Source organism: Ascaphus truei, chromosome 3 (genome assembly GCF_040206685.1).
Source record: "Ascaphus truei isolate aAscTru1 chromosome 3, aAscTru1.hap1, whole genome shotgun sequence".
Taxonomy (NCBI): Eukaryota; Metazoa; Chordata; class Amphibia; order Anura; family Ascaphidae; genus Ascaphus; species Ascaphus truei.
In genome coordinates, this window is record NC_134485.1 from 397339864 (window position 1) to 397484042 (window position 144179).

The following is a 144179-nucleotide window of genomic DNA, read 5'->3' on the forward strand; positions in this document are numbered from 1 at the left end:
ACCCTGGGAGACATGAACCCGCAAGAATGCCTAGTGTACTTGGATGACATTATAGTGTTTGGAAAAACCTTGGAGGAGCACGAGGAGCGGTTACTGAAGGTATTGGATCGACTTCAGAAGGAGGGACTCAAACTGTCCCTGGACAAATGCAAATTTTGTCGCACGTCCGTGACATACGTGGGCCACATTGTATCAGCTGAAGGGATTTCCACCGACCCAGGGAAGATAGAGGCCGTAGTGAATTGGCCCAGGCCCAGTAACGTCCAGGAACTGCGATCCTTCCTGGGGTTCTGTGGCTATTACCGACGTTTCGTGGAGGGCTACTCAAGCAAAGCTAAACTCCTGAATAACCTGTTAAAGATCTATCCTGAGGATACGGGTCGGAAAAGTGTCACGGCACAAACACCCTTTGGAGAAAAGTGGACCCCGGCTTGTGAGCAAGCGTTCCTGAAACTGAAAGCCAGTCTAACGCAGGCCCCAGTACTGGACTATGCCGACCCTGATCGCGAGTATGTGCTACACGTGGATGCCAGTTTTAGCGGACTAGGAGCAGTGTTGCACCAGAAACACGACACCGGGCTCTGCCCCGTGGCGTACGCGAGTCGAAGCTTGACCCCAAGCGAACAGAACTACCCTGTCCACAATCTGGAGTTCCTAGCCCTCAAATGGGCAGTAGTGGACAAATTACACGATTACTTGTATGTGGTACAGTTTGAAGTGTGGACAGACAATAATCCCATGACATACATTAACACGTCCGCCAAACTAGATGCGACCGGTCACCGGTGGTTGGCGGCACTGGCCAACTACCGTTTCAACCTCAAGTATAAACCAGGGCCCACTAACATGGGGGCCGATGCTTTGTCACAAAGACCGGGGCTTCCCCCTGTCCTGGATGAGGAGGTGTGGGAAGAGATTCCGGGGCCTGGTATACGTGCTCTATGCTCCACAGCCGCAGTAGTCGACAATCAGATCGCATTTTCGGAACTAAGAGTAGCCGACTCATTAGGGTGTCAATCCCGTGCTGTCCCTCTGGCTTACCGAAGCGGGGACGGAATGAATATTACAGAAGACAAGATTATCCCCTGGAACAAGCTAGTGCAGTATCAAATTCAAGACCCAGTGATAGAATTAGCCCGCCAAGCCCTGCAGCAAGGAAACCCTTCTATTCTTAAGCAAGCCCCCAGAGAGTTAGTGAAACTCTTGTTAAATGAGTTCGGAAAATTCGAACTGGACAATTGCCTCCTGTATCGGGTCATACCCTACCATAATCATCCCGACCGACGACAGCTATTCCTGCCCAAGACTCTGCGGAATATGGTCCTCAGGGCCCTACACGATGATCATGGCCATCTAGGTGTCGACAAAACATTCGGGTTAATTCGGGACCGGTTCTACTGGCCGAAGATGAGAGAATCCGTGGAGGTTCATTGCCGACAGTGTACCCGCTGCATACAGAGGAAGACTCTACCCACTCGAGCTGCCCCCATGGCGCATCGGAAAAGCTCTGGCCCCATGGATTTGGTGTGCATGGACTTCTTATGCATCGAGCCAGACTCCAGGGGCATCAGTAATGTACTAGTGATCACGGACCATTACACAAGATACGCCCAAGCATTCCCCACCAAGGATCAACGGGCAGTGACTGTGGCTAGAGTATTATGGGAAAAATACTTCATTCACTATGGATTACCGAATCGACTACATTCGGTTCAAGGCCAAGACTTCGAGAGCACTCTCATTAGAGAACTGTTGAAATTGTTAAATATAGCCAAGTCACGCACGACTCCGTACCACCCGGAAGGGGATGCTATGCCGGAACGGTTCAACCGCACACTACTTGACATGCTGGGGACACTAACTGGCTCTCAGAAGACGGAGTGGAGCAAGCATGTGGAGACACTGGTGCACGCATATAACTGTACTCGCCACGAGTCTACAGGGTACACCCCCTACTTTTTGATATTTGGAAGGCAAGCAAGACTGCCCGTGGATGTGCGACTACGGATATCTACCGATGGGGTATCCAACAGGACGCATTTCCGATATGTACAGAGACTGCAAGACAGTCTACAGCAGGCGTATAAATTAGCGGAAAAGACGGCGGCGCAAGTAAATGCGGGCAACAAGAGGCAACTAGATGGAGAAGATGAGAATACAGAGGCTGGCCCAAAGACTGTAATAAATGCAAACTCTGAGAATCCGATGGAGTGAACCTCTCAAAGGGGCCTTCCGACCGCGGGGGCATCTCCCGAAGGAGCTACGGGTAAAGAGCCCCTTGGTCCAACGACAGATACGCTGACTCCAGTGAGCAAGCCGTTAGACCCGCAGAGCCCGTGCTTTGTGCCACACAAAGACTTTGTAGATCTATTGAACCCCTCAAGGGCAGAATTGGAAATGCCAACTGAGACTTGCTACCCTCCAAAGGAGGCAGCTGAAGAACAACCTCGTCGAAGCCAAAGAACAGGTCAACCTCCAATGAGGATGGCTTACGATCAATTTGGGGCACCACATTATGAGGCTCAGCAGTGGGCTCGGCGAAGAGTACAGTCGGTAGTGGTAATGTTCACTGAACTGTGCAATTTAATCTAGAGCCTAAGTATATGTACTGTGTTGCGTTGATCTGTGTATAAAGTTATGTAGATGTAGCCCAAGCGGGGACGTTGGGTTCTGCGGGGGGGAGAATGTAAGGGTGTGTTAGATACCATATGTGTGCGCGCGGAGGGAGTACGGCAGGTTCCGCGACGGCACGGTAGTACAGGGTGCCGCCATGTTGTTGCGCAATATTGCAAAGGACACTGACGGGGTGAAGAGGTCGCGCATGCGCAATGGGAGCGCGCGAACGACAGGCCAATAAGGGAAAGGCTCTGATAATGGACCACAACTCCCGCAAGCTCTGGAACAGTCACCTGACGCTAGGAGCCAATGAGAGGGCGGGAATTAAGGAAGGAGGAACAGGAAGCGTGGGGGAGAGACCACGCTAGGCAGAGGAGATCGGGACAGAGCGAGAGGAGGTAGTGTGAGTGCAGAGGGTCCGTGACCCGCCTGCATAGGCCAGCTATTACTCCCCAGGCCCATAGGAAGTTTCCCTGAGTCACAGTAGGCTGCTGTACGGCAGGGACGCCCGATAGTGGAAGGATTTGTCACCTTAGTTAGGGACAGCGCATGGAGTTGTGGACAGTCATCTGGGATCAGACGGCTGGACACCGCGACATCCGGAGGTCCAGAGCGGAGGCAACGGACCCTTTGCGAAGAGGCACCGGTCACCGCCGTGACCGGAAGGTACAATTGTAAAGCAAGTGCACCAACACCGGTCATCAGCCGCTGATCCCGCCTTAGGAATAACTTTGTAGTGACACTAGCAAGTGGCTAGCGGACTGAGTATATTAGCTAACCTCTTACAAGGACAACACTCTATAAGAGCATGGCGGAGCCACTGTTATACGGGACAAATTCGCTAGGAATGTGGCTGAGCCACGGTAGTATAAGGACTCTAACGTTAGAGTATAATTATATAAGTTATGTGTGATGTTATATAGAGAGTAAGATATGGTTGCCTATGCATAGTAAACTTGGTTGCACGCATTGTTGGTATGTTTCTTGCCCAGGGCGATCTTACATAACGGGGATCCTGGGCAAGTGGAGGCGCTGCGCTAGAATCCTTACCCCAGGCTCCCAGCTAGCGGAGGCTCATATCTCCTGGAGCCGCAGGTTGAGTACAGTACTAGTAGTCCCTTAGGAAGGCGTCAGAAACAGGGCTACATATATATATATTTATATTTATATATATATATATATATATATATATATATATATATATATATATATAGAAAAAAAACAGTAGCGCCACTTGTGAAACAGTGTGATATGTGAAAATGTGAATATAATTAAACTAATACATTTATTTATTTATAAAATATTTTACCAGGAAGTAATACAGAGGAAGGTAGAATGGCCTAAAAAGGTCAAGTTGTGCGCCTTGCACTACACCAATGAAGATAAGGGGAACCAATAAATTGTGAATGTGTGGTGACGGAACAAAAACTGCAATAAAGGGTGCGGAGGTGGTGCTGGCAGGGATGGGGTTAATGATGAGCAAAGAAAAGAAAGAAAGCTCCCTATTAGCCGCACAAGAGAACACCTATACTTATATTAAAAATTACTATTTATTAATAAATTATTAAAATATATTTATTGCAGCAAAAAACTAACGTGAACCAAAGTGATTAAAATAAATTAAAAAAAAAAAAAAACGGAGGAGGTAACTGTATGCCTAGTTCAAACTAACAGTGTATGCTAGGAATAACTATTTTGAATCAGAGTGTCCCACTGCTATATGATTATACTAACAGTGGTAGTTATACCAATACAGTTCTATGTAGTTTGAGGACTACACCTAAATGGAGAGTATAGCTTAATATAGTGTGTGCGCTCAAAATAATGTGGTATATTTGTTGAGCCAGCTAATGCTAGTATACGGATATATACACACACATATATACCAGACCAACAGGTTCAAAGGTAAATGAACCTAGAGGTCTGTCATGATTAGCAAACAGCTATTTCAAGATCACAAAGTATGTGTCTTGTACTCGGAACCATACCAGTGTAGCCCTTTTTGTGAACGCCTGCAATAAGGAACTACTGTGGTGCATGTACCTGTATCCTCAGGAGCTCTGAGCCTCCGCTATTTGGGAGCCTGGGGTCATACCTTTATTAATCGCGGTGCAGCGCCTCCACTTGCCCAGGATCCCCATGATAGAGATTATACCCTGAGCAAGAACATCACAACAGCATTATGCAACAGCAACCTTTTATATATCATGCATAAAGAACAAATGATCTGCAGAATAAACATATAACATTACACACACACACCGTGGCTCGGCCACACCTTATTAGGGATAATGTCCTGTACATAGGTGGCTCTGCCACTCTCCCTAGGAGTATGTTTTATAACCAGTATAGGTATGGTACCATAGGATTTGCCCAGTTGGCCCAATTAGTTAGTGGGAGGCGGGATCAGCGCCTGGTGACCGGTGTAGGTGCACTTATAAACAATGATACCTTCCGGTCACTGCGATGACCATCACACTCCACGCAGGGTCCTAGCGTTGCTCCAGCCTTTCGCCGTCACTCCTTGCTGCAGCGCCGTCTGTATCCAATCCAAGATGGCGGCCGCAGCTCCGCAGCCAAATCACACTAATGGGAAATGTCCCTACCAACTAAGGCCGTCCTTATAAAACAGCACCCTACGATGACAGGGGAATACTCCTCGGGCCGTGGGAATACCTTTCACCTAAGCGGACGGGTCACTGACCCTCCGCTCGCGCACACGAGGTTCCGCCAACCTCCTCCTTCACCTCCCTCTCTCCTCAGCGTGACCTCTCCCCCACGCTTCCCTTTCCTGTCCCTCTCATCCTAGCCTTCTGATTGGTTCTTCACATCAGGTGACTGCCCAGGAGCTCATGGGAATTGTAGTTTCTCCACTGAGCCTCTCTGCCTAATCTGCACAGACACACAGCTCAGCTATTGCATCACACTGCCTGTCTCACTCTGCTAGGGCACACTGCAACACTGTTGCAACACTCCACAAGCTTCTCACTGAACAGAGGCAGCACACACTGAACACACATGAGGTTCCTACTACATCCTTACATTCTCCCCCTTGCAGAATCCAACGTCCTCGCTTGGGCTACACCTACATAACTATACACAGAATGTTATATAATAAAAATGCAGTTCAATTATATAACTTAGCACATTCGCATTGACTTTATACGATATTGCACAATTCTGTGAGCATCACAATCACAGATTGGATTTTGCTCCGAGACCACTGCTGAGCCTCATAATGGGGTGCCCCAAATTGATCATAAGCCATCCTCATTGGAGGTTGACTAGCTCTTTGGCTTCTGCGAATTTGCTCTTCAGCTACCTCCTCTGGAGAGTAGCAATTCCCATTTGGCAGTTCCAACTCTGCCCTTGAGGGGCTTGATAAGTCTGCAAAGTCTCTTTGTGGCACAAAGCACGGGCTCTGCGGGTCTAGTGGCTGGCTCACGGGAGTCAGCGTATCTGTCGTTGGACCAAGGGGCTCTTTACCCGTAGCTCCTTTGGGAGATGCCCCCGCGGCCGGAAGGCCCCTTTGAGAGGTTCCCTCCATAGGATTCTCAGAGGTGGCATTTATTACAGTCTCTAGGCCATCCTCTGTACTTTCAGTTTCTCCATCAATTGAAACAGTGGGTACCTCCAATTCGTTGTCCCCTACTTGAGGTATGGGGAGTAGGTGATTCCTATGCCACACCTTTACCCGGCCATCGGAGTCCTTGATGCGGTATACCGGGAGGCCAGGCATCTGTGATTCTACCTCATACACCCCATCTCTCCACCGATCAGCCAGTTTGTGCTTTCCGGGAATGCCTAAATTACGAAGGAGAACAGCATCCCCCGGGCGAATCTCCTTATGTCGCACCTTGTGGTCATAGCGCCTTTTGTTACCCGCATTTAATTGCGCCGCCGCCTTTTCAGCCAATTTATAGGCCTGCTGCAGGCTGTCCTGTAACCTCTGTACATAACGGAAATGCGTTCTGTTGGATACCCCATCGGTAGATATCCGCAGTCGCACATCCACAGGTAGTCGGGCTTCTCTCCCAAACATTAAGAAGTACGGAGTATACCCTGTAGACTCGTGTCGAGTACAGTTATAGGCATGCACCAACGTCTCCACATGCCTGCTCCACTCCGTCTTCTGAGAGCCTTTTAATGTCCCCAGCATGTCCAGCAGTGTTCGGTTGAACCGTTCGGGCATAGCATCCCCTTCTGGGTGGTACGGGGTAGTCCGTGACTTAGCTATGTTTAACAACCTCAACAGTTCCCTAATGAGAGTACTCTCGAAATCCCTGCCTTGATCAGAGTGGAGTCGGTTCGGTAATCCATAATGAATGAAATATTTCTCCCACAATACTCTAGCCACTGTTACCGCCCGTTGATCTTTGGTAGGGAACGCTTGGGCGTACCTTGTATAGTGGTCTGTAATCACTAGTACGTTACCGATGCCCCGGGTGTCTGGCTCGATACACAAGAAATCCATGCACACCAAATCCATAGGACCAGAGCTTTTCAGATGGGCCATGGGAGCCGCCCGTGTGGGGAGTGTTTTCCTCTGTATACAGCGGGTACACCTTCGGCAATGCATTTCCACTGATTCTCTCATTTTTGGCCAATAGAACCGGTCCCGAAGTAACCCGAATGTCTTGTCAATGCCCAGATGGCCATGATCATCGTGAAGGGCCCGAAGGACCATATTTCTCAGACTTTCAGGCAAGAATAGTTGTCGCCGATCGGGATGATTGTGGTATGGAATGACCCGGTACAATAGGCAATTGTCCAGTTCGAACTTCCCGAACTCATTCAACAATAGCTTCACCAGTTCTCTGGGGGCTTGCTTAAGAATAGAAGGGTTCTCTTGCTGCAGAGCTTGGCGAGCTAGTTCCACCACTGGATCTTGGATCTGGTGTTGCACCAATTCTTTCCAGGAAATGATTTTATCTTCGGTAATGTTCATTCCCTCCCGACCTCGGTAGGCCCGGGGAATGGCTCGGGATTGACACCCTAATGAATCAGCTACTCTTAGCTCTGAGAACGCCACCTGATCGTTGACCACTGCTGCTAGCGAACATAGAGCACGTATGCCAGGCCCCGGAATTTCCTCCCATACTTCCTCATCCATGGTGGGTTGAAGCCCCGGCCTCCGTGACAGAGCATCGGCCCCTATGTTAGTGGGCCCTGGTTTATATTTAAGGTTGAACCGATAGTTGGCCAGTGCCGCCAACCACCGGTGACCTGTCGCATCTAATTTGGCGGACGTGTTGATGTAAGTCATTGGGTTATTATCTGTCCTGACTTCAAATTGTACCCCATACAAGTAATCATGTAGCTTATCCACTACAGCCCATTTGAGGGCTAGAAACTCCAGCTTGTGGACAGGATAGTTCTGTTCGCTTGGAGTTAAGCTTCGACTCGCATACGCCACTGGGCGGAGCCCTGTGTCATGTTTCTGGTGCAACACTGCTCCAAGGCCACTGAAGCTGGCATCCACGTGTAGAACGTATTCTCGGTCGGGGTCGGCATAGGCCAGCACTGGGGCCTGCGTTAGGCTGGCTTTCAATTTCAAGAACGCTTGCTCACAAGCAGAGGTCCATTTCTCTCCAAATGGCGTTTGTGCTGTGGTGATTTTCCTGCCGGTGTCCTCAGGAAAGATTTTTAAGAGATTATTCAGGATTTTAGCTTTGCTGGAGTAGCCCTCCACGAATCGCCGGTAGTAGCCGCAGAACCCCAGGAAGGATCGAAGTTCTTGAACGTTGTTAGGCCGGGGCCAATTCACCACTGCCTCCATCTTCCCTGGGTCGGTGGATATACCTTCAGCTGATACAATGTGACCCACGTATGTCACGGACGTGCGGCAGAATTTGCACTTATCCAGGGACAGTTTCAACCCCTCCTTTTGAAGTCGATCCAACACCTTCATCAGCCGCTCCTCATGCTCCTCTAGCGTCTTTCCGAACACTATAATGTCGTCCAGGTACACCAAGCATTCTTGCGGGTTCAGGTCCCCCAGGGTCTTTTCCATTAGCCTCTGAAAGGTGGCAGGAGCCCCGCATATCCCTTGCGGCATGCGGGTGAACTGGTAGAACCCTAGCGGACAGATGAAGGCCGTTCTCTCCTGATCTTCCAGATCCATGGGTACTTGATAATACCCCGACCTCAAATCTAGTACACTGAACCATTTACTTCCCGTCAGGGCGTTCAAGAGGTCCTCGATGCGTGGGAGGGTATACTGATCAGGCACCGTACGGCTGTTCAAGGTCCTATAGTCCACGCAGAGACGTACGGTCCCATTCTTTTTGCGAACCACTACGATGGGTGAGGCATAGGGACTGCGTGATCCTTGAACGATACCAGCTTCCTCCATTTCGGCTAGTAATCTCCTCACCTCTTCCACGTCTCGGGGTGCTAGGCGGCGAGAACGTTCCCGGAACGGGGCATGGTCGCTCAGTCGAATGGTATGGCGGGCGCTGCGACTGCACCCTACATCCATATCACTAATGGAGAATACCCCCCGTCGTTCTTCCAGTTTGGTCTGCAGTCTTCCTTTCCAGCCCTCCGTCAAGGGTGAATCTCCAAAGTCGAATGCCAACCTTGGGGTCACGGCATGAGTGGTGACCACCGGGCGCTCACCTACACTATTCTCCACCGGGGTTACTGGATAGATGCGACCCAATGGTTGCCGCCGATCAATGCACATGGTGTAGGGAGAAAGGTTCCGTACGTACACCTGGGTTCGAGCCGGAATTTTTCCCGACCACTTCTTTATCGAGGCCAATACTTCGTAGCCGAGTCGCTGGTCCTCGCGGATCGAGCTTTCCAGGGAGAACAGTTGATCCTCCGGACGTCTGGCCGGATAACGACAGGCGGCGATCATCATTCTTCCTTCCCCGGGCAGGATCTCGGTTAGCCCCCGCTCTTGACTATACAGCATCCCATGTTCCTCTTCGGTCGCAATCTTACCGCAAACCTCTTGCAACACCGGGCAAGCAGCTAGAGCCAGCAATGGTGATTCACCCGTTTCCTGTAGATACTTGCGGAGCACATCCTGTACGATGTCTGTGTTGGTCCCCATGATTATCGGGGCGCTGGGATGATCCTGGGGTTCTGGACATACTAAGGCCTCCACCTCCATGGGGTGATGCTTGCCTGTGTTCAACTGGGGAATGTCCAGATGTACCTTCACCACACCGTCAATAGGGTAGTCTTCATGGCTCAACCCTCTCAACCGCAAGGAGTCAGCAGATAGCAGCGGCAGCCGGTGCAAGTGTTGATCGTAGAAGGGCCGATACACGATGGTCACCTGGGACCCAGTATCCATCAGCGCTGAGGCGTAGATGCCTTCAATCACCACCTTGACGATGGCCGCTGGCCCTATTCGACTACTCGGCGAGGACGAGGCCACTGCTTCGTCGGTCTGCGGAGTACACAGCATAGACTTGGCCGGTCGGGACCCCGTTTTCTGTAGGGAGGGGCAATGCGCACGAATGTGCCCCATTTTTCTGCAAGCATAGCACTGGAGATGACTGCGGTAGGAGTTGTCTCGGAAGGTCGGCGATGCTCGCCCCGACGCGGGGCGTTCCCTGGCGGCTGCAGGCGCTTCCAGGTCCTCCTTCTTCGGGTTCGCATTCTCGGGCGCCTCAGTATTAGCATCCGACGTCCTGGTGTCTTTAGCCGCAACCACCGCCTTCTTTCCCGCGGTCAGCTCACGCCCCAGTAGCACAGTCTCATGGGCCTGAACCTGATCCATCAAGTCGTCGAACGCCAGTGCTTGCCCCGGCGTGAGACAGCTGCTGACGCGTATAGACACCGGGTGCAAGGGGAGGAGTCCCCTCAGTAGCTGGGTGGTGCGTAGGCCGTCGGCATCCGTCTTCTGCACCACCCACTTCCTCACCAGGGTCCACAGGTCCAGATGCAACCGTCGAAGGAAGTCAGACACCATCTCTCCTTCTTTCTGGGCCAGAGCGCGGAACCTTGCCATTAGCGCAAAAACATCCACAGGAACCCCATACACTTTGGTCAGGCAGTGGATGATGCCAGCCGCGTCAGCATCCGGGTGGTCATCCCGATAGCAGTGCACCATGTGGGATGCATGTGAATAGGCATCTAGCCTTGACAGGCTGGTTCTGCTCAGCGCGGGCCTAAAGGCCGAGGGAGTGAACGAAGTGCCTAGGCCCATTGCGGCGGGCCACCGGGGATTCAAACTGTTCTCAGGGGTGCGTTCAGAACTGGTTGTGACGGTACCTAACGAGCCGGGGTATCCCCTCTGGGGTGTGGCCGCAGCCAGTGGTTCGGTGGAATCCACCTGTACTATCGGACAGTGGATGCCGGGAGCCTCGGGCAGAAGTAATACTAAGGGCAGGGCTTTAGGGCATATGTCCTGGTCAGTGACAAATAGTATTTTGCGCCAGTCCTGTTCCCGGTCGTAATAGTGATCTTGCACTCGGGCAGTGTCCATGAGCGGGAGTTTCCTGACAAGATCGGTCACAGTGCCCAGGCAGAGGGTAGCGGGCACGTGTCCCAGGCCGAAGGCACGTGTCAGGGGAATTTCATGCCGTTGGGCCCACTTGCGCACCTCAGGCTGCGAGGGCACAAACATGGCGGAAAAAAAATTGGTTGCACAGTAAAAAAAAATATAGGGCACCCCAGGTCTGATCTCTCAGCAGCGCCTCCAAATGTAGCCCTTTTTGTGAACGCCTGCAATAAGGAACTACTGTGGTGCATGTACCTGTATCCTCAGGAGCTCTGAGCCTCCGCTATTTGGGAGCCTGGGGTCATACCTTTATTAATCGCGGTGCAGCGCCTCCACTTGCCCAGGATCCCCATGATAGAGATTATACCCTGAGCAAGAACATCACAACAGCATTATGCAACAGCAACCTTTTATATATCATGCATAAAGAACAAATGATCTGCAGAATAAACATATAACATTACACACACCGTGGCTCGGCCACCCCTTATTAGGGATAATGTCCTGTACATAGGTGGCTCTGCCACTCTCCCTAGGAGTATGTCTTATAACCAGTATAGGTATGGTACCATAGGATTTGCACAGTTGGCCCAATTAGTTAGTGGGAGGCGGGATCAGCGCCTGGTGACCGGTGTAGGTGCACTTATAAACAATGATACCTTCCGGTCACTGCGATGACCATCACACTCCACGCAGGGTCCTAGCGTTGCTCCAGCCTTTCGCCTTCACTCCTTGCTGCAGCGCCGTCTGTATCCAATCCAAGATGGCGGCCGCAGCTCCGCAGCCAAATCACACTAATGGGAAATGTCCCTACCAACTAAGGCCGTCCTTATAAAACAGCACCCTACGATGACAGGGGAATACTCCTCGGGCCGGGGGAATACCTTTCACCTAAGCGGACGGGTCACTGACCCTCCGCTCGCGCACACGAGGTTCCGCCAACCTCCTCCTTCACCTCCCTCTCTCCTCAGTGTGACCTCTCCCCCACGCTTCCCTTTCCTGTCCCTCTCATCCTAGCCTTCTGATTGGTTCTTCACATCAGGTGACTGCCCAGGAGCTCATGGGAATTGTAGTTTCTCCACTGAGCCTCTCTGCCTAATCTGCACAGACACACAGCTCAGCTATTGCATCACACTGCCTGTCTCACTCTGCTAGGCCACACTGCAACACTGTTGCAACACTCCACAAGCTTCTCACTGAACAGAGGCAGCACACACTGAACACACATGAGGTTCCTACTACATCCTTACACCAGATAGGAGAGTAGTCAGAGTGTTGTGCTTCCTTTAGAAGGCTCCGAAACACTCTAAATGAGAAAAGGCAACAGACCTCTCCGATATAGCCAGCGCACTAGGTGGTGACGCTTAGCCTGCCCAACATATGTTTCACCGTTGTGGCTTCATTAATTTCTTTAAATTTATTTTAATCACTTTGGTTCACGTTAGTTTTTTGCTGCAATAAATATATTTTAATCATTTATTAATAAATAGTAATTTTTAATATAGGTATAGGTGTTCTCTTGTGCGGCTAATAGGGAGCTTTCTTTCTTTTCTTTGCTCACCAGGAAGTAATACATTGAGAGTTACCTCTCGTTTTCAAGTATGTCCTGGGACATGTGCAGTAAATAAAAGTGAAAAAATTATTAATCTAAAAAATACTTTGTGCCAACAATAATGGTGATAACACTCATAACATAACAAACAAAAAAAGAAAACCAAAACATGTGCAGAAAGTCCAACCCTTTGTTGAGTCCAGAAAAATTTGCCTCTGTTTGCGCGCCAATCTCTCCGTCTGTGTAGTCCCAGCTCTTCCGAACCGACATCCAACAGGGGATACAGGAATGAGACCGCCACAGTGTGACCCGGATGTCCTCCACACTATCAGTGTATTCCGGATATGAGGTCTGTTGCTCGTGACCCCACAACGCAAGGGCTGATCAGAAAAGTCTCTCTAATGTCCCACAAGTGGTCCGTGGTGAATGGGCAGTATTGAATGAGTTTAAAAATATACCAGCAGTGTAGCAGCAGCTAGAAAACGCTCTTCCCTACGCGTTTCTTCACTCTACGGTGATTTCATCAGGGGATATCTGACGAATCTACGTCAGACTATTTATATAGTTATGAGTCAATCAACCAATTAGTACCTAAATTACTAAAATAAAAACACCTGAATTGTATTGGTTAAAGGAACACACATTAAAAGAAGACAACCAGTGTCCTGTTCATAATACATGACAACCTTACATCAACAATTAGTATACTAGATCAAAAATTAATAAATAAATAATAATATCAAATACATAAAATCAAATTACAATTCATTTAATACATGTAGTATATATGAACACATTTTAGATCTTCATAGACTACTATCGATAAAATACATTCAAGACTGCAATGAAATGATTGTAATTATGGGTGGGTAGAAATGTAAATTGTCACTAATTTGTGAGTGACCCCCCAATATATTTTACTAAAAAATCAATATGGTGTCCTTCTTAGTGGAAATACTTGCAGACGTGAATGTTCTTATCTACATATGGAGACAATGATTACAACAATAAACAATAATGGTATAGTGTTGGATTAGAATCCTAAATGTCTGTGTCCCCTATCCACCCTAAATGGGTATATATGAGACTCCAGACATGGGCTAATAGGACCTATAGCATGATAAAATATTAAATTTGAAGAAATGAATTTCCTGAAAGGAATGATTTGGGATGTTTATGGAGATCAAATGATAAACATTCTTAAATCATTATATGAATATATACATTAAATATATTGATGGGAGATAATTAGCCTCTTCTTAGATGTCTAATAGACTATCATATTAGTGGTCTCAAGGAGAAACTCTATCTATTTAGCAAAAGAACCAGGAGAACTGCAAACTGGGACTTTGTATCCCACAGTCACCTGTATGACAAAATGAAAAGCAAATGCATTACAGCACATATGTTGTTGCTGACCAAGGGTCCCTAAGGTGTATATTTGTGCTATTATAATAATGAAAAATTAAATGTTTATAAAAAAGGTGTGAATAATTAAATAAAATAAATGTGTAATGGATTGTGCCCAAAATAATTAAATCTTCAATGTGCTTGTTAATAATTAATTAAATTTTGATTAGATAATATGGTTTTTATAGTGTGTGAATCGTAAATATATATTAAATATACGTGCTCATTAATCAATACCCGGTATATTACTGATTCTTGTTTGTCCAACTAATTGTTGTTAGGATATTTTTCCTATGTGAATGTGAATAAATGTGTATCTAAAATGTGTCTAGTAATGAATATATTATGTGGAACTGAACAGATCTAGAAAGGACACGCCCCGAGACAGGTATGGAGGGAACATGACTAGCATGTTCAAACCCAGACCTCCACTTCAATGTCTTGTGGGAAACGATCCTCAGATGACTGTACTTACATCTATGCAGTCATTTAACCCGGATCCGGCGATCCGGAAAGCGGATCCGGCGATTTTCAGTTCTGTGCATGCACAGAACGGTGTTTTCGCCGTTCTGCGAATGCGTGGCCTATGGTCTGCGCGCACAAACTACGGTATGCTCGCGCAGACAACGGATCAAAGATGGCGGCCCCCTTCTCGGTGCCGCCGTATCGGCGGATCGCCCGAAAAGCAAAGCGCCGAGAAGCGGGGCCCTCCTGTAATTAAGAAATTCAGATCTCACAGGTCTGATAATTAAAATGAAAAAAGAATCTTATTATCGTGTTCTCTGTTATCTCACACAATGTAAAGGGGCTTATTAGCCACAGGAAAAGAAACATAGGGCCTCATGCAGTAAGTGGCGGAAAGGCACTTCTCGCCCGTTTCCCGCCAAAAATGCCTACCCCTATTCAGTACGGGGCGAAAACGTGGCGAGAATCAAAAGAAACGCCAATTTTTTTGGCGGTTTTTTTCCCCCGCCATTGGCGAGGCGAGAAGGCACTTTTCGCCTAAAATAGACATGTTTTCCGCCACGCTGTATTCTAGTAGTGGCGAGTAGCTTTGCGCCGCTATTTGCCACTCTAGAATGGCGTTTTTATGCCGAATCAGCCACGCCAAAAAAAGTTGGCAAGTTGATGGTGAGAGGCTGCCGATGAGCGGTGGATCGGCACTTAGAAAATATTCTGCCCTTTTTCCTGGCTGGGATTGATGGCGGGGGTCTCCTGAGCTGATATCATTAATACCAGCACCGGAGCCCCCCGGCATGCATCCGAGGCAGGAAACATGCATTTAAAGGCCACTTCATTACCTTAGCGGCTAACCGCTAAGGCAATGAAGGGGTTAAGCCGCCGTGCCAGCGTGGGAAGTCTATCCCTACTCTGATTAGCTCTAGTACCATGTGACAGGCTTTCAATGACATCATATCCGTTCTCCCCCAAGCCTCTGTCACATGGTCTACTAGAGCCAATCAGAGTTGGGATGGAGTTCCCACGCTCTGATTGGCTGCCGTACCATGTGAGGCCGGCCATGTTTGTTTTAATGACGTCATCTTAAAGGCAATTGAAGCAAAGCCATTCTGATTGGCTGTGCTTTCATTGCCTTTAAGTGACGTCATCATTTTTTTTTTATCGGCCAAAGCACATGGTTTTCAGGGCCCAATCAGGGCCGTGGGAACCATGACGAAAATGTGACGTCATAGGCCTTTAAAAGCCTATGTCGCCTCATTTTGAAGCCAGACGCCGAGGAGGAAGGACCTCCCGAAGAAGAAGAAGACAAGGGCGTGGCAGCAGATGGGAAGAAGACCCCGGAACAGAGCCGCAGCTGAAAAAAAAGAAGAATACAGATAAGATGGATTACAAGTAGAAGACCCGTGGAATGTTTTGTTTTATTATTTTAATGTTTATTATTTTCTGGTTTATTATTTTATGGGTTCCTGTTCGTGGATTGGTTCGCGAGTAAGCTGTTCAATGGGAGTCGGTGAGTGGGTCACGTAATGGTAAGTGAACAAAAGAAATGTATTTTATGTAACTTGTTTTTTTGTTTTTTTTTTACATGTGTTGGTTTTTTTTGGGTACATCATTTCTTGCCACTGTATGTATTTATGTATGTATGTCTAGAGAGATATATACATACAGGGTAAGAAATTATTGTGTTTTAAAAGCTTGCTTTGCATTATTTGAAATGATTTTGGCTATGTTGCTATGCATAGATATGTGTTGAATGTATTTTATAATTAGATAGATGTAATTTTTGGGCTTGTATGCTGTACTTTAGGTAATGGTGAGGCTTGCTTTTGTATATTGTATTTTTTGGTGTCCTATTTTGTATTATGGTAACTCTTTAACGGTTGCTATAGTTAATTGTGTAATTGGTATTGATGCTATTTTAATTGTTTTGGGATGTAATTAATGTATGCAAATTGATTGATGGTGACTTTATTGGATTACATAGTATACTTATTTTGATGTTATGCTATTTTGTTTGGAATATTATATTGTTAACATTGATTTGCTGCGTCTACATGTTGCTTAAATATTATGAATCATGTATACAATGTAAATGCAATGTTTAGAGTGGCATTTGAGGCTTTTGATGGCATTTGATGCTTTAGATTGGATGATTACATTGGATATGTTTAGGAAATAGCATTGTATTTCATTGTGGATGTTATGGAGAAGTGGTATTTTTATTTAAGCATGTTTTTTGTTAGCCCTGAGACATTTATTTGTATATTGGATCATCATGTATATATATATTTATATATATATATATATATGTTTCTTTTTTTTTTTTCATGATGAAGCCACTGTACAAAGGAATGTGTGAAGGGGGGGTATGTGGCCAGAATGGCTTAACCCCTAATTACCTTTGCGGTTAGTACCCGATAAGGTGATTAAGGGGTTCATTGATATGTGAATGTCATTGCAATGTATTGGCTATGTATTATTTTGTCAACGGACGACAAGGATGATGCTGGCGACGGGGCCTTCTTATTGATGAGGTCAGTAGAATTTTCTTTATTTTACTATGCTAGTTAATGTGTTTAATAATGGCCAAATAATGTATTATCCCTATCTGGATAATAGTTATTTGGCACATTATTATACTGTATGTGTTGGGGTGGGGGGAGGGGTTATTGGCCCCAAGGGTATGTGGTAGGCCTCCCTTGTGGGTAGTGGGTGAGGGTGGTTAGGCCTCACAGGGTGGGGGGTTAGTGTGGGAGGATATGTAGTACTCCCGAGTGGTGGGTGAGGTTGGGTTAACCCCTTAATGACTGTAGCGGTTAATAACCGCTATGGTGATTAAGGGGTTAGGGGACATTACATTGGATGTTTTTATTCTTGTTTCTGTTTTGCAGAAGCGGATGGGGCATGGGCAGGATGAAGATGAGGATGGCCTTCATCGTGGCAGCCGGATATGGGTGAGTGCTATATGTATTTAATGTATTTATTGTTGTTTATATATTTTAAATGGACAACTGCACTATTATCCATTTGTGGATAATAGTAATGTTGCCCATTACTGTATTGTATGTTGTGTATTGCAATGTTTATTGGGGGCAATTGTCCCCAATAAACATACTATTATGCGTTAACCCCTTCATTGCCTTAGCGGCTATCCGCTATAGTAATGAAGCAGCATTAATGTATTTAAATATTATTGTGCGGGAGCAGTGGGTCCCCTGAGCTGAACCGCATTGATTTGTGGCTCAGGGACCCCCTGCTTCCCGAGTTAGAGGCCCCGGTTTGGGGCATCGGTTACAGTGTCTACGCCATCTTTATAGCGGGCACGTAGCGTATGGGACGCTATAAAGATGGCGGCGACACTGCCCACCCGATTACACATTCCGGGGCCTGTAACTCAGGAAGCAGGGGGTCCCTGGTCCACAAAGCAATGCGGTTCAGCTCAGGGGACGCCCTGCTCACTGTACACTATTATTAAAAATATATTCATGCTGCTTCGTTACCATAGCAGATAGCCGCAAAGGTAAGGAATGATTGTTTATTCATATTTGTGTTTTATTCATAGTGTAGATGTGCGGTCTCCGGAGCTGAACTGCTTTGGTTTTAAGTCCGGGGACCCCTGCTTCCTGAGATACAGGCCCCTTTAGGGCGTGCCGGTATCCCTCTGCTTTGTTTACATTCCGCAGTCACGTGATCGGGACCTTTAAATGCAGAGGGATACCGGCACCTCATAAAGGGGCCTGTATCTCGGGAAGCAGGGGGTCCCCGGACCTGAAACCAATGCGGTTCAGCTCCGGAGACCCCCTGCACATGTAGACTATGAATAAAATTGTATATAAAATAATTTTTAATATGCCGATGTTTGCGCCGAGAGAGCAACGGATCTCTCTCTGCTGCAAACACATCTCGGCAGGGGACGGCTTCTCGGCAGCTTCTCGCCAGGCAGCCGTCTCGCCACTGGTTACTGGCCATTTTATCAAATGGTGGTGTGCGCATTCATTCGCCAGGGATTCGGCACTTACAGCATACAGCGAGTTTAACACGCCAAAAACATGGCAAGTTCAAAAACTGGTTAATGCTTTTTTTCGCTGCTTAGTGCATAGACCTCATAGTCTTTTGCTGACTGCAGGAGGAAGCATGCAGATGTAGTGATCATTCAGTAAGCGCATTTTAGCCTCCATTCATTTCACAAATTTATTGAAAGACACTTCCTGCAAGTTTTTCTCGCCTCTTCCAGTGTCAAAAAGAATACGGTAGCAATAGCGATCCATTTCACAACCCCCTTCACGTTGGAACAGTAAAAATGCAATAGGAACAGGAGGTACATAATCCTGGTAGAAGTGATTCGTGGTAGCCCAGTCACGCTGGTGAATCTCAGTCGCCAACAACTCGAATGAGGGGTTCTTGACGTTCTTTTCAGACCTGGAGAGGATAATGAGAGGAACATTAATACTTAGAGGAGACATAAATATATCATAAAACAGCACAATAGACAGTGCCCTTCACTTCTTTGTGAATCCCGCGTTTGGTTTCATTTCTTATAGCACATTACAAAAATCTAAATCGGACACAACAGCACTGATTTTATCACTGCTTTATGAGTTGCCCCCATAGTGTCTCAGGTAACTCAAGATTTGGAGCTTTGTTTGCAACCAATAGTACTCCAGAAGTAGTGCAAGGGACCATATGAGTGACACGTAATGCGTTTATTATGGACCCTTACTAACTGTGTGAGGGGCTGCAGAGTTGTCGTGCCGTATTGTGGCTGCAGGCTTATAACGCGTTGGCCAAAGAGTTTAACTAACTGACAATTACTTATGATAAGACATACAGTTAAGTATTTAACTATATATTTTGTGTCATATTGGATGTATCATTGGGAATTTTTGTCCTGCAGAGATTGTGTACTGTAAAATGTCCTAAGTCTCTTGTATTATCACTGTGGCATTACAAAACTCAGCACCCCGGTTTTAGCACACTAAATAAACGTTTTATTCGGAGGATAATTACTTACATCCAGAAACATATAGATAAACAGTGGTGATATCAAATAAGTTATCATATTTTCACAGATGGTTGCCTAATCATTCTTTCCTTGGTAACCCTTCTGTCTGACCTTGAAACCTCCTGTCCTGGTGTTATCCTTGTCTCCCATAGATTCCAGCCTTTATTTCTTGAGTTATTATTACAGTACATAGGAGAGGTAATTTTATCTATAGAGAAGATTCTTTTGCAAATCAGAATAATTTATATACAGGATGTGTGGCATCTTGTTCTCATATACCAGATTACAACCTAATTTACAATGTAATAAATGTGTTTCTGGAAATCTTTCAACCCCCCTAAAATTAGCGTGTAATAAAATCCCTACAATCACTCATGCACCATATGTATCACATAATTTTTTTTTTTTTTTTTAAACAGAATGCTAAGATACAGTATTATTCTGAAGTAAAGAATTCCCACTGGAGAAATTTGATGTTTTGTGTAAACTCCTGTTCAACGCTTTTTTTCCAATATTTTCTCTCCTTGGGTAATTTCTACCTTTATCTGTGTATACATTCTTTTCATAATAAATATTAAAAACAATTGAAAATAATACATAATAAAACCACACAAAGTACAATGATGAAAGGACGAATGAAAAAATTACCCAATGCTGATATATTGTAACAGATTTTAAAACTTTGTCCACCAAGCTGAACCTATCATTACTGACCATTTTTAAACCTGTCTTAGCATGATACTTTTTCTGTTTCAGATTCATTGAATTTTTAGCACTAAAATTCATATCTGAATTCATGTTAATGCAGTTGATGTGGTCTACTTAGATTTTGCAAAGGCTATTGATACGGTTCCAAACAAGAGGTTAGTGTACAAAATTAAGCACCTGTAAAAATATTTGCACCTGTATTTAAAACTGGTTGAAGGATAGACAACAGAGGGTTGTCATAAATGGAACTTTTTCAGGGTGGGCTAAAGTTGTGAATGGAGTACCTCAGGGATTTGTACTGGGACCCCTGCTTTTTAACTTGTTTATTAATGACCTTGAGTTTGGCATAGAGAGCAAAGTCTTTATCTTTGCTGGTGACACTAAATTGTGTAAGGTAGTAGAATCAGAGTAGGATATAATTTCTCTCCAGAAGGACTTGGCAGATGAGGTTAAGGGTATACATTTGGGAAACAAGAATAAGCAGGCAATTTACAAATAAAATGGGAATAAATTAGGAGAATCCTTGATGGAGAAGGATTTAGGAGTGCTTGTACACAGCAGGCTTAGCAATAATGCCGAAAGTCATGCAGTAGCTGCAAAGGCAAACAAGATCTTACCTTGCATTAAATAGGCAATTGATGGAAGGGAAGTAAACATAATTATGCCACTTTATAAAGCATTAGTAAGACCACACCTTGAATATGGAGTACAGTTTTAGGCACCACTCCTTAGAAAATACATTATGGAACTAGAGAGAGTGCAGAGAAGAGCCACCAAATTAATAAAGTGGATGGGTAATCTGATTTATGAGGAGAGGCTAGCTAAATTAGATTTCTTTACATTAGAAAAGAGGCGTATAAGAGGGGATATGATAACTATACAAATATATTCAGGGACAATTAAAGGAGCTTTCATGCCAAGGGCAGTACAAACGACACGAGGTCATCCCTTATGATTGGACATAGGGAGATATCACCAGCAATAAAGAAAAGGGTTCTTTACAGTAACGGCAGTTAAAATGTGTAATTCATTACCCATTAAGATTGCGATGGCAGATACAATAGATATCTTCAAAAAAAGGTTGGACATCTTTTTAGAAAGGAAAGGTTTACAGGGTTATATCAAATAAGTAAACATGAGAAGAATGTTCCACGGAGTAATCTCATTGCCAATATTATGAGTCAGGAAGGAATTCATTTTTCCCCTTATTGATATCATTAGATGATATTTCACTGAATTTTTTGTTTGCCTTCTTCTGGATCAATATACTGTAAGTAGAAATATCGGATAAAGTATCTGTCGTCTAAATTTAGCATAGGTTGGTCTTGATGGACATATGTCTTTTTTCAACCTCATCTACCATGTAACTACTGTATGTATGTAACTATGCAACTGTCCACTTTTGATTTTGTACCCCTTCCTCACCCGCTTTTGATTTCATAAAACTTAAATCAAATATAAGTTTAAAAAAAAAAAAGGAAGTATTTATGCTGAAAAAACGTAAACATTTGATGAGAATTACCATGGTACAGTATGTGAGCATCACACGTAAATTGACCAGTTCCAGCTTCTCACAAATGACTGCCGACTGATAAGAACAGATTGAACATTCCGCTGACTCACATACTAAGTTATTAATGTGAAGAAATGAGCAGGGCAATGTGAGTGCATAACATTTAGAGGCATGACGACTTAGCTTTTGTGTTTGTGCAAATTCCGGGAACAGGTGTTCTTATAAACACTGATGTAAGCACGAAAACGAATTCCTTATTAGACGATGATGAATGTAAAATGAGCACAGAAAATGAAGCAGAGAACAGCAATGATATGAATAACTTGCAGAACAAGATCTATTAGAAAAGCGTAAAGCAATTACATAACAGAATCCTAAAAGCTAAGGAGCTATTGCATTATGAGAAGGAACTAGCAAAGTAACTATTACTTCCCAGTACTTGCGTCACTAATAGTATTAATAGCCGGGCTCTTCCATTGTCTCAGACAAGCATTTGAATATTGCACGTCCGTTTCGCATTTCAAATGAATATTGTTTATGCTGTGATTTCAGAACACTCTTAATTGATTGGTTTAATAATTATAAACCTCTATATATGACAGAGAACATAGATACAAGTAACACAAGGTTTGTGTTCATCATCACAGTTCATGCTAGGATATGACCGGAGTTTTTGGGATATCATCTGAAGGAAATCAGGATGTAATAAACTTGATTGGAATATTTGGCATCTAGTGAAATCAATTGAATAGGTAGCAAAGAATAGTATTGAATATGGCATTTGCTGCAAAACCCTATTGCTCTCACATCATTCAATGAGGTCTTTGCCATTATTACTGCAGTGTCACAGTTTGTATATCATTTACTGTAGTTGGATAGTTGTATTGCTGTCTATCATTAAAAACAGGATGAGTTGTTTACAATCTTCTGAAGCTCTTTATAAATGATAAAGAAAACTATTGAGCACATTAACGTCTTAGTCAAGTCCCGAACCCTATTCTTACCCCATAATCACACAGTACACAGATCTTCCACTGCAGCTAAGAATTGTGGATAATGACATGCAAGTGAGCACTCGTAGGCCAGGATGCACTATGCTCCATTAAACTAGGGCAAACAACGTTAGGTTACCTAAAAAGGTAACGGATGTCATTTTCCCTGAGTTTAACGCATATCCACAAAGGTTACATAGTTACGTAGCAGATGAGTTCAACCTATGCTAAATTTAGACAACAGATACTTTATCCTATATTTATACTTATTTATTGATCTAGAGGAAGGCAAACAAAAAACCCCAGTGTTATATCATCCAATGATATCTCATAAGGGGAAAAATACATTCCTTCCTGACTCCAAGAATTGGCAATCGGATTAATCCCTGGATCCACCTTCTTCCCATGTATACTTATTTGGTATATCCCTGTGTACCTTTCCCTTCTAAAAAGATGTCCAACCTTTTTTTGAACAAATCTATTGTATCTGCCATCACAGTCTCCATAGGTAATGAATTCCACATTTTAACTGCCCTTACTGCAAAGAACCCTTTCTTTACAGTAATTATGGTAATTATGTGCAAAACAACAGCCAATGTTGAACTCATTCGTATAGACTTAGTGTCAGGTTAAATTAACACTGGCTTGCGTTAGCTTAAAATACCAAGGGAGAGAATGACTCTTGTTTCATGGAGAGATTCCTTTGCACAAAAAGGAGCACACCTGAGATACCAGAAATATATGTTAATTTAAGTACACTGCATATCCCAATAAGCATCTCTCTCTCAATAACCGACTTTTTCCAAACCAAAGTCTACCCAGTACCCAGAATCCCTGGCTGCAGTGGGAGCACTGTATATTGTGTAATTATGACAAGTATGGTTTGAGAAGTGAATGGGCTCATCAGTGTTCTTTATCATTACATCCATTCAGTACAGTGGTGGAGGGTATTGTTGATTTTTTTAATAACCAGAATTTGTATACCTGGAAGTTCTTTATAGAATACTTCCACCTCTAAGCCTATTTGGTCATGAGTTGCATGATTATATCATGTTCAGTTGAGAACTTTTTAGCCTTACATGGAGCAAACTGTATCTAATGGCACAAATGTCTAATTTGTATGTACCTGATGGATGTTCTGGCTCAGTTGCTCCAGAAAGAAAAACCTTAATATATTTAGAAATTGTACATTAACACGTTTTTCTTCCATTGTTCTTCCACAGCATTTGTAAACTTTACCTACAGTATCAATTTAGTGGAATGGTTTCCATGCAAGGATATATATCTGGCAGTGGGTAAATGAAAAAGTAAAAGATCAGTAGAACTCCAGTGCAGTTAAATAAAAAATATTTAGTACTGAAATATGTACTGTAATATTTAATACTGAAACGCTGCTCCTATCTAAATAAACAATATTTATTTAGATAGAAGCAGCGTTTCAGTACCAATATAGACCTTTATATTGATTAAGGTCCATGTAGGGACCAAAACGTTGATCCTATATTCATAAAGGCCCATGTTGTCACTGAAATGTTGATCCTAAAATAATATTTTGTATTTAGCACAAGTTTAATAGAGTGTCGCTTATCTTTAACTTCTTCATACTTCTCCAAACACCCTCGGATAGACGTGCACCCAAAGTAGAAACCCCAACAGGGATTGTGAGTGCACCTTTTTCTTCATGTGTGTAAATGAAGACTTGTTAACAGGTTGGAGTTGTTGTTGAAAGTATGACTGTCCGGGTAATTGCAAAGAAAACCATTTGGGAAGCCAGACAATATGAAGGTACTGTATGATTGACTGAGTGTTGGTGAATTTCTTTGTATTTTGACTTAATGAAGTATGTCTGCATGTGTTTGGAGTTTGATTGATTGGAATAATGGGACAAAGGAGACATTTTTAAGAAGGTGTGCCTGGTTAAAATCCCAATGTCAGTGCCCATGTGACCTTGGGCAAGTCTCCACATCCCTGTGGCATAGGCATTAGTTATAGATTTAAGCACTTTTCTCAACAGCGACTCATTGTTCCTGCTAAATTATATGTGCAGCACTGTGCAGTACATTGGCTTGATTTTAGTATAAATTGCATGCTAACACTGAAGTTGTATGTATGTGTCCCTCTGTCCTGTCCAGCCCCCTCAATGATGTAGATCACCAAATATGGCCGTATATCCTCCCCCTCATGATGTATAGCCCCATATAAGGGATCTACATCATCATGGGGAGGGAAATACAGCCTTCATCTTTTACCTTCAGCGGGGACAGGTATCCAAATGGCAGACAGAGGCGGCTGCAGACAGGGACCGAACACGGCTGCACAGCTATTCTGAGCGGTGAGTATTCTTTTACCTGAGCGGTATTCTCTCTCTGCAAGATGGCCCATCAAGTGAATGATTTACTCTGCAGGGTCCCATTCAAAAGCATGCTACCCTACAGCATTAATCCCAGTGCCGCAAGACACTGTTCTTGTAGCTGTAGAGGGGTCACGGGTTTCCGCATTTTCCTCTGCGGCCCCAAAGGCAGTAAGTCTGGCTACATCTGTATATATATATATATATATATATAATATATACATACATACATACACACATAACTCTTCATAGATGGGCAGGGAGGGTTACAAATATATTTATCTATATATACTGTATTTTCTCGGTTCTAAGACGCACCTTTTTTCCCATTTTCACGTCTGAAATCGAGATGCGTCTTAGAATCAATGTTTTTAAAAAAAACGAGGTTGCAAGGAGGTGCTGTTGGAGTACCAGCTGGGTGGGAAGCTGGAGCCGCCGCAGCGGGGAGGGCTGCTGGATTACCCGCAGCTGATGGAGAGAGGTTAATCCTGGACTTATTCAATATCAGAGATATGATCCCTACGGCTGCTTCCTGTGTATACCTGGGATAGGGGTGTCCTTATAGGGGCACACAGCCCCATATTTCCAGTCCATTTTTATGGACGTTGACTGCATGGATTGAAAGCGGACCGTGTGCAGAGGCTGTGGAACAAAGGACGCCTACTGGGAGTGCACATAGAAGAAAAGCGAAGCCTTTGTTTGCCACAACATGCTGGCACCAAAGCAGCTGGCCACATGGAGCCCTAAATGGCTCGATGCAGCAGAGACCATGCTTCCTTGTCACTCTCTAAATTGTCCCATTCAAACCTCCCACCAACACTGACCTCACTCCTTCTCAACCATCTGGGGATGTAGCCATGCTGCCGCCTGTGATTGGCCCGTTCTGGCCGCCTACCTTGCTTCTGAGCAGGAGGTTGCCGTTTTTTCCCGAAAATTGTTATTACCGTATTTCAACGATTGTAAGTGCTAAGTCAATGGTGCTCCTTATAATCGAGGAAATATGGTATATAGATATCAGGTGATCTATTAAAGCTGGTCTAACATTGCAGCAGCAATTATATCAGATGCACTGCAGATCTTCTGACTCAAATCACTGTTATGGCCATAGATATAGATGTATACATTAGAAAAGAGGCGTCTAAGAGGGGATATGATAACTATATTCAAATATATCCGGGGACAGTACAAGGAGCTTTCAACTAAACTATTTATCCCACGGGCAGTACTAAGGACTCGGGGCCATCCCTCTAAGTTGGAGGAAAGGAGATTTCACCAGCAACAAATGAAAGGGTTCTTTACAGTAAGGGCAGTTAAAATGTGGAATTCATTTCCCATGGAGACTGTGATGGCAGATACAATAGATTTGTTCAAAAAAAGGTTAGACATCTTTTTAGAAAGGAAAAGTATACAGGGATACAGGGCCGCCAAGAGGGGAGGAGAAAGGGTACTGGCGTCCCGGGTCCCGTGGGTCAGGGGGGCCCGGCCGCCCGGGCCCCCTGTGCGGGCGGGCGCCAGTTAATTAAAAAAAACAAAAAAAAGCCGCTGCTGCCCCCGGCGCCAGGCTCCCTGTTTGCAGCGCCGGAAGTAGGTTAAGCTTCTGGCGAGCCGGCATGAGGGAGGCTCAGCGTGCGCGGGAGCCGCATTGTGAGACAGGTGCAGCGGGGCCGGCGGCAATTGCTGTGGCAAGCTGCCGGGCCCCTCGCAGCACTGCCACCTCCCCTCCCGCAGCCACCGGGCCGTCACGGTACCCCACCTCTGCTGCGGCGGGCAGCATCGGGCCAAAACCGCCGCCCCCCCCCATTGCCACCGGGCCGACCAGCAATCCCCCCCCCGCATCGGCCCCTCCCCTGCAGCGCACCGGTGCGCGCGGGAGCAGTGGCGTACCTGCAGCAGGGCCGGCGGCAACTGCTGTGACCAGCCGCCGGGCCCCCTGCTGCACCGCCCTCCCCCCCCACAGGACAGGGCCTTACCGCCCCGCACCCCCCCCGCAGCCGCCGGACACCTGTACAGAATTCCCCCCCCCTCGCAGGACATGGCCGTCCCGCCAACCTCTGCAGCCGCCAGACACGCCCTGCAGCCACGGGCTACCCCTCTGTACAGCCCACCCCCGCATCATCGGCCCCACGCAGCATTGACCTCCCCCCCAGCACCGCCGCCACCACCCCCGCAGGCACCAGCACGCCGCGCCCCCGCCCTTGCAGGTAATTCTGATTTTTATATATATGTATTGGGGGTAATTTTTATATGTATTGGGGGGGGTTGGGGTAATTTTTATATGTATTGGGGGGGGTTGGGGTAATTTGTATATGTATTGGGGGGGTTGGGGTAATTTGTATATGTATTGGGGGGGTTGGGGTAATTTGTATATGTATTGGGGGGCTTGGGGTAATTTTTATATGTATTGGGGGTTTGGGGTAATTTTTATATGTATTGGGGGGTTGGGGTAATTTTTATATGTATTGGATATATATATTATATACACACACACATTTCCAGTAAGATCTATCTATCTTACTGGGAATGTGTATGTATATGTATATATATATATATATATATATATATATATATATATATATATATATATATATATATATATATATATATATATGTACAGTATATGTATGTATTGGGTAGGTGGAGTTTTTGTATGCATTTGGGCGGGGGGGGTTTATATATTTGGGGGTTGGAAGTTTTTTGCATTGGGGGGGTGGGAATTTTTTTGGTATATATCTTGTGGGGGGAATTGTGTGTAGGGGGGGCGGAATGAGTGAGCGTGGGGTAATTGACGGAGGGAGAGGACAGAGGGGGTGAGTGAGGAAAAGAGGGAGTAAGAGTGAGAAGCAGGGGCGAGAAATACATGTGAGGCGGGAGAGTGAGATGGGGTGAGGCGGAAGGGAGAGAAATACATGGGATGGGGGGGGGAAGAGGGGGCTCGTGAGGTGTGAAATGGGGGGGCGGGCAATACAGCCGACAGGGGGGGCCCTGCTCAAAATGTTTGTCCCGGGCCCCACGATTTCTGTTGGCGGCCCTGCAGGGATATACCAAATAAGTAAACATGGGAAGGATGTTGATCCAGGGATTAATCCGATTGCCAATTCTTGGAGCCAGGAAGGAATTTATTTTTCCCCTTATGAGATATCATTGGATGATATGTCACTGGGGTTTTTTGTTTGCCTTCCTCTGGATAAATAAGTAAGTATAGATAAAGGATAAAGTATCTGTTGTCTAAATTTAGCATAGGTTGAACTTGATGGACGTACGTCTTTTTTCAACCTCATCTACTATGTAACTATGTAACTATATTAAGTAGTAACTGTTTAATGTGGGGCAGTAGGTACCTTGGAGATCTCGAAAGGAGATGCCACCACAGTCACAGGGACGAGGAGAGTGCCGGTCTGAGGTTCGTAATGAAGCGGAGCGCCCTCTGCTCTGACTACATTATGTGACGTTGTACATTACACAATTTCCCAAACTGCACCAGCCTACACACTGACCCACCCAACACACATTTCGCTCCACCCTGGACTTTCTCAGGGGTTATCTTTAATATCATTGTTGGTTTCTAAAGCAGAGACTATCTGTAATGATGATATGCAGGTCTCTTGGGTCCAGCACCTTACGTAGTCTGTATGTTCTCTGAGTTGTCCTCTTTGGGTTAGTTGACATTTGAAGTTGAGACAGAGAAGCTTTAATTTTGGTGTAGTTAGACCAGTGTACTGTTATGGCAAAGACTGAGTCCAAGCAATTGGATGAAGTGTAGCCTGACATGCAAATACATTGAGAGCAGTTCAATTGCAGAGATTTAAATATTTCTCAGTAGGTATTAACCTTTACATACTTAATGAATGGTTGATATGTTCATTGTGTAAATATAGATGCACTGTGACTGATTGAAAGAGCAGATCTAAGTCATAGGGGCCTATGCAGAGAGCAGCAAATTTTCGAAATTCGCCATTTTTTGGAGATAATCGCGCAGAAAACAGCAGAAAATGGAGATTTCCGAAAAACGCGCCAATTTTTCTTTTCTATTTGTAAAACTCGCCTCGCGGCTGGCGAAAACCTCAATCTCGCCAGTTTTACAAATATCCTAATGCAGAGAGCCGCGAACGGCATCTAGCGGCTGTTCGCGCCAATAAAAAGGCGCTATTGTCTCCTTTTTCCCTCGCCAGAAAAAATTGGCAAGAAGCTGCCGCTCGCGGCCATTGCAAAGGGAAAAAAAAAGGCGCGCATTTGTTTTTACAAGTTTCTGAAGCGCGCATCTCGTCAATTTAAACTCGCCAGACGCATCCATGTTAAACATAGCAGAATTCGCACTTTTCTGCATATGGAGAATAAAACTCTCCAAAAAAGCTACTTTTTAATAAATTCGCCAATTTTAAAATTCGCTGCTCTCTGCATGAGGCCCAAAGACTGTAAAACCTGGTCAATGTAAATCCTCTTCATCACAGTGACAATGTGAAATACAGTACAGTCTCTATAAGGTCTACAGTGATCAAGAGCAATAATAATGAATAGAATGAAGCTTTGAAATACTCACTGAGTTATCCCTTGCAGAGTGAACTGCAGTTGGCGTTCTCCAGTCCGGATCAAACGATGAATGAAAGAAAAAAGGACAATCCGGCGCGAAACGCGTTAGAGTGTTTTTTTAATCCTGTTTATGTGCCAATAAATTTACATTTGTTTATGCTATTTACCTACCCATGGTGAGTCCTTTCGGCAGTGTGACGCCACCTTTTTTCTTACATCCTAATGTTAATAATAATGCTAACCTCATTACTACAATTAAGCTAAGGTACCATATAAGACAGGAATCCTACAGTTCTAGGTAGGAACTCCCTTATTTTGGCTGTAGGGTCTATGGTATCAGTTATGGGTGGGGACACATTGCTAAATAGCAGAATCTATGGACACAATTTAAAAAAACGTCCTCAGTTGCTTTGATATTCAATATGCTAAATGAACCAGCTCACCTCAAAGTAAAGTTAATGCATATAATTATTTGGGATTATCAGAGTGTAACTACAAATCCTGTTCAAGCACCAAGATTAGCACAACGTAGGAGTTGTGGACAAAAGATTTTTTTTTAAATGAATACATTTTATTTTAAAGAGTAAGACTCTATTGACGGAAAACCAACTGCTGCTGACCATTAGTAATGACCTATTTTCCCCTGTCTGAAAGTCAACAAACGAGAGAGATTTAAGAAATTACAAACTTTTAACCAGTAAAACTGTGCTTGATCGCAGGGGTTGCTGTTAATTACTAACTATTCATTGAACTTACTTTGTATTTGTTGTACAAGTTGTAGGAAAGGAATGTATTGCAGATAAAGAAATGTGAAATTGAAACAATGCTTTGACCAACGTTTAATAGTTTAGCTTTATATAAAAATAAAAAGACGAACATCATACAGACCTGTAAAATGGAAAATAACCTGTTATGACCAAATAAATATTGACCATTTATGATCTTCACAAATACAGTATATATAATGCAAGGCTTTCAATAAAAAAATACAATAAAAAAAACTGTTCTTGAAATATGACACAATGAAAGACATTATAAATGAAAACAAATGTGTTTATTTCTGATTATGACGATCCCAAAACAAATATAATCTAATTAAAAAAAAGTGTATGGGCTGAAATGTCATGTACTATTGAAATCTTTAGTTTTTGTCTACAAGGTAAAAATCAACTTTCTGTGTTAACTTCACCAGTAAATAACTTCTTTTTAATATATAAAAAATGACTTACAACAATGCTTTTTATTTTACAGGCATCATATAGATATTCTGTACTCATTTACATGTTGTATTTACATTGTAGAAGCACTTAAAAGCTGCAGCCCCTGAAATGTATTATTTTGGGGAAGAAATAAGAAATCAAACTGTTCTTAAATTTCTATTCAGCACATTTTCAATGGGTTTTTATTTGTTTTACAAAGCATACAATACACATTTAGCATCTACGCACCAAAGCCATTATTTGTAATGTGAGAAAACAGCAGCTACTATGGAGAATTCCCAAAAATCTAAAAACAGAGGTATATCTAGAGTGCAAAAATATAACACTGTGAGACTGTGTCAAATGAGGACAAAATGAGTTATTAACATATGATAGCATGTTGCACAGTTAACCACATAGACAGGCTACCAACATGGATGACTATTCTGGATGCTGCCAAAAAAGATGATGAAACTTTTACAGAAACCACAATAAAAACAAAATATAGTACGTTTTCTTTGTAGTGTACAATTTCTGAAGGCTGCCCCTTCTAAAGTTATGGACTCCTTCCCGTTGATTTTTCCTCAGTACTGGAAACACAAAGCATGCATTGCTGTAGCTTAATAAATTACCAGTTTACAAAAGTTGTCACATTTATGGAAGAGATTTATTGAGGGAATTACTAGATTCTGTGGCCCCCTAATTTAAACAGGAAAAAAAATACAAAGATCTCAGGGCTCATTGAGGATAAGCAAAAGTGCTAACACAGAGTATGTCTGTATCATTCTAGTTTTGAAATAGTGGTTATGTTATGAAACCTACAGCAAGACAAATGCAAAACTGCTGATATAAAATAAAAACCTGGCAATCCATTTGTCACCAAAGTGGCTTACGCAGCAAAGTGGTTAAAGCAAAATGACTGAAATGATATTTCAAAATACTACTGTTATGTCTATGCAAATTACAGATTCTGAAAATACCACGACTACTTAAAAGTCCGAAATATCAGGCCAATATTGTCACATGAATATAATGGATGTGGTTGAGCTAAATAAAAACATAATCATTTTAAATGACCCTAAAAAGCATTAGGGATTTTATCAATGTACAGTACTGCCAGATTACTCCGAGGTACAGTACAGTTTGAGGTCCAAATGTCAACAGTACATAATTCCTTAAAAAAAATGTCTAAAGTGTCCAGTGTAATTCAATGTTAACAATTAAAACTGTCTGTGTGATACGTTTTAAATTCCCATTCCCCCATTAAAGTGAAATACAGTAGGCACAGTACAATACCCAGTGTATTTGTGTTCTGGTTGTAAACATAATGGTAGCAAAGTGTAATAGCACATCATTAAGTCCGGGGCATTTTACAATGTAGGCCATGAGACATTTATGTACTCATAAATTATGAACTGGGAGTACCCCATTGTGAATAGTACTATAATACATCTTCTTTCTTGCGCAACTGAGAAGAGTCAATAGTACTAACAGCATTCCCAGAAGAATGAGACCAATAGCTAAGAGAGAGATCAGGGCTATGTATGCGTCTCTAACAGATAGGTTCTTGCCCAAGAATGGTATTCCAGTTGGGTTTTCACCTGCAAAAAAAATGAAACAAGAAATCATTGTAACATGATGATAATAAATTCACGTTGGCATATAATTCACACCAGATGAAGTATACTTGCCTGTTGGAGAGATACTTTCCCCTGTGAGTGAGTGAATAAATAAAAAAAAAAAAACAATTAGTTTTCAATTTGTTTACATTTCTTATTTAAACTGGTAATTTTCACACGTACACTTACATAAAATAACAATGATTGCATTCAATGGATAAGCAGAGTGTACATTTAAAGGTTGATGTACATTTAAAGGTTGATGCACAAAAGAAGTCACTTGCCCAGCCCACTTACAATAATATCTACAGAATGTTTATTTGTCATATCAAGCCACGGAAAAATGATCGCAGCCTGTGAAATTAATGCATGCGCTGAGCTGTCACAAAGGTGCTCTGTAAGAATATGTTACTGCTGAATCTGTGAGTAGGTGGCGATTCTGTCTTTCTAAATGAGAACCGCACAGATTCTTTTAAATACATGGATAAAACAGCTCTCTTATAACACCCACATCAATGAAGACCCCCCACCCATTTCATTTCCCAGGGCCATGCACACACAGTAGTTGTCATAATTCTAACCAGTGTTTTGAGCTGTGTTTTACGTAAACCCTGTGCTCAAAGGCAGTAGGGCAGGGGTAGCCAACTCCAGTTGCTTTAAGAGCTACCAACAAGTCAGGTTCTCAGGATATCCCTGCTTCAGCACAAGTGGCTCAATCAGTGGCTCAGTCTTCAACTGAGCCAACTGTTCTAAAGCAGGGATATCCTGAAAACCTGAATTGATGGGACCTCATAAGGACTGGAGTTGGCCACCCCTACTCTAGGGTGTGCTGAGTACCACTCCTTGCATACCAAGATCAAAACAGGAACTATTTAGACATTGCAACGAGAAGCATCCATGCCTGTATTAAATAACACACCTGCTCTCTTCTGCACTGTAAAAGTCGTTTCCATGCCAGCATGAATGTGATCTGTCACATGACAATGCAATAACCATGTTCCTGGGTTATCTGCTACCAGCTCTATTGTCTGAAAGGTCCCAGGAAAGAGATCATACACATCGGCCCTGTGCTCCTTGTCTTTCTGTAATGCACAACAAAAGGCAGTGAAACATTAATTACACATATTTAATTGTGGATTAGGAAGTCTCTCCAATGAGAAAAGGTGATGATCACACACATACACAGTGCTGAAGCAGGGATATCCTGAAAACCTGACCTGTCGGGGACGGGAGGGGACTCGAGTTGAGAACCCCTGAATTAAATTAAACTAGGGCAGATGATCTTTAAACAAAAAATAGTTGACTCTGAGGCAGCAGGGATTTCTATGCATTGCACATCGGGGGAAGGTTGGTTGGGGGAGAGGGGAGAGGAACGGGGTGGTACTGCTTGACAAAATTCAAGCAATCACTGCTTCATACAAAAAAAAATAGTTTTATGTGGTATTTGATATTATAAATGTTTAAATTGTAGATGTACTGTATGAACTTTCTTCCACACATAAGGGAAAAACTTCTGGAGTATAATAATAATTGAAAAGGCGGAGAGTATAGATATAATGATGAAGGGAAGCCTTCGAAGGACACTGTTTTCAAGCAATACATTGCCGTAGGGTGTAATGTTACGCAGAAATTCTTTGCATGATCCTCCACAAAATGCAACTTTCACAAACTGGTACAACTGGCTCAACCGCTAAATGACAGAAGTTTTACCTCTGTTCCTACAGCAAACAAAAATATCACTTGCGAGCACATTCAAGTCTGACAGTTCAGCAACCCTGCTTTTCCCCACTATCTCCTAGCTTACAGTGCTTCCACTGCAGCCAGGGATTCTGGGTAATGACATGCAAATGAGCACACAGTGTGTCATTCTTCCTACAAATGCTGCAGTATATGTGCAGATTTAGTAGTTGTGATTTAAAACCAAGCATGTTAGAACATCTTAATGCATTAATAAAATAACTTTGGAACCAGTCGGATATGCATTAAATAGTCCCTTCTTGAATATTTTTTTTCCTTGGAACTAACCTTAAACAGAAAGCTCTGAGCATGAAAATGCACCGTGTGCATATCAACTTCATTTCCCAGACCAAGCAGATACCAGTTGGTCTTATCCCCTTCAGTCATTGTCAGCCCATGCAGATTTCCATAGATCTTCCCATTGATTGCTGGGGGAAAGAATTAAAATAAGATGATTTGCCAATTCTGTGATACCTGTCATTTCCACAAACAACTTCCACATTGTCACTGGCGCTACATACACATTTATATGACAGAATATATTAAGGGGTAAATTCTATATACTCCAAAGTGGCATCCAAACATAGGCTTCGGAGCATACAGAATTAACCCCTTAGTATAATTTCAATGGCTTACTTCAGATTCCCTTCATAGCAAAGAGGCAGATAGCATTCCCCTACAAGCACCACACAATTCGATGAAAAGACCTTGCTTTGTTGTCAGGATAGTTCGCACCAAGCAATATCAATTACCCATGTACAGTATTTACTAATGCAAGTAAAATTACATCATTAATAAATAAAGTCTGTTCTTAAAGCTGCAGTTCAAGCAATATCCTAAATGAGTTTTTTTTTATAAATCAATTCTTTACTATGAGAAAATAATTGTAGCATAAAAAAAGTTAGACATTTTTTATGTATTATAATGTAACAAGAATTTTTTTTTCTATAGCAACCATTTACAACGTCACATCCCCTTCCTCTTCTGAGACAGGCTCTGTCACACCCTATTTGCCCTCTCTCTAGCAGTGCACCAATTGTATCTAGTGAATGCTTGGTCACATGATCTTCCACACAGAACTTTGCATCTTGGGTACTCTTCTGAAGCACTGACAGTGATTTAGTGAACCCCTGAGCCGAATCTTTGCCAATCAATCACAGGAGAACAGATCGATCGGCATCTTAGCTAATCACTTGCCAGTGTGCAGATTGTATTGAATGCAATTTTTTTTAAACGGCACTTGAACTGCAGCTTTAAGATCAACAGCAGTACTTAAAGCTAGACTGACCTAACGGACCCAAATTAGTCGAAACTGACCCATGTTTCCCACTGTTCGACCCCTGCCCAATAGTAAAGATGTTATGTTTTTTTACAATACATAAATCTGTAGCCCATTGTACCGCGCTTCGGAATATGTTGGCGCTTCACAAATAAACGCTAATAATAAGGTGGTTATGATTCCTGATATTGACCAATTGGTACAACTGACATTATAGCAGTCCTACCAAGTTAGAATCTCAGAATCAAATCAGAATTTAGAAAATGTAGCAAATATCCAAAAAAATGCTTAATAGCAAGTATACATGTGTAGGTGGAAATAGATGACTTATCTGTTTGATATATATATATATATATATATGTATATATATATATATATATATATATATATATGTCACGGTAGCAGGGCCACCGACAGATATCCTGGGGGCTAATGAGGCTGTAGCTGGTTCAAGTAACACAATCTGTAGCTACAATGTATCTAGGAATCTCTGCTTGATACATACTGTACTGTTTCTAGTTAGCAAATATAGCTGCCAGGATGCTGATATGGAATTCCCATATTTTAGCTTCATAGAATTTTTTCTGATATCTGAAGCAGTCTGTATAGAGGCAGCCTATACTCAGGTAATATATATTCTACTAATAGGTAATATATAGTACCAGAGATAGCTGGTACCACTGTATATTCTACAGTAGGGGGTGCGCAAACTGGGAGGCCCCGCGCCCTTCCCCACAAACTTTAAATTAAATGCCAGGGGAGCACGCAAGGACTCTGTAGGTCCCGGACCTTGTCTATGGTGGCTTCTGGCGACGCGTTGCCAAATGACGCCGCCGGGTCACATGACATCATGACGTCAGAAAACGCAGTTGAAAAGGTAGGGGAGAGAGGGAGGGAGCAAGCATGGGGGAGAGCAGGCAGAAGGGGGCAGATGAAAAAGTTTGCCCATCCCTGTTCTACAGGATGGAGAGGCTACTCTGTAAATGGATGGAGACAGACAATATCTGAAGCTGAAGATCTGTGAAAGCTGCCTATAGTGAGTGCTCAATATCGGACCCTGTAAAATCCCTGCTGAGAAGATATACCCCACTATTAAATATGCATAGTGTAATTAGTGTCACACATGGGCCAGCATATGTGATATACTGTGTATGAACTTGCTAAGTGGTGCACGTTCCCAATCCTCCTCTAAGCTTTTTGGCTTCATGGCGAATGGGCTCCTGACACCAACAGTGTTCTTCTACACAAGAAAGAGTTAGCGAAAGAAATGGATCTCAGACATGGATTAAAAAAAATAGTGTATGACCATGTTACCAAAGTGTGCATGCACAAAATTAGACTCTTATTTTATGGACAGCAAAAAAGAATATCACTTGTGAGCACACTCACATGTCTCAGCCGGGCCTGCAGCCCTGCTTCTCACTATTATCTCCTAGCATACAGTGCTTCCACTGCAGCCAGGGATTCTGGGTAATGACATGCAAATGAGCACACCGTGTCATATTTTGATTCTAGACCATTTTTACATGGGCCCCTATAAGCTTATGCCTGCCGCATTACACAGCTTTTCAGCACAGGTTGGGTTAAAGACGTATTTATGGACAAATCATAAAAAAAAATTTAAAAAAAATGGAATGCTTAATTAAGGTCAATGGATTGCAGATCTCAATGCAACATTGCGAGTCAGGATGCTCTGTGGTTTAGTGTTGCTGATTTTACATTACTGGCCACATCCCAACAGCTCTCCTGTAAACACTACGACGTTTTACATGTGGTTTAAATGTGTGATGTTACCCAGCTATAGTGTCTCGTGTTATTTTACACTGACACATTAAGTTGATGTTTGTGCATTTCCCTTTTTAAAAGCACTTGCCATGGAGTTTGTTACTTTCCTCAAATTCGTCTGTTTTATTCACATCATCTTTGTGAACATATTTTTCAATGTTTTCATCCAAATACCAGGACTCGTTTTCATCAAACACCAGAAATAGCAACGTAAATTCCCGGGTGACATCTTTTCTCCGTCCTTCTCTGTCTAGCACACCTTTTCTACAAGTTATTAATGGTCCCACCAGGCCGCTGTACATGTCCTAAAAGTAAAAAGGACAGATAACAATTAGCAGGAATATTCAAAATTCTAAAGTATAAACTCATCTGGGACTCGCTTTAATTATTTAACATTTATGTCTGGTGCACTTATCATAATTATCTGTATTTGATCATGCAAAAAAAAAGTCCACTATATATGGTTGCTTGGAAATAATATTGTACCTTGACAAAATTTTCTGTGGAATAATAAACCCAGGTTAAACAGTTTGGGTCATCACTTCCTGGTCCTGATCGCTCTGGGACATTCCATCGATAAGTGTTTGTTCCTCCTGAAAAAATATGTGTCTATGAAATGAGCAGGGTATATAACGCCCTTCCAGAACACAAATCATATCACAAGACTTTATTTATCTGAGAGCACAAGCACTTACACATGTAAATTCAACACATTTCTTTGTCTTTTTCACTCAATAGCATGCAGAAAACAATTTCAGCAATTAAAATAAATAATGTATAACAAGAATTGGACAAGATGCATGTAATGCCATCAGAACAGTGTTTTTCATCCCTTCTTGGAAGTCCCCAGCCAGGCCATATTTTAGGCTAACATGTGCACTGTATGTTTGTAAAATCAGCTCCGTCGTGGTGTCCCGAGGAGACGGTTAAAAAACATTACCCTAGAAGGATTGCGTTTAAAAGTTTGCCTATTATTTTTATTTATTTTTTACAAATGTAGTCACTGGTATGAGTGTTTGCTTTACAATGTGTACATGCTAAAGATGTACACAATTTGGTGAAACCAGTGAAATGCGCCTATTTTCCTTCAAATAAAATTCGTCAAGCATTAAAAAGTTGAAATGCAGGCTCCCGTGGCCCTTTATACACTGCCATTTACAGTAAATGGATGTGAAAGTCTTGTGTTTGCGCAGACTTTCAACAATCCAATTTGAAACATTCACACATCTCTAGTACACGGACATGTCAGTAAGATCAGCGACGTTCCTACGTGCAGTAACAAATAGGAATTGTATGGTTTAATGCAGGGGTGCTTGTGACGATCGTGAGGGTTTTGGCCCGGGATTCACGGGGTTACCCCCCAATGGCCCCCCTCTAACCTCGCCAGGGAGACAAGGGGTTAACTGGGCTGAGGCCCAGAAATGTGATTTAACCCTTGTTATAACATGAAAATGCTTATTCCCCTGTGTAAATGTATTATTGTTGCTGGATCAGTGGCTGCATACCACCCACACTGGGACTTAAGGGGTTAATAAGCTACAGTTTAAGAAAATTCCACTGTATTGTGTCTTTTCAGGAAATCTGGACTTCAAAAGGCTTAATTGAAGTTGAATGTGAAAAGCAGAAGGGTTTTTTAGTGTACAGTATGTTAATACCTAATTGCTATGCGGGACCCAGGGCCTGTTTGGGTGGTGAGCGTTAAAACTCACACTTACACACCAAGGTTCCTGCAGCAGTGAACATGACAAATGTCCTCCCTGCTTCAAAGGGTTTTATTGATGGGGGCTACCCCAAACAGGAAATCAGATTGAGTGACCTTATTAAATATAAGAATATTATGAGATGTCCTTGGCTGAACATGCTAAGAGTTACATATGTGTATTCGTGGGATTTAGCCCATCTTTTGAGTCTAAACACTGTGTATCTAACAGCTACTAAGTGCCAGATATTAATATCTCTATTAATTTTCATATTACACTGTAATGTTTGGTTTCTCTGAGAGCGCCAGGTGTGACGGAATGTATTAATATGTTTCACCTGCCTGTATGTATTACTGAACGGAAGTTAGGAAGTGATTTGCAGTAAATATGAAATTTTGGTTGAGTTCTGAGAAACTGCAACCCCCCTGTTATGATAATGAGCAGGAAGGCTAGAATTTACATCGCCTGGTCATCAAAGGCTAAATTGCCAATTGCTTATGCTTGGCCCAACTGACCAAAGGAACTAACCAGTTTAAGTGTAACATTTCACACTGAACAATGGAAGTCCCAAGTCAGCTTCAAAAGCTTCAAAGGGACTTTTGCTAGACGGCTCGGCGCCGTAACTGGGAAAGAAGGGTTAAAATGATATATAAGTCAAAGCCACCCTTTTACCCATTGTCTTCATGCAAAGTCTTCACGTGTTCATTGTCTTCATGCCTGCATGTCATCAGGCCGGTTGTGCTATACCATCTTGATTGCTTATTACAGCCTGTCATAAGCTACCATGACAGTGCTCAACTCCAGTCCTCAAGACACCCCACCCCCCCAACAGATCAGGTTTTTAGGATATCGCTGCTTAAGCACAGGTGGCTCAATCAGTCCCTACTTGTGCTGAAGCTGGGATATCCTGAAAACCTGACCTGTTGTGGGCGCTTGAGGAGTGGTGTTGAGCACCCCTGGTTTAACCCATGAGTGGACCCTATTGCTATAGTTTTATTATAGAAAGCAATTTACAGTAGGTATTCATGGCAGTCTGAGCTAAGAAAATACTAGAGGCTGAACCTTAAAAATACATTAGGAAACATAAATGCCGCACAGGACAACCTGTTAGAGGGGTAATCTTTCCAATCCAGAAAACACTGTATGAATAAAATATACAGTACTGGCTTTATTTATGGAAATCTTGTTATACATGTTTAATTATTAGGAAGCACAGCATTATGCTAGATGGTGACAGGCATTTTTGGATTGCCCAAACACCTATTACATGCAGTTATCAGCAGAGTGCTCCAGCATACAAGAATACAAGAATAATCATTGTATATAGCATTACATCTTTTTTTGGTTTGAATATTTGGAATTTCTCCTTTAAATAACTCTTAATTAAATTGTTGCAATAAAAATAAATGCAGTCTATTTACTAACATCTTCTGGTTGCAAAACTGGAGCTAAACCAGTGCAAAATACCAGCACCACATTTATCAATGAAAGGGAAATCCCATTACAAACCATTGGACTTATTCCTATTATAAATCCGGTACAATTCTTTTGCATTCATGTTGCCCCAGTTTTTAACGGGTAGACTTTAGTAAATAACCCACAAGTAACCCGAGACGACGATTGTCTGAAAACCTCCATTGACTTGAATGGGGCTTGTGGACGACCTGCCCCTCCGGACAATATAGACTTACCCCCTTGGGACTTGTTCATAAATGACTTACCAGGCTGCGTTGCCTCAGCCACATTCACTGCCACAACCCCATGAGCGTGTATGGAATAGGGCTTGGTGGCTTTATTCTTAAACACAACGAGAATGCTGTCTCCAACCTCTGCTCGAATTAATGGACCTACAGTACAGTAAGACATACACAATGTGATAATGTTATTGACTTCAGGATTTTCTTTACAAAATGACCAGATGGCTTTGATAAATATAAACAGACCCATTTTGCTATTATTTGTAAGCACAGAGTCCGATTGTACAACACATGAATGCAGTTCTCCACTATTTTTACACTATATTCAAAGAACAATGTGCCTCATTGTGAATAACATGAATCTCACCCTGTAGCAATCATTGGGATTTATTTGAAAACCCCTTCACAGTAGCTGTTAACACTGATTTATAAAAGGTGAACATTCCCGCAGCATAGAAATCGGAGGGAAAGGGATCCCTACTTGTAATGTAGCCCCCATTGTATTTGCATGGTATGAAACAGCTGAAGTTGTTACGTTCTTGATCACCTACAGATGTAGGAGATGTTATTGCACCCTGGAGTGGCTCAGTGAGTAAGGACACTGACAGGCACTGAGTTTGAAGCACCTGGTTCTATTCCCGGTGTCAGCTCCTTGTGACCTCGGGCAAGTCACTTGATCTCCCTGTGTCTCAGGCTGCGCGTATAGTGCTGGCGACGCAACCGTCGCGTCAAAACTAATGCATTGTTGCCGTTGTCTATAAGCTACTTATAGTACAGGCGACGGAGCGACAGTGCTACCAAAAATCTGGTAGTCACTGATATTTGATTTTTTCGACGACGGTTTCCCCTTGCGGCCAATCAGGAGCTTCTCCGTCCCTCTGCCCCCCCCTTTTCTGACGTCACTGGCCTTGTAGCCAGCGACGTCGCCTAAAATTTAAATTCAACTATCGCAATGGTGACGTCATCTGTCGCGTCGCTGTCGCCGGCACTATAAGCGCGGCCTCAGGCACCCAAAACATAGATTGTAAGCTCTACGGGGCAGGGACCTGCGCCTGCAAAATGTCTCTGTAAAGCACCGCGTACAACTAGCAGCGTTATACAAGAACAAACAATTATTATTATAACTTCTCATTACCGCAGTTGCGAGTTTTACCGGGTGATTTGCAATACAATTCAATGAAGCTACGATTTGCCAACAGCAACACGCCAATTAGTGCATTAACGGGAGCAATAACATCTGCTACAGCTGTAAATCCCTTCTGTAAATAGCCTGGTCACCTGTTCAGAAACCCTTCCTTGTTTTTGTTACGTCACTGGCAGAACTGAAGTGAAGAAAACAGACAGAACCTTGTTGCTGCACACGTAAAATGCCCCAGGTCATTGCATGGTTAATGCAGAGACGTAACATTACTTGCATTCAAAATCATGTAAAATTAATTGGGTGTAATAGTAAACAAATTAGTAAAAACAATTAAAAGTGTGTGTGAGGGGAGGTGTACTTGGAATGATAATTTAAACATTATATTGGCGCGTCTGGTCTCCGCCAAAAAATATAATGTGAACAATTGTTTTTAAAGAGAGACTTGTTGATTGTGAGCACTGGTTGTATGCGGACAGATCTATTAAAATAAATAGACTCTTGGATCGTGACCAGAGATTCATTAGTTAAACACTCCTGGTCTGTTTGTTAACCATAGTTCAAAGAGTTAATGAACTACTATGCAGACTCCTCTTCAACCAACAGAGGATCATGGGCTTCTGTGCTTCAGGCTGGGTCAAGAGTTGGTGCCGCAGTAGGATGACGAGGGTGAATCCCGGCAAAGGTAAGAAACACATTAAATGTTATTTAATTGTGTATTTTTTTTAAGGTTGGTCATTGTGCTTATCTATGCCCCTTTCATTGTGACAAGCCATGCCCATATTGTGGGCATGGTTTACCACAGTCACAATCAATGGCTTTATTACCAAATGCTTGTTTTTATTTAATTCTAATGTATTGAATTTGGTGCTTGTTTTTTTTTTTTAAGGTTGCCTATTCATTGTCATAGTGGCAAGCCATGTCCATATTGTGGGCATGGTTTACCACTGTTACAATCAATGGGTAGAGGGGGTAGGGGTAGTTGCCCCAAGGAGCGGGGTTAGGCCTCCCGGGTGGGTAGGGGGTAATCCCTTAATTACCATTGCGGTTACTTACCGGTAAGGTGATTAAGGGGTTAGTGGGCAGTAGTTCGTTTTTTTAATTTAATGTTGCTGCCCACAGAAGATGCAGAGGACGGTGATGATGACGAGGACGACCTTCATCATGACAAGGGTAAGTACAACTTTAATTTCATTTTAATGAGAAAATGCGCTATTATCCATATTTGGATAATAGGAATTTTGCCCATTACAATGTGTGTTGGGGTGGGGGTGGGGTTGTATTTTTTTTAAATTGTATTGCACTGTAATGGTTTTTGTATAGGGAAAAGCGCTATTAGCCATCTCTGGCTAATAGCACTTTTGCCTAATGCTTTGTTGTTGGTGTTGTTGGTACAGGGGGTGGGGTGAAGGGGGTTGTTGGCCCGGGGTGGGTGTTTAGGCCTTTGCAGGAGGGTAGCGTGCAGGGTTAACCCCTTCCTTAACTTATCGGTTGTAACCACTAAGGTAAGGAAGGGGTTTTACTCCTAATGCAACCCTCCTGTAAGACCTAAACACCCACTCTGGGGCAACTACCACATTCACCCACCCCCTCTACCAACAACAAAGCAGTTCTTGACATTTAACCCTTTTATTACCTTTAGCGATTAGCCGCTAAGGTAATGAAGCTGGCTGTAATTTTATTTTTATTACCTAGGATTGAATCTGGGGGTCTCTGGAGCTGAAATGAATGCAAATCAGCTCCGGAGACCCCCAGAGAGCCACGGATTTAATCGTATGTAGTAAAACAAAAATAAACTCCTGATATGCAAATCACGATTCCGATCTCGCCACCCTTTAGATTGCAAGAAAAGAATGCCAGTTTTTGTAGTACGATATGCATCTCGGAGCTTTGCGAATAGCAGTTTCTGGCAAAAAATGACGTTGCACTGTATGTGCAACAGCAATGGTCGAATGTTTACAGACCTATTGTAGTCAGAAGTTAAATGTTTACATACAATGGGTAATGTTATCAGATTCTATACAGATGTAGCAGTCGTTATTAGTCCTGGTGGTGCGTTGCAGCGAGACACCCAACACGCACTGGTGGGAGCAGCTGCTATTGTGTGTGCATTAGACGTGTACAAAAAAAGGGACGTGGCTAGCACAATTGCATGCACTGGCACATGCTTGCGGATGCAATAACGCCTGCTATAGCTGTACATATAGCAAATGTGTTATCAGTACACTAGCTACTCTAAATTGATGAACGATCTAATCTGAATCCAAAAGAAAGAACATTCAATTATCTGCTATGAATTATCCACCTTTATTCACATAAGAATGGTACTGTAGTACAGGGGTGCGCAAACTGGGGGTCGCAAGATTTTTTTTGGGGGGGTGTGGCGGTTACAGAGGCCCTGCGCTTTTCCCCAAAGCATTTAAATGAAATGCCGTGGAGCATGCGAAGCCTCTGCAACTTAATTACCTTGGCTTTGGGTGACGTCAAATGACGCAGCGGAGTCACGTGACATCATATGAACGCGGTTCCTGGGTAAGGGGGCGCGAGCACTGGGGCTGAGCAGGCAGGGGTCGCAGCGCAGAAAGTTTGCGCACCCCTGCTGCAGTCTTTGAGATGTAATAATTAACTTAACTATAACATCCCCTTTTGAGGAAGTGAGTCAATCCTATAAAATATATGAGGGGTAGCAGTCATATTTCTATTCTATTAGGTAATTTTAGGATTTTCTTAATTAAAAATGTAATGTTTGATCAGACTGATAGAAGCAAATTTACCCAAAATCTCTAGGTGCTCTTCTTCTGCTGTTCTTTTTTTTATCTCGGAAAATTGTCCATTTGTATATTCTCTGTAAACCACCTTCTTGTATTTAGACCCAATAAGGTCTCCATCTGTACTCACAAAAATATGTCCGGGACTAGAAAGCAAAAAAAAAAAATTGTCAACTTCAGGTTTCGTTAAGAAAAATGTACTGTAAGAAAACATAAGGTGATCTGAAGGATTATCGGCCCACTTGCCCCTATGAGCGCTTTTTCACACCATTAATGTTTTTTAATCGCTCAGTTCCTATGAAATTGAAATAAGAACAAGCCTAATATAATCATAATAATATTATTATTATAATAACTTTATTTAATATAGCACTTTTCACCCATTGGGACTCAAAGTGCTTCCCAATTACAGTATAGTGTGCGGTATGCCGCACACTAACAATTCCTGACACAATCCCTGCCCCGTAGAGCTTACAATCTATGTTTTTGGTGCCCAGGGCACAGGGAGATAAAGTGACTTGTCCAAGGTCACAAGGAGCCGACAACGGGATAATATCATAATTGCAGCTAGGATTATTCTAACCCCTCATGATCATTCTCTATCTTTTGAGCAGAAGAAAACTCCTGTATATAACCATATATATAACCATATACGCTGTAGCAACATTCCTTACTTTCCATAGGTTTACAGTATTTGTATACAGTCTTGCGTAGGATATTTTGTGTGCATTTTATTTTCTCTGAAAAAAGGTCAGTAGTCACACTATGTTTGTATAAAAAATATATAGACACAAATATAGCCCCTTCAGTGCCGGAGGGGCGTATAACTCAGGAGAATTTAAACTTTTACAGTGCCTTTTCTACTGTACATCTGAGGTGCAGGGGCCAGCAAAACCTAGCTCTCAATTATGAATAATATATTGGAACAGAGAATAGTGTTCACCGTGTCCATGTACCGTCAGAAAGTGCTCAGAAAGCCTACAGACAATAATACACCTCAGCATGGGTAAGACACTCTCAGTCTGATATCCAATAATCCAATCAGGGTCTTTCACCCATGGGAAATACTGGGGCTCAGAGTGCCATGATTCTGGCGTCATCTCCTTATGTTACCATCTCGACTATTTACCCAAAAAATGGACGAGTAGGTGGAACTGTGGCATAAATATTGAAAACTATTGCCATTCTAAGCAATGTCTGTTTCTTACTGAAATTTCACATCAGTATATGGCCAAATAAATCTCAAATAATGTACAGTACATTTCACCTCTTTGCTAATCAGCGCATTGCAGGATGTAAAGTACAAATATTATTATGATATTCTGTATATCATACCTATTGTGTGCATCTCCAGTGACACTATGCTTTTCAAGTTCCCATGTCCTGTCTGGAGAATAATCCCATTCCACCTCTTCAGCTGCAATAAAGTATATTCGAATAGTACCATACTGGCGCTCAGGAGTAGAAAGATTATTACATGCAGACACTGTGTACATCTGTTTCATGCCGCCTACATGATGATCCATTGTTCGACAGCCCACTTCAAATGTACCTAAAAGGACAAAAGGCACAGATTGTTTTTAGAATCTGCATTTAGTTCTCTAGGTGAATCTTGTCACTATAGGATGGGGTCCAACTTTCCCAGACTATTAATAATATTACATGTGTTTATTCACAAGTATAAAGAAAGTGAATATCCCTGTTAATGGGATAGAGTTCAGGTAAGGAGAGCCCGTCAAGGGGAAAGTGCTAAAAAGGGACAGTGGAGGCAGTTGAAAGGTAGAGGAGTCTGCTCCCATCCTTAGGCTGTGTCCCCGCTGGCGCTCAGCACGCTCATGCTTGGAGAGTGCTCCAAGCATGAGCGCCGGGTGTCCTGCATGTATGTGAGCCACAAAATATATATGTATATAAGCAGTGTTCGACAAACCTATACATTTGCTCGCCCCGGGCGAGTGGATTTAACCCCCGGGCGAGTAAATATTGGCCCAAGCAGCACACGTTTGGTACTAGGTGGCGAGTAGATTTTTTTGTGTGGCGAGTAGATTTTTTGGTGATTTGTCAACCACTGTATATAAGTGTCAAAAGGAGCGCTACATATATATATATATATATATATATATATATATATATATATATATATATATCTCTTGAAAAAGGGTTTTCTTTTCATGGAGCTGGTTGTGACAGGTTCAATGCTAGGACCATTCTTCCTCTAATTATAGAGGTAAATAAGAATTTTAATCAGCTAGTGTTAGGACCTGCAAATTTGGTCATGCTTTGATGTGGCTCACAGGTTTATACGCTTTGGCCAAAGGGTTAACTAAATAACCCTTTTACAAGAGATATATAGGTATTTCACTGTGTATTTTTGTCACATTGGATCTTGCTCTGGATGTCTTTGTTTCTTGTTGTATATCTTTAACCATTCAGTCTGAAACGTTACAACTCATGGTGCCATTTCTGTTTTCTCTCCTACGGTGCCGTCCCCCGCTCCCCTATTCTTCGAAGACATGGCAACTAAGATTGATACATAGACGTTGCCTGGTGCAAGTATATTTCAGCGTGAGTTGCAACAAAATAACGACTTGTCGGAATTTGCCCTTGGGACTTTTGGCAAGTTATGTGCATCTCATCTCCCTTTGGAAAATTAACAAATTGTCTGAAATATTATATGGAAATACTACAGCACTAGATGAACCACAATCAACATAATAATATTACATGATGTAAGAATATATGCTGCACCAACCCATCAGGTCTCCTGTGTTTATTATTAGAATATGTGGCGGCGGACTTATCTCTCTCACTTTCAGGGCCTGGATTTCTCAGTCTTGCAAAAATTTTTGTGGGGAAACAAATGAGCCGATTTCAAGGGATTTTCAAAATGTTGCATATCTCTACTCTGCAGTATGCTGGTTTTGACAGGACTCAAGTTTAGAGCATGCTATCAGATAAGCACTTGAAAGGTGGTGATCTGATACCAGCCCAAAACAGGATTCTTCCACATTCATTTAAGTTTTTGCTTTGTGTGTTTACAGTAGTTACTGAAAGTACCAGAAGCCCCAATGGATTGTGTAAACAAACACTGCAGTAGTTGCTGCATATACAGTACTACACTGTAAAGTGGCAAGAGGGTGCTATGAAGATCACTTTGCTCCAGTTACTATGGATTTCCCATGTAAAACAATTACTGTTAGATTTGATTCAGTTTCATACCCAATTCATCCGGCTGCATGAATGCAGTTATTGACGTATGAGGGAACAGACTAATGGTGTCTCTTGTCATTCCTCCTAGATTAAGTGTATTCCCTTCAAAATAAATTCCGTGTATGTCAATCTCTGTGCCAAGTCCAAGTAGATGCCAGGATATATTATCCATTCTGCACATGTCCAGGCCCGGTAGATTTCCATACATGTAGCCATTAACAGCTGAAAAGAGAGAGAAAAAGAGGTAAAGAATAATTGCACATAATATTATTATCATGATTAAAGTGGGTAATCCCATCAAAAATTCTATCAGGCTACTTTGTAGTAAATATTTAAAACCAGAGACAGAACATGAAACACAGACAGAGCCCAGTGCTACATCCAAAGACACAGTACAGTGCCTATATATATATATAAATATAAAGCAGAGAATAGCCGTGTTAGTCCAGTTGCGATAGTGCAGAATAAATGAGAATATATATATATAAAGCAGAGAATAGCCGTGTTAGTCCAGTTGCGATAGTGCAGAATAAATGAGTTCTTCAGTATTAGGTGATACCTTTTTTATTGGACTAACAATTTATGTCATAGGACAAGCTTTCGAGAGTTCTCCTCTCTTCTTCAGGTCAAGCAATACTGATTTACACAGGAATCAATGGCTAAAACAGTGAAGAGAGAGAAAAAAACAAAGATATTTACTGTAGATAAGGTAGGGTGTTAAGTGTTTGAAGTTACAGTAAATATCTGGGTTTTTTCTCTCTCTATACACTGTTTTAGCCATTGATTCCTGTGTAAATCAGTATTGCTTGACCTGAAGAAGAGAGGAGAACTCTCGAAAGCTTGTCCTATGACATAAATTGTTAGTCCAATAAAAAAGGTATCACCTAATACTGAAGAACTCATTTATTCTGCACTATATATATATATATATATATATATATATATATATATATATAGATAGATATCTTTTGAATAAAATGGTCTTTTTGTTTGGCCAAAGAGTTAAAGTGTTGTAAGCCCTTGAGCCCCTCCAAGGCAGACCACGTCAAGGGCTTACAGCACTTTGGCCAAAGAGTTAAACTAAAAGACCATTTTAGTCAAAAAATATCTATACATATATATATTTAGGCACTGTACTGTGTATCTGTGTCTTTGGATGTAGCACTGGGCTCTGTCTATGTTTCATGTTCTGTCTCTGGTTTTAAATATATATTGCCATGCTCAGTAGCACTCCTCTGACACTTATGCGCATATATATATATATATATATATATATATATATATATATATATATATATATATATATATATATATATGTTGTGGTTATTTTGGGGGTTCAATATGAGCTTATAGGGGTCCTGTATGTATACTTTGCAGTAATAAATCGATCTTTTATAACGTGCAGTCTTCTTTTTCTTTGCTTACTTACAATCACTTCTATTGAAGAAAAATATATCAATGGAATACTGTAGCAAAGCATATTAAACACAAAGATACATTGGTTAAGTGTAATCATATAGGCCAATCCTAATATAAATAGTACTAATTACTATAGTGTTAAATACAGACTGCAGATATTGCTATGGGTCCACAATGTATGTTTATATAATATTCATACATCGCTATACAAATTGTAATATTTTTTTATTGTGCTGTTTTTTAACACCAGTTGGGATGATTAAAATGTTAAAGCTGTTCTATTTCTATCCGAAACTCACAAGCCCTTTATCCACTGTACCCAATTTTCCAACTTTATCTGTCCACGAAATGTCTGTGAAGTGACTGTATAACCCTGTTCTTTTATTGTAACCATGTATTTTTTATAACTCTGTGCCCAGGACATACTTGAAAACAAGAGGTATCTCTCAATGTATTACTTCCTGGTAAAACATTTTTTATAAATAAATTAAATTTAAAAAAATGATTCAAAAGTGTTTCATTTGTAATGAGGGCAGAAGGAGGAGGCACCAAGCTGGAGTATTTGCTGTTTTGTTGACCTATGACTTGTATTTTTTGTCCATTTATTTCCAACACCATGTACCAGGGTTCATACAATAATGGTGTAATCTTTATTACCTGCTACTTAATTTACTCTACTCACTAACCCACTTATATCAAGTAGTCCTATTCTATAAAAGTAAGAGCCACAACGGCAGTCCGAAGCCTGGTGTATATGATCTTCAGTAACAAATACATGGGAATCAACTGCATAAGAAACATTATAGTAAGCTTACAGTAGGGTAAATTTGTCAAAATGACCCAAATTAGACTAGCAACAGCAGGCATGTGTATCAAAAGGTGAACAAAACACCACTGGTTTCTCTATGTCTGTTTCCTGTATTTATTATCCTGGTTGACAAACATCAATTCTACTGCTTGTACTGTAGAGGGCTCACATAAACACAGTGACTAATCGCTCACCTAGTAGTACTGAGTATTAAAATACTTGGTGCACAGGGTGAAATTAGATAGCGAACACTTGAACAAGTGACCACCAGGGGTCACTATAAGCCCTATGAATTGCACTCAAAAGTAACAGTATCTAAATATGTATACTGTTGTAGATGGACAATGTATAATTAATAGGACCAAAGGAGGGTCCACTGACCCTTAAACAACAGACTCAAAGAGCACTCCACACGAGCACAAGGAGCAGAGCCACAGAGGGTTTGATTACTGTCTTCATTTGCTATTCCCATTTACCTTTCATTGACTGTTGTGGACTCCTGGTGCTTCTTTGCAAGCTGCTTTCTTGCAAGCTGTGTTCAGCCTTTACTGTACCATTGCCCAGTTTCCTGTGGTACTTGAACTACTGGCATTGACTTTAGTGGATTCTTGCTGCCCTGCTATTAGCTGTTTAGCTGTATTTAGCCTACACTGTATGTTTGCTATCTATTTTCAGGGGTGTCTGATTTGACCAGTTATAGGGGAAGGGAGGCTTATCCAGGGTGGTGCTGAGCAGGCGCGCTCACGCTGGACACGGTGCGACAATGTATGTGGCCTGCGTGAGCGGGCGGGCGGGCGTGCCTGCTCGGTGCTCAGCCCCTTGCCGAGCAAGCAAAATTGATTGATCACGCAGCTCCGTGATGTCGTGGCCGCGCATGCACGCACCTAGCCGGCCAGGAAAAGGCCGAGCAGGGCGCAGCGCTGGAGCCCGACACAAAGCCATCATACTCTGCACAAAGCCCTCACTCCTTCCCTCCCACACAACTGAAATATATCAGCTGCTCAGCGGGCACATCCCACACTGTCTGGACATAATCCCCTCTCTCCCTCCTCTGTGTCGGGCTGAGAGAGGAGAGGCGGATTGCAGCCTCTATGTCTTAAGGTAGCATGGGACATGCCCACTGTGTGAGCCAGCAGAGATCTTACCCCAGGGCCGTGACACCGTTGGCGGAGGGTCACGGCACTCCTGGGTTCTGCGGCACCATGGTTGAGATACACTGCACTAGAGAAATAAGGAATACTAAGCATTTAAAAAATATTAGCATCATTAATAAATAAAATAACTGAATCCCTCCAAATAAATATTATTATTATGCAACTGTAATCCCACGTATAGTATGGCAGTATGTTTTATACACACATCATTGTAGTGTTCATTAACAAAAAGTGGCAACCCCTATATTTGGCAGAAAGGATTTTTCTCCAGTTGTAACCTGCACATGTAGGACAATGCTAACTCTAGAATCATTATGCAGGCGGTCCAGGTTTCACTCATTTAGGTCCAGATTCACTCAGCGCTGCTAGCATTTTTTTTCGTGGTATTAACACATGATAGCACATTCAATAACACGGTATTCACCAAAACAATAAAGTCGCGTTAACAATTTTTTCTCCTGCAAAATGATGAGCATTATTATAAACTCCTGGTAAAAGGATGTAATTAGGGCCTAAATCATATTTATCTGAGACACAATAAACAGTTTTAGGTTAACACATGGAAATAAGTAGCGATGGGTGAATGCGTCAAAGTTCAGCGCACAAACTTTCATACAAACATTTCTACTTCTTTGCAAACCTGCAAACGTTTGTTCCAACCTTTTGTTAATGAAAAGCTGTGTAAAAGCATGCAATTCCGCCCAAGGAATTTTTTGAATTGCGTGCTAATTCAGCCTTCGCCCGCGCCGTGCGAAGGCTGTGACGTCACCGGCGCGTGTGACGAAGCGGGTGCGTTTTCTGTCCATGGTAGACTCACCGTGGGGGGCGTGCCTAGGGGCGTCACGGACCTGGTTCGCCCTCATTGGGCGAACTGCTCAAGTGACCTGGCTGTCGCGCCGAGAAATCAGTTTCAACTGGTTTCTCGCGCAACGCGCGCCCCCTCCTCCTGCCGCCCGCGTGGTCTATGGGAGCGATCAATGCCATTAAGGAAATGTGATCGCGCCCCGATCTACCCTATGTCTCCACAGTATTTCACTATTTTTCACCTGCAAGTCTTTTTTAACTTCATTTTAAAGTTCGTTAACCCTTAGGGTGCCTCAGAATCTAGTCACTACATCATAGAGACTGTCACCCCGGGGACCCCATGAAATTGCGACTATGTCATACCCAAAGTGGTTTGTTTTACTTGCATAGATTGCATCCTGCGTTCCCATGGAGCGCAGGACGCCATCCGCCCAGTAGTGAAAATGAGGCGGACTCCGCCTCTTCCATTTCCTGGAAAATGGCCGCCGCAGTCGCTTAGTCGAATTTTCGCATAATTACTTTTCAGCGCTGACTTTTTTCGAACTCAGACGAATTAGCGAAAAGTTGAACATGCGAAAAAACACAGTTTTTGCAGTGGATAGGATGACGTTATATAACAGCTATTTAATGTTGGCATTATTAACAATTTGCATCAGTAGATGCATTAGTCCTGGAAAAATTGAGACTTATTGTAAGTTGTGATACTTATAGAGCAGGAAGATGGATCTTCATAGATGTAATGATGGTGCATGTAGTGATCTGTTAGTCATTTGACTTATTCTTATAGGGCCCTTTACAAACATTAGGACCTACAGTAATTCACAGATGTTGTGAGCCCAGTATTAAACGACACATACACCAACATTTTAGGTGGAGAAAACGTAGTATTGTAACATTAATTTTTTATTTTATTTTTAATACGAAAGTGTTAACATTTTCCCTAACCCATTTATATATATTTTGAGGCTACTACAGTTTATGAAACCCTTTAAGTTTCTAAGGACCAGATCCCCAGAGGTCTGTTAACTTAGTGGGATATGGTGTTCGTGGTGCTCACCTGCAGGTACCCAGAAGTCTGCGCCTCCGCAGGGCAGGGAGCTTGGGGGGGTAGATATTCTCTTTCACAGGATAGGGTGCAGCGCCTCCACCTGCAAGGGCTCTGTCAGAGGCAGGGGTCACCCCGTGCAGGAACGTGTAGATCAGTAACTTATCACAGACTGCCAGGAACATTGCAAACTGGGTGAGGTTTATTGTCAGCAGGATCAGCATGAACAAACCACAACAATCAGGACAGGTTTTAGCTCCCTGTAGGTCATCAGAACAAGCACGTCACACTACCCCTTCTACGTGTAGGCTGGCTTCACCCCCCTTCCATGTTAGGGTAGCTGCTCTTGGTCTCCTAGCTCCAGGACCCCACAGTTAGGAATCTCCCTCCTCTATGCTCTGTGCAAGGAGAAAGACTTCCCCTTTATTCTCCTGCCTGATGATATGGCTTGCTGCTCTGCTTGCCTTCCCTGGGGTCTATACTCTGGCACAACTGGGCCCCACTTAACACAGCTCACCTTCTCAGGCCTCTCTTCACTCAGGACCCCAGTACACACCTCATCCTAAAGGGCAGTCCCCCAATTTATAAACCTTTCCTTTCCAAGTCTCTGGGCAAAACAAAGTGTTGCACAGCATCACCTCACTGGTCACATGAGCGATTAGAATCTCCCTAGCTCTGAGTCATGCCTCATGTGCCAGGAAGCTGCAACATGGTAGCCTAGCTCTGAGCCAGCTCTCAGTAAGGCCTCGTTCAGGGTGCCGGCTTCGGAGGGGGGGGGGGCGTGCTTATGTGCGGGCGGACATTGGATACAAATTGTTTCAACTGAATAGCAGTTGTCAGGGTAGCAGTTGCCCTGTCGCCGAAGTACGGAGTTGACGCTTGCTACAGTTTCAATAAACAACCCAAGTTGTTTTTTGAAGCTGCAGCAGCGTCACTGGTACTTCTTCAGCCAATGAAATAATTTTTGAAAATGATTACAACACAGCAACACCGATCCCTAAGCTGCAGTCTGTCGCCCCACCCCCTCCCCGCCTCCTGAAAGCTTGAAAAGGTCTGCTGGGGATGATGTGCACACATCGCCCAGCAGACTGACGCTCGCACATGCGAACGCCCGCCCTCCAACTCCTGTCTCTGGCACCCTGACTACAGCCGTGCGGAGGCACACGGAGGCTGAGGGAAAGCGGGTGCTTTCCCTGGCCTTAGTTCGCGCACCATCCGGGGGCGGGCCAGTGACGTCACGGAGCTGGTTCGCCCTCATTGGGCGAACCGCTCACGTGACCGGCCCTGCGCTCCCGTGAGCGCCAAAACTAAAAAAAAATTAAGTGCTACGCCTCCGCACGCCTGCGGAAGCGTGCGCGAGCCCCTGCTAAAGCTGCTCACGTTGCGGCTGCAGGGGCTCACTGACAAGCGTCAGCGCGCCTCAGCATGGGTCAGCGCCTAAGCGCCTGACCATGGACTCAGCCTAAGGCTGCGGTCCCAGTGACTGCTGTGCGCGCAAGCACCGGCCCCCCAGTCACTCAGGGCCGAGTACATGCGTCGGCGCACATTCAGCAGCCGCGCTGTACTGCAAGATTCCACACACAAAAAAATTGTGTGTGGAACTTGCGACGGAGCCGTGGCCACGCCCCCGCCGGCGGTTCAGCCAATTTGGGCGAACCAGCCGCGTGAGGTCACGGCCACGCCCCCGCAAACCCTCCCACCACGCCCCCTCCCATCGCAACCTCTCCCTCCCAGGACCGCGTGTGCGGGTGCAGCGCTGTGCATGCGCCGCCCCCCGACAGGCACGCGTGCACTGGGACCGCAGCGTAAGGCCGAGTTCAGGGTGGATGCTACGGCCGCGAGCGTCCGTGCGCGCCTCCGCCGCGCGCTCCTGCAGCCCAGCGATCTGTGCCTTGGCTGCAAGAGTTGGGTCGCGGCGTTTGGGGGCTTGGCGGACGTGTCACGGAGCTGGTTCCAGTTTGAAAACTCCCACCGAACCCGAAATTGTGACGGACGTGCGCACATCGCGTAGCATCCACCCTGAACTCAGCCTACGTCCGTGCTCATGACGTGGAGGGTGCGCGTCCGCGTGTGCGCGCATCTGTCTGCTGGGCGATGTGTGCTCATCCCCAGCAGACTGAATGACGCGACTTGGAGGCGAGACTTCCTGTAAGACGTCATATCCTCCTTCATCCATGCCATTGAAAAAAAGAAACAATGTTTGTGTTTACATTTCACTGTAATTTCATTGGCTGGCGAAATACACGTGACGCTGCTGCAGCATGAAATTACCACTTGAGTTGTCTCCCTCAAGTGCAGCAGCGCCAACACTGTACTTCGCCGCCAGGAGTCGTATCTACATTGAAAACTCCCATACACTAACATCAAATGCGTTGGATCAGACCAAACGTTTGCAGAGTATCTGTCCCCGTCCAAATTGGTTTCCTACGTAGGTAGTGCATGCAAGACAAAAATCACACTGACACCAAGTTCAGAATGATAATGCTTCCTTTATTGTTACAGCCCACTGTTTCTTATATAGGGGCTCAGGAGAGAGATTGTATGCAAGAAGGGGCTGTCTTATCTAATGGTTGTGTGCAAATGCACATGTCAGTGTCTCATTGGTTCTTGTTAGGTTATGTCCTTGTATGGTCTTGTTATTGTAGTTTAGTGGACACATCAGCTTTGGGTGTAGTTCCGGGTTGGGCGCCATCTTCCATACTCGATGGGAGGGGGAGCTACGGTAGCCATTTTGAGTAAGGATCATAGGCATAGCGAGGTACACATTACAGATGAAGAAATAGGCATTTTATCCAATCCATCACACAAAGAATGCCGAACTTGCGTGCGCACGTCGCGTAGCAGGCACCATGAGCGGAGCCTAAGTGCAAAGGGTTTAACCCACACACTGCCAGCATAGAATATAGCCTTCATGCATAAAATCAGTAACAGCTGTTATTTCCCCCGGGGTTAATGCATATCCACAATGCTAATTATATGCAAAAACTATGGCTGCTGTTTAACTCATTAGCATAAGTTTAACGTCATGTTACATTAGCAATATCTTGCGTTAACTCGTTGGTGGGCAACAGGCTTATGGTTCTGAAGATATTTGATATTTACATTTGTATTGTAAGTAATAATTGTTCCCTGTGCAAACACAAGTTTGTTCAATGTCTGGTAAACTCAGGGCTGGATTAAGGAGCGAGCCGGCCGGGCACTTGCCTGGGCACAAACATAAACGGGATGCCATGTCCTCAACAACTCCCACCTCTGGATCTCGCCAGCCGCAGGGTGCCGCCGAACCTCCGACGCCTCCCACGTGCACACCCAGCCTGGCCACCAGCAGCCAGGACACACCACAAAACACAACACATTCAAAAATGTGTCCTGGCTGCCGAATGTCAAGCTGAGCGCCCTGCTGTATTGGCGCACGCATAAACGGCGTCGGAATGGCTGCCACATTTGTACCCTGCTGGGCGTGTGGGTGGGCACACGGGCATGCTTACAAATGGCATCAGAGCACGGTGCCCTGCGGCTGGGGAGACTGGAGCGGCGAGAGCAACCGGCGCGCGTGTAGACCAGCAACGTGCATCATTTGAGTTTAGTAAAGCAAGCTTGGAGATATAGAACTAAACAGAAGAGGAGGGATTGGGGAGTGATCGACTAAACCATACTAATTGTGTAATAAAGATAATAAATTCAATTGATAATGGAAGTAGGTGCAACTGTGCAACTGTGAACTGAAGTGAATCAGGAAAAAGTGACCTGTACTCCAAAAGAAATTCACTTAAATGCACACTACCTATATTTAAAATTTAACCTTTAATATCAAATACTTAAAACATATATTACCAAAAGAAAATGTGATAACTATTAAAAATAAATTAAATAAAGTAACTCGTGCAACCAGACAGTCTCTTATGTTTAAATGCTCCAATATATCATTAAAACTGGAGAATGAGAGGCTGCTAAGGTACACGCAGCCAGAGTGGGCAACCAAGCCCAACACTTCACTAGTTAGCCTAATAGAATATTGGATATAGTAGTGGCCATTGATATCATATCATATGTCTTGATAAAAATTTAGCATTTAAACATAAGAGACTGTCTGGTTGCACGAGTTACTTTATTTAATTTATTTTTAATAGTTATCACATTTTCTTTTGGTAATATATGTTTTAAGTATTTGATATTAAAGGTTACATTTTAAATATAGGTAGTGTGCATTTAAGTGAATTTCTTTTGGAGATATAGAACTAGTGTGAAAAGATTGCACTTAGAAGTAAAGAATTGAATGACAATCTCTTGTCCTTCTTCCTTTCTGTATTGTATCGCTGATTTCTGCCTCGAGCTCCTCCATTTCATCAGGTTCACAATTCTCTATCTCAGCTGACATTCCCTACGTGCAGCTACAGTATGTTGTGGAAAGTGAAGCACATTGCTACAATATCACACACTATAGCTGAAGCATAGAGAAGTGCCCACCAGACCAGGGGAGCGCAAACTGTTCTCCATGCGCCCCCCTGCCGGCTGTCCCCCTCTCTGTGCACCCCCCCCCCTCTTACCTCGGTTCCGGAGTCTGGGCGTCATGACATCACGTTGCCATGGCGACGCGTCTCCAGAAGCCGTCTGAGCCAAGGTAAGTGCAGTTTACAGAAGCCTTCGCCGCTTCCCCGGCACTTAATTTAAGTGCCTTCGGGAAGCGCGCTGGGCCTCTGTAAACCCTGCGCCCCCCGCAGACAATCTCGCGCCTCCCAGTTTGCGCACCCCTGCGCTAGACCTATTATGACACATGAAGCGAATTCTCAGAAGGCCAAAAGTGCACTCTATGATGGATCTGGCGGAAGCATGGGTCTGGGCGTAGTGTATCTCCATAGGTGTGACTGGATTGGGTAAAGGTCTAAGGGAATAGAAAAAGAAATGACAAAACTGAAGCTTAATCTTGGGACAAATAGTTGAAATGAGTAGTAACAGGTGTAATATTTGAAAAGTCTACTTACCAATTGTGGTTGTTTAGCCTTCAGTAGGTCAGAAAGGCAGAGTAGCTCAATATGAAGTAATCATAGGTGCAGCCAGATTAGTGATGAGACGTGAAGCATCACAAATGATCTGGACATTATTGGAGTGGTAGAGTTTCCTGTTTCTGTACATGGCTTCATTCCCGTGTAGATGCACAAGTGCTCTGTGGGTGCAGTCCACTGCTCCAGCAACATTTGGGAAGTGAACTAACAGATTTTCGTTTGTTATCAATATTGGCTTGTTGATCCAGAGGGAACTTAATTCATTTTTTAATTCTACAGAGCAATGCTCTCAATACCTGCTTCCGGATGTAGCATAAAATTAGGCTAAGATAATTCTGCAGCACCTGTTGCCTGAAATGACCACAGAAATACAGTACAGCCAATTGTTTGATCATCTGTTCTAATATGCATTTAGGCTCAAGATCATCCTGAATAAGCTCCAACATCCCCATAATGGTGGGAGGTGTTAGGCAGCAGAATGGGACATTTAGTCGCAGCCATTTTGCTTCAACCGAATGACCGCCTGTGTTCGGCCGCAGAGGAACCTTCCGCCGCAGTAGATCCGCCACTGAAACCTCCGCCGCTGGCCAATTCTAGGAGAAGGTACGTTTTAGCTGTTAGGTTAGAGGGTTCGTTTTAGGGGTTTTAGTGGATTAACTCTAGGGGTTATAGCGGTTAGGGGGTTACTTAAGGGGTTTTAGTTGTGAGGGTAAGGGCGTAGGATAAAGGGTTTTAAGGGTATGTGCATAGGATAGGTGGTTTTATGGTAAGTGCTAATCTTTAACACGAGTGAGTCGCGGCAAAGCGCTAGTGGTCATATGACCAAGGTCGTTTGTCCTAGACCGTTAGGCAGTGCCTCTGTATTACCTCCTCATTAGGTATTCCAGGTACAGTAACTCTATCTTTATACTGTAAATTCTAGGACTATTTTCCCGAAGAGCAGGCATTGTCAGGTACCTTGCGTATAAAAAAAAGGAGTAACTGTAGGGTTCTATAGTTTAGTAAAGCTTGCTATTTTTTGGCCAACTCTAAATTGGGGGTCGTATTTTTACAAAACGCAAACATTGAGCACCTGCGCAATAAGTTTGCACTACAACTCCACTGGTGCTAGCCAACTGTAGATCCGCCCCAACATCTCACAAACCTCTTCTTCAGGTGGATTGTCAAACTATATGGAGATAAAGTGAACCGTGAACTGGAGTTTTTAAAGCCGTGTACGCACTATTATCTCTGAGGAGAACTCTTCTATAAGAAACGTTTTGAATAAATACTGGATGAAAGAGAACTCAGGAAAGACCAAAAACTACCAAGAAATCATTAAAACCAATGATCCCAATGTCAGAAAAATACAAAAGGGGTAATTCTGTACTGTCCAAAGTGGGGCTCTTTTCAGCCGAAAATTCCCACTGATTTCAATATTTTTTTTTAGCCGAAACAGACCAGAATGGCCACTTTGGACAATATAGAATGAAGCCCAACCTTTGAATTGTAGGCCCATATGGTAGTGAAAGGGTTACATGTTCTTTTCTGGGAGGTTTTAAATCAAATATCCCACAAATCTCTCATTTTATTTCTTAGCTGTTGACAGCTCTACATATGGCATATGGCCCTAGAAAGTACTGTAGGGTATTTCTGTTATACAACAGCAAAATGTTAATACAGTATATGTTCATACCGTGCATTTTGTTTGATTCCTGAAAGTCTTCATCCTCTATGTCAATAAATTGAGATTCTTCAGAAATCATTTGAATATTTTTCTGAAGATACCAGCTCAAATTCTCATCAAAGACTGTGAATAACAGATACATCTCTTTGTCTATTTCTATCTGAAAAAGAAAATAGTGTTGTAAATATACAGCAGTTGTACCTTACATGTGTAGACTTGCGCAAACTTAAGACTTTTAGACGCTACAGGAGGATTTCCCAGTTAATGTGCAATTTCCCTAGCCATAGGGATAGGCTATAATTATGTGCCATGTTAAGTAATATAATTATATATATTTTTGCTTATATATGTATTGTCCTATTGCTACCCAGGACTGGGACTGCATTAGCATAATAGAGTACCTTTGTATATTTACATTATAGCCACTTCCCACACAGAACCTGCCATAGCATTCATTTTCTTTAAATCATATTACTAATTGTATGTTCCTGAGTAAGGACCCCATGGGACAGAAACGTTGGACAAACACCATGCACTATTATACATTATTATTTATCTCTGTGCTGGTTTATGTGGTTGCTTTTGACTGGATTGCAGACTAGTCTGCACTGGACCATGTCACAACTACGGCTAAAGGACGTTCAGTCTCCATTGTGGTGAGTGTACTGATGATCACTAATTGTATGTGAGAATTTAACATATGAAAGTTTGACAACTAAAAGGGCATCTCTTTGACTTCTTATTTGCTCATTAATTTCCATAGCTAATTAACCGAATTCTAGCAAAAGTATAACAATAGGGAAGACATTCTACACATAGTGTTGTTGTGGGACTACTGATAATATCAATAGATGCAATTAGCATAACTTTGTTTTCTAGGAATTATAAATACGAGACTGAGCCTCTGGCAATGAAAAATGGATAACCATTTTTGTCTTAGGTTTAGTTAGTACTGTATATGAGCTTTCAAAACGTCTCATCAAAGTCTCATCTTCACATGTACAACAACATTCAAAATACATACAGGGTTGCAAAAATATGCTTGCCTACTTCCCCCAGGTTAGTATAGGTTCTACCTGACAGATGATGTATTTCGTGTCATATGATATCCCTTCTATTTTCTGGCACCATGCATGTGGGGGGTGGAGAGGGTTAGTTGGTTGTGGGTGGTGTGTGGGGGGGGGTGATGGGGGTGGTGTGGGGGGCGGGGTGATGGGGGTGGTAGGAGACATGATGATAATGGAGAAAGGATGGATATAGAGGGACATTTTGGTGAGGATGGGAAATGATGTCTGGCTAGTGCATAAGCTGGCAAGCTAGTGAAATATATCTGTATTTTTTTATTTTAATACTAATTTTGCATTACAGATTTTTACATTACAGATATACATACATATGAATGAGTTTGGGAAGGAAGGGGGTAGGGTTACAGAAAGTTAATGGGGGGGGGAATTGTGGGCACATTTGATTACATTGACAATCTTATATTTTTTTAGTCCTGTTTCAGTCCAATAATTTACAGATTCCCATATATACATTTCTGTGATTATTTGGCTGTCTTTGATGTGCATGTGGGGAGGCTAAGGTTACTTCTAATCTTTTTGTTTGATCTTGAAACCTTCTTAACATGTGGCGGGAGGCCCATTACCCTGGGCTTTGTTAGTAGGGGGGGATAGAACAAAAAAAGGGGGGGGGAGCGTCCGCCGGGGTCTCCCTGATTAGAGTTTATTCCCTAACTGGTGTAGATTAGTATTGAAAGAGGGTTAGGGCCTGGTATGCCTGTATGGGATATCCAGAGTTGACAGACTTTTTGGAATTGATGCCTAGTATCCCTTAGGGGGCGGGTCATTTTCTCCATCTGGCAGAAACACAAGATTTTACTCCTATTTTTGGCCAGGTTTGGAATCTTATTCTGTATCCAGAGAGCTGCTAGCTCGCATCTAGTTGCGATTGCGATGTGGGATATTAATTTATTCTCAGCCCTGGTCAGTTCTTGTCGAATTCTACTTAAAATGAATAGCCATGCGGGCTGGCGGTATTTCTGCACGCAGGATTTGTTGTGTCCGCTCTCTCACCCCAATATCTGTATTTTTAAGATAATTTGAAGGATTGTGCACACAAACATTTGGGTAATTTTATTTGAAAACGACAGACTTGACAACTCAACTTGGAGCTGAATGGTATATGTTTCTGATGCATTTAGTCCAATTAACCACAGCAAGGTTGCTGTCATGAAGACTGTTGCAGACAAAGAAGCCGGTATCACACTGCATGGGATGGGGGACTGAGTGCTCATTATTACACCCAACAGTTGCTGTAATGCTACCAAACAGGAAATCTAGATACACTTAACACAAGTTGTGATGATAAGAAACTGTCAAAGAAAGGAGATTTGTTTTTCATTTACTGTATATGCAGCTTCACAATACTGTATTAAGGTACCAGTACCTGTGTGTCAAAATAGAGAGTGCCTTTTTTGCAGACAAGTAGAGGTCCCACTAGGCCAGAATTAGTGTCCATGACAGGATCAACCGCTGAATAGTACAGGTATGTGAGACAATTCGAATCGCTGGCTGTAGGTCCATCATTTTCAGGGACTATCCAAGTGTACGTGAAGGTGTCACCAGGCCCCACACGAGATCCACCTTTCACAAAACCTACACATCAATTACAACAAGAAATGAGCGTAACATTAAACATGCTTTATCAGTTTTATCATAATTAATGCAGAAATTCTACACTCTAACCATATATATTTTTTAATCCCAATTGACCCCTGGCAATCAGAGATAAGCTGAATTGTTATACACCTGGAGAAATTCACAGTTTCAGATATATTTCAAACATTTTTTTACTGTGACCCACTCCCTTCCCCCGTCACGAAACCCCAAATGGAAACCAGCATCTTCCTTGCTGTTGAGCCAATGAAGGATAGGAATGGAATGCAGAGGCATTCAGGAAATAATGCATGAGAGAAAGAATTGATGCCAGAACAGCCGGTTCATTTGGAGTCGAGCACGTACTTTCTATCATCTAATGGTGGTGATTTACATGTGTTCAATCTTTGCATTAAGCGGCTAGGAACTTCACAATAGGGATCAACATGATCCCTAGATCACTTATTGTTCTCCGTGTGGCATGTCTATATGGCACCAAAGATTTTAGCTTACAATTTAATGATATATTATTCACTTGGTAATTTCATTTTTATTGACCCTTATGGAAAAGCATTCCTCAGTTTATATAGATCGAAGGCATAAACCTTAGCCCCAATTTCCTCAATGGCTCTTAAATCTAACTTTCCAGGCTGGGATTCCTTTTGCCCTATGTTTTTACTTTCGTGTCTGATGCTCTAACCCAGGGGTGAGCAACTCCAGTCCTCAAGAGGCCACCAACAGATCAGGTTTTGAGGATATCCCTGCTTCGGTACAGGTGGCTCAATCGGTAGCTCCGTCGTTGACTGAGCCAGTGATTGAGCGACCTGTGCTGAAGCAGGGTCTTCTTAAAACCTGACCTGTTGGTGGCCCTTGAGGACTGGAGTTGTCCACCCCTGCTCTAATCCGTGTGTTGTATATGAGGATTCCTATATTACTAATTGTTTGCATGCTCCCACTGTAAAGATAATGAATCAGACATAGGCATGATCCTTAGGCATTCAGTGATAAATTAGCCTCTTTAATAAATAAATATGTTACGTGTTAAATCTGCCAATAAACATCTAACCACAACTTCCTAACAAGGACAATGTAGTCAAATACTTATCCAAAAGCAACAGGCATCTGAAAATTGTAACATGCATTTGTAATGAATTCTTCTGTCCGTTCATTTACGGAATACTTCAAATTGGAATGAATAGGCAATTCAGTAGTGTATAAACATTTGTATCTCAGACTGAATGTTTATAAATTCTCTACTTTTTACTACAGTACTACAGCAGTACATCTTATTTCAATGACAGCATAATTATACCCACATTACACAGCGGCATGCTAGGCCTGGCTAAATAGTTTCAGCATTGTACCTTGTTGCCTTTGCTGCTTTTTTACATGTAAGGTTTCTAGAGTGGTAATCGGGTTGATCACATCGCATTCTGGCCAGATCTGACCACTGTATATCCCAGTCTCATCATTAATATGATATACAATACTTTGTCCTATAAGAGCTTCACTGTAATATGTTCATTTTGACCAATGCAAGTGCTGTCCCTGGCACGGTACATTTATGTAGAACACCACTCCAGCGCTCTTGTGAAAATGATGCAAAATGTATTCAAGCCAGATCGAAGTTTCCATCCTAATTTGTAGCTTTATCTTGCTTAGGGTCAAAATTAGGACAAAATAAATTGTGCCCCATTTTCACAAGACTGCTGCAAATGAAAATATCACTTGTGAGTACATTCACATCTCAGACAGGTCTGCAACCCTGCTTTCTCCCATTATCCATTATCCTGCTTTCTCCCATTATGCCACTGCAGCAAGGGATTCTGGGAAATGACATGCAAATGAGCACACAGTGTCACCTGTTGTTTCAAATCAATTTTAACATGGACCCCTATAAGTTTATGCCTGCCGCATTACACAGCTGGGTTAAAGTGCATAGCCACTAAACCTCCTAACAAATTACAGTTTCAACCTCAGTGTGAGGCTGCGGGAGTGCTGCCTATTCTCCTGTTCTACAATAAGATTCCACCATTTGCTGGCAGGACGTGCACGCATGTCAGTAGTTTCTTCAGTACTATGAGTGCTCTACTACCTGATACATTTATGTTATTGCAAGTCTAGAAACAAATGTCGTGATCATTGTGGCTGTATATATAATAATAATAGCATATCCTTGTATAGCGATGCTAGTTGTACTCAGCGCTTTACAGAGACATTTTGCAGGCACAGGTCTCTGCCCTGTGGAGCTTACAATCAATGTTTTTTGTGCCTGAGGCACAGGGAGATAAAGTGATTTGCCCAAGGTCACAAGGAGCCGACACCGGGAATTGAACCAGATTCCCCTGCTTCAGTGTCGTTACTCACTGAGCCACTCCTTCTCCTGTATGTACCTTTCATATAGGGAAAGGCTTTGCAGGCCTGAAATGTGCCAACATGATTTACTGGGATCTCTCACTGTTTAATTATAAAATATAATTTCAAAGGTTGTAAACCAATGTTAAAGCAGCAACCCCCTCAGAAGCTATAAAAGTTTAACTCATATAATATCAAGATCTTGCCATCTGCGCAAAATCCAAACAGGAGACTCTTCCTATCTGTTGGGGTCTCACAATGTGTAGAAGGCATTCGGTGTATACCGAGGGGTGTCAGCCAGGGTCATTATTGGAGAGCACCAAGAACTTAATTTTCATTTACATTCTGCACGTAGTGTTTGCTCAACTAATGTAGAAGTACTATACGTGGATATGATCTCAGTGAAGATTATAGGGGAGATGTATTAAGATGGTGCAACTTGTTCCAAAAAGCATATACATTTTTTTCATGTGCGCATTAGTATGACGCTTGTTAATCTTGCTTTGTACATTTGGTGCAGGTCTCTCAAGGGTAGAGGTTAACTTCACCTGGTGGATTTATTTGAAGTAAATAACCTATTATGGGTGGAAATGTTGATACATCTAATTATAACGTTACACTGACTATCTTTTCATATAACTTCTCCTATACCCCTCCCCAAAATATTGAAACTGAGCGATATTTGAAAAAAGCACATTAAAATATTCATGCAGTGATGGAGACTCAAAATAATGCAATGTGCACCTGCTTTTGTAGCAATCTCCAACTTGCTTGATACTAATGCCCCTATTACTTTTTTGGTGGATACTCTGGAAGTATCCCAAACATCCCTTTGACGTCTCAGAAATAAGGATTTGTTTTATTTTGCATAGCTGAGGTTGACTTCTGCATTCACAAATCCATAATGACATAATGAGAAGCTTGCAGTGACTTACCATCTGCATATTCTGCACCTTCTGAGTCTTTGGTAAAGGACACGCCATGAGGCATAATGCTATAGTTCCCGTCTGCTTTGTTGTAAAAAATAACCACAATTGTATCTCCTACTTGGGTTTTGATAACAGGGCCTGAAAACATAAAGAAAGGCAATCAAGTAAAGCAGATCACTTAAAGAATACACAAGAGTCATAATTATACCGTGTTTCATACCAAGTATTCCAAGATGTTGTTCAGATTCAGAGCGGTTCTTCCTTTCACTAAATGATTCATCAGTAAACTCAGTGTAACGAACTTTCCAGTATGTTCCTCCTATTCTGTCGTTGCTCTTTGTAAAAAATGGCTCTGAATAACTGGAAAACAAACAGGTTGTCTTTTGCATGTAGCAAAAATACAGATTAAATCAGGCCGCTCGCCTTTAATATAGTCCTAGTAGTCAATATGAAGCAGGTGCAAAGAGGATAGTAATGGCTATACAGAATAAATCCAAGGAGGGTCAAAGATTCCCCAATTGGTTGCACTCAATGCTAGGAGGGATTATATAGGACTGCAGTGGTCCATCAGATAGTTTATCTGTAAATCAATCTAGTAACCAATATGATCAGAATATTTAAAACCAAAAAATAATACAATTTTAATACATCCAAAAGTATATGTTAACACAGTGAATTAAACTAAATATGGTGAAGAAGCGTGGCATACACGCGAAACGTGCGTCGACGAGTAGGGCTTCACTGAGGTGACGTCATCGGAGTGGCGACATCCCCCTGCATACTTACGGCTTGTATACTGGAGTGTCTCTCCCTCCTCTTCTATAAGGTCCGCCGCAACCTTCATTGTGCTGTAGCTGCCTATACTGGTTGAATTTCTGCTTCTACATGCTGACAAGCATGGTAGTTACTTCCTGGTTTGGAACGCTTTCACATTAGTTATTTTGTATACTTTTGTGTCCAAAACATCTACCTATAGTATCCATCTCTAATAATATGATTGCCATATATCTATTCCCAAGCTGGGAACCCTGACAATATGTTCTGTGCTATCTACTCTCTGCTGATCTAGCTATAACATTAATGTCCTGACATAGCTACGACATACTTATGAGTGGATAATTTGGGGTATTGCACCCAATGCTCTTGTACTTATGTTGCGACAGAGCCAGCTTTTATTTGATGTAGCATTCTATTCCTAGAGGGACATTACAGTGATTTAGTCCAATCTGACTTTAGTAGAACCTTCTTGGACTTGATACATATTTAGATATCAGAGTAGACTCCCTGGGGACTATCATACGATTTGAATATTCATTCGTACTTCTATGATACGATAGATAGATATCCTGTACCCCAACATCCCATCTACTCTCCACTCCGGGGAATTTTATGTATTTTAATATGCACCATATTTAGTTTAATTCACTGTGTTAGTATGTCAGACGCCAGGGAAATCCGCGAGGAGAGCGGCAGATTGGAACATCCTCTACCAACAGAGGACTGCAGGACTGCTGCCGGACAAGCGTCCTGAGCCCTGAAACTGCGCATCGGTGACTTTAGCACATCGTCCCCCTCCATTTAACTGCTTATAATACATGTACAGAGTGTGAGTACCTGAAGTACATGATATTCTACTAAAGTGTGTTTTGTTTGAATTGCACTGTCACCTTTATCTTTCTGATTCTGAGGGGACATCTACACTCTTCTATATAAGAAGATAGGTTTATGCCACAGTTGGAGAAGGCTGTTTATTTATCTACACACTGTAAGTGGGCTGACATGTATGAGCCAGGATTTAATCAAGATACCCCCTATAATTTTTCTGAAACAGTGTACAGTATATATTCTCTTCTTTTTTGGGTGATCCTGCTCCTTCTGGATTTGTGGAGAGTCATTTACAAAATATAACAGCACACAATGCATACAACACTCAGCTAAAGGGGGGGATTTACTCTCTTAATCCCTGGAGTCAGGGCCACTGACAGGGGGGAACAGCCAGGACTCCTGTCCCGGGTCGGGTGAGTGAAGGGGCTCGGGCCCCTTGCCGTCAACTCTAACATGTAGTGCCAGATAAACAGTGGTGCCAGTGAGAGCAGAGGGGGCCTGCTGGGGGGTGTCTACAGAGGTGCCTGTCAGAGGGGACCTGCGGCAGGCCGGTGGAAGGGAGGCCCCTCTGACAGGCATCTAACATGGGTAATCTGCAGCAGGCCCCATCTGACAGGCACCTCTGCGGGCCCCCTCAAATTTTCAAGGCAGCAGGTAGGCATACTCTGCTTCCTCTCCCCTCTGTTTTGTTAGAGAGAGAAAAGTCTAAAAAGTGACGTCTCCACATTGGGGCAGATAAAATGTGGACGTCATAAGGGCCCTAGGGCTTCACAGGGGAAATCTAAAGGTTAAACTTTAACTATAACCATAGGAACCAAATGCTGCAGACTGTTTTTATGAACTTTTCCTAATCTCTTTCATGAAAAAGCTGTCAACCTTCTTTATGTCAGGAAATTGTGAATCCACCCTTTTTTTCCTTTTATTGCTTTATTTAAACTAATTATGTTGATAATATGTAATAGATTGTAAGCTCCCCGCGGCAGGGACTGTGTCTGCAAAATGTCTCTGTAAAGCGCTACACAAAAACTAGCAGCGCTATACAAGAACAAGTTATTATTATTATTATTATTATTATTATAATATTACAATTACACAAGAATGTAGAAACATATTTATTTTTTTAGAGAAAACATGTATACATGTTACAGTACTTTATTGATATATGCATCTTTCCAAGGAAGCCAATTGCATTGATAGATTACAAGTTTCGTGACAAATATGTAGGTTTGCCCCTTTAAACCCAGTGCTTATTAATTTAGTGCAAATCCTGCACTCTGGTTCTGAAATGTCCTGTGTTTCTAGGAATAAGGAGATTTAGAAAAACAGAACTAGACTACAATCTCATAATAATCTGGATTTAGTCTGATGTTAGTAAACATATTTCTTGGGGTCTTTGAGAGTGACTTTTATTACTTCTATCTATACACTTTTTATTAGCAATATAATTAGAAAATATTTAGTTAAGATAAAAAATGAACAGTTTTGCCTTACCTGTCTGTTACATTTAAAGCCTGACCAGTGAATCTGTCATAGCCCATAGGTGCATAATTCCATAGCACTGTTTCAGCAGCAATGAAGTATTTCTTTACACTTCCAGCCAGTGAAGTTGTAGGAATCTTGCCACAAGTTCCAACATTGTACAGCCCCATCATTCCAGCTATGAGTGTGGATAGAAAAATACAAAAAAAAAATACATTCTAAACACATATGACCACCTACTATGTGCCCACAAAATTGTAGGACCTATACAAAGTATAAGTCAGAGCTGTGACATAAACATGTCAGGATGCTCCAACAATGCTTAATGATCACATCATCTGCCCAGCAGATGTTTTATGCATGGACATTGTAGAAATTGCACACTTTGATTGGCTTATGCCAGGATTGGTCAACTCCAGTCCTCAAGGGCCACCAGCAGGTCAGGTTTTAAGGATAGCCCTGCTTCAGCACAGGTGGCTCTGTGAAAGACTTTGACTGAGCCACTGGTTGAGCTACCTGTGCTGAAGCAGGGATATTCTTAAAACCTGACCTGTTGGTGGCCATTGAGGACTGGAGTTGGCCACTTCTGACGTAGGCTATTGACATGAACATGCTGAGCCCATCCCCAAATCGGTTGCTAGAGCAACCTTTAGAGTGTTGGTGACAATACACTGTAGGATTATAGTGGAAATCTAGAGTGCATAGTGGTAAGGAGTTGTGCGTATAACACTTGGCATGACAGGGTTACAGAATGAGTGGGAACAGACTGTATGGTGATCGATTAGAGAAGGAGGATCAACAGTGAAAGGGTGTGTGATATGATATTGGGCAGACAAACATGTTATAGTGCTTAACGCTGCAGTTCAGTGTTCAGTCAATATCCTGCATGTGTGTTTTTTTTAATAAATCAGTTCTATAGTAAGAAAAAATACTTTTAGCATTTTCTGTTTTTAAAAAAACAACTTTGAAAGACCAATTTTCTTGTATTCTATTTTAACAGCCATTTGCTAAGGCACTGCCCCTTCATGTCCTGTCACAAGCTCTGGCACACCCCTTTGTCAGCCCTGCCCTCCCTCTAGCACATGTCAGTGCAGGAGTGCTCATGAATATTCATGAGCTTCCACTGACAGACAAGCAGAATATAAACAGATCCCTTCACTAATTATGTCACCAAATTTCGACCTATCAATACATGGAGAACGAATTGACCTGCAGCTATACAGTTCTTTAGGTAATTAGAGATTGCCCACATAAAACTATTGAAGTAAAAAAAAAAATTAAAAAAAAAAAAAAAAGACTGAATTGCAGCTTTAACTTCTAATAACAAGAAACCACATGCAAGAATTTGCCCTTATATCTGACCTTGTAAGACAGTGATTTGTCGGAATCGGGGTAACAGAGCTCAATCCGTCAAGAACTACCAGTGACTTAAATAGCAGCAACACCGACTGAGCTCGGATAACCTTTATCGGGGCTCGGTGAGTCCCCAACCATTGTGCTTGCTATGTATTTCTAATAAAAGAAAAAACTTGCTCCTATTCAAAATGCTGTGAAGCTGCTTCTCAGTGCTGGGAAAGAATTCAGCCCCATTCAAATGATTGGCACTAAAACCTTCTCCAGCACAGTAAAACAGTTCAATAGAGGATACTGTGGTGCTCCAAAAATCATATGTGACCACATTGGGTTGTATCAATAAATCAGATAAGAGGCAGGAGGCTTGTAGGTGGTGCGTTCATGTAGCTCCTGCTTTTTTGGGAAGTCTGCAATAAATAGCTGATCAACGAATTTTGGAGTCTGCCTGGGATTATTTTGAATACTGGTCATTGGCTGTGCTCTGGCTGCTGCTATAGTACATTGGTCCAGCACAGTAAAGCAATTTCACAGCACATTAAATAGGGGCATGTCTACAGCATGTGCAACGGAAAGGTGATAGGTTTTATTTTATAAGAACAACAAGTATCAGACTGTGATATGCTGACTATGTATCTTAAGCAGAAATCCTGGTGTGTGCTAAGGTGATATTAAAACCACCTATTTTGCAATGATAGGTTCTCTGACGTGGAGGTTTCTGCTTCATTTCAATCCTCCTCAAATCGCGTGCAGACATAACTTAAACTAAATGGGATTGCAATGTTAGTGTGTTATTTGTTATTTATCAAATGTTTCACCAGGAAGAAATGTCCTGTTATAGAGATGACTCATTAAGGGTAGCCCTGGACTTAGGCATTTGGAGTAACACACATTATCATTGTGGCTTCTGAAAATGTGATAAGATTAAAGTAAACGCTTCTTGATTCCTTCCATTTACTGGCATGGGTACTTTTCACTATCACAGCCCCATCAAAATCAAGTTCCACTTTTCAATCTGCATGCAATATTATTCATTTTATTCTTGCTTGCTAGAAAATGGAAAGTGTTTGCAATTCCAGTTACTTTCAATGGGACATCAGCTTGTAAACTAGTGGACTGGTACTAGGGGCGATTAAAAGTATTAAAGTGAAAGCAATAAGCGTTTCAGGATGATGTTACCTAAAGACAATCACTTTTAAGAGTCACTTTTTTCACATTAAATAATTGGAACAAATAATTTTTATTGAATTAGGGAAAGTGTTCAACTTGTTTTCCAGCACAGCAAACACACGTTTTCTCAATAGTCGACATTGGGGGATGTCACAGTGATGTGGGGAAAATGTAAATATATGCCAAAATATGACTGCGTTCACCATGTAAACAAAGCTTTTTACCTTGTAAGTGGTCATTTACTTGACAGCTTAACATCCACGTTCCAACAGACGATGGTACCATTTCCGCTGTGACAAACGTGGCAGGAAATAGATTGATGACATCAGCTCTGTGGCCTTGGTTAGTGATAGTATGACCATGGAAGAATGCAGAGTGGACATCAACTTCATTACCAATGCCAAATAAATGCCAGGACACCAAATCACTGAGGCACAGGTCCAGAGCTGGTAAATTTCCAAAAAGGTAGCCATTGATAGCTGAAAAACATAATGCAAGTTATACAGGATGTAATTGCCACCATTAAAACATCTTTTCTTATGCAGACTGCTACAGCAGTCTCACATTTTGAGACCTTAAAATTACAGTTATAAACACTAAATAACAAACAGTGTAACTAAGGTTCACATGCCATAATCAATCATAAAGTGTCTTCAGATGCTGGAAGGTGTCTCATGGCTTAGTACCACTAGGTAAATAGGAACATATGTTTATGTATACAGCGTCTTGACATGCTGAGACACCCAGTGCATAATGGTAATGATGATTAATGTGGGACAAACTCGTTATAGCTGCAGTTGGCACATTTTATTAATTTTTTCTTAAATGTACCTGAATTAGGGGGTCCCCTGACCCCTCCGGGTTCCTGAGATTTGTATTTTTTTTTGTGCTGGTCTATGACAAAAAAAACTACAAATACTGTGGGGCCACCAATAGAAAGTTGCAACATTATCTCCTGATGACATTGTAGCTTTCTATTGACTGCTGGAGCTAGGCGGAACCCGGCGGCCATATTGTGTCCACTTTGCATGGTTCCTCACCATGCATTTTGTTGCTTTCCTGGAAATCTTCGTCTTCCACATTCACAGTTTCTGGCTCTGAGCAGTAAGTGTTAATGTTATCCTCAAGGTACCAGCTGATATTTTCATCCACCACGCTGAACATCAGGACAAAATCCTTATCAACATCCTTCCGATTTAAAGAGTCATCCAAAATCCCTAACCGACAAGAATAAAATAAGTATATTGCTAACAATTAGGAGAAGCAAAATGTTATATCTGACAAAGTATAGTATTATATATAGTATAGAATAAATATGTACTGTTCTCCTTTGAATAGCTTAAAGCAGCAAACATTCAAACTCATTTTTGGGTGGGGGTCATGCGGGAGGGGATTTTACTTACCTGAACCAGAGAGTCCCCAAAAGCTGATCCATGCTCTCCGACCTCAGGAAACCCTTCAGTTCCCAAGCTGCAAAGGGTTTTGTCCACAGGGCAAAATGGCTGTGGGGTCAGTCTTCCTCCAACAGCCAATAGAAAGTTTCAACGTCAACTGGAGATGATGTTTAAACTTTCTATCGGAAACCACCTGGGGCCATAGTTGTAGTTTTTTGAGAGAAACTATGAAAAATGTAAAGTCCATTTTACTGGCAACCAGGAGCACCAGGGAATCCCGGAGCCGGGAGCACCAGGGGATCTCTGAGCCGGGAGCACCAGGGGATCCCTGAGCTGGGAGCACCAGGGGATCCCTGAGCCGGGAGCACCAGGGGATCCCTGAGCTGGGAGCACCAGGGAATCCCTGAGCCGGGAGCACCAGGGGATCCCTGAGCCGGGAGCACCAGGGGATCCCTGAGCCGGGAGCACAAGGGGATGCCTAAGCCGGGAGCACCAGGAAATCCCTGAGCCGGGAGCACCGGGGTTAAGATCCTTGTGACCCCTTAGTTCTACTAAGCTATTAAAAAAACAAAAACCCTTCAGGATTTTGAGGAGATTGCTGCTTTAAACAAGTAATTCAAGTTAACGCCTTCAATGTCTCCAGCATTAATAAAATAATAAGCTAATAATTAAATACCATTAGTATAATATCGGGCGTGTGTAACTATGACAGATATAATAATGATAATATGACATGTGGAATTTACAATACATAAGAAATTAAAATGTATAAATATACTATATACGCTATTTGTACATCACTGATTGTGTATTACAAATTTGTAACAGTTCCATCCTTCTATAACTTTCATTTGATTACGTGCAGAAGAAAGCTTGTTCTTGGCTTCTGTAGGGAGATATATATCAAAGTCCCTTGACAAAAATTGAACAAAAAATGGCACCAGATTTAGGCTACCAAAGAAAAGAATTTCAGTTGAAATCAATGAAAAACATTTGCTTTGCCGTTTTATTGCTCAATGTTTACTTTGGTTTGGCAGCCGGGGGACGTGGGGGTGGGGGTTATCCATTAAACTGGTATAATGCTTTCATTTATTTCAGTTTCATATTTATATTTTCAATGGTCCCTTCAGTCAGAATAATAAATCTATTTCTAATTTTTGGAGCCTCTTAAACTTGACATAGCTTAGGTCCTCTGAAGGTCAAAGGTCGGCCCCGTTCTTGGTCCAGTGAAGTTTGCTTTGGCTGCAAAAGCTAGTCTACAGCTACATTTTTGTATATAGATGTTGGCCCAATATACAATATTACAAATACTAAGACTAAAAAGTAGCACTTTAGTTGCAGTTAATGACTTTTTTTTATTTCGGCTGACTGAAAATATTTTATTAAAGACAAGCTTTTATAAATCCTTTCCAATGGATGACACTGCACATACTTAGCATTTTTCTTTACTACAAATGAAGGTAGTTAAACCATATGCCTTGTGCAAAAACCATAAGGTGGAAGCACTTGATAAAATATGTTCCTGCTGTACCTTTTTTGCATGTCAGTAATGCTCCAATTAATCCAGTCGCAATATCTCTGGGTGCATCAGTATGAGAGTGGTAGATCCAAGTCAGACAGTTGGGGTCCTCCGGAGTAGGTGCATACTCTTGTTTCACTATCCAGGTATATGTATGATGTACCCCAGGAGGAACAGAATCATCACGTTTATCAGCCTTCTTGGTTCCATCTGGGTAAAAGGCCCCTGGAATATGGAATGAACCACTATTTTGTCTGCATTTGTATGTATTTGCTGCATTTTAAGTGAACTATATTTAACAGATAACAAAGGAAGCAGCAGGGTACACACACAAAAGCATCCTCTAATTCCCCTTCCCACTTTATATTCACTGGTATGGTAAGCAGTGTAGCAAAGGGTCAAAAGTATGCCCTTTGAATTAAAGCATATTTTTGGCAAAACAATCTTATTAACTATAATAATAATAATATTAATAATAAAATGTATTTTTCCCAATGTGACTCAAAGCACTTCACAGTTACCAAAAGGAAAAAATAAAACATTTAAGGTTATAAAAGAGACGAAATACAAGGAAAAATATAATACAGGATGGATGCTATTAAAGCTAATAACTGTGAAACTTTCTATTTACTAATTAGCCAGACAGCAAATGATCAAGTAAACTATATGTTCATCAGTCTTTTGTGGGGAATGGACCTCCAACATGGTCCTACCTACAGTAAATGAGAATGTCCCAGTAATTAATACTAATATGGGTGGATTTACCCATATTGGATGGGATGGATCTACTATTAAGAAATTAAAAGAAACAACACTCTGTTGTCTGTGTATCAAGGCAAAAATAGTCCAATTCAGAAGCAAAGAAACTACACTTAATGTATCACCCTAAAAATCTCACTGCATACATTATTTGGTACAACTGGTGCAAGTTTTGTTGCTGCAGGATTGCATCACCCTTGCCTTGATATGTAATCTCCAGTGACTGCAATATAAGCTACAGCAGCGGTGCACAAACTGGGGGGCGCGGGTTTACAGAGGCCCCGCGCGCTTCCCGAAGGCACTTAAATTAAGTGCCGGGGGGAGCGGCGAAGGCCTCTGTAATCTTTACTTACCTTGGCTCCGGTGGCTTCTTACACGCGTCGCCATGGCAACGCGGCGTCAAATTACGCCGCAAGGTCGGGTGGCATCACGTTGCTATGGCAACGTGACATCATGACGCCGGAGCCGAGGTAAGCGGGGGGAGGGGAGGTGCGCGGAGAGAGGGGAACTGCCGGCAGGGGGGCGCAGGGAAAAAAGTTTGCGCTCCCCTGAGCTACAGAAGTAACAAGAGGGTTTAAAGCTGCAGTTCAACCTGCTATTAAAAAAAAATCAAAATCCATTCAATATGTGCATCAATACAATCAATACTGCCAAGTGATTAGCAAAGTTCCCAATCGATCCGTTCTCCTTAATCGATCGACGAATCAGGGGTTATTTAATTCACTGCCAGTGCAGCAGAAGAGTACCCAGGATGCAAAGTTCTGTGTGGGAGATCATGTGACCAGACAGGCACTAGAGATAATTGGTGCACTGTTAGAGAGAGGGCAGGGCTCAAGAGCCAGAGTCTGTTTCAGAAAAGGAAGGAGGTGTGACGTTGTAAATGGTTTCTATAGAAACAAAAATGCTTGTTACATTAGAATACATTAAAAATGTCTTTTTTTTTTAAATGCTACAATTATTTTCTCATAGTACAGAACTGATTTATTTTAAAAAAAAACACATGTAGGATATTGCTTGAACTGCAGCTTTAATGCCCAAATTGTTCCCAGTCTTGTTCCTTCCATGTACTGCAGTCTTGTAATTTGTAGCGTGCCTGATTCCTGATCATGTTGAATGTATTAACAAGAATGATCTTCTTGAATACTGTACCTGAGATTAATATGAGAGGCAATATTCTGCAGATAAAAGTCCACCCTCTAAAGCAAATACATAATCATTTCCCCCCCTTTTATAAATGTAGCAAATTCAACTTCACTCAGCACATGGCTGAAGAAGAGAACTGAGTAGACCAGGAACCTTGCATGTCTTCAATCACTTATCCAAATAAAAGATATCATTTCAAGCCTTGTTTTAAATATTTCCCACAAACTATAAGGAACATATTTACCTTCTGAATCCTTTTCATAGAAGACTCCATGTGGATGAATAGTATATGCTCGGGAAGCTAAATTCTTTAGATGTACTACAATTGTATCTTCAACCTCTGCTTTTATAATAGGTCCAAGAAACCCAAGCCAGGCTGGTTTACTTATCTCCTTGGTGTAAGCTGCATTGGTGAATTGTTTGTATATGGCTTTTTTATAAACTCGTCCTATTCTGTTTGAATCGCTTTCCAAGAATGTTGATGCGTATCTGAAGAAGCAGATGAAAAGACCTCTGATTAATGAAAAATAGCACTCGTTGTTTTATATATTTGTATTTATACAGCGTCAACCGGGCTGCCACATTTTACAGAGTTACAATACAAGACAAAGCCAAGGGAAGAAGAATATGAATGTGGGCAAATGCATCAAATATTAAAGTAGGCATTGGGAGACAGAAGTCACTGCCTACAAGAACTTATAATTTATTATACATTTTTAGTATGGATCTGTAAAGTTGCAGGACCATCTAGTCCATCTTCCATCGGTTATCTCAGCGGTGTGCAAACTGGGGGGCACGCCCCCCCCCATTGGGGAGTGAGACTTTTCTGGGGGGGTCGCGGCATTTACAGAGGTCCCGCGCTGAGAGCGCGAGGCCTCTGTAAACGTACTTACCCGGCTGCAGTCACGCGTTTCTATGACAACGTGGCATCAAATGACGCCCGTTTCCACGGAGACGTGACGTCAAATGACGCCGCGAGTCACATGACGTGACGTCACATGACCCCACAGTGTCATTTGACGCACCTTTAGATGTGAGGGGAGAGAGCGCGACAGAGCAGAGCTGGTAGGGGGCGCAGGAGCGGGGTGTTTGCACACCACTGAGTTATCCAATAGCGGCTGCTGGTGTAAGAGGTTGCTTGTGTTGTATCTCCGCTTGCCTAGGTTACCAATAAAAAGCACTCCGTGGGGATATTCATTCAACTACGATAGTGCTGATCGGGGCCCTATTTTATGGAAACGCCTATTGACTTCAGTTTGACAGTCCCATGCAACTTATGGCAGCTGCAATTTATGGTGAGTACTAAAATACCTGTCTATACTCCAGAATCAGAAAACCAAATTGGAAGCAGGGCACCACGGATTTCTGCCAAACTACTTTATTCCGCCAATATTACGACGTTTCGGCAGATACGACTGCATGCCAGCTGTACTTGAAAAAGGCCGTTGTATCTGCCGAAACGTCGGAATATTGGCTGAATAAAGTAGTTTTGCAGAAATCCGTAGTGCCCTGCTTCCAATTTGGTTTGCCTTATGTAAACCCATAAGGTGATGCACACTGTCTTCAAATATTAGAAAGTAACTCGTGCTCCTATCCATACACATTGCAGCAAAATTGGAGCAAATTAAATGTCAACGTATGCATAATGATGAAATGAATAATGAACTTTAGTTACTCATTTAACAACGTATATAACCCACACGTTCCATGGTATTCATTTTTTTTTTTTTTGCAATGACAAAGTGACGTATGTCTGTGCTAAGGGTATCTGTTTTTTGTTCAGCTATCTTCACTTCAGCTCAGTCTCTCTTAGAAATAACACTGGACTCGCAGCAAAGGTGTCATCGAAGGGCTACCAAAAGGTGTCTGCCATTTGCTAATGTTCCTGATGCAATGCTGTGGTATTGGTGTGGGATAAAATATTAGAGCTGTATAACGAAGCTTTATCACCTTTATACAATACCTTTCTCTCAGTGCCCTCTGTGCCATTACATTTACTTGATCCCCAACTCTTTTAAATAACAAGCAGCTCTTATAAATACAACGACCTCCTTCTCCCCCTATGCCTTTATTTCCTTCCTTATAGACTGTAAGGGGCAGGGCCCTCCTTACCTACAGCACCAAAGTTTGTTAATGTTGGATACTTTTAATCTTTTTGTTATCGTCCTCCAACCCCATTGTACTGCGCTGCGGGAATATGACGCTGCCCTATTAATACATTATATTTCAGCCGTTAAAATGATTTTGACCTCCTCAGAAAACATATCCAGTATAGTTGTGGTTTGTTTAGATGTTTGTTCTTCAATCTTCAAGTGTGAGACATGCTTCTGATCTGGACTTATTATTGATCTGGGTATGAGACGTGCTGAATAGTTTTATATAACCAGAGACATTGATCTCGAAATTAAGCCTTTGGTGCTGAATGGGCACATTGATGTGTATTTTGCATACCCATCAGCAGTGAAGGGGATAAGACCATCCACTCAATCTACTCATACCCACATTTGATAGTCAAAGTCATGCTTGCAGATCCCATCTGCCACCCTTGGGCTGGCGAGATGAATCTTTGATAAACACGCAATTCCAGAGCTCCGATTATGTAATTGGAGCAACTAGAATAGTGATTTCTGAAAAAATATGATTTCCAGATGTTTTGCAGCTCCCCCACGGTGTTTTGCCAGGAGCGAGAAATCGCCAAAAATTGCTTTCCCCATGCGATTTAAGCAACTTATCAGAGCTATCAGAATAGCTACCTAGCACAATGTTGCGATAGCTGCTCAAAATCCTTGATAAATTGATTATCGGAGCTACTAGTATGAGGCTCTCTGTCTATGTTGGCCATTAGCCTTATTAGCCACCTTTTGGCTAGTAGGGTTAATGGCCAGTACTGTAGAGGGGGTTAGGTTTTTTTTTGTTTGAGGGGATGGCGGATAATGGGGTAGGTCCCCCGGGGAGGGAGGTTAGGCCACCCAGTGGAATTAGGCTATGCTTATAGAGCCGGCGACACGACGGCGTCAGGCTTACTATAAGCGCATGCGACGGCGGCAATGCATTTGTTTTGACGCGATGTCGCTGTCGCGGCGCTATAAGCGCAGCCTAAGGAGGAAGGTTAACCCTCTATGCGATATAATGGGTAGTAACGTAATTTGAGAGTTCTTGACTACCTTAGTGACCATGAAGGCCATAATGGCATAATGTATGCCTTTATGGCCACAATGTCTCTTGAAAAAGGCTCCATTGGGAAGTTGAAACGTGGAGCTAGTAAAGACACCTTTATTACACCATTTGGTATGCCTGCTTTTTTAACCCTTCTACATTGTACAGTTTAGTACGTTAGTAGAAGCACCCGCTCCAGTCTTTTGGATTATTACTGTTGTTTTGTGCCCCAACGCCTTTATTATATATATATATTTTTAAAGGCAGAAGACAGGTATATATTGCACCTGCATCATCCTTAGAATATGGCTAACGCGACCCAGCGTTACTGGCAACTAGCGCCGTGGTGTCTTATCCCGACGTTATCTGGCTACCACTGTGATAGCCATATACTAATGAGGGCCCTAACGAACCTTGTTTTTGCATATAATTAGCTTTGAGGAAACCCGCTAAGATCAGGGAAACTAATGTACGTTATCAATTTTAATAATGGACCATTAGGAGCTCTGACTTAATGGGGTCCTGCGGATCTGGGCCTCGATTGGCAAACACTTTCCCCATTCAAAACAATTACATTTCTAAATAATTTCCAATTAATTAAAGGTCTGTTTTTATCACAGTTACTTTTGTTTAAGGAAGCCAATTACATTGTTAAAGTCTTTACTAAAAATAGTTTTTTTTACTTGTTACATGGGATTGCACCTTTTAAGGGGACGTCCCTTCTAGGATAAAAGTGATCTCTAAAGAGAATGGCATGCTCAATAGCTGATTGAGAAAGTACAACAATCAGACAATTATAGTACTCCTTCAGTTGAGGAAGTCGCTTACAATGCGAGGAAACGTGTAGGGCCTTTTTCATTGGTCGCTCTAGCAGTCACGTCACTGACGTACTGCGCTTAGCCCCGCCCCCGATTGCGGACTGTACTTGGGACTTTTGCTTTCAGCTGTTTGCCGGCACTGTGAACTTACATCTGACGCCAGGTACGGATTGCCCAGCGGCGTCGCCAGAGCCCCTCGATTATCTGATCTACATCCGGACTGGACTTGACGGAGGTGATCATTGACTGGGGTTGCAGCGGTGAAGTGTTGTTATCTGATCTCCTGCATCACAGCTTAGCAGCTAGTCCCACCTGTTGTCAAGTTTTTCCACACTGCGATTTTATCACAAATTTTTGTGAATATGCATTTTTATATTTACTCCAAACTAATAAATATATTTGTGGCGATAGGGGGTTAATTAGGCCATTAATAAAGGCATTATACCTGGCTGATTAATCCTAAATCGTGTTGGGACTGAAGTGGTTAACTGTATGTGCACCACACCGATATGTTTTCCCCTACACCATCTTTATTGTCCCCATTTTGCAGCTCAATAATAGAACTGTATGTGAACTGTACCAATTGGTTTTACGACACAAGGGCGAGCTGCGAGCGCTAAACCAAGCGCTGATTGAAGAAGCGTGGCTATGCATGGGTGGCCACTTTGAAGCATAGAGATCACTTCCTAAGCCCTAGACCAGGGGTCTCCAAACCTGTTCTCAAGAGCCGCACACAGGCCAGCTTTTATGGATATCCCTGATTCAGCACAGGTGGCTCAATCAGTGCCTCAGTGCTTGACTGAGGCACTGATTGAGCCACCTGTGCTGAAACAGGGATATCCATAAAAGCTGGCCTGTGTGCGGCTCTTGAGGACAGATTTGGAGACCCCTGCCCTAGACCATGCAACCGCAAGGTTAATTGATTAAGTGGTTTGCGGTCTAGCTGAAGTGGTTTCTGTCAAAATGTATCCGTTACCTTATTAGCTTCTTAACTTGAAAAGGGGGAATGTATATTGGCGTGGGAAGTAGGTGAAACCACAAACCACATCATAGCCCGTTCAATTAAATAAGCTAACTCGTGATAGGAGTGAGCTAGCACTCTAATTTTTGGAGTGCAGCTAGGAATAAAGAAACCATACACACACACATATATAAAGTTTATAGTAGTGGCATAAGCAGAACATACTGTATTAATAAACTGTATAATACTGATGGTTTCAAATGTAAAGACGGGAGGGTTTTTTTGTCAGCACGGGAATAAATCCCTTAACATGCAAGTATGTTAATGATGAATGAACTGAGGGATTTCTCAACTCCGTACTTCAAAGGCACCCTGCAGAGTGGGTGCCTCAATGTCTATGAGAAGTCCGGAGTTGAAAAGCCTCAGCAAACCTAGGTGTTAGGATGACCGGGATATTGTAAGTGCCAGATACCGGTGTAAAGTATGGGTACTTCACACTTGGTGGCCAAACCCCAGACTCAGTGTCGCCAGGTAAGGTAGGGGGTCCCGGTATGCTAAGGAGCCTAGGTGTGAAGTTAGCGCCTGCTGCGTGCAAACCAGGACGCAACTTCTGCCCTTTCTGCAACCTACTGGCAAGCTGGGGATAGGTGGGAGAAATATTCCCAAGGGAGGGATTGGTTATGTATGTAAGGTATAGGACTCTCAACCCTATAAAAATGCCTGCTGGCCAGTCCCTAGCAGATTCCTCTGATTTAACAACGATTTGATCAATTTCCAGCATCAGCGGTTCCCGAGTATGAGGGGTTAATAATATCATAGAATCATCCCCCTCTTCTGGAATTCGTTAGAGCTAAGGGTTCCCGAACGAACCCTGTAAGGACTGAACAAACTTTTACCTTTTGGCGAAAATATATGGGTGGCAACTTGTGCCCCTAGCCAGGAACTGCTACACAGATCATTGTGCAAACCCACTTGCATGCGTGCAGGGGTGCCCAGAGACTTTGTTTCATTCCAAGGACAATTGATTTCGTTCCCCCCATCCCAGTAAGTGTTTTATTGAGTGTATATCGTGAAGATTTGTGTGTCTGTCTGAAAAGAAATTAATTACAATTTATTTTACTCAACATGTGTGCTCAGTGCAGAATCCCGGTATTAATTTGTAGATAAGTCGTGGTCTCCTATGACAATATTAAATGGTAATACACTTTCACAATTATCGCCCAGAATATAGTGCTTACACTGCAGCAAGGGATTCTGGGAAATGACATGCAAGCTTCAAATTGCCAAGCCAGTATAACCAGCCTCACACTTATGAGAACCAAAAGGTTGAAACTGCTGTCTGTGGGTAGGTTTATTGGCTATGCATCTTAATCCAGGCTGTGCTGAAAAGCTGTGCAATGCAGCAGGCATAAGCGTATAGGGCTCCATGTCAAAATGGATTTGAAGCAAAAGGTAGAGTGGAAGCACTGTATGCTGGGCGATAATGGTGAAAGGCAGGGTTGCAGACCTGTCTAAGACATGCAAATGAGAACACCGTACACTGTAATATTTCCATTTGATATATATATATATATATATATATATATATATATATATATATATATATATATATATATATACTGTATATATATCAAAAACGAATAGACTATACTGTTCTGTGGCTAACAAAATGCTTTTATTTGTGCAAATTTATTAAGCTCGGCTAACACGGTACAGATACTTCTACATACATATATACAGTAGAGGCAGCGATTATTCTAACAAAAACCAGTGGCAATTCCCCAAAAGACCCAGGTACACCCAGGTACATTCTGAATACATTTCTTTAAACTAGCCCCAGCATTTTTGCATTGATTAATGGCCTATCAGATTAACAGCGGGGGTCCCTGGCAGTCCCATTCAGACTGAATTGGACTGCCAGGGATCCCTGCTGTGTTTATCCTATGGGTCGTTAGTCAATGCAGATATGCCTTAAACATGCCTCAAACTAGCCCAGAACATACCCAGCACATACCCAGCACATACCCTGAATGTAACCCGGCTAGTTTAAGGCAAATGTTAGAATAAGCGTTGCCTCTACTGTACATATGCATGCATACATACATACATACATACATATATATAACCTGCTAGGTGGGACTGCCCCTCTAATATTTGATGAACAGCTCTCAAACATGTACAGCACAGGCATACCCCGCATTAATGTACGCAATGGGTCCAGAGCATGTATGTAAAGCGAAAATGTACTTAAAGTGAAGCACTACCTTTTCTCCACTTATCGATGCATGTACTGTACGGCAATCGTCATATACGTGCATAACTGATGTAACTAACTCATTTGTAACAGGCTCTATAGTCTCCCCGCTTGCGCACAGCTTCGGTACAGGTAGGGAGCCGGTATTGCTGTTCAGGACGTGCTGACAGGCGCATACGTGAGCTGCCGTTGGCCTATTGGGCGATATGTCCTTACTTGCGAGTGTACTTAAAGTGAGTGTCCTTAAAGCGGGGTATGCCTGTAGTTGGTTCAATTGCTACTCTTCACCGCCTCATTCAGGGTGACCTTTAGCCAAGTGTTGATTCAACTTTATGGCAAGATTGTGAAATAGCATTTTACACAATTCAGTTGACAGCAAGAATGCAGACTGCTCGTTCAGAGAAAGGTTATTTGTGTATCCTAGATAGATGTGTGTACTTTAATAATCATCTCCATTTTATTGCTTGTTAACAGTTCTTATAAAACAAATACAACTTAGAGAGGTTGGGTTTGAAACTAAACAGTGACAATATATGTGAAGAGGACACTTAGGAGGCTTTAAAGATACAATCCAAGCTGGCAATTATTTCTGCTAATTTATTGGGGGGTTTTTTAAACACAGGTTTGAAGCAGGGGGTCCCTGGAGCTGAACCCCATTAATTTCAGCTCCGGGGACCCCCTGCTTCCGGAGATATTTACCTCTGTAGTGGGGGGCCAGTAGCCGCTCTGGCTCACCAGCAGGGTTCATGTAATGGCTGAGTTTCAAAGCCCCCACACCCTGCGGGCCAATAGGAAGCCGTGATGCCAACCGGTGCGGCTTCCTAGTGGCCCAGGGGACGGGGGAGTTTTAAAGTTTGCTGAGATACCGGCACCCGCTTATCTCAGGAAGCAGGGGGTCCCGGAGCTGAAATTAATGAGGTTCAGCTCTGCAGACCCCCTGCTTCAAACCTATGTTAAAAAAACAGTAATTTAAAAAAGCATGGATTGCTCCTTTAAGAGATTCTGTACATCTACCACTCATATGTATCACAACCTGCAATTAAGTTAAGCTACAGATGTAGCACATGTTATTGACACCATTAAATCAAGATGATACGTTAGCGCTACCAAAAGCTTTAACGCAAGTGTCAATGGGGTAATTAATGCCTGCTACATCTGTAAATAGGGCACAACACAGAAGTATGAGCAACAGAGTTGTGTTGATGCACATTTGCTCCAAGTCTCAGATCCACAAAACTCTGTTAGGCTACTTCACGTGACATTAAATAAATGTCACATTAATTGTAACTCAAAGTTCATACAGTAACGTAATGTTAAGCAGTGTTGTGTCAGTAATAATCAGAGGCAAATGGTATGCGAGTGAGGCATGATCATGTCACCCCCCTACGCACTAAACTCTGGTAAGTTAAACGCAGGGAAATAGCGTTACATTATTTGTCACTATTACCACCTTCAAAGTATACAATTGCAGCCATTAGGCCTGGGCCTTGAGCGGCAAAATTTCCGCCCCCATATGCATTTGCCGTGCTCTCGGGCCTATCAGACCTAATGGAATGCACGTGCCTGTATCGGCCGCCTCCTTGCTGCCGCCCTCCTGCTCCTTTGGAATCCCAGCGTCAAATGATGCCGTGGATTTAACCTCGGGGAAAAAAAGATTAATTTGTATAGTTAGGCTGAGATTATAGTAGGCGCATAGCCTATCGCTCGGGCAATCCCTGCACTGAGGTCCGAGGCGATGGGGAGGCGTGGCGGATGCGTCACAAGGCTGATTCGCCCTCATTGGCTGAACCGCTCATGTGTCGCAGCCGTGACGCTAAAAAAAACGAATTCATTTGTAGCTTGGTCTCTGCATCACGCCCGCGCGCACTATGGCCGCCCTCATTGACTTCCACAGATTTGTCGCGTGCGCCATCGCGGCTACTATAAACGCAGCCTTAGTGAGCGAGGGCCAGAGTACAATACCCACTTAAACCAGTGCTGCCCTCTACATTGGGATGGGTGATTTAAAAGCCTGAACTAGCAAATACATTCATTATAATCCCGTCTCTGCTGGAAGGGCCATTAGCCCAATATAAAAGCCAGCACTTTATCAAGGCACCTTCAACAATGACGAGGTTAACGAAGGAACGACTGGGACATCCTGCGCCAGCTTAGGCTTTTAAGGCTTTAAACCCGATCCCAATGTAATAACTAGCGCTAGGCAAAGCTGATGCATCAGTCTGGGGCCAGCTCAATGTGGAATTGGGCAGCATTCCAGTCACAAATTCCCCAAATTACAAAATCAACATAAAGGTTTTCAGTACCGTATTAATAGTACAGAAAGCACAAGGTTAAGAAGTTCACTGTCAAACGCTATGATGTCATTCATATTGGAGGCTCAACTGCTATAAAGAGTTAGGCCTCGGTCCCGCTGCGCTCGTTGGCGCGGGCGGCAATGTCGCGAGTTCCCCACCAGCAGGGGAATCCTCGCGAGCCGGTCCCAGTCCCCACTGGCTGCACAGCTGATCACACGCTGTGGCGCGTCAGCCGCTAGGAGACACCACAGAATGGTGTTTTCTAGCTTCGACGCGTCACGTGGTGTGGCTGTGAGCCAATGGGGAGGGGAGGCTGCGGGAGGAGGGGAGGCTGCGGGAGGAGGAGAGGCTTCGGGGAGCGGGGAGGAGTGTGGAGTGAAAGCAGGTGAGTGCCTGTCTGTGTGTGTGCCTGAGTGCGTGCCTGCCTCTGTCTGTGTGTGTGTGTGTATGAGTGCGTGCGTGCCTGTCTGTGTGTGTGTGTGTATGAGTGCGTGCGTGCCTGTCTGTGTGTGTGTGTGTGCGTGAGTGCCTGCATGTGTGTGCGCGCGTGTGTGTATGAGTGCGTGAGTGCCTGCCTGTGTGTGTGTGTATGTGTGTATGTAGAGAGCCCGAGTCCGTGGAGGGAGGGGGGGGGGGGGGAAGAGTAGCGGGTCCCTCCTGCAGCCCGTGGAGGGAGGGGGGGGAGAGTAGCGGGTCCCTCCGCTCAAGCCACGCCCCCCCTCCCTGTCAAACCTCCCACCTCCCGCCCACCTCCCGGTCAAACCTCCCACCTCCCGCCCACCTCCCGCTCCGGCTCCCTACAGACCGCAGATCGCGGTCTGTGTATCTCAGCGCACCGCCTGTCAGCAGCGCGAGTGCGCTGACTCTGGGAGCGGGGCCTTAGCCTTATGCTGAGTATAACCTAACCCAGACGTTCTCAACTCCAGTGCACAGACCCCCAACAGGTCAGGTTTTCAGTATATCCCAGCTTCAGCACAGATGGCTCCTGATTGAGCCACCTGTGCTGAAGCAGGGATATCCTAAAAACCTGCCCTGTTTGGGGGACCTTGTGGACTGGAGTTGAGAACCCCTGACCTAACCATCAAAAACTTGTAATGTTTAAAAAAAAATCTACCCAACCCAAAATATATTTTTAGCATTATTTTTCTTTACTCCATTAATGCTCCACTATTGCCTTCTATCCCCGCTATCCAAGAGGAAAACATTGGCGTGCATGGAGACATCCTCCCCTTTATTGTTGCTCTAGTTTAGAAGCCAAAGAGGAAGTCACCACACACAGCAAAAATTGTGGTCCATATTTACTTAAATGGACTGAAAAGGTGTCTCCTGGTGCTGTAGACCCACTTAGTAAATATGTGTCTACATGTTTTGCAGAATTATGGTTACTTTAGGTTTATTTTCTCCAAAGGAAGGCGCTATAGGAAACTGGAAGTTAACAGATACTCAGAATAGTTACTGTATGTATTTAAAAATGCATTGCAAGAATGCATTTCTTTGGGCAATTTAAAAACAAATGTACATAGGATTGAAGCAAGGGGTCTCCAGAGGTGAACCCCACTAATTTCAGCTCCGTGGATGCCCTGCTTCCGGAGATACAGATCTCTGTATGGGGTGCCAGTAGACGGTCTTCTTGGCTCGCAGGGTTCCCTTAGATTGCAAGCTCTTGGGGGCAGGGGTTTCTTTTCCTAATGTTACTTATGTGTCTGAAGCGCTTATTCCCATTATGTGTTATATTATTCTGTCACATGTATTACTGCTGTGAAGCGCTATGTACATAGATGGTGCTATATAAATAAAGATATACGTACACATACATATATGTAATGGCGGCATTTTAAAACATCCGCGCCCTGTGGGCCAATAGACAATCGTGACGTCATCAGGTTTAAACCCCAGCTAGCACAGCCGGAGCTGCTACCGGCAGCCCATTCAGAGGTTTGTATCTCGGGAAGTAGGGGGTCCCCGGAGCTGAAATTAATGGGTTCAGCTCCAGACCCCCCGACTTCAATCCTATGTAAACCAAAAAACAAAATATGGGGGGGAAAAAATCACCCCTGGGATTGCTTCTTCAATAGTCATGTTTCTTTTCTAAACTAATTAATGGCTGCTTTATTTCTTCCCTACCAACATTACCAACATATACATGACGTGATTCCCTTGGAGCTATTATTTCGGTGCATGCATTCCAAGTGCTTGCATTCCTTGTGTTTGTCAGGCCGCCCCGATGGGAGGCTTCCAGGTCTGGCAATGATTTGGTTGGAGGTAGAGGGGCGGGAAAGAGAAAAAAACTGTTCTCAGGGATTGTAAAAGTGACATGTGAGAAATTCCAAACACTTAACACATGGAAAATCCTCTGAGCAGTGAGCCAGCAAAAACGGGTTCCTGGCAATGCCAACGAAATAAAGTGTTAACCACAAGCATATGCCGCGTAAAACAAATTATAGGGAGTTTACATGATACATTTACTCTTTATTACACAATTCGTGTTTTTGCAGATTAGTGGTACATTACTTACTTACAGTAACATGCTAATTTATGTAGCACTGCAGGTTTCCGAAAAACCACAGTAACTTAATAGTTTTTTTACGTATCATTTATGTGTGTGTGTGTGTGTGTGTGTGTGTGTGTGTGTGTGTGTGTGTGTGTGTGTGTGTGTGTGTGTGTGTGTGTGTGTGTGTGTGTGTGTGTGTGTGTGTGTGTGTGTGTGTGTGTGTGTCAGATATCACGCATGTAGCTTTCTGTTGGGACCATTTAATATGAATATCTTATTTCTGGCATACAACATTGCCAAGATAGCAGTATAAATGTATGAACAGGCAAAGCTCATTCAAGCATATTTTACTATTGTGTTTAGTATATGCATGTAACCTGTTCAGTAACTGAACACGTTGCTGGACTCTGGATTATGTAGTCATTTGGTGAATGACTATATACTGTACTGTCAATTAAATAGGATACAGTCTATTTTCTGATCTTTATTCTAGTATATGTCACACATTCCATTTACACAGTTATCTTTCTGAGACGTTTTCGCAGCACGCTGTTGTGAACCTTTGATATTTCCCCATACAGTATTTTAAACCAAGTTTTATTTCAAATGTGTCAAAAGTATATCTGCAAAACATATAACTTTCCATTGGGAGAAAGTATAACGTAACATAGAAACCATTGTAGTGTACTGTAATATTTTTTTTTTTTAAACTCTTAGTAAATTACACGGTGCAGGTAAGTTCCACTGTTGTGTGGTGTCTAAAATCTGTCCAGACCCCCAAATATGTGACATAGAGTAAGAGAATGTGGAGGGAAGTCGGTCAGCAGACAGTGGCCAATCCATATTGTCTTGCACTAAGTCTGACAGTGAACCAGGCAGGGTGCGCAAACTTTTCCGCCTGCGCCCCGTTGCCTCACCACCCCCTCCCACTTAAGTCATGTGACGTCGGCAACGCGACATCATGCGACCCCACAGTGTCATTTGATGCTGCGTTGTCATGGCGACATGTCACCAGCAACCGCCGGTTGTAACACACAGAGGCCTTGTGCGCTCCCCCGGCATTTAATTTAAATGCTTTGGGGAAGAGCGCGGGGCCTCTGTAAGCGCCATGTCCCAGCCCCCCAGTTTGCGCACCCCTGAACTAGGGGATGGAGAATCTTCTGAGTTGACATAGCACAGATTTCCTGCGTGCCATCCAACTCTGTCCCTTATTAAAAAGTGACCAAGTAAGTGCCACTCATGTACGACGGATTACCGATGTGTTGAAAGTGAAAGCGAAAACGAAAAGTCATAGCTTGTTTCTCTGTAAGAATTGTTTCCTAATTCAAGGTACATTCGAAAACTATTTCAATTAAAGTCCAAAAGCCTATCTCCAAACAGGACAACATAATAAATACTTACGGGCCTATGCACTAAAGGTTCATTAAAAAAAATAGCCGGGCCATTTAAATCGCCGTTTTTGTGAGCGTTGCTATCACGGTATTTAGAAAGCGTTGATTACCTGTGATAGCAAAATTCACAAAACGGGTGAGTTGCCGGCGATGTGATGAATGCCTCCCTGAAAAGGCCTTACCTGGCGAGTTATATCTGCTGCTGAGAGAGCTGCTCAGAGAGAGAGAGCTGCCTCTCCTGTGCAAATCTCGCCCGAAATGTACATCTTTTTAATTAAAATGTTATTACTAGTGTAGATGAGCAGGGGGTCTCTGGAGCAGAACCGTGTTGATTTCCGGTCTAGGGACCCCCTGCTACACTAGTAATAACATTTATATTAAAATAAGTAATAACCACCAAAACACAGCCCACCCCCACATAAAACCATATTTAATTTTATTATACACAGGATTGATACTATAGGCCGGCAGGGGTACCCGGGTGGTGGCCGCGGGTGTCTGGGGGTCCCCGGGTCGTGCCCGCTGGTGTCCGGGGCCCCACAGGGGTGTCCGGGGTTCTCCGTTGGTAATGGGTATTTTTTTTCTAAGTGCCATCTCGCCGCTTCTCAGCAGGTTTCCAACACCTTCACGCCAACTTTTTCTGGTGTGAGGATTTTGGGAGAAAAATCACCATTCTAGAGTGGCGATAGGCATCGATAACCTGAAAAGCGGCGAAAAGTGGCTTATCACCGCTGCCGCTGTGATTTTTTTTAGCAAATTTTTTGGGGTGATTCAGCCTTTTTTTGCCCACTTATTGCCACTTACTGAATAGCAGTAGGCATTTTGGGCGATAAGTGGCTTATGAACGCTTACTGCATAGGCCCCTAAGAACATGTTTTTTTCCTTAAGAGCTGGTACCAGGATGAAATAATGCAGAGGCAAATTTAAAATCAGGGCTCAACAATTAGTCACTATTAAGAGTTTATAAAATAAAATCAGCATTTGTTCAAAAATATAATTCTATTAGGTTATATCACAATGCAGAAAGTGATCAAAACAAAGTAAATGCAGAATACGTTGTATAATGGGCTGAGCCCAATACATACAGTAGAATATAATACACTGCCCTGTTTAACACATTCTTACCAACGAAGCTGACAGATGGAGCAGAAGCTGTTCACTTACTTGTCCTGTGATATGTTTTGTTCTGTAATAAGATTTTTCCCTGATGGTGCATAATCCCAGTTCTCCTCCACAATGCCAATATAATAGGTTCTTGTGTGTGATTCCACATGTTGAAATAAAGGCCATAGAAGCTGAAGAGCAAGAATGCTCCCATAGTAAACAGAAGGCATTTGTATTACAGGCAGCAGCCAGCAAGCATGGGAAAAGGATTCCAGCTTTGCAGGCTCAGAGAGCAAAGCTCTAAATAAAGAATGAACAAAGGCGAACTCCTCCCATTCAGAGTTTGGGGCTGGACACTGGGTGAATTGTGCAAGCAGAAGACAGCAGTGCTAGTGAAGGGGTTGCTGTAGTGACGGGACCAGTGCCATTTCCCTAAAAAAAAAAAAAAACGTTTAACTGTGAAATATTTGTTCATCTGGCTAAAAGGACACAGTGTTTATGTTTACTGTCTAACAGCATGATGCATACTGAAGGGTCCCAAACTGTCTGAGCTGTCTGCAACTTATTGCTTGGCTTTCAAATGCATTGACACCTCTGACGGTGAAAGGGATAGGATTCAAAATAATAATTGTGCACGCGTGTAACGCTGCTTCCCCCACCCTAGGGGAGATTTGGTGGCTACTTGGTGTATAGTGGAGCGCTTTACCTGTTGGCTTGCAGGAGAGCTGAGGTTCTGCCGATGGTATTGGGGAAACAGGACAGGCTTTTGGAGGTCAATGCATAGTTCTTTCTTTTGGGTGCCAGCGGCTCCATCTTCAGCAGGCTCCAGTAGTGCTGGAGGCAGTCCCAGCAGAGGAACGATCATATACTCCCCCCTGATGGACTGCAGGCCAGGAGTGTAGTAAAGCAGGAACATCTTTATTCAGTCACAGCATACAGCATGAAGGGTTATACCTGATGCATACTTATGGTCTTGGGTCCCAGACCTCCGGATGGTCCCTTGGTCAGATCTGAGAATTTAGGCCTTTGCTTATTCACATCCCCCTTATGGGACTGATCCTATAGTTAGGGTGACCAGATTTTCAAAATGAAAAACCGGGACACATAAAAAAATTATTTATAAAACAAATGACATCACATGACTCACCCTGTTGCCATGACAACGAGACACTGACATCAGGCGGTGACATGTTGCCATGACAATGTGGCATCACGTGATGCCTCGGCGCCATAATGCGTCCCGTTGTCATGTCAACATGATGCTGCGTGACGTCACGGAGCGGCTCGTTGTTATGGCAATGAGCATTACGTGATGTCGCGCAGCCATGTTATCGGAATTTGGAGGGGAGGATACAGCCAAAGGCAAGATAAATATATAATAAATAGATCTAAAAAAAAATGTTATCTCCACACAGAGCCACTGACCCACACACCCACTGACCCACACAGACACACAGAGCCACTGACCCACAGAGTCACTGACCTACATACAGAGAGCCACTGACCCACACACCCACACACAGAACCACTGACCCACACACACTGAGCCACTGACCCACACACCCACACACACAGAGCCACTGACCCACACACCCACTGACCCACACACCCACACACACAGAGCCACTGACCCACACACACAGAGCCACTGACCCAAACACCCACACACACAGAGCCACTGACCCACACACACAGAGCCACTGACCCACACACCCAAAGAGCCACTGACCTACACACAGAGCCACTGACCCACAGCCACTGACCCACACACCCACTGACCCACACACCCACACACACACAGAGCCACTGACCCACACACCCACTGACCCACACACACAGAGCCACTGACCCACACACACAGAGCCACTGACCCACACACAGAGCCACTGACCCACACACCCACACACACAGAGCCACTGACCCACACACCCAAACAGAGCCACTGACCCACACACCCACAGAGCCACTGACCTACACACCGATCCACTGACCCACAGAGCCACTGACCTACACACCGATCCACTGACCCACAGAGCCACTGACCTACACACCGAGCCACTGACCCACAGAGCCACTGACCTACACACCGAGCTACTGACGCACAGAGCCACTGACCCACACACCGAGCCACTGACGCACAGAGCCACTGACCCACAGAGCCACACACAGAGCCACTGACCCACACACCCACACACAGAGCCACTGACCCACACACACACACACAAAGAGCCACTGACCCACACACAAACACACACACACACACACGCACACACAGAGCCACTGACCCCCACACACACACAGAGCCACTGACCCCCACACACACAGAGCCACTGACCCCCCCCCACACATACACACACACACACACACACACACAGAGCCACTGACCCCCACACACACACACACAGAGCGACTGACCCCAACACACACAGAGCCACTGACCCACACACACACACACACACACACACAGAGCCACTGACCCACACACACACACACACACACACACACACACACACACGCGCACACACAGAGCCACTGACCCCCACACACACACAGAGCCACTGACCCCCACACACACAGAGCCACTGACCCCCCCCCCCCACACACACCCACACACAGAGCCACTGACCCCCACACACACACACACAGAGCCACTGACCCCCACACACACAGAGCCACTGACCCCCACACACACACACACACACACACACACAGAGCCACTGACCCACACACACACACACACAGAGCCACTAACCCACACACAGACAGAGCCACTGACCCACACAGAGCCACTGACCCACACACACACACACACACACAGAGCCACTGACCCACACAGAGCCACTGACCCACACAGAGCCACTGACCCACACACACACAGAGCCACTGACCCACAGACACACAGAGCCAGTGACCCACAGACACACAGAGCCACTGACCCACACACACAGAGCCACTGACCCACACACACACAGCCCCTGACACACACACACACAGAGCTACTGACCCACACCGAGCCCCTGACACACCCACCCACAACGCCACTGACCCACACCCACAGAGCTACTGACACACAGAGCCACTGACCCATACACACACCCAGAACCACTAACCCACACACTCACATACAGAGCCACTGAACCACACACAGAGCCACTGACCCACACACCCACACACCCAGAGCCAGTGGCCCACACACCGCCAGCCACTGACCCAGACCCACAGAGCCACTGACCCACACCCACAGAGCCACTGACCCACACGCACATTGCTAGTGACACGCACAGAGATACTGACACGCACAAAGACGCTGACACAGAGCCACACAAACACAGAGCCACACATGTATTTATCTCCCCTGTGTCTCACTCGCTCTCCTCCCCTCCCGCCTCGCATGTATTTATCTCCCCTCCGTCTCACTCACTCTCCCCCCCTCCCGCCTCGCATGTATTTATCTCTCCCCTCCGTCTCACTCACTCTCCCCCCCTCCCGCCTCGCATGTATTTATCTCTCCCCTCCGTCTCACTCCCTCTCCCCCCTCCCGCCTCGCATGTATTTATCTCCCCTGTGTCTTACTCCCCCTCTCACTTGCCCCTACCTTACATCAATTACCACACTCTGCTCACACAATCCCCCCACAAAATACATACCAAAAACCCCACCCCGCAATACATAATAAAAATACCCGCCCGCCAATACATATTTAAAAGACCCTTGCCGCCCCAATACATTTTTAAAGACCCCCACCCCCCATACATATTTAAAAAAAATTGGGCCGCACAGGTAAAATCATCATCATCATCCCCATATACCCACCCCCGCATCTCCCATCTCTCTCTCTCCCGCCCAGCATCTCCCATCTCTCTCTCCCCCCCTGCATCTCCCATCTCTCTCTCCCCCTCTGCATCTCCCATCTCTCTCTCCCCCCCTGCATCTCCCATCTCTCTCTCCCCCCCTGCATCTCCCATCTCTCTCTCCCCCCCCTGCATCTCCCATGTGTCCCCCCCCTGCATCTCCCATGTGTCCCCCTCCCCTGCATCTCCCATGTGTCCCCCTCCCCTGCATCTCCCATGTGTCCCACTCCCCTGCATCTCCCATGTGTCCCCCTCCCCTGCATCTCCCATGTGTCCCCCTCCCCTGCATCTCCCATGTGTCCCCCTCCCCTGCATCTCCCATGTGTCCCCCTCCCCTGCATCTCCCATGTGTCCCCCTCCCCTGCATCTCCCATGTGTCCCCCTCCCCTGCATCTCCCATGTGTCCCCCTCCCCTGCATCTTCCATGTGTCCCCCTCCCCTGCATCTCCCATGTGTCCCCCTCCCCTGCATCTCCCATGTGCCCCCCCCTGCATCTCCCATGTGCCCCCCCTGCATCTCCCATGTGTCCCCCCCTGCATCTCCCATGTTTCCCCCCCCCTGCATCTCCCTTGTGTATCTCCCCCCACCTATCTCCCATGTGTCTTTCCCCCCCCCCGTATCTCCCATGTGTCTTTCCCCCCCCCCCATCTCCCATGTGTCTTTCCCCCCCCCCCATCTCCCATGTGTCTCCCATGTCTCTCCCCCCCTGCATCTCCCCCATATGCCTACCTCAGGCGGCTGGAGTTCGGCGGAGGTGGCTGCGGAGGCGGGTTGAGGTAGGAGGCGGCAAGCTCTGGCACGCGCTCACTAACAGTAGGCACCGGAGGTGCCGCACTGCTAGCGAGCGGCTGGGGTGCCGGTCCGGAGGGAGGGACAGCCAGGGACCGGGGGGAGTGCCGGGGACCGGGGGGGGAGGGCCGGAGAGCCGGGGACCGGGGGGGGGGGGAGAGCCGGGGACCGGAGGGGAGGGCCGGAGAGCCGTGGACTGGTTGGGGGAGGGCCGGAGTGCCGGGACCGGAAGGAGGACTGAGGGGGAGGGCCGGAGTGCCGGGGACCGGGGGGGAGGGCCGGAGAGCCGGGGACCGGGTGGGGGAGGGCCGGAGTGCCGGGGACCAGGGGGGGTGCCGGGACCGAAGGGAGAACTGGTGACCGAGGGCCGGAGTGCTGGGGGGAGGAGTTTTGGGGAGGGAGAGCTGGGGAAGGGCCGAAGGGGCTGGAGTGCCGGGGGGGGGGGGCATCCTCTTACCTTAAGCCAATCCCCTGCGGCCCGGTATTCAAAGCCCCGGCCCCGCATCCTCCATCCAATCCCCTGCTGCCCGGCGGCATTCTAAGTCCCGCCCCCAGCATGCTCCTTCATTCAGTCCCCCTCCCCTGCATCTCCCATGTGTCCCCCTCCCCTGCATCTCCCATGTGTCCCCCTCCCCTGCATCTTCCATGTGTCCCCCTCCCCTGCATCTCCCATGTGTCCCCCTCCCCTGCATCTCCCATGTGTCCCCCTCCCCTGCATCTCCCATGTGTCCCCCTCCCCTGCATCTCCCATGTGTCCCCCTCCCCTGCATCTCCCATGTGTCCCCCTCCCCTGCATCTCCCATGTGTCCCCCTCCCCTGCATCTCCCATGTCATGTGCCCCCCCCATCATCTCCCATGTGTCCCCCTCATGCATCTCCCATGTGCCCCCCCATGCATCTCCCATGTGCCCCCCCCTGCATCTCCCATGTGCCCCCCCCTGCATCTCCCATGTGCCCCCCCTGCATCTCCCATGTGTCCCCCCCTGCATCTCCCATGTTTCCCCCCCCCTGCATCTCCCTTGTGTATCTCCCCCCACCTATCTCCCATGTGTCTTTCCCCCCCCCCGTATCTCCCATGTGTCTTTCCCCCCCCCCATCTCCCATGTGTCTTTCCCCCCCCCCATCTCCCATGTGTCTCCCATGTCTCTCCCCCCCTGCATCTCCCCCATATGCCTACCTCAGGCGGCTGGAGTTCGGCGGAGGTGGCTGCGGAGGCGGGTTGAGGTAGGAGGCGGCAAGCTCTGGCACGCGCTCACTAACAGTAGGCACCGGAGGTGCCGCACTGCTAGCGAGCGGCTGGGGTGCCGGTCCGGAGGGAGGGACAGCCAGGGACCGGGGGGAGTGCCGGGGACCGGGGGGGGAGGGCCGGGGACCGGGGGGGGAGGGCCGGAGAGCCGGGGACCGGGGGGGGGGAGAGCCGGGGACGGGAGGGGAGGGCCGGAGAGCCGTGGACTGGTTGGGGGAGGGCCGGAGTGCCAGGACCGGAAGGAGGACTGAGGGGGAGGGCCGGAGTGCCGGGGACCGGGGGGGAGGGCCGGAGAGCCGGGGACCGGGTGGGGGAGGGCCGGAGTGCCGGGACCGGAAGGAGGACCGAGGGGGAGGGCCGGAGTGGCGGGGACCAGGGGGGGTGCCGGGACCGAAGGGAGAACTGGTGACCGAGGGCCGGAGTGCTGGGGGGAGGAGTTTTGGGGAGGGAGAGCTGGGGAAGGGCCGAAGGGGCTGGAGTGCCGGGGGGGGGGGGGGCATCCTCTTACCTTAAGCCAATCCCCTGCGGCCCGGTATTCAAAGCCCCGGCTCCGCATCCTCCATCCAATCCCCTGCTGCCCGGCGGCATTCTAAGTCCCGCCCCCAGCATGCTCCTTCATTCAGTCCCCACGGCAGCATAAAATACTTACCGCGCCGCATTCTCCTCACCGCCCCTGCCCCGCAATACCGGGACCAGGGACAAAAACCGGGACAAAAACCGGGACGACTTAAAACCGGGACAGGACACAAAAAAACGGGACTGTCCCGGTAAAACCGGTACGAATGGTCACCCTACCTATAGTTCCACCTCGCAGGACGAGACAGCATCTCAGAGTACTTACTCCATAACTAGAGTATTTACTAACTGACTACATTTAGGTTTGCCTCTTCCCTAGTGCAAAAGGGGAGGGCACAAGGTTGGGCAGAACACAGACCCTGTCCCACCTCCACTCCTGTCACCCAAGGAAGCTGCTTGTGGGGGGGTGGGGGAACCCAAGATGGTGCCTGACACTGCCTGCACTTACCAGGACTTAAATGTCAGGGAGGCAGGATGGTAGCCAGACCAGGCATGGCTACACACGTAAACATGCTTTTGCTTTGTAAAAACCTACAAGTTACTGTAGTTAATGCAAATCCAAACAGAATTCATGTTTGTATAATTTACATTCCTGTGCAAATTGGTATGGACAGGACATGTACTGTACTTACTGCAACATACACACATTACAAAGCAGAGGAGGGAACCAGTCACTGGTGGGCCCAGTGCAAGTTTTAAAAAAAAGGCCCCTCTATCCTCCCAGGGCCTGTAACTGTAGAGCGGCTATTCGCACGGCAGCAGAGAAAGCCCACTCAGGCGGTGATTGCCGAAGTTGGGCCAGACTTCCATGTTAAAACCACCTTGATGGGCTCCCTCCTCTGCCACCTGGTAGGGGCCCGCACTACAGGTACGGCCCAGGGAGGGGGTGTGCAGAGAGGAGGGGGTTTAGAAATGCCGTAACTGCGTTCCTGCTGCTAAAATACGTGTCGGAACATCATTCCAGTGCGTGGAGGATGAACCCCTAAAGGTGGTGGGCAGCCGGACATATGGTAGTTCCCCCACTTCTACAGAGTAAACACATTGCTACAAGAGGTATGGAATTGTATTCCTACGTGGGACACATTGGGTATTTCAGTATAAGGGAATGCAAAATACAGCAGAGCATCACACATAGTGAAGGCAAAAGTGGTGCAACTCCAGGTCTAAAACATTGCTCCAACTGTATCAAAGATAAAATCCTAGTATGAGCCATATTGTAACTGCAAATCGGGAGAAGGAAATGCCTGCCCTTAAGGCTTACAATATAACTTATTGTGAGAGACATACAAAGACAGAATAATACATGTAAATACCTCATATTTTTCAGAAATTCAATTTGTTTGGCACATTTGAAGGCAGAGTTTTCTCATCTGTGAAAAGATGTAAATGGGCTTAATGTATGTGGTACAACTACCACCCTTAAACACATCACTTCCCTTAGGTTTGTTGTGGCAGGATTACCCTTCAAGTGCCAGTACATGCAGAGCATTAAGCTATCGATGCTAAATAACATGGCAATGTGATGTCACGTGACCCTGCGGCATCATTTGACGCCGGGTTACCATGACGACACATCACTGGAAGCAAGGTAAGTTAGTTACAGAGGCCTTGCGCGGTCCTCCGGCATTTCATTTAAATGCCTTGGGGGAGAGCACGGGACCTCTGTAACTGCCACGCCCTCCCCAGTTTGCGCACCCTTGGTACAGAGTGTGATACACAGAATGGCCCATATGATTTTTTAAGACACAGTCCCTGCCCAGATGAGTTTATAATCTATGTTTTTGGTGCCTAAGGCATGTAAGGCAAGTGAGTTGCCCATGATTACAGGGACAATGACACGGGATTTGAACAAGGTTCCCCTGCTTCAAAATCAGTGTCCATTATCAGTCAGTACCTTTACTCACCAAGCCACTCCTCCAGAGTCCTACATTTTCTCCATGTTTGCCACATGTGCCTTGTATTCCCCCCATATAACCGATATAGCAAGTGCGGACAAAAAAGTAAAAGTCCACTGCGCTGGGGACAGTGTCTGCCGAGAATGCATCCGGGGGAACCATGCTTTTGAAGCACCATTAATCCTTGCGGGTCACGTGACCATGAATGGCCACAGCAATGAAAATGGTACGGTTTTCGACATCTTTTTTGTATCCAATGCATCCCTTTCTACTTCCTGTGTGCCTGCAATCACCTTCTCTATGTCCCCTGTTCAGAATGTCTCAATTTATATTTTACATTTCACTTCTATGCCCCTGAAAATTTATTACAGTATTTTTTCAAACAAATAAGCTTTAAGATGTCATCAATGTATTCAGAATATGTCATTAATGTATTTTGAGATTTGAGAGCCATCTTATCTTATCATATGGATCACGGGTGCGCAAACTTTTTTGTTTGCGCCCTCTACCTGCTCTCCCCCCTTGCTCGCACCCCCCCCTTACCTTTCCTCTAGCGTTAGCGGCGTAATTTGACGTCACAACATCATGTGATGTTGCATGGCCATTTGACCCTGCGGCGTCATTTGACTCCATATTGTCATGGTGATATGTCGCCAGAAGCCGCCGGAGCGAAAGTAAGAGACATGCAGAGGCCTTGCGTGCGCCTCCGGCATTTTATTTAAATGTTGTGGGGAAGAACCCAGAAAAGTTTCCGCCGCTCCTGGGGGTCGCTCCTCCGAGTTTGCACACCCCTGATATAGATTATATTTAAAAAGTAAATAGCAGTTGGTAAAAAAAAAGTGGAAAACATGCTGGGCGAGGTAAAACAAATTTGTGGTAGGGCATTGGCACAGAGTGGAGTAAGACATAGATAATGATCTAAAAGATCAGACAGCTTCAAGAGTGTAACAGGGACTTATCACTGTTGAGAAAAACTGTAAACTAAATCCAGCAGTGGGCTGGTTAATTGCACAGGCAATCAACCAGACTTCACCTGGCTGATTAAGACTGTGTTAGAAAAAGCCTGTTCTGAGAAACAGGAAGAAGATTTCCTTAGCCCACAACTAGGGACAGACCAGAGAAACAGATGTCTTGAGCTACAGAAGGACTGTATACTGATAGCAAGAGTAGCAGTAGGGTTTTCTTTTATTTTTGTGTTGGAAATGTTTAAAGGAACAGGCGCAATAAAGCCTTATTTTAATTTCACCTGAAAAACCGTCTCTATTGTGTACCTCTGCACACATCTCTTACAAAGAGGATGAAGTAATTATCATTATTTTGTATTCCATAAGGGTCACTATCATCTTTTATACATATTTATTGCAGATTGTGATACCTTTTAAGGGAATAAACAGGGACATACGGTTTCTATAGATTAAACATATTGTACAGAGCATTCCAAAGCTCTCAAAGTGCACTTAAGAATAAACCTTTGAGGTTTTGAACAATTGGTACACTATAATTTCATTTATAAAAGACTCATGTTGGTCCCCTAAAACAGCGGTGCGTAAACTGGGGGGCGCGACCCCCAGGGGGGGCACGAGACTGCGGCGGGGGGGTGCGGGGTTTACAGAGGCCTAGCGCGCTTCCCGAAGGCACTAAAATTAAGTGCCGGGGGAGCTGCAGGGCCTCTGTAAACCTTTACTTACCTTGGCTCCGGCGGCTTCTTCCTGCGTCGCCATAGCAACGCGGCATCAAAATGACGCCGTGAGGTCATGTGATGTCACGTTGCTATGGCAACGTGACGTCATGACGCCGGAGCGCAGGTAAGTGGGGGTTAGGGGGGCGCGGGAGTGAGAGGACTGCCGGCATGGGGGCGCAGGGAAAAAAGTTTGCTCCCCCCTGCCCTAAAAAGTACGACAGCCTACAAGGAATTTACACTTCTCCAGATCTTTGAATGCACAAGTGACTTCAGCAGAGCATGCAATATGCATAGGGTCAGAGAAATCAGGGTTGACAGAGTTTATCATAAAAGAAATATGTTTGAGATGGAAAAAATAAGGAAAAAACAGAAGTGACAGGAAATTAGGTCTTATAAGAAAGTTGGGTAGGTAATTGGTGAATGGTGCTTCACAAATAAATAAATGCTCTATTGCTGATGGGCAAATTCAGTAAATATACTCAGAGTGGCATCCAAATGTCCATGTTGACTGATTCATTAACAGAAACAACCCTAGGGAGACTGAGACCTAGTGATGCCTACCTGCAACCACAGAGATTGGCCCCTTATTATTGTATCTTCCCATAGGGTGAACAAATTATACAGAAAGCACTGTAAAGGTAAATGTAGAAGGGCTAATGCGCTTTACCTGACAGTGATAATTCCAGACACAGCAGTCACTCCAGGGGTGCAGTCCTCATAGGTGAGTGTCATAGATGTATAGAAGAGCAGGAGCACAGCTGCAGTGTAAGTCAAGCAAAAAATTCCAGGGTAACTCCAGATTGAATAATCAGCTAGCAATGGTGATGTCGGAAATGCACCAACGCGTTTCGTCCAACGGGACTTTATCACCTTGATAAAGTCCCGTTGGAGGAAACGCGTTGGTGCATTTCCTTCATCACCATTGTTAGCTGATTGTGTATTAAACACATTTTTTAATTTAATCTGGAGTTGCCCTGGAATTTTTTGCTTGACTTACACTGTGGCTATGCTCCTGCTCTTCTATACACTTATAAGAAAGTAGAGGCGGAGAAGGAGGAAAATGGCAAGAATTCTGCATTTGAGATAAAGGGAAACAAAACCAAGGGTAGACATGGGAAGTTGTGAGAAGGGGTGCTGTGTAGTATAAGAAGTAGGAGATTTTCAAGTGGTTAGTTGGCTGGGCAATATTCAGCAACATCTTCAGCAGTAATGGAGTTTGAAGATGGAGATGGAAGAAGAGGTCTGAGAGAGACTCAAACACAGAGAAGATATATTGGTCATTAACTTTGTGAGGTGAGAAACTTAATCTAGCAGTATTAGAGGGATAGAGATGGAAGGCAAAAGTAGTGGGGGTAAAAGTTAATGAGTGGAGAAAAGTATTATAGTATTTGTAGGTGAGAATTCAAATATTCTGAGCGGTAAATTCAGTCAACATATAAGTAAATGCAGAAAGGTCGATAAATACAAGTCATGGAAATGGTCAGGTTTAGTAGGGGTGGTGGAAGGAACAAAAATGGAGTCACTAACTTTTTTTTAAAATAATATGCTACTGTTCACATGATAAAGATTCCACATTCCACTATGGAAAAGAAATACTGATGTGAATAAAAAAAAAAGCAAACAAACCAAAGAAGTAAGAAGTCTGATGGACACCGACAGATAAATATATAAAATTCAAATAAATGGTAACACAAGCTCAGAGCACTCAATGTTTCCCAAAAGGGAACACAATAAAGTAACGATGACATATACTGTATGCTTCGGTAATGTGATATACTTAAACACCCTATTTCCTCTTGCAAAATCACTCTCATAATGTAAGATCTCAGACCCCTTTATAGTTGGACTTTTATCCATTTGCTATTTGGCAAATGAAGACAGGATGACTGTAAATATAAAAATCTTACTGCTGTTTCTTGGAATAGGATTGGGGAAGATGAATGCTTCTATGTTAATCTGTCTTTGCTTAGAGATACATTTCAGTAGCCAACACCCACTGTATTATTTAGGAACACCCAAATGAAACAGCTGATTACATAATGAAACGTAGTGGGATTAAGACATACTCTTCACATTGCAATAACTTGTTTTTCCCTTTAAACAACTGAGTCATGGTTAATACCTTTAGTAACTTAACAATTTGGACTTTTGAAAATATTTTGCTTCATTGGTGAATGAGGCACATGTGTAAAGAGAGAGAGATGCTGATTTGGGGACTTTTATGGGAATTTCCAGAGTTTCCTTACAGTTCCAGCTTTACAGTAAATCTGCTATCCTTCACTGCTATCCTTCACAAGTAGTTACTGTGTAGTGTTCAAGTTCTGTTATTATGGAAAAGAGGCACAATTAACATCAGATCATGCACCCACAGTAGCATTAGAGGGACTAATAAAACTTCTTATACTGACTAAAACGTCTTTATTTAGTAATGTAACAGGTATTCCCTGTGAATACAGACGCTACTACCTGACTGTGTAACCTGTGTGGCTCTCAGGAGCCTAAGCCTCCGCTTGGGGAGCCTGGGGTACATACATATAATACGATCTCGTGGTGCAACGCCTCCACCTGCTAGGGATCCCAACGGAGTGAGAGGAGGCCCTCACAGGAAACAATCACATTAAGCAAACAAGGTAAAACAGAACTGGCTTTACTGCATAGCATGTACTATCATAAATCAACAGGTGTCCCTCTCTAGAGGAGACACTGACTACTGCGTCTCGCAGGACGCTCCCACCTACACCGGGTAATCCCACCCCGTGTCCAATAACCCCACACAATATGTCCCGCACCCTTAAAGGGGGAAGATATGTGTGACTGCGCAGCCACTAGTCCCGTAATAATAATATATGTAGGATCGTTGGTGCACTTGTTGAAGGTTACCTGCCGAGCACTCCAGTGCCCGGGCCTGCCAAGGATCTTCACAAAGGATCCGTAGGCTGACAAATCCAGGAACTACCATCCGGGGCGATCCCACCCGGATGACTACTGCAGCGGTAGCGGAGGTCTGGGCCCAAACCTCTGGATGGACGTGCAGCGTCTGCTGTGTCCCTAACTGACTCTGTGAAGTAAGGAGAAGGGTCCCTAACCTGGGGCTTGTCTCTACAACGCTCAACTACTGGTGATTCAGAGCTATCTGGGGCCTAGGAGGGGCTGCTGGCCTAGTGCAGGGAGTCACTGACTCCTGCACCCTACCTCCTTCCCCTAGCTGCTCCTGGCGCCGACTGACTAACGTGCTGAGAGCCCGCGAAATGTATCAATCCCTCTGTACAGGGAGATACTGTAGCCCTATTGGCTCCCTGGCGTCACGTGGGGCGCTCAGAGGCTCATGGGACTTGTAGTCCCTTCCAAGAGCCTGTCCCTGGTAGGCTAAGGTCCACGCGCTTGCTGCTCGCGCATGCGCAACTATCCCGGCCAAGATGGCGGCGCCCTGCACGGGGAACCGCAGAGAGCCCTATTCACGTGCCCACGGCCCTGACAACCGGCCGCTCGCGTCCCAGGCACGTCCGCTCCGGTTCCCGTCGGCCCCTCACCCCTGCAATCGCCGACGGATCCGCCGTGGAGCTCGGCAGCACCCTCGATCGCCAGCCAGGTGAGGGAGGGCGACGGGCAGAGCGGGACCTGGCTACAGTAATATATTAAAAACATAGTACAGTAGCAATATAGCTACACACATCAGTGGAGAAACTACAAAGTAATAATGCACAACATTTTGGTGAAATGCGGCTTTCGTTCTCAATGTTGCATAGGCACTTAATAAAATCAGCTGTGTCTTTAAGGCTGCGGCCATAGCCTGTCGCCGGAACGATTTCTGGACTCAGTTCACGCAGGCGACGGGGAGGCGTGGCCATGACGTCACCAGGCTAGTTCGCCCTCACTGGTGGAAACGCTCAAGTGACACATCTGTCGCGCGAAAATGAAAAAAAATGTACCTGCTCAAAATCCTGCCGCGCCTTCGCGTGATTCGCATCGCGCGCAGATTGGCCGGGCTGGTGCACTTAAATGCATTTGTTCGTGCCGTGCGCGCAGTCGCCTGCGCTATGTCCGCAGCCTAAGGCACAAAAGGATAGTGGTAACAATCATTTTAAAGTACTAATGAATAAAGATTACTGGAGGCTGAATGAGTGAGGGCCAGCAAGGCTGGAGCACCCTGAGGGAGTGAGGACGCAGGTGATGTAAGTGCAGTAGATTGCAGGGACTAGCCATAATGGTTGGGTGAGGGACAGAGGTGATGTTTTAGGCTTAATTTAAAGATGGGGAGAGAACGAGCTTAGTGTATAGTGAGTGTGAGGGAGTTCCACAGGCAAAGGGCAGTGAGTGGAAAAGATTTAAGGTGAGTGAAAGTAGTAGAGGTGAAAGGGGTAGAATGGAGACAGCTATGGGACATAAGCACAGGAGACGGGCAGGGATATAAGGAGAGATCAAAAGCTAATATCAATGGAGGAGCAGATTAGTGGAGAGCCTTGAAGTTAAGAAGGAGAACTTTGTAGGTTCTGTGAAACTTGATGGGATGCCAGGAGCGGAATTTAAGGAAGATAATTCTAGCAGCAGAAAATTGGATAGATTGCAAAGGAGAAAGTGAGGCAGGGAGGCCTGTTCGCAGAATATTACAATAATCCATAAGGAGGCGATCAGGGCATGTACAGTATTAGAGTTTTAGTAGTAGATTGACAGAGGGAAGGGCGGATCTTGGTAATGTTACAGAGTGTAGCCATGCCTGGTTTGGCTACCAGTCTGCCCTCGCTGGCACGCAAGCCCTGGTAAGAGCAGTGCCAGTATCAATATGGGTTTACCCAACACAGGCAGCTTCCCTTGAGTGACAGGGAGTGGAGGTGGGACTAGGTTTGTGGTCTGTCCAATCCTGGGTTCAGACCTAGTACCTTCCCCCTACTGTACTTAAGGGAGTTGCATCCCCAAATTCATTAGTGACTCTACCGTTGAGAGAGACATGGTATCACGCAGGACTGCTGTGCACTGACAGGCCCTGGTACTCTTCCCCAAAGGGGGAGACTGAGTGATTACCTTTCCCCCTGGTCCTGCTAGATGGCTGCAGAAGAGCAGGGACTGCTGCGGGGGCCCTTGACCTGTAGTGAAGGTCCAGGGACCATCCTAAGTTTGGAGACCAGATCAAGGACTGTATTGGGCAGGGCTGCCTTCATACTGTGTGAGCAGAAGAATAAAACCGGTTCCAGCTATCTATACCTCCCGCCTGGTGTGTAATCTTTCATGGGGGAGAGGAAACCCTTTCTACTGTGGGAGATTGCCTCAATACATCTGGAGCTTACGGCAGATGGATGCGTTGTGTACCATAGAGTACATGTCGGGTATATACCCCAGAAACCTGTCCTGCAGTCCCCACAATCATCAGTGAACCACTCAGCATTGTGTGAGCCAACAGGTAGCATACACATACACCTGGTAACGGGAATCTCCCAACGGGTGGGGGAAACACCGTTGCAAGAGGAAGATGCAACAAATTTTAGCCATGGCATTAATTTAAAGGAAGGAGGAAAAGGAGGAGTCAAATGTCACACCTGCGTAGCATGCTTTAGCAACCCAATAGATGCTAGTAGCATTTACTGTGATATAAAAAGGTAAGATTATGCCAGGTAAAGGAGGAAATATGAGGAGGTCAGTTATAGACATATTACGTTTATGGTGTTTGAGCACCATCCTGGAGGATATAGCCGGGAGGCAATCAGAGACTTGGGACTGAATTGCAGGTGTAAGAATGAGATGGATAGATATATCTGCATATCATCTGCAAAGAAATGATACCTAAAACCAACGGAGTTGTTGAGATCACCAAGTGATAATGTGTAGAGCGAGAAAATTAGAGATCATCATTATCATTTATTTTTTGAGTAAAAACATGCCTTCAGATGGACAGACCCTTAGCCCTGCAAGGTTCTAAAGACTTGAACAGGTCCCACAAAAGAGACTTGAGGCCTACCAACAGACAAATCAACAGGATACAAAGACATGTTAGCAAGAGAGACAGAAAAGGAGCAATGGGAGAGCAAGAACACGGTAGGATATTACAGGCATACGTCTCGTAAATCTTCAAAAAAAAGTGAGTAGCCGGTGCACTTGGAGATAGGGTAAATCCTGTAATTCCCCAAAAGATCGTGGAGCCTACTCAGGTAGCTTCGATAAAGTTGCTGCTATCTCGAACGGTTTGGCATGACCCCATCGAACAGTTTGACATTTGTGTAAACACTGTATTCAGAAAGAATCAGAAACGCTTTCCACGAGTCTCAAACCGGGAGGTAGGAAAATGCCAATACCGTACGGGACAGCAGCGATGGTATCTCAGCATTTTTCTCAGTTCTCCCCTGCAATCTGGCCCCAGTCTGTAAGAGCTGCACAGAGAGAAGCTGCATCTCCCTGCACAGCTCTTTCAGTCGATTGCACTGTTTTTATTTACATTTTAATAACTGTAGCAGGGAGTCTCCGGAGCAGAACTGCATTCATTTCAAGTCCGGTGACCCCTGGTTCCCAAGATACAGGCCCCTGTATGGTTTGCCGGTATCTCCTATGCATTATATGTTCTAGTCACGTGACGCGGGAGATTTAAACATTGCGGTGATGACGGCACCCCATACCGTATCTGTATCTCGGGAAGAAGGGGGTCCCCAAGGCTGAAATCAATGCAATTCTGCTCCGGAGACCCCCAATCTTATTCTGATTGGCTAGTTTACCATGTGACATCTTTTTTTTTTTTTTAAAGATGTGACATCATCTTAAAGGGAGGGAACCCCAGACAATCAGGAAAATTATGCTTCCCTGCCTTTAAAATTATGTCACCAGAAAAAAATGGCTGCCATCACATGGTAATCCAACAAATTGGATTGGGAGATGTACACCCCCAATCTGATTGGTTGTAGTACCATGTGACAGCTCCAATATTTTTTTAAGGATGGGAGGGACGTCACATCCTTAAAGGGAGGGACGTCACATCCTTAAACACAATGGCTGTCATCACATGGTACTACAACCAATCAGATTGAGGTTGTATCATGTGATGCCTACCTGCATACCTGCTGGCAACAGGGGGCCCCATCTGATAGTAGAGGGGAATAGCAGGACAGGCTTCTGGGGTTGTGCCCGAAATCTACTTACACGTGCAGCGCCTCCATCTTGTGCAGCCCCCAGCTGTATGGGGTGAAGTATCTGCCGAAATAATTCGTTCCCCTCCTCCCAATACACCACTCTCAGGCAGGAGGTATAGGTAAAATACAGCAGTCTTTATTTGATCTTCCTCTTTAGCAGCAGTTTCAATCACAGCAGATCAAGGTATTCACCTTTAGGATGTCCCTGAACTCACTCCCAGCAAAGGGCACAAGAGTGGTTCTTACTCTTCCCATACCCCCTGTTAGGGTAGGAGGTATGGGTGTCCTCACTGCTCCCCTGAGGGAGGGCCTCAAGCCTGCCAGAGCCCTGACAGCTTGGTTGAGTCACCTTGTCCCTCTCACTGTAGGGACAGACTACTAAATAGGAAGTTGCAGTACATTAAGTAAGCTCCAACAGGCACCACCCCTGTGTCTCTAATTGGACACAGAGCCTGATGACACTGCCTTCACTTACTCACTGCACGAAGTGGGGGAAACCCATGATTGCTCCTGGCAATCCTGCCCTTACCAGGTATTATTGCCAGGAGGAGGGCAGACCTATAGCCCAAACCACACAGGGCTACACATGGTACTACAACCAATCAGATCGGGGATTTTCCTTTTTTTCTGGTGACTTCATTTTATTTTCTCATTGTTCTTTTTATTGATTTTCCAACATTGCTGGTGACTCGTTGACAAAGCGCTGCTGCGCGAAACGCGTCCGAGCTGTACATTTTTTCTCCTGCTGTTGTCACAGTGCTCTGCTTTTTCCTAGGCTGGATTGCTTTACTACCGTATCTCTTCTGCGTGATGCACGTGGATTAACTGAATAGCCTTCAGATTGTACCTGCTGTGAGTATGCCTGAGTTCTTTCTTCATTTGAGAGACTATGTGTACTAATAGTGTGTGACTCTAGGGAGTTAGTCCAGGGCATTTGACAGGACAGTGTGTTCATATACAGTCTACTCTTGTCTACACCAGGACATTCAAAGTATCCTCATCTTTGAGTTTATCTATACACACCAACACAGTGGCATTTAAGTTGACTCACATGGTCCTTTTCAATACAAGTTTTTTATTTCCTACGCAAAGTTTGAGCACTGACACAGAGAACTTTGTTTCTCACCACAAATTGCTGGTAAACATAGCTTTCAACATATCTTTACAATTTTCCATGTTTAAATTATACTTAATTATAAAATATATATAAGTAAAAAGGTATAAATCAGATGCTCAAACTTAACTGAAAAATACAAAAAATTTTAAATTAAATAATGGACTCAAAAAATGTACAAAACATAACTTTAGTCAGACACATATTACAGACGTTAAGTTCAGATACACTGTTCTCCTGTCTTGATACCTGTTTAACCTGGTTCTTTTCTCCCTCTGTTTACCTCATCTATGACTTTGTGCAATTTGCAACAAGAGACGCCAGGATGTGTGTGCGAAAACCTGATATATTTGATCTTTTTCCCTCTGTGGTAGAGAGTCAATGAAGGGTTCCCATTTTGTAAAATGTTTTACATTTTTTTTGTTTCTTATTGGCCTCCGTTTCCATTTTATCTAAGGTCATTAGCTGAGTGAGATATGTTTTAACCGTTTCCAAGTTTGGAGGGTCATACTCCACCTATTGCCCCCTCATAGACTTTCTAGCTGCCAGGAGAATAATTTCAGCAATCCTTGGGATTCCTGAATCCACATTAACTTCTTTCCACCCCTCCATATTCCCAAATAAAACCGATAGAGGTTCCTTCACAGTTACTACTTTTGTCATATCGTGTATATAAGAGAAAAGTAGGAGTGAAACACCCCCAAGTGATGCTTTCCAGAAGTAAATTCCAGTGTTTGTACTATTGAAGAAATAAATCCCAGACGGTAGAGTATGCAAGAATATGAAACACAGAAACACTTAGGAATAACTGGGTCCTTTTTACATGTTTCTTATTCTCAAAGCTTACACTTCGCCCGCAGGTCAACTGGCCTATTCCACAAGGCGCCAAATATGTTAACCTGTGCTGTACTGTGTGGGCTAGTGTTACCGAAATGAACACTAGTGAGTAATTAAAATAAATTTGTACTCAGTTGGAAGTCTTTGTGTTAAACCGTCGGCATGCTCCAGTCTTTCAGCGTGTCCATGTAGCCAGGGTATATAAGACGATGCACAAGTATGGGAGAGGAAAAAGTAGTAGCTGGACGGCTCAAAACAGGTACAAAAAATCCTTTTATTAGCGGTACATAAAAAACAGCAAGGAGATGACCCCCTCTGACGCGTTTCGCACGACGTACACACTTTATCAAACATAAATGCTTGTGCATCATCTTATTTACCCTGATATCATGTATATATATTACAACCTGGTACCAAAAATCAGATATACATGGGCATTCCCATAGACAGTGTTTTAGATCCGCTTTAATAAGCAGACATTTCGGACATTTATTTTTATCATTTTCTATCTGTTTATATTGGATATTAAACGCATAACATGCTCTAAGTAGTAATTTAAATTGTAATTCCCTCCGTGTCTCTGATATTATTATTTTCCTTGTTCGACCCAATCCTACCAGCAGAGAGTCAATCTCTGTTATTTCTGGGAAGTCCTTGTTCCACTTGGCTGCCACTTTTTGCAATTGCTTGCCATGGTCTTTATCGTGGATCCAATCATATAATTCAGAGATCGAATATGTAATATTATTTGCAATCCTAAAGTAGCCATCAAACATGTTGTTTTCTAATATCTCTTTCTTATAGTTCTCTAGGCCAGCAGTGTGCAAACTGGGGGGGGGGGGGGGGCGCATGATTGTTCAGGAAGGGCGCGGCGGTTGCAGAGGCCCAGCGCTCTTCCCCCAATGCATTTAAATTAATGCCGGGGGATCACGTGAGGCCTCTTCAACTTCACCAGATTCTATTTTTGTGTTCCCTAAATCCTAAATTTATCTCTAACCATACTGGTGCGGGGTCTGATATGATTATATATCCAATCGCCACTGCGGACACCTTGTCCATCATATGGTCGCTTGTTAGAATATAGTCTATTCTTGAGAAAGAGCTATGCGGGTGAGAGAAAAAGGTATATTCTCTCTCAGTGGGGTTAAATAGCTTCCAGCAGTCTAACAAACCAAATGTTTCTTGTAACAGCCCAATGCTTCTCTGTCCAGAGCTTGATTTTCCTTTTCTAGGATTAAGATAAGATTTATCTAAAAATGGATCACTGACAGGGTTAAAATCACTCCCCACAATTAGGTTACCTCCTCTTTCTTTCAACAATTTATCAGTTACATTCTGGAAGAAATGTTGGCTCTGTTCATTCAGGCTATAAATATTATATATACATACTGTACAGGCATACCCCGCATTAACGTACGCAATGGGTCCAGAGCATGTATGTAAAGCAAAAATGTACTTAAAGGGAAGCACTAACTTTTTTCCACTTATCGATCCATGTACTGCACTGCAATCATCATATACATGCATAACTGATGTAAATAAGGCATTTGTAACAGGCTCTATAGTCTCCCCGCTTGCGCACAGCTTTGGTACAAGTAGGGAGCCGGTATTGCTGTTCAGGATGTGCCGACAGGCGCATACAAGAGCTGCCGTTTGCCTATTGGGCGATATGTCCTTACTCGTGAGTGTACTTAAAGTAAGTGTCCTTAAACCGAGGTATGCCTGTATAACCATATTGTTGACCTTGAGACCACACTGTACCACCCTTCCCTCAGTGTCACTCCAAGTTGATACAAGCTCATATGGTAGCGATTTGCTTATCAGAATTGCTACCCCCTCTCCCCCCCCTCCCTTTCTTTCCCACTGCTGGAAAGAATACGCATTCACCTACTCAGTTAGTCTGCAGTTTCTTACTCTCCTCCCTGTTTAGATGTGTTTCCTGGATAAGTGCTATATCCGCTTTTAAGCGCTTCAGATGCTTTAATATTTTGTTCCCTTTAATTTGTGAGTTAATACCCTTAACATTCCAAGTAAGCAGTCTCGTCATTGGTTAGTTGTTGAACTGATATTGTCTAGCACGCCTTCACTTAATGTATATAATGACTTAAAGAACCTTACTTTACCGTGATTGTCTGTTGTTTCCTTTTCTCTATCACAATATATTCGACCAGTGAAAAACATTTCAAATATTACATATGTAACGGGTATTCCTTATCTGATCGACCCACCCAATCTCATATTGGCCCCTGTGGTCTATCCAGCCCCCATTACATGGTCGTGTCTGGTGGTGCACCTGTTGGAAACAGGACTCCCGAGTCTCCCGCTTGATGGTGTTCGGGGATTGTCAACCCAGACAGGTAGCTGAGGTAGTGTGTGCGAGTCCTACCTATATCACGTGCAGCCCCTCGACCACATCAGGATCTCTGCGTCCGCAGGGAGATGGTTCTGATGAGGAACTTCTCTGTGGTGCCATCCTCTGTAGAGAAACTCCAGACTCACACATGAGGGTATCTTTTATCAAGAGCATATTTATTGTTCGTATATGGGCCAGCTGCCCCTCACAGCCAGCTTCTTAGCCGCACTTTTCGTTCTGCTGTTCCTTTGAAAGGTACGCCCTCCCAATGGAGTGGGATCCCCTCTCCCTGTAGGGAGATCACCCCTGTGCCAGGTCCCTGGGCACAGTGTAGGCCTTGTTGCTTGTTAACCTTGAACTGGGCCACTAGTTACTGTACTAGTGGTCCCTGCACTCTCAAGTCTCATCCCAGACTTGATCCTTTGTCCAAAAACTAACTTTGGGCAGTGCTGTGCCTTATATACCTCAGGAAACAGGCACATCTCTGATGTCACTAACGGTGGACTCAGAGTATGTAGCCACTCCCTTCCATACATATGACACCTCACCAGGGTGTGCGGGCAAACCTCCATGATTACTGCTGGAAACCCTGTAACTTACCAGGTTTACTGCCAGCATGAGAGGAAACTGCTGACCATTTTACAGCATGGCTACACATACATAACTCAGAGTATAAAAAAAACCCCATAAAACACATATAGATTAATGACATTCCTTTTTTCATGAAGTGACATTTTAGCCGCATTCCAGCTCACCGCTGCTTCCTCCTCCTTTTACCCCACCACTCTAATTTATATTTTTTAAACCAGGTTTTTTAACTTTTTTTTTTTTTGGTAACATGTAACCAATTAGACAACAACTTTTTTTTTGTGGAGAATGTAAAAAAAAAAAGACATACTGTATTATAATGTTCTCCTAGCAATATAACCCCTCCATCGCTTTTGATATCGCTAAATGCAACAATCCTTAAACACCTTTTCCTCCCAACATTCACATCATTTTATGCATGTACAGTACCATCTCTCTGTAACCAGATCACATTCGTCCCCTTTATGAGTGCAATACATATTTCCTTGCAGCCTGGCCCATCTCAGTGGTGCGTGGATTTTGCAGGGGAACCTTTTTTCTTGGCTGCGCTATTTTCCTCCATGCTGTATCTCAGTCTCCTTTCTGAGGGTCTGTCCTCCAGTTCTGCAGCACGCTGGTGGATAAAGCGCTCTGCTGCTTCTGAAAATATTTTGGTCCCTCCATTTATGAAGACTCTTAAGGTGACAGGATATCCCAGAGTAAATGTTTTATTTTGCTTATGTTATATAGCATACTGCAAACTTTACGGAACTCCCGTCTTTTATTTGATACTGCAGCAGAATAGTCCTGAAAGATTAGAATCTTCTTTCTCTCATAATTAAGGCCACCCAAATTCTTATAGGCTCTTATATTGTTGATTTTTCATTAAAGTCCAGAAACTTTGCGATTACTGCTCGTGGCCTACCTTCCTGGTTCTGCCTAACCGGACCAAGTCTATGAGCCCTTTCCACTTTGATGTTAGTGTGATCATGTGGTAGACCCAAAGATTCAGGCAGCCATTGTGTGCAGAAATCCTGCAATGAGAGGGTTTCACCTCTTCAAGGACTCCCATTAATCTTATATGTCTACGTGACCTGTTTTTCAGGTCCACCATCTTGTCTTCTAAAGTTTTATTTATTTTTTCCAGCGTTTGAATGTCCTGCTGCATTTCTGAGGATACATCCTCTAGGACCCCCACTATAGATTCAGCTTCCCCCAACCTGGGGTTCTGCAGGGTTAGTTCCCCTTTAAGATCATCTAGAGATTTTTGCAATTTCTCATAATGTTCATTTAAAGCAGACATCAATACATTTGCCACAGCCCTGGCTAACTCACCATAATCCCTGGGAGTTTCTGCCTCTTTAGACACATCTGATTCCTCTGGGTCTGCATGCAGTGCAGTGTATCCATGTGCTTGGAAGCCATCTTGGTGTGTTCTGACTTTCTCCCAGCTCTCATCTGCTTTTGCTGATATTTGGGGGCATCTGTGTCTGCCTGGAGAGAAATTTCTCCATATAAATGCTTCTCCTTACTAGTCAAGTTACTGTCCTGCTGTGGAGCTTTTCCTGCTTTTTCCCCTTTGTTCAGCTGGATTGAAACTGTATGGGTTATATTCAGCCTGATGTCTCTGGAGAGATCGGCTACACATGTATCTCCCCCTCGCAGGAGCATGCAAAGTCTGCCTACTTTTTGCTGTTCACAGGATCATTCAGTAAGTTTTTATTTACTGCCTTAAATCATTTGTCGTGGTTGTTTAAGCTGCTGATCTGTGTAGGAGCAGTGGGGCTGCAGGAGCTCAGGGGGATGTGACTTCACCCACTGGCCCCATACTGGAAGTCGGTGACTTAATTTTAAAGGTAGAGAAGCATAGCCTTCCTGATTTAATGGTTTCCCTCCCTTTAAGATGACGCCACATCCTTTTAAAAAAAGAAAGAAAAACATTGATTGTATTTTATTTAATTGTGGAAATCTTTTTAGGTTGCCCATTGACTGCCCATGTGTTTATCTATGACCCTTTTGGGCTATAGATAAGCACAGTGACAAGCAATGCATTTTTTGGCAAATACTTGTTTTTATTTAATTGTTTTGTTTTGTATTTTTGGTTCTTGTTTTATTTAATTGTATTTTTAGGGCTTGTTTTTATTTAATTGTTATGTATTGTATTTTGTATTTTTTTTTTTTAGGTTGCCCATTTATTGTCAGTGTTCCAATCCATGCCCATATATTGTGGGCATGGTTTACCACAGTCACAATCAATGGCTTAATTGTGAAATGCTTGTTTTATTGAAATCTCATGTGTTTTATTTTGTGCCTGTTTTTTTTAGCTTGCCCATTCATTGCTAAAGTGGCAAACAATGCCCATATTATATGGGCATGTGTACCACTGTGCCAATCAATAGCGGGAAGGGGGCAGGGGGTAGTTGCCCCGGGAGGATGGTTAGACCCTTAATTTCTGTAGCCGTTACTAACCTCTAAGGTGATTAAGGGGTTAGTGGCCATTAGTTTGTTTTTTTATTGTTCGGGTTCTGCCCACGGAGGACAAGGATACGGAGGACGGTGATGAGGATGGATGTCATCCTGGCAGGGGTAAGTGCAACTTTTATTTACTTTATGCTGGCTGGATAATCTTTTATTTTTTAATGGGCAAATTAGTTATTATTGAACCCCCAAAATACCCACAACATATATATAAGCATATAAGTTTCACAGAGGAGTGCTACTGAGCATGGCGATATATATATTTAAAACCAAAGACATAACATAAAACACAGACAAAGCTCAGTGCACATCCAGAAAAACTTATATACGGTACAGTGCCTAAATATACATGTATAAATAGCTAATAAATAAAATGGTCTTTTAGTTTAACATTTTGGCCAAATTGTTGTAAGCCCTTGAGCCAACTTTGGTTTTAAATATATATATATTGCCATGCTCAGTAGCACTCCTCTGTGAAACTTATATGCTTATATACATGTTGTGGGTATTTTGGGGGTTCAATATGAGCTTGTAGGTGTTCTGTATGTTTTATAATTCTTGTTCAGCTAGTCTTAGCTGATTGGAGGGTGGCAACCTCCTACCTAATTGAAGCTCACTCCCTCCCACATTTAAATGGTTAAAAGCTCACTCCATGGCATCTCCCACTCTCAGGGGAACTTGCCTGCTTACAGTGTGATTGTGACAAATCTATTACAGAGTGCTTTTCCTGGTAATGTACAGGTTAATAAAAGCTTCAATCAGACTTAGAACTTTTGCAACTAATATTGACAGATTTATTATAAATCATTCTTCCTGGTAATGCACAGGTTATTAAGAATCTATATTAGTGTAGGGACCCTTGAAATGTGGTCTGCCGTGCAGTTGGCTCAAGGGCTTACAACAATTTGGCCAAAATGTTAAACTAAAAGACCATTTTATTTATTAGTTATTTATACATGTATATTTAGGTACTGTACCGTATATAAGTTTTTCTGTATGTGCACTGAGCTTTGTCTGTGTTTTATGTTATGTCTTTGGTTTCAAATTAGTTATTATCCAGATCTGGATAATAGGGATTTTGCCCATTACTGTACTGTATGTGTTAGGTTGGGGAAAAGGGGTTGGGGGTAAAGAGGGTGAGTAATAGGGTGCCCATTCATTGCTATTGTGGTTATCTTTGCTTCCATTTAGGGCATAGGTAACCACACTAGCAATCAATGGCTGTATTGGCTAGTATTGTGTTTAAATGTTTAGTGTGGGTACCGGGGGTGGGTGAAGCACCCTAGATACCCTTGCTCTCTAATCCATATCGCAAAGTGATGAACACGGCACAAAACTTGCAGCAAAGATCTTGATAGACTGAAGCAAAGAGACATAAGATACAAATTGCACAATTTGCTAACATTTTGCTCCAAATTTTCCTTGGTATATTACTCCGCATTGAGAAGACAGTAAATATGTTATTTTTATTGTTTTTATCAGTGCCTCGGCTTGATAAAGAACCGTGGCCCATATTTGCTAAGCGTTGCTATTCAACAAGACACTTTCTGGCATTAGAAACACCTATAGCTCTATTCAAATGAATGGGCTGTGACGGTAGGGGTAAATGTGACTGCTCTTAATAAAGGTCAAGCCTGCCAATACCCCTACCTGTCACTAATACATCTGTATTATGTTTGTATATATTTGTATTGTAAACCAGGTTCCAGCACTTCAGGAACCAGGGGTTAATATTATGTTCAACTGGAATGTTGCAAAGAGGTCTATAATATTTTCAAGTAACTCTTTGCATGTAACTGTGTTTGTTGTTGCATTTCCACCCACTAATCAGGGGCTGGTTCATATTGCAAAAACCTGGGGAGAGGGAGACCCCTAGTTAGATCAAATAATCTCAGCTCAGCTTTAGCTGTGAGTTCAGAGATTTTTAGCTGAAGGAGTTGCTGCAGCTGGGAAGAAGCTGAGAGTAACTGGGAGAAGCTGCAGAGGACTGCAGGAACAAAGAACAGAGAAAATCTCTTTAGGGAGGTCCTTGCACCCACGTTTATAGGGTAACCCTAGTTTCCAAGTTGTAAGTGTGTGTGTTGATTTACTGTAAATAGTTGTGGCTAGTTCTTTTTCCAATAAATTAATTTTATAAACTCTGTGTTTCTGTCTAGCAAATTGATCCCTGGTTTGACAGTCCTGGTCTCCCATCATATGGGCCATAAGACGTTTTCTGGCGCCCGCCGGTGTCTAATGAAATAGCTCAGCTTGTAAATACTGTATGTGCCCATATGATTCGAGTGTTTCAAACTCCAGCAATGCTAAAAAAAATTAAACAAATTTGTCTCTGCATAATTTTCTACCAAAATATAAAAGTGTGTTTGCCAATTTTCCTTCAACTATACAAATGAACAATTTAGGCAGTGGTCATAGAAAGAGTTATGGGAGGAAAAGCACAAAATTATAATGAGCTGTGTCAACATGTACATCTGTGGCTGCCACTGTTTTCCATTCTTCTTGTGTCAACTCATTTAACCTGAGTGTAAGTGATGTTAACCTCTGCACTCAAGAGAGTGTGTGTTTTAGATGTAAGAAACAAGATTATCAAATTCCACAGATCAGACGCAGGCTCGCATTTCGCCCACATTTAAAACTGCCAACTTCAACAGCTTTTAACTTGTGGCTTTAACAGCTTACAAAAATAGTTGTTGGAACTTCCTCATCACATTTGTATTACTGTACACTCTAGCTCAGGGATGGGTAACTCCAGTTCTCAAGTGCCACCAGGTCAGGTTTTCAGGATATCCCTGTTTCAGCACAGGTGATGCAGTCGAAGACTGAGATGATGATTGAGCCTCCTGCACTAACGCAGGGATAGTCTGAAAACCTGACCAGTTGGTGGCCCTTGAGGACTGGAGTTGCCCACCCTGCTCTAGCTGTTTGCTTCTGAACATATAATCATTAATCATCATATCTGTGGTATATGCACCCATTTTAATCTGTATTATTATTAAAAAGTATCTGCAACATTATCTTCATAAGAGATATTAAATTCAGGGTTAATGCTTTCTGCAATTCCTTTCTTTTTCCACTATAAAAGAAAGAGAGCTGCTTAATTGTTTAGATATCCTTTAACTAATCCACTAATCTGCCTATTCAGGTAGCTTTTTATCAACGGTTTTGAGCACTTTGAGCAAGTTTGCATTTGTAGCTATGCTCTCCTGCTCTCGTGTTCGTATATACTTACCTTACCTAGTGAGCACCTCACTATACACATCACAAGCTGTAGTGGTGAACCCTTTTTGTATTTGTAGCTATTCAAACTCGATTGAACCCTGCTTCTTCTTCTCGATCGGTTGCGCTCCCGCTCAGACAAACTGAGCAATAGCTCAAAAAATGCTCAAACTCGCATTTTTTCCCAGATCGTGCTATTCAGGTTGCTCCGAGATTCACATCGTGGCTGCAACTCGCAGGTTCTGATCTCACCACCTGAAGGGTGGCAAATGGATCTGCGATTTGACTCTGATGGAATAAATGTATTCTTACTACATCGAATTGAAGCTGGGTGTCTCTGTAACTGAGGAAGCAGGGAGTCCCCAAGGCTAAAATGAATGCTGTTCAGCTCCGGAGAGCCCCTGCTTCAATACTGTGTTATTAAAATGAAATAAGAACACTGTGATCGCCTGTAAGAGCTGTGCAGGGAGATGCAGCTCTCTCTGTGCAGGGAGATTGCCTGTAAGAACTGAGCAGGGAGATGCAGCTCTCTCTGTTCAGGGAGATTGCCTGTAAGATCTGTGCAGGGAGATGCAGCTCTCTTTGTTCAGGAAGATTGCCTGTTAGGGCTGTTATATACTGCGTGCGGCCGCGCGTGCCTATGCGAACGCGCGTGCACGTGCCGCATGCTTTTTCTATTTATAGAGGCAGGAGCTGCAGGTAATGTGTATGTGTGTGTGTGTGTGTATATGTGTGAGTATATGTGTGTGCATGAGTTGTGTGAGTGAAAGGTAGTCCTAAATAAGATTTTTTAAAGAAAAAAAAAGTTTAATAAATATATATTTTTTTTAGTTCTGCAATCATTGGCACACACACACATCCATACAAACACACATCTACGCATACATGCATACATGCCTACATACATACACACATACACACACATACATACATTTGAGCGCCAGTAGCAGCGCGAAAAGATGATTCTCCCCGTCTTCGCCGCTGTCTGGCGGCTCCCCTCTCCCTGCCGTGCGCGCGCGCCACTTGTGTAGAAGAGGTGTCTCACATCAGCCAACTAAAATTCCGCACGCACGGCGTACCACACGCCCGGCACTATAGAACGTGCCTAAGAACTGTGCAGAGAGATGCAGCTCTCTCTGTGCAGGGAGATTGCCTGTAAGAACTGTGCAGGGAGATTGCCTGTAAGAACTGTGCAGGGAGATGCAGCTCTCTCTATGCAGGGAGATTGCCTGTGTAGCCCCTCTTCCCGGGGCCAATCGCAGATTGGGCCCCCCCCCCCCTTTGTACTAGGGTCTGGCTACGTGTATAGGTGTGGTGCATACCTGCTGGCAACAGGAGGGCCTGAGACTCCCGCGATGGTATGGGGGATGACAGGACCAGGTTACTGGGGTGAATGCCTCCGTCTCATTTATTGGTGCAACGCCTCCATCTCTGGTAAGCCCCAAGGATGAGGGGTGGAATCCTTCCAGAGAGTCCCCCACTCAGGGACGAGAGATTCCAGTCTCACACAGTCTTTAGTAAAAGCAGCAGGAGCTCCTTATTGCCAGCAGCAGAGTAGCAGAAACAACACTGTAAATCAGGTACAGGGTCTCCCTTCCTCCAGACGGCTCTCCCTCAGGATGGTGGGCACCCAGGGTGGGGCTAGCTCTTCCCTCACCCCCTAAGCAGGGTGAGAGGAATTGGTCCACCTAGCTACTATAATCCTAGCAGCTCTACTCAAAGGCCGCAGAATCCCCTTCTCCAGCTGTGCACTCCATGCACTTCTAACTAGTCACACACTGTAACAGAACAGACCCACTAAATAGGCTGTGCACTGCCCTTTATGACTTTGGCAGGCCCCTCCCCTATGTCTCTTGCCTTAGACACAGGGTCAGGTGACCTACCTCCACCACTCAGAGCAGTGCTTGAGGTGGAGGAAACCCATGATAACTCCTGGCAGCCCGCCCTTACCAGGGCTTATACCAGGAGGAGGAAAGACATATAGCCCAATTTCTTACCAGGGCTACACTCTCCCTCAGGTGGAATCAAATGGTCCCCACTTGGACCTAATTTACGTACCATCCTGCAGGCGAACAATCTGTGGATACAAACACAAGTTGATTATCCTGTACACAGCAGACTGTCCCACCCAGATGGCGAATCAATAATGAGGTACCTCCCAACATGGAGAACCCGAACTAGTAATAACGGCGAGGGTCAGGTTTCCTAACTTCCCGCCCATTGTGGTCTATAACCTTAATGTAATAGGGCTGTACCGACCCATACTCCGACCTATACACCACACTATTTATGTAAATTCTTCGCCCGGTACTCCACGCTCTTATGACATTGCATACTTTATCCTCATTGGAATAGGCAGCCCTACCAAACTTAGTCCGTAGGTACTCCATCACAGCTTCTCGGAGCCTGGTATCTCTCTGCTCCTCTATTTCCTGCATAATTGGCTCAGGTACATAGGGGAATTCATAGACATGGGATTGCCTGTACCTGGCCACTATGGCCCTGTCTGCTCTACTTAGCTTTGTCAATCTTCGGTCTCCTGCCTTGCTTGGCAGTACCCAAAACTGAGGCTCCTCTGGGGCAACATCATCATACAAAACGGCGGGGCCTTTGGGAATTATTATCTTCTGCTCAATCTCCCTGTATCTCTTGGGGAGAAAAGGTGCCTACAGCCCACCAATGATCGACTATACTGTTTTTGATAAGCAGGAACCGGGTACGGTCCATACCCTTGTGGTACCCTGTGAACAGCGGTGCCCACCAATTATCTTGGTGCTCGTATCCAGATACTACCCTCATATCTGTATCAGATTCCGTCTGTGAGGACACACCTGACGTCACAGCCTCAGTAGAGGGTGAGCCTTTGTGTCCACCTCGTATCACATTGGTGTAGATCGTGAGATTCATTTTATGCACTACCGGACTCACAGGACCCGCTTGAGCAGCTGTCTGGGACCCTCGGGCCCTACCTCTAGGTACAGGAGAAAATGCATCAGGGTTAGACACACGTATCACACTAGAATAGGGAATCTCCCCATCAGACCCTTCATCACCGAGTTCCCAATCCCTCCAATCCTTGGAATATTTGGGCGTCTTGTTCAGCTTATCCCCGCTAGGACCCGGTGACAGGACACGTGACGGGGCAGGGGCAGTGGCCGGGGCAATGGCGCTAGAGATGGTGACCAGGGGATCAGCAATGTCCTGCAAAGTGTCTCTGAGTTGGGCAATGCCACGAACGGTGGGCATCTTATGACTTGCCCTTTCCACCTCGCTTCGTGCTCCTCTTTTGGCGACTTGGGCCTTGAGTGTCTCGAACGCTGCCTCCGATCCCGCTCTCCTCCTCGAAGAGAACAAAGCTTCCGGGCCTCTGCGCCAGGGGGACCTGGAAGTGACGTCATCACTGGTGGCCGCGGAATCTCCATCTGCTCCATGGTCTCGCACCGGAAGTGCGTCGAGGACCGGACGGGGCGGTGGTGGACCATCCAGCTCGCGGACGGGCAGGTAGGCCGCAAGCCTTTCTCTCTCTGCAGGTTCCGTCTTCGCCTGGCGGGAGTAAGGGGGTGGGGGCGTTTCCTTACCGCTCCGCTGCCGGCTGATGCTTGTAGGTTCCTCCGGAGCCGTCTCGGATCCCATCTCTGCCGCACTGGGAGTCAACCCGGCTGGGGGACTTCTACACGACTCAGGCCGCACCAGCGCTCGCCGTTGGGGGGTCTCCGGACTCGTCTGCTCCGTCTCACCGGTAAGTGGAATGCCATCTTTATTACAGCTGGGGTGGTTCGCCGGTAGGCACATCACCACCGATGATAGGCCATCTCCTTCCTCCGAAGACGACTTTAACGGTTCCTCCACATAGGAGGCACCTTGAGCTCTTGCGGCACCGCCAGTGGGTAGTGGTACGAAACGGGCCCGCTCCGGTACCTCCACTGCGGTCGCGCTCTCCGCCGGGACATCTCTTGTTGGCTGGGCCTCGGTTCCCCCCTCAGGGGTAACATAGGGAACCAGGATAGCCTTCTCCTCCGCTTCCGCCACCTCGGTCAGTGTGCCTGGGGAAGCACCTCGCGGCGTCTTCAGCATAGGCCATGGCACGACGGGCCATAAATAAAACGTGCCACACTGGGGGCATCGTGCGGTCGAGCTCGGGGCCGCTCCGGGTGTCCTGCAGTGTACACACAGGCACCGGAGATATTCTTGCCCATCAACCTCCACAACCAGGAAGCCTCCTGGAAACTGATACGTGGTCACACTGAGATCAGCCATCTTTTGCGCGGGAGTTGAGTAGTTCAGCTCGCTCTTAGCTCCTTCTCCTTCAATAGTCAAGCTGAAGTGAAGTTCCTCGCTCTCACTTCCTGTTCCTTGCTTTCACTTCCTGTCCCTCCTTTCTCTGGAGAGGACAACTCTGATTGGCTCTTGTCGTGCCCCCTCCCTCTGGTGGAAACAAGAGGAGGGGCACTCTCTCGCTCTGCTTGACGTGGCTTTGTTTGTCGGCCAGTCACTGCACAGGTGGGCGTGCTTTCGGCTTTCGCGCCGCTCCGCTCTGTCTGCTGGGGATCTGGGTTTGGCGCCAAACCCCTGCACATCTTTCGCCACATTTCTCTCACAGCCTGTTTGCACGCAGCGCGATCTAGGCCTAGCGGGAACCGCCATTTTTGATCGGTTGCAACTCGTGTGGTATTGAATGACGCTGCTGTCGCCATTTTAACCTCCTCCATGCCCCGCAGAGCACATGTATCTCCGGACGCCATCTTTAATGAGCCCTCTAAGCCCACAATAGCGCTACTCTCAGTATCTACTGTGCAACAGGTTCCTAGACACTGACTGATCTCTCTGATGCTCTCTGGTGCTTTAACCAACAAATATGACGTATGGCATACGCTAGGCTAGGCAAAACTCCTTCTTAGTACACCGCACTCGCTGCCGGTTCCTACAAGTACTCTGTGGTGTGTTTTCTAGGTGCTGGCTAGGGTACTAGGCATCTCCTAAGTACTGGGCGTCTCCTACTGTTGGCCACTCATAGTGCGGACCCTGGGCCATGGTCCCTGGACTAGTTAACAGGCTAACCATCCCAGTTGTCTCACACTATCTGCCTCAAGGGACTAGGACAGCTATAGCCATGCACCCAAATTTACAACACCCTCTTAGGGCACCCAGGCGTACTGTGCGAGAGGTCATACTCTCCTGACTACCCCTGATATACAATTGTGCCCTACTTTCTGCAGCACTTGCTTGGAAGGTGTACATAACGCTTCCAGCTCTGCTTCGCTGAAAACCTGTCCTGTTTGATCCCAGCAGCGCCTCCAATGTAGCGCCTCTTCCTGGGGCCAATCACAGATTGCCCCCCCCCCCCTCTGTACTACGGTCTGGCTACGTTTATAGGTGTGGTGCATACCTGCTGGCAACAGGAGGGCCTGAGACTCCCGCGATGGTATGGGGGATGACAGGACCAGGTTACTGGGGTGAATGCCTCCATCTCATTTAGTGGTGCAACGCCTCCATCTCTGGTAAGCCCCAAGGATGAGGGGTGGAATCCTTCCAGAGAGTCCCCCACTCAGGGACGAGAGATTCCAGTCTCACACAGTCTTTAGTAAAAGCAGCAGCAGCTCTTTATTGCAAGCAGCAGAGTAGCAGAAACAACACTGTCAATCAGGTACAGGGTCTCTCTTCCTCCAGACGGCTCTCCCTCAGGATGGTATCTGTGTCCCTGCCACCACCCCAGGCCACGGGCAACCAGGGTGGGGCTAGCTCTTCCCTCACCCCCTAAGCAGGGTGAGAGGAATTGGTCCACCTAGCTACTATAATCCTAGCAGCTCTACTCAAAGGCCGCAGAATCTCCTGCTCCAGCTGTGCACTCCATGCACTTCTAACTAGTCACACACTGTAACAGAACAGACCCACTAAATAGGCTGTGCACTGCCCTTTATGACTTTAGCAGGCCCCTCCCCTATGTCTCTTGCCTTAGACACAAGGTCAGGTGACCTACCTCCACCACTCAGAGCAGTGCTTGAGGTGGGGGAAACCCATGATAACTCCTGGCAGCCTGCCCTTACCAGGGCTTACACCAGGAGGAGGAAAGACATAAAGCCCAATTTCTTACCAGGGCTACACCTGTAAGAGCTGTGCAGGGAGATGCAGCTTTCTCTGTGCAGGAAGATTGCCTGTAAGAACTGTGCACGGAGATGCAGCTCTCTCTGTCCAGGAAGATTGCCTGTAAGAACTGTGCAGAGAGATGCAGCTGTCTCTGTGCAGGGAGATTGCCTGTAAGAACTGTGCAGGGAGATGCAGCTCTCTCTGTGCAGGAAGATTGAATGTAAGAGTTTTGCAGGGTGTGACCATTTTAATCAGCCACTTGCAAGAAAGGGTCGGGGCTACAAACTATTTCCCCTGTCCCAGCCTTACCCCAAATCCCAGGGTTCCACAGGACACAGGTTAGAACACCACTGCTGTAGCACTATGAGTGTTTTCACTAATGAAGGTTACATAGTTACATAGTTACATAGTTACATAGTAGATGAGGTTGAAAAAAGATATACGTCCATCAAGTTCAACCTATGCTAAATTTAGACAACAGATACTTTATTCTATATCTATACTTAGTTATTGATCCAGAGGAAGGCAAACAAAAAACCCCATTAAGGGGAAAAATTAATTCCTTCCTGACTCCAAGAATTGGCAATCGGATTAATCCCTGGATCAACATCCTTCCCATGTATACTTATTTGGTATATCCCTGTATACCTTTCCCATCTAAAAAGATGTCCAACCTTTTTTTGAACAAATCTATTGTATCTGCCATCACAGTCTCCATGGGTAATGAATTCCACATTTTAACTGCCCTTACTGTAAAGAACCCTTTCCTTTGTTGCTGGTGAAATTTCCTTTCCTCCAACCTTAAGGGATGGCCCCGAGTCCTTTGTACTGCCCGTGGGATGAATAGTTCTTTTGAAAGCTCCTTGTATTGTCCCTGAATATATTTGTATATAGTTATCATATCCCCTCTTAGACGCCTCTTTTCTAATGTAAATAAATCTAATTTAGCTAGCCTCTCCTCATAATTTAGAATGTCCATCCCCTTTATTAATTTGGTGGCTCTTCACTGCACTCTCTCTAGTTCCATAATGTCTTTTCTTTGGATTGGTGCCCAAAATTGTACTCCATATTCAAGGTGTGGTCTTAATAATGCTTTGTAAAGGGGCATAATTATGTTTACTTCCCTTCCACCCATTGCCCGTTTGATGCAAGATAAGATCTTGTTTGCCTTTCCAGCTACTGCAAGACATTGGGCCCTATTGCTAAGCCTGCTGTCTACAAGCACTCCTAAATCCTTCTCCATCAAGGATTCCCCCAATATATCTCCATTTAATTTGTAAGTCGCCTTTTTATTCTTGCATCCCAAATGCATAACCTTACATTTATCTGTATTAAACCTCATTTGCCATTTACCTGCCCACGTTTCCAGTCTCTCCAAGTACTTCTGAAGAGAAATTACATCCTGCTCTGATTCTATTACCTTACACAATTTAGTATCATCAGCAAAGATGGAGACTTTGCTCTCGAACCCAACCTCAAGGTCATGAATAAACACGTTAAAAAGCAGGGGTCCCAGTATCGATCCTTGAGGTACTCCACTCACGACTTTAGCCCAACCTGAAAAAGTTCCATTTATGACAACCCTCTGTTGTCTGTCCTTTAACCAGTTTTCAATTGAGGTGCATATATTATTACTGAGTCCAATTTTCTTTATTTTGTACACCAACCTCTTGTGTGAAACCGTATCAAAAGCCTTTGCAAAATCTAAGTAGACCACATCAACTGCATTACCCTGGTCTAATTTCCTACTTACCTCCTCAAAGAAACAAATAAGGTTAGTTTGGCAAGATCTATCCTTCATAAATCCATGCTGACTATTACTAATAATTTTGTTTTCCATTAGGTATTCCTGAATATTATCCCGTATTAAACCTTCAAGTAGTTTCCCTACTATTGAAGTCAGGCTTACAGGTCTGTAATTCCCCGGGTGTGATCTAGCTCCCTTTTTAAATATCGGCACCACATCTGCTTTACGCCAATCTTGTGGTACTGAGCCTGTGGAAATGGAGTCCTTGAATATTAAATATAATGGTTTTGCTATTACTGAGCTCAACTCCTTGAGAACTCTTGGATGTATTCCATCGGGGCCAGGTGCCTTATTTACTTAAATTTTAAAAGTCGCTTATGAACTTCTTCCTCAGTTAACCAATTGATCATTAATATGGAGGTTGTGGCTTCCTCCTGTGGCGCTACTATTGAACTTGATTCTTCCCTGGTAAACACAGAGGCAAAGACTTTGTTTAATACCTCTGCTTTTTCCTTATCTCCAATAATCTGCCTACCCATCTCACACTGAAAGGGTCCTATATTTTCTTTTCTCATTTTTTTGTTATTAAGGTACTTAAAGAACTTTTTAGGGTTGACCTTACTTTCTATTGCAATCCTTTTTTCATTATCCATTTTTGCTAATTTAATTGCCCTTTTGCAATTTTTGTTACATTCCTTATAATTCTGATACGATGTCTCTGTCCCTTCTGACTTAAAGAATCTAAACGCCTTCCTCTTCTTGTCCATTTCCTCCCCCACCTGTTTATTTAGCCACATTGGTTTTGACTTATTTCTTTTATACTTATTACCCAAGGGTATACACTGATAAGTGTGCTTTTCTAACAATGTTTTAAAGACTGCCCATTTATCTTCTACATTTTCCCTGCAAAAACATCATCCCATTGTATTACTACTAGATTAGACCTCAGTTTATTAAAATCTGCCTTTCTAAAGTTTAAAGTCTTTGTTGAACCCAAGTAATCTGTTTTTTGATAACTTATTTCAAATGAGACCATGTTATGATCACTGTTACCCAAATGTTCCAGGACTTGAATATTTGTTATTACTTCTACATTGTTTGATATGACCAAATCCAGAACTACCCCTCTCCTGGTTGGTTCCTCAATAATTTGGCTCATATAATTATCTTTAAGCACCCCCAAAAACCTGTTTCCTTTTGTTGTAACGCTAATCTCATTGCCCCGTCTATGTCTGGATAATTAAAATCCCCCATTATGCAAACATGACCCAGTTTTGATGCCTTCTCCATTTGCAAATGTATTTTAGCTTCCTCAATCTCACAGTTATTTGGTGGTTTATAGCATATTCCCACAAACATTTTCTTTATACTTTTACCTCCACTGCTAATTTCTATCCACAAGGTCTCTACATTTTCATCATTCCCTTCATAGACATCATCCCTTATAATAGGTTTTAGATCTGGTTTAACATATAGACATACTCAACCTCCCCTTCTATTTGTTCGATCCTTCCGAAAAAGAGAATACCCCTTTAAATTAACTGTCCAGTCATGAGTTTCATCCCACCATGTTTCAGTAATGCCTATGATATCATACTGCTCCCTTGTAGCTATTAATTCAAGCTCCCCCATTTTATCTGTCAGGCTTCTTGCATTAGCAAGCATGCATTTAAGTTTTTTTCAGCCTGTACTATTATCTTATCTGCTCCTTCCTTTCTGCTCCCACTTGGTTTAGTCTTTAGAAGTTTTCTAGTATTATCTCTATTTACTATGGGTATCTCACTGCTTGCCAAACTTGCACTTGCCCCCATTCTACCTCCATACCACCTTGTATCCTCCTCTATTCCATTTAGTTCATTAGGTGGTGCTTTTGTTTTTTTCTTCCCATGAGCATTACTTTGCCTCATATCCTATCTGCCCTCATACAATATTTCGTTCAATTCTGAGATGATAATCTGTTGGTGCTAAAATAATATCTGGGAAATTGAGATCTATGAGAGCTGACATTAGTTTATTCTGATTATGGGGCCTATTCTATAAGGCTTCATAAAAAAATCGCTGGCCCGTTTACGCCGCCAGTTGTTATAGTGTTGCTATCACAGAATTCAGAAAGCCTCGATTACCTGTGATTGCAAATTTCTCAAAATGGGCGAGTAGCCGGCGACGTGATGATTGCCTCTCTGAAAATGCCTTACCCGGCTATTTGTTCCAGCTGCAGAGAGAGCTGCACAGAGAGAGACCCCTCTCCCAGCGCATATCTCTCCAACGATCACAAGATTTTAATTAAAATTTTAATACTAGTGTAGCCGTGACCCCTGATTCACCCCAAAGAGCGGGAGAGCGTAGCAGTCCCGAGCACCAGAGTGCTCGGCAGGTATTTCATCAAGTGCACCAACGGTACCATTCATTCACCCGAGACACCGTGGCTGCGCAGTCACCCATACACACACATAGGGCCAGCTGTGAGCGGGAGGACTAATCCGTAAGGATCGGACACGGGGTGGGATCACCCGGTGGCGGGTGTGGGAAGTATTGTTGGCGTCCACCGTGGCGCATGTTGTGGGGCGTCCGCCGTGGCGCTAGGTAGTGTTGGCGTCCACCGTGGCGCGCTATATAACGTGTATATATATATATATATATAGAAATGTTATGGCATGTAATGTACTGTGAGTTTGGTCTGCAAGTAAAAGAGATTGGTTTTAGAACTTGGCTGTGTACGTGTAATTCTTGCATATACGTCCTGCGAAGACCCACTTCCCCTTTGGCGGGAGCTGTCGCAGGTGGAGGCACAGCACCCGTTATAACTATTGCGCACACCCCAGGCTCTCCGTGGCAGAGACTTAGGCCCTGTGAGCCGGCAGGTAATACAGCACATAGTAGCGGCTTGCTAGTGATAGGAAGCAGGGCTACACTAGTATAGCCATGGCTGGTCCAGCTATCTTTGTGCCCTTCCTGTCACGCAAGCCCTAGTAGCTACAGGCAGTGACAGGCTATCCTGTGGGGGTTACCCCCCCCCCCCCCACGCAGCCTCCCTGAGTGGCTGGAGAGGTGGTGAGATTGAGCCTGTGTTGCAGCCAGTCATGGTGCAGACCCTATGCCCTCCCCTTTTGCAGTAGGGAGGAGGCTTTCCAAATTACGGAGTTATTCGTCCTTCCCCCAGGGCAGAGAGAGGAGCTCAGCCCCTCCTGGGACTGAGAGCAAGATCTGTGCATGGCACAAGGCCTCAAACATTAACTGCTGGCCAGTACCATCCAAGGGCCTGAAACCCTTCTCCACAAAGATGCAACGCTGTAATACCATCATGCAGTGACTGCACTAAATAAAGACCTAATTTATATACCCCTGGCTGAGTTGCGGTCTATTAGCCAGAGATATTGGAGAGAAAGAATTGTCATGATAGGGACTGCCTGCAGCCTTGCTGTAGCCTGCCATGTCTGAGGCATTGTATCACCATGGAAAGAACATAAGGATCACCCTGAAGCCTGTCCTGTTCCCTACAACATTGAGGACACTCAGCTTTCCTGGACCCTAACAGGGAACCAGCACCACAGTTACCTGTAGCCTAGTCAAGATCTCCAAGAGGGTGGAGGTAACAGCGCTACACTAGTGTAGGTGAGCAGGGGGTCTCCGGGGCAGAACCGCGTTGATTTCAGGTCCGAGGACCCCCTGCTTCCCGAGATACAAGAGGAAAGTTTTATTTACTTTATTTATGCTGGCTGACTAATGTTTGATTTTGAATGGGCAAATGAACTATTATCCATATGTGGATAATAGTTATTTTGCCCATTACTGTACTGTATGTGTTGTGGGGAGTTGTTGGGGGCAAAGGGGGTGGGTAGTAGGGTTGTTGTGTGTATTTTTGTTTATTTTGGGTAGAGGGATTGGGTAAAGGGGTTAGTAGCCCCAAGGATGGATGTTTAGGCCTACCGGGTGGCAGCGGAAGGGGTTAACCCCTTCATTAACGTAGCGTATTAATTGCTAAGATTACGAAAAGGTTAACTCCACCCGCAACCCCCCGCAAGGCCTAAACACCTCCTAAGGGCCACATACCCCCTTCACCCACCCACTACTCACAATAAACCAGGTACTGGTGGTTAACACCTTCATTGTCTTAGCGGCTAGCAGCTATGGTAATTAAGCTGTTTTAATACAATTTTTAATACTAGTGTATGTGAGCAGGGGGCCTCCGAAGCAGAACCACATTGATTTGAAGTCCAGGGACCCCCTGCTTCCCAAGATACAGGCCCCATTATGGGGTGCCGGTATCTCCTACGCGTTTAAATGTCTCTCGTCACGTGACCGCGGGAATAAAATGCATAGTAGATACCGGTACCCCATAACTGTATCTCAGGAAGCAGGGGGTCCCCGGATCTCAAATCAACGCGGTTCTGCGCCGGAGACCCCATGCTCATCTACACTAGTATTGAAATGTATATTAAAACAGCTTAATTACCTTAGCGGCTAGCCGCTAAGGAAATGAATGGGTTAAACCTCAATAGCCTGTTTCTTGGAGAAGAGGGAGTGGATGAAGGGGGTAGTAGTCCCAGAATGGGTGCTTAGGCCTGGCTGGAAGGTTGGGGGAGGAATTAACTCCTTCACTACCACTGCAGTGGGAACCGCTATGGTAATGAAGGAGTTAACCAGTCCCGCTACCCCCCGGAAGGCCTAAACACCCACCCTTGGGGCTACTACCCCCTTCACCCAATCCCTCAACCCTCAAGAAACAAAAATGAAAACAACAATCCTACTACCCACCTCCTCTACCCCCAACAACCTCCCACAACACATACAGTACATTAAGTGGGCAACATAACTATTATCCAGACATGGATAATAGCTCTTTTGTCCATTATAAAATCAAACATTAGCCAGCCAGCATAAATAAAGTAAAGTAAACTTTCTACTTACCCCTGCCATCATGAAGGGCGTCCTCGTCAGCATACTGCAGGTCCATGTCCTCCGTTGTCAGCAAGAGTACAAGAATTAACCGCAAAGGTAACAAAGGGGTTAACTCCACCCACAACCCCCCCCCCACAAAGCCTAAACACCCACCAATGGCCAAATACCACCTTCACCCATCCCCGCTACCCACAATAAACAGAGCACTGGTAGTTAACCCCTTCATTGCCTTAGCGGTTAGTCGCTAAGGTAATGAAGTTGCCTGTTAATACATTTTTATTGCATGGAATTCATGCCAGGGGTGTCCGGTGATGATATTTATGTGTATCAGCTCTGGAGACTCCCGGCATCAATCCAATGCAGAAAAAAACATTTTTTTTCTAAGTCCTCTCTCACCGCCTTCTCAGCAGCTTCTCCCCAGCCTCACGCCAACTTTTCCTGGCGTGAGGATTTTGGGAGAAACTTGCCATTCTAGAGCCACGATTAGCCTCGATAAACTAATCAAGGCTACTAGAATTGCATGAGTTTTAGAACCTGCCGATAAGTGGCTTATCGTCGCTCACCCGGCTATCGGTTTTGGACGGCTGAAAAAATGGTCGATTTATGCCTTTATCGCCCACATATTGAGGCTTACAGAATAGCAGTAGGCATTTGGGGTGAAAAGGCCTCGATAAGTGGGTTATGAAGGTGTAACATTGTTAGTCCACCCTGCCTGTCTTTCCCCCCTGTCACATAAGTTCTTACCAGTCCAGGCTGGGACAGGCTATCCTGTGGGTAATTGACCCCCTCATGCTCCTCTCTGAGTGACAGAAGTGGTGGTGGTGACACATGGTCTGTGTGTAGCCTATCAGGGTACAGACCTTGAGCCCTCCCCTTCTGGTTCCTCAGAGAGTTAGTGCCAAATTTAGTGCGTTCTCTCCCACCCTTCCAAGAGAGTGGAGGTGTGTGGGCCTTCTCCTCCCGGCTGGGAGTGAGAGGCCAGCCAGGCCTGGCTGGCTACAGGAAGATCAGAGGCCTTGCATTATGGAAGAGCCAGCACCATCCAGAGGCCTGGAATCCTCTGATACCCTGCATCTGCTGTATTGAACCATCTGCAGTAACTGCTCAATAAACCGTTCTGTTCTACATACCCCTGCCTGAGTTTCCAGTTTGTTGGACAGGGGTGTATATGATTGCTTCGGTGGGGGACTGCCTCCAGCAACCCTGGAGTCCACTGAACCTGGAGGTGCTGAACACCAGAGGAAGAACATCAGATGAACATCAAAAGCCTCTCCTGGTTTCCACTACAATGCAGACAGCTCAGCGCTCCTGTACCCTATGTGTTATACTTTTCTGCACCCTCAATCTCTATTACTTTAGGTTAATGGTTGTGTTCACTAGAGCTGGACAAATCTGGCGAAATCCATTTCCCCCAAAATCCTGTTTCGCAGTGTTGGCTCCACAAACAGATTTGAACTGTTTCAATCCGCCATTGGATACAACTCGTGGACACATTTGTAGAATCCAATCCACATAATCAGCAATCTGTTGGCGGATTGCTGAATCCATGGATTGGATTCTACAAATCCGTCCACGGGTTGTGGAATCCGCAAAGTGTATTGTTAATAATAATACAAAATCCGCAAAACACAAATCGCCCTTTTTGACATTGATCCACTGAAATCCGTGGACCAAAGGAACCGGACAATACATTGTGGATCCAAATTCGCAAAAACAATTTGCCCAACTCTAGTGTTCACCAAGAAAACTGATCTTCTTCAAGCAATATTTGACAGATTGTATTTATTGATTTTATTTATTGTCTTTAAGATGGCACTATCTTGGCTAATTTAGTTGACCATCATTATAACATCCCTGCTTCTATTTAACTAGAACCTACTTCTCTTGGAAGGATCAGTCTGTGAGAAACCCTTCCTTTTCCTATGGTGTTTTGGCTCATGAGTAGCTTGCTGTAAGAACTTCCAGAATACTCTTTGCATGTAATGCAAGTCTTACTTGTTTTACATAGTTATGTTGCCTGCCCATAAAAGTTGAAGGAAACGAGAAGTCATCTTAATAAAGAAGGGATGCAAGGAATCATCTTAACAAGGAAGGCATACTATATGCATTGGTTATACAGAATACAATGCACTAATACAAATACAGAGTATGCCATGTGTGCCTGGTATGCAATATGTGAGAGCTTCTGTCTACCCCTTTTGTATCTAAAGCTTAAAATTTGTCTCACTCACTGCCTCACACCTCTGGAATGTCCTTCCCCTCAATATCCGACGTGCACCCCCTCTCTCTACCTTTAAGACCTATCTAAAAATGCACCTCTTTAACGAAGCATAAGGGTAGGTCCGCTGGCTGATTCTATACATCTCAGATGCCCTGACCTTGACCCCTTGAAGATGCACTAAACCTAACACCCTCCTACTCTCTCTGTAATTTCTCCCTAATTACCACTTAGATTGTAAGCTTTTTATGGCAGGGATCCCCCTTTCTATTGTTACTGTCATGTCTGAAGCGCTTATTCCCATTATGTGTTACTGCACCGACACACTTTATTCGAGCAAATACCCAGTATGTACCTGGCAGATACCTGGAATGCGCCGCTCCTCACCTCTGACAAGCCCCATTGCATTTGCCTTCCCAGCCTGGGTTCATGCCTGGCTGATGGGCGGCTGATCTGTTAAATTATAATGATTTGGATTTAATAGGCTGCAATGCTTCGCGGGTCTACCAGATGGCATAAATTCATGAATTGTAATGCAGTATATATATATATACTGTGCAGTATTGCAGCCAGTGGGAATAAAATGCTTCAATCCCTGCCTGGAAAATAACTCAATGCACTCGGGCAGAAAACAGTCACAAACCTCAATACACCCGAGTATACCCGAATTCGTGGGACTAGCCGAGCTCGAATAAAGTGTGTCGCCAGTGTATATTATTATGTCACATGTACAGTATTACCGCTGTGAAGCGCTTTGTACATAAATGCGCTATAAAAATATACATACATAGATACACTAATGAGAAGCAAGATTATATAGGGTAGTTGTTTTCCACTCAAAATGTTAATCACACCATCTCTTCCCAAAGCCGCCTCTTCTTCACCACTGCATACTGTTATCTTCCAGTTGTTTTTTAAAGCGTGATCTGCACTATCGCTGAAGAATCGGCGATATCTGCCATTTACTTAAATGATTCGGCAATAATAACACGGATCACACTTTGATTACTCCCGGCTAGTTCCTGTCTCTGGCTGGGGCCCTCTATTGTGCCCATTCTCTATCTGCAAACCTTATCGCTTGGGGTCTAAAATAGGGATGCCCTTAGATGATTTGTGTCTCCTTTATTTGCTTCTTTGTGTGGGACAACATTGGCAATAACCAAATAATATTATGTTTTAATTTAAAAAAAAAGTTCTACTAGGAAAACTACTAACCTCCACTAATTAAGTAATAATATTGTCTGGCCTTTTTCTAATCTCTCCCTTTTTCAGGACTAACATACATACAGGCATGCTCTCTTCCTTCTCTTCCATTGCATTACTGAATCACTGGGTTGCAGTTTTGAAATCTTTTAATTTATTAACCATTCTCTGTGGCGGATGGGACAGCGTGGCATGATATGTTAAAGGTTGATCCTGATTCCTGTCCTTACTAGTCAAGATGCCAATCCAGTCATAGCGTTAACTGACCATCGCAGGGCTGGAAAATGCCTGCCAACTCTCCTAATACCTAACCTTAGTTAGAGATGTGTTTTCCCTGTATACCAAATAACTATGGGATGTTGTTTGTGTTTCTAACAGTATATGTGTGACTCATTGTGTGCTTGAGCCACTAATAATGGTAACGTGGCTGGCACACAGTGAGTCAGAGGGCTAGCCTTTATACAGTACACGGCCAGTTGGAGGGTCTATGGACAATAGTGAGGTGGGGAAGGATGAGCCCCTGCTGAAGAGTTACATACTGTAACACCAGAGCATTGTTATCTTCCCGGCAGCCAGACGTCTACCCTTGCGGACGCCGAGAAACTATAGAAGCCGATGCCGATCATATCTCTATATTTGTTCATGGTTGGTCTCGGTGAGTAGAGGTCAACTGGAAAAATGGACTGAGAGGCAGTGATGCAGGATAGGGTAGAATGTGATGCTCCAAAATTAGAAAGGGTTTCATCTGTAGCATATAATCAACATAATAATCCAGATGACAATGGGGTGTCCAGGAATACTAAATGAACTCACAATAGGGAGGGATATGTGTCTAGTGGTGTCCACTTGACAACCACAAATATGGCACATTAATAAACACCCAACCAATATGAGTGACCTTGATAAAGTGCTGTTGCACGAAACGCGTAATTGCGTTCGTGTGGTCCCCTTATTGTCTTTTTAGCCTGCAATAAACCTGACCTCATTGCTTTTTTGGAGTTGCTTGCTTTTTTCCCCTCTTCTTCATCCCTCAAGTTGGAAGTCGAATTTCCTTGGCTGTGCTCCTCATCAACTGCTGCTATCTATGAGAGGCAGTGATCCCTGGTACTGGGATACTCAGGAACGGACGGAAAGAGCAGCCATTCGGGATAAGTTTGCTTCAGCAATGGCTTGCAGCTAGCAAGCTAGTAGTCCACTGTAACCTCCTGTTCCTGTGAGTTGTTGCCGTGTTTTTCCTCTGTGTTGTTCCCTGTTGGCTCTGACCAGAATAAACCTGCGTTTATTTAACTTTCTCGTTCTTCCTTGTGGTTGCAATCCCTGTGAAAGTCTGGTCTACTGTGACATTCCCCATATCTTCTGACATGTTTACCTATGTTTACTTTAATACTAAGCAATTACAAGCATTTTTTGAAAGATTAAATTATTTATTTATGTCACTTGGTAATTTATACAACGCTTTGACATCAAATGGAGGTTTGTGTAATGATCTGAAACACTGCCTTGCAATACTCTCTGGTTACATATTTATTTCCCAATCTGAATTAAATTACAGAAAGAGCTGTACATACATTGCATATCTCTATACCCATTAAGCCTGTATTGTGATGTATAGTTTGCGATATCAATTGTTAGATTAGGCGAGATTCATTTCATCAGTTGAACAGTCTATTTGTGATATAACTGGTGGCAAAGGTTAGCAGCAAAGGTAAACTGTCTTGGGCCATCACAATTGCAGTAATTTGCTTGAGGTAAAAAAAATATATGTAAACTAAAGAAGCATTCTGCCATTTTCTCTCGCAGCACACTACTCCTTTGTTTCATACAATTCTCCGGGGCAGCACTTGTGCAGTGTGTAATAACAAAAAAAACACTAACGTCAGTTGTAGTTTAGGCATTCCTGCTTTTGTGGATCCCTCTCTAGACCAATGGTGATGCAGAATCAGCTCATGCTAGGATTGAAACACTTGAAGCATATGATGCGCTCACAGTTTTGGGGCATGGCCAGACAGAGGTGCGGGACAACCAGGTTGTGGCACCATGTACAAGAGATAGGAGAGCACTAGGACCTGCCATAGAGGCAGAAGCTCAGAATGTCAACTGCTGCATTATCAGAGTACTGGCTGTGATCTGTTCTGCACCACTGCTCTCAACAAACACACCCAGGGGTGCTGCTGAGATGTGTGGAGCCCGGAGATTCCATTTCCTGAGATGTATCATGTGATAAGACAACATATTCCAGAATAACTATAGAATACCACAGAGTTACCATTAGATTCAATGGCAGTGTTTGTACAGTATATCTCAATATACTGCAACATATCACACCAGAAAGAACAATGAAGTCTAATTGAGGAAGCTGTGTGTGTGTGTGTGTCAGTGCTGTCATGGATACCCCACTCTGGAGCGAAAGAAGGAGCCTCACACGTGTGAGATTTGTGACACCCCTTCTCACCTCCGGAGCAGGGGATCCAACATCTGCAGGCTGTTTTGGAAAGAGGAACAGGGAAGGAAAAACGAAGCACTGGTTCCACTGGAGTAAAAATAAACACAGAGGTGCGTTCCCACAATAAAAGTTTTAATGGATCAAAGCACAAAAACAGACCACCTACGCGTTTCGGGCTTGTGGCCCTTTATCAAGGTGAATAGAAATACTTAAACGAGTGCATTTAAATACCTGGCTTCAGCGCTGGCGTGACCAATCCGCCGCCACTTCCTGGTTACGGGAGAAGAGTGACGCAGGACGTGACGCGGGACGTGTGACGTCAGCGCGCTCGGGACACATCAATAAAACAAACTTTATTTAAACAGAAAAAAATAAACAAAATAACACTCCTTTGTATGAATGAAGAAACGTTACCAAGACATTTAAAACATAATTAAAAACAAATAAACAATGGAATAAACTAATCTCATGAGCAAGTTTGAACAATTGCTTCATTCATAGATTAAGCAAATTCTATATCTGTTAAAACCCACAGTTCAGAGTTCAATATGAGTGACATATGTCAACCTGGAAGAATCTGTATATGTATATATACAGACATAATAAGGGGCAATGGTGTATTTCATAACATGAACGTGTAGCCTGGAGCTCCCGTGGCTCCTGGAGACCCCCCTCCCCTTGGTCAGCTCGGTCGCGGGTGTCGAGAGACCCGACGGCTGCTTCCAAGGGTGGGGGCTGGAGCAGGGAGCAGCGCGGCTTCTCCTGCTTGCGGCCGGTTGCCGGGGACGCGATCGGGCGGTTGCTAAGGCCGCGATCGCGTCTCTAAGGTCCCGGCGGCCGGACAAGCAGGGCGCCGCCATTAAGAACCCTGTTGCGCATGCGCAAGGACGCGTAGGCACAGGGAAAGCCCCCGAGACAGGGATAGCTCGCGCGAGAGCAGGGAGAGCTGAGGGAAGGTCGAGGCAGCCCGGGAAAGCTTGCGCAAGCGCAGTGAAGGTAGGGAAAAGCCCGCGAACCCCTAGCCTACCAGGGAAGGCTCTGAGCTGGGACTACATATCCCAAGAGCCTTTGCGAGCCCCATGTGAACCCAGGGAGCCAATAGGGCTTAGGAGACCCCTGGGAAAAGAGATACATTTGGCGGGCTTGGAGCACGTTAGATCAGTCAGAGACCGGAGCAGCCCAGGGAAGGAGGTAGGGTTCAGGAGTCAAGGACTCCCTGTACTAGGCCAGCACCCCTAGGGCCCCAGATAGCTCAGCTCCCCAGTAAAGTGAGTGTTGCCAGGGACAGCCCTCCGGTTAGGGACCCTGTCACTTGCATTAGTGGGAGCTGGGGAACAGAAGGGAAGAAAGGCAGCAGCGGACTTAGTGTTAAGTTGCAGGATGTTGCTGCATGCGCTGATCGTTATCAGTTAAGTGAGTTGGAGTCAGGGAGCTGTGAGGGAAGGAAGGGTGCGGGGAGCGAGTGCAGCTCCTGCACCCATATAGGTACCCACACCCCAGGTAGGCCCCAACTCCCCACTAGTTTAGTGGATAAGTGCTTAGGGAGGCCCAAGATAGGGACGCTGCCCTTAGCGTAGAGTGCTGCCTTGTCAGAGTCACGGCTGTTAGTGCTGTGAGGTCTGACAGACAGGCACCTTGTTGCGCAGCACGTTGGCTGCAGCCTCCAGTGAGCTACAGCTTGCTGCGGTAGGCACTGGGACTAGTCAGAGAGTAGTGGGTCTGGAGAAGGGCTATAGCTGTTCTAGTCACCTTGAGGTAGCGCTAGGGGTAGGATGCCTGAAGGGATAGCCTGTTAACGAGGTCAGGAATTCTGGAGAGGATCTGCACTAGGCTAGCCAACAGTAGGTAGACGCCCAAGTACTGCATGGAAGAGTACTCTAGTCCATTCCAGATCACTTACCGAAGGGACTTGGGTAGTTGGGGGAGTGGGACAGGTCATTACCCCCTGCAGGCCCTAGGAGTTCCCCAAGCCACTGCAGGTTGCTGTATTACAGGGACAGGCCCTAGGTTAGGGTTCCTGTCACGTTAGTACCACTTATATAGATAGGGACACAGCGGCTGCTGCTGTTCCGGTGGGAGCGGTTGGACCCACGTTGGGGTTCATAGAGACTTTCGTACGAATAGGATCGCCCCTGGCGGTCTGCACGGGCAAGGAGTTCGGTTGGAGGATCAGACGGATTCATCACACGTCTGACCCTTTGAGAAGATTGTTGCGGACCCGAGCACCGGAGTGCTCGGCAGGTACTATCTAATACACAAGTGCACCAACGGGCCCTTAGCTTAAATAGTGACTGCGCAGTCACCCATTGACTCTCTCTGCAAGAGTGCGGGACATTGGGTGGGGTTCTTTGGACACTGGGTGGGATCACCTGGTGTTGGGGAAGCGTCCTGCTGGACGTCGCAGTTAGTGTCTCCTCGTGAGAGGGACACATGTCATTATGAGTGTGATGAGTTGTTATGCATGTTAGTAAAGTCATTAGTTAATATACATGCTGTCTATGTGATTATTGATTGTCCTGCGAGGAACTACTCCCCCTCTGGTGGGAGCCATCGCAGGTGGAGGCGCTGCATCATTGTAAGTGAGTACCCTAGTATAATTGCCCCAGGTTCCCCGTGGCGGAAGCTCAGCCCTCCTGTGAACCAACAGGTTATGCACCACACCTGAGTAACAATATATGTTCCTTGCACCTACACCATATCTGCGATTGGGTGGGGGAATACCCGTTACAAACGGGTACAATAAATTGCCACTTAATTGACAGAGGATGGTTTCCAGGTTGTTTAAACATTGCCATCATTCACCATACAGATTATACAAATAATTATTTATTAAAAAAGGCTATCAGTATATCTTCCTACTGAATGGATATTGGCAAAGTATGGAACAATCAATGTTAAACATATGGTATGATTTCATTAAAGATATTTTTATAAGTTAATTTCACAAAATAATTAAATCAAGCATACATATATTGCTATACCATAAGTTGAGCATAAGTTGCAAAGTTGGTGAAAATTTTTTTTGCAAGTAGAGTTCACAAGGCAATTCAGCTACATTTAAATATTTTGTTATGTTGTAATTAGACTTATATTATAGTTCGACTAAACATAAGTACAATGTTGTTAAATTTTTCTATATATATAGAGTTATTATTAACTAAACATATCTGAGAGCTCAGATGGTAACGATATACATTAAAAAAAATGCATTAAAAAAAATGCAGGTACCAATCTCATGAGATGGGGGAGTGAAAAAGAAATGGCAAGTTTGCAAAAATCAATTTAAAATTTACAGTTTGATTGATTAACCATTTCTAGAGCAGGAGCGGTCCAAGGTCCCAATCAGAATTAAGAGCATTTGGAATGCGTGTATTTAAAGTAAAAATCCAAAATAGTTCTCTCCTGTCTAGAATGCCATTTCTGTCTCCACCTCTAATGGGACATGGTATATGCTCTATACCTATGTATGAAAAGTTATTCACATTACCCATACTGCAGTTAGTAAAATGAAATGAAACAGGGTGATTAACATCTTTTTTTATAATTAGGCGTAAGTGCTCGTGTATACGAACTTTCAAAGCTCTAATCGTTCGGCCTATGTATTGTTTGCCGCAACCACATGTGAGTAAATAAATTACATATGTAGTGTTGCAATTTATAAAGGATGTGATGTTATAACTGTTCCCTGTACTGGTAGAGGAGAATTCGGATTTTGATGACATATACTTGCAAGATTTACATTTTAAGCACTTAAAACATCCCTTTGGCAGACTAGAGACCAATTTCTTTGTGGTAAATAGACTTGGTGACACATAATTAGAAATTGTTTTTGCTCTTCTGTACACAAATTTGGGACCCTCATTATAGATATGCTGTAAAACAGGATCAGCGGCTAATACAGCCCAATGTTTTTTCACAATACTTTTAATTTGATTTGCTTGTGTAGTATAGTGCATAATAAACATTGGGGATTGTGAGAAAGAGTTGTTTCTTTTTTTGTTCTGTATTAATATAGACCTATCCATTTCGTTAACTTCTTTGAACACATTATTCAAATCTGAGCGTAAATAACCTCTGGCCTCAAAGCGGTTCATAAGATCCATCGATTGGTTAAGAAAGTCTTCTGAATTGGTGCAAATTCTTTTTAACCGGATCAATTGACCTTTGGGTATGCTTTTTAGTAGGGATTTAGGGTGGCAGCTGTCAGCACGTAAGAAAGTGTTCCGTGAGTTACTTTTGCGATAGACATCTGTATTGATGTTCATGAACATATCAATAGACAGATGTAAATCCAAATAATTTATATGGTGAAAATCATAGTGATAAGTGAAGTGCAAATTTAGGTCATTGTTGTTGAGATAATCGGTGAATAAATTAAGAGTGTGTACATCCCCATTCCAAATAAAAATGAGGTCGTCAATATACCTTTTATAAAAAGTGATAAAGTGTCTAAAAGGGTTGTTATCTCCAAACACGTGGACAGACTCCCACCAACCCAAGAAGAGGTTTGCGTAGGAGGGGGCAAAACATGTACCCATTGCAGTACCACGTGTCTGGAGGTAAAAAACATCATCAAACATAAAATAATTGTGGGTTAATAAAAAGTGTATAGCATCCAAAATAAAAGTGCTCTGTGCTGGTGAAAATTTGGAGTGTTGTAAATAAAATCTGACAGCTGCCATCCCTTGTTCGTGCACAATGACTGTGTACAATGACGTAATGTCCATTGTTAGCCAAATGAAATTATTTTCCCAATCGATGGGACCAAGTTGAGCCATGAGGTCTCCACTATCCTTAATGTGTGAGGGTAGTGATTGTACCATTCCTTGTAGGAAATTGTCCACGTATCTCGATACACCATCTCCCAAAGATCCAATGCTAGAGACTATAGGCCTCCCAGGAGGGGAGACCAAAGTCTTATGGATCTTTGGGAGATGGTGAAAAATCGGGATAACCGGATAGGGACAAAATAGGAAATCAAGTTCCTTGGAGTCTAAAACACTCAATGTAGAGCTTCCCTCAAGGAGGGTTCTCAACTCTTTTAAGAAGACGGAGGTCGGGTCGCCACGTAATTTGATATAGGACAATTGGTCCTGCAGTTGGCGTAAGGCCTCGTTCTTATAATCCGTTCTATCAAGTATCACAATGGCTCCTCCTTTATCCACTCCTTTCACAATAATAGAGCTATTGGCCTTAAGGGAATTTAGAGCATTTCTTTCCATTTTTGTAAAGTTAGAAAGATTGTTATGCTTGAGGGGTGGAAGTTGGAATGTATACCCCTTATGTAACAAGGAAAGATCTCGCTCAATGAGTTGTTCAAACGTAGTTAAAAAATTCCCTTTTGTATGTGTAGGGTAAAAGATTGATTTACCCCTAAAGCCAGAAGCATGTTTGCCTGAAAAGATGGAAATATTTGTAGGATCGATATTCTCAATTTCTAAATCAGTGAGATCCTGTATACAACAGTGTTCCTTAAATGTATAAGATCTAATATTGGGTACTTCAGAAGGAGTCGCCCCCTCATCATCATCATCAATAATTACATCAGACTGAATTAAATTGTCTTTTTGACCAAAAAATCTTCTTAGTGTGAGCTTGCGTATGTACTTGTGTAAGTCCACTATGGTGTCAAACAAGTTAAAGTTCGAATCAGGTGCGAATTTCAGTCCTTTGTCTAGCACTGAAAGTTCAGCCTGAGTGAGAGTAATGCTTGATAGGTTGATGATACCTGTTTCCTCAATTAGCAGTTCTTTTTTCTCTTCTGGGGGTTCTTTGGATTTTCTTTTTTGGCTCCTCCTTGTGCGTCTGAAGTATCTCGGTTTTTTAAAGATCCGAAAAAGGTTCTGGATTCATACTCGCCTTCCCTTTGGCCATTTTGATTGAATGTGGCGCCACTTTGATGAGCACCTTGTTGTTGGCTTCGATGGTCATAATTCTGATTATCTCTGTAATTAGAAGATGCTCCTTGGGGAAAAACATCGTTATCAGACATTTCCGATTCTGCGCTGGCTGAATGAGAGAAAGAGATGGTTTTTTTGAGTATGGATTTCTGCTGTTTCTTAGGTTTGTTAGATTTCTGGGGTGTAGAGGAATTAAATTTCTTTGATGGAAAGGTTCTCTGCCAAACATAAACTTGGTTACAAAGGTAATCTAGTTTCTCCCTGTTTTGGAAAGAGAGAGGAGAGGGGTTATGACGCAAGGGTGTTGGATTATGATATATGGGGGAGATGTCATTATGCAATATGGCATTATGCATACGGTTGGGGTTAAGGTCTTAGGGTATTCCGTCAGCATGAGATTTACCTCATACTGTATGAGACCATGAGACACAGACCTAATGTGTGAGACTAACAAAGACTTGTGTATATATATATGTGTATATGTGTGTGTGTATATATATATATATATATATATATATATACAGTGCTCGACAAACCCGGTCGCCAACTCGCCAGCTGCGATCGGATATTGGCTCGTGGCCAGTAGCTTTTCCCCTGCTCTGCAAAAACAAAATCCCCTGCTCGAAAAAAAAAAAAAACCCTCTGGCTGTGACGCAGCTTGGAGTTGCCAGGACTTCAAACCGCCCTTCCCTTCTCTGCACGGGTAAGTAATGGGGGGGGGGGGGTTGGGGGTGCGCGCGCGGCGTGCATCTGCTACTCCTCCTCCTATATATCCTCCTGTATAATTGTGTCACCTCCTGCTTACAAGACCTGCACTGATCCGGTCATGGAGAGGATTGTGGACAGATGCTTGAGGTGGGGGGGAATTTAATGCACTGTAATAAATATTTATATATATACTGTACTGTTCTGGTGTTTCTCCCCGACTTCCTCCGGTGCTCCCGCTGCCCGCGCGGCTCAGGTGCTTCACCCCCCTCCCTCCGGTGCTGCCCGGCGTGGGTCGGGTTTTTCACCCCCCTCCCTCCGTTGCTCCCGCTGCCTGCGAGGCTCGGGTTTCACTCCCCCCTCCCTCCGGTGCTCCCGCTGCCCACGCGGCTCGGGGGTGTCACTCCCCCCCTCCCTCCTGTGCTCCCGCTGCCCGCGAGGCTCGGGTTTCACTCCCCCCTCCCTCCGGTGCTGCCCACGCGGCTCGGGTGTCACTCCCCCCCTCCCCTCCTGTGCTCCCGCTGCCCGCGCAGTTCGGGTGCTTCACCCCCCTCCCTCTGGTGCTCCCGCTGCCTGCGCGGCTCGGGTGTCTCTCCCCCCCCTCCCTCCGGTGACCGCGCGGCTCGTGTCTCTCCCCCTCCCTCTGGTGCCCGCGCGGCTCGTGTCTCTCCCCCCTCCCTCCGGTGCCCGCGCGGCTCGGGTGTCTCTCTCCCCTCCCGCCGGTGCCCGCGCGGCTCGTGTCTCTCCCCCCATCCCTCCGGGGGTGGGAAGGTAGTAGTAGGGTGTGTGTGTGTGTGTAGGTAGTAGCTGTGTGGTGTGTGT

At 44.4% G+C, this 144179-nt stretch overlaps 1 protein-coding gene across 1 annotated transcript; it reads right to left on the reverse strand.

The window, feature by feature from the left end:
• Window positions 1–30416: 30416 nt before the first annotated feature.
• HEPHL1 (hephaestin like 1) lies at window positions 30417–90747 on the reverse strand. The gene is made up of 20 exons (XM_075592504.1): window positions 90508–90747; window positions 76223–76467; window positions 74089–74301; window positions 72204–72380; window positions 71388–71642; window positions 68656–68821; window positions 65780–65919; window positions 65566–65697; window positions 62067–62275; window positions 59628–59778; window positions 47729–47941; window positions 45848–46064; window positions 44519–44658; window positions 40631–40756; window positions 37696–37802; window positions 37298–37514; window positions 34434–34573; window positions 33328–33490; window positions 32481–32501; window positions 30417–32390 (listed from the first exon to the last, which is right to left on the reverse strand). The coding sequence occupies exons 1-20, from the start codon at window positions 90675–90677 to the stop codon at window positions 32191–32193; spliced, it is 3402 nt and encodes a 1133-aa protein (XP_075448619.1). The 5' UTR covers window positions 90678–90747; the 3' UTR covers window positions 30417–32190.
• Window positions 90748–144179: the final 53432 nt, after the last annotated feature.

Bases quoted from the DNA above. Each gene is read 5' to 3' on its own strand.
- HEPHL1 (XM_075592504.1), bottom strand. From the start codon at position 90,677: ATGCCTTCTGTTTACTATGGGAGCATTCTTGCTCTTCAGCTTCTATGG. The intron at 71,643-72,203 runs GTGAGGAACCAT...TATGTTTTTCAG, and splicing joins GGAAAGCAACAAAATGCATG to CTATCAATGGCTACCTTTTT. The intron at 47,942-59,627 runs GTATGAACATAT...CTCTCTTTTCAG, and splicing joins GGAATCAAACAAAATGCACG to CTGTTAATGGCTACATGTAT.